This window comes from Bombus vosnesenskii, unplaced genomic scaffold (assembly GCF_011952255.1).
Source record: "Bombus vosnesenskii isolate JDL3184/JDL3185 unplaced genomic scaffold, Bvos_JDL3184-5_v1.1 scf7180000013348, whole genome shotgun sequence".
Taxonomy (NCBI): domain Eukaryota; kingdom Metazoa; phylum Arthropoda; class Insecta; order Hymenoptera; family Apidae; genus Bombus; species Bombus vosnesenskii.
Window position 1 is genome coordinate 1558950 of NW_022882984.1, and position 144179 is coordinate 1703128.

The window sequence follows — 144179 nt, forward strand, 5'->3', positions numbered from 1 at the left end:
AAAATGTCGCTTTTTTCTTTTGCGCTAATGAAGCGAAATCGTCGAGTGAAAGAACTATCGAACGAGGACAAAAGGAAACGAAATATCGACGACGGACAAGTTACGAAATAAGAATTCATTGTTTAAATAAAAACAGTTACTGTTCGTTGATAAGAACCATGTTTGGCCAAAGAGAGTTCCATCGATTATTTTCGAATTGACGGATATAATCCGTTTTATATTATATGATAGCGATTATTGGAACGAGTTCAACAAAAACGTAATAGAATTAAAAGTATCCGAAATACAAGAATAAAGTAAATAATTTAGAGATTTTATAACAATTTATTTGCTACGACAATGAAATTCTATCGTTGTAGAAATTAAAAAATTATAATTATCGATCTGGAAACATTCGTAAACTCGGCATTATTTCATTTAGGAGAAAAATGCTGAAAACTAACGGCTTATAGCAAATAAGAAATTAGGATGTAAACCTTGAATATAAGTTGAATGTAAACACGATCAATGACCTTCAATTACAAACTATTACGATTGAAAAATCACAATAGCACCCAACCATTCGAAATCGTACGGTTACAATTGCTATTAATTAAACGCACGCACACTATTTCGTTGAAGCCTGACGAGGCAAGGGTTAAACAGTTATTGGTTGTGTAGTGGAACGGGTACGATATAAATATCACAATTAATTGACCACTTCACTGATGAAAGTGTCAGGGTTCAAAAGCCTTAGATTCACTTTTGTCGTTAAACACCGCAGCGCCGCTCGTTGTGTAGAAAACTTGCTAAAACCCCGCTTCCCATCGAACCAGATAACAGCCAGATAACACGGATCTATCTCTTTTCTATATTTATATTCTGAAAAATTAACGACAGCAATTAGCCTTTTAGATAACTCGTTCACTGAAATAAATTAAAAACATCGGAAATTGGAAAAGCAAAAGTAGGAATTAGAAAATTGATTTCTAGAACGTTTTTTTTTTTTGTACAGACTTTTATATCATTTCGACCCTTTGCCTCTGTGTTCGTTTCTTATTCGATAATAAATTGATAGTATTTGACATCAGGAGCAAATTTACCTACGTCGTTACCTCTCGGATGAATAGCACGCACGATGGTGCTTGTACCGAAAACCCGGACAAAACTCGATTTCAACAATTTTGTGTAAATAAAAAGATGCTGCTACACCAGATACTTAAATGTATAAGGAATAATACATCGATATTCTTTTTCATTGTAACTGAAAATTATGAATACGTTTCTGCCCTAGTCACGTGCGTCTGTTTACCTGTACTGACTCCACTTACTAAACACAGAGTATAGATGACCCTGCCCGATAGATTGTTTTTTCATTGTTACCCGGTGACGTGCTCGCGGAACACAGGAAAATCTTAATAACAGCGGACCTTGGCGTAATGATGTTGTCGTGCGTTTTCTAATCAAGCGGTATAGTTTCAGATATAGATTGCGCTGCACGAGTAATTAAAACGCACGGGACAATAGAAGAGTGTAATTAACACTGGTTACAAACATATTTAGTTTGTACTAATTGGTTCGCAAGACAGAGAACAAAGAGTCGATGGTTTCGTTCGAAACGTTATAAGGATGGCGACCGTCACACACGTAGAAACACACACACACACACACGATGAATATGGAATGTAGAAAAAGCAAGGAACACTCGTATTTGAAAGGATAATATATACCATGTACAATTGTCGAAGCTTCTACAGCGAATTACACTCAAGACTAGATTCGACAAACCCTATTAACCTTTCTGATCTTAACTAATCAACGAAATCGATCGAACGCGTGCCATATGAGAACGTACACGAACGTTATGTTAACCAGTGTTTAGTTCTACGACGCCATCCTAGATGCGAGGATGACTAGCGTCATCTCACTTATTGTTAGGACTGCAGGCACGAGAAACGTATGACTTTGTACCGGCAGGGATAAGAATCGATATTAAGTATTTTGAATCTACTAAATAAAAGTATCGCGTTAGGTCATCTCGTAAATCGTGTCGTTTCTTATCGAATTTTATATGTCCGTATCTTGTTTGTGCGATATATTTATAGAAACCTTTTTTCTATGCTTTACAAGATACTGTTGTCGTCAATCTACAAAATGTATCCAAAGCAATCAGAAGGGATATGTTTTATTTAAAAAAAAGGCGAGAAACAACGAGTATAAAAAGAGTAAAGAGGCAATATATTTAAACGTGCCGCTGACAATACTCGTAACGTGTACGGAGAACGTGTTTAAGCGTAAGAGAATATCAAAGGTAAATTTTCGACTTCCCCGTAAAACAAGATCCGATCTACCAGCAAAAATAAACGTAAGGGAATATTGTTATTATTTACAAGTACTGCCACCTCATCGATTTCGATGATTTTTTAATATGTTGTAGAAATCAATATTTTGAACAACGTTTTCCTAAACATATAATCCTCGGCTGACCTTAGCTTCCAAGATATTCGTAAGAGGCTGCCGGTACAACTACAGTGAATTTTGCCTGTATTGTGTATCCATGGCAACGTATGCGCTGGTACTGGTTGCCGACTATCTCATTGTGGCCGAATAAAATAGCACCTGGCCGAAAACTAATTCTTATCGTTTGTTTATAGCATATATAGATTTAGTTAAGCGTCAGTTTACCAATGTTAACACATAAGCTATCACGGACGCACGATTATAGATAGAATTCACTGATACCGATACATTTTTGCGAACATTTTGGACAATTAAGGTTATGCGGTAAGAAAAAGTTGTTGAAAACGTTAATTTGTATAACATATTCAAAAATCGTCGAAATGGGTGAAGTTGCAGTACTTGAAAATAATTACCAATGTAAATATTATTATTATAAGCATAAAGTTAGCGTCAAGAAGCGACACAACCTTTGGGATGCCTGTCATTCGATAATCTACAAACTACACGAGTGTTTTTCTCTTTATATAATAACGTTCGATCGATCTAACTATAATCTAAATCATTATCGTGGTTGGCGATAATTTTGAGCATTGATGATTAATTAATTACAAGGGATTAAATTTTGTAGGAAATTTTCAAAGAAAAATTAATCACGAAAGATGCATCGTGCAGATGCCCTTAATTAGTCTTAGTAAGCGATTAAGCGAGACAAGTACCGCTTAGAAAACATTAGTTCTTTCGTAGAAAAATACAATTAAGCGACATGGTGCGATTTCTTTTTTCTCGACACTTTGCGAGAAGTAGGCAAGTATTTGGATTTAGATAAATCCGAATTTATTTTGAATACTTGATAATCTTCTTAATACTTATTAATACTTGTTAATCTTCTTATTTGGGGAGATATCGTAATTAAGCGTCCGATATCTTATGTTCGAAATATAAACGTGTTTCGATAATAGCACGGACAGATGAAATTGAATTCAAACTTTACTAGACGTTGAAGAAAGAAATGTGCATCAATAGAAAGTAACATAGTCAATACGTTGAACGTTACGTAACACAATCAATTTGTTTCGATTATTCGACGCGAAGGTACTTGCTTTCACGGGATTTTTACAATAACAATTAGTTCTAATTGAAAATATGCATGTACATATACGCGTTGCGTATTAAACAAATGAAACGAAAAAAGGTACATATCAAATAAATGAATATTTACATAATCGTATTTGTTCCATTCTAGCGATTTATCGAAATTAGGTTGGAATTAATATTTTGCGTAATAAAACAAAAAGTTCAGCAAAGATTGTAATCTTAAAAAGAAAAGAAAAGTAAAGAAGAGGAAAGAATATAAGATAGGGTTAAGCACTTTGATACCTAAAAATGTGCTTCTTTGTTATGTACAATTACTACATATGTACCGTCTATAACGCGTTAATTAATCGTTTCGGCTAACACGTATGTATATTTTTATTTGATTCTACTTCTTCCCAGTTTACCGACACGGAGACGTCGAAAAGAAACACTAGTTAGTACTAGCAGCGAATATTATTATCATCAAACCCGTAAAAAATTCTTTTTCCATAATCGAACGTGCTTATACTTCGCTTAATCATATAATCATTTGTTAAATACCTTTTAATGTTAAAAATAAATATTTACTTAAAAACCAAAACAACATTAACCTTACCAATTAGTTACTACAACGCGCGAAAGATATTTCGAGATAAATCACCAACTACGTCGATAAGATGTTAAATTGATCGCGAAGCCAGCGCAACCATAGCTTTTTACAGGAATCGTTTCCTTAAAACGTATGAATAATTTCACACCGAATATACTACAATAACGATTTAAGGGGACCTCGTTCCAGACGAGGATTTCAAAAAAAGAAGAAACAAAAAAGAAGAAAAGCCACATATCCATCGATTATTTACTACGTGTTTTCTCTTTCTAACATAACCTATAATAGATCCTTCTTTTTTTACGTTATACTTTTCTTCTTTTTTCTGTAAACATTGCACTTGAAATGAGCATACCAACGAGCTGGTGGAGATGATATGCTGAATAATTGAAAAATGATGGCACACGTGCATACATGCGTGTCGCGATTATTGTTTCACGTAAGCGAATCATACGTATATACGTGTACATGTACACACGACGCGTAAACACCCCTATCTAGTAAATATCGTGTATATACGGCGTATATTTTTTCCACGGTATAACGCAATTCAAGTATAATAAGAACTACATGCGTAATAATATAATATATCGGATATTACAAAACATCCACGCTTCTAGCTCAATGTGTGCATATTAATCCCTACGTGTATATCGGATGTACCAGTCTTTTCGGGCTAAATATTTTCAGGATGTTTTACGGATATAAATAAGGAAAAGACTTTGTGTAAACGTATACCGATTTTATAATATAATTGTTCAAAGCTTTATTAAAAAGTTATAACAAAAGAGAAATACGAAGAGAACGATGGTTAGGCCTCCGATGATATCGCCCTAAACTTTTATATCTAGTTAACTTTGAAAAAAAAATGTTATGTACATACATCGAGCAAATAATATAGTGAAAATGAACTTTGCATTGTATATTGATAGCGAATCTATTTTCGTCTTATAGCATAGTAATCGTAAGATTGGTATCATTCTCTTTGTATTTACCTATGATCATAGAATATCCTGACAAGATTTGATCGAAGAAAACTGGAATACCCTGCATACGTATCAAAGAAAGAGGAAGAAACAGAAGTAAAGGAAAGAAACGAAAAAATGAAAGGAGGAAAAAGTAAAACCGCTGGTTTCATAGTGCAATTTAATATTTGACTTTTGCCTTAACCTCTTCCGCGACTCCACCCCACCTGAGTTTGTAGACACGCGACCGCCACTGTATCAGAGGATCTAGAACTGCCTGAAGGAAAAGATAAGGCCTTGTGATCTCGCTGAGTAACCATCCGCATACGAATTCTAACTTGTTGAACGGCAACGGACCGTTCTGGACGACGCTCAATAGCGTCCAGTCGAACATGAACCACAATAGTATGTGTACCAAATAGAAAACAAGGGAGTCCCACTCGAAGAGTACGCTGGCCGCCCAGGAAGCACAGGCACCTAACACTAAACACTCGCTAAGCGGTTCGAGAACGATCGTGGTAGGCAACATAGCCACCCTGAGCTTCGCCCACCTTCGTAATCTCGCCTGGAACGAATGCAGCTCGCAGTGACCGCTATTCTGCAACGCCGGCTGCGAGGACACAGTGATTCGCCAACCACGGTCGGTCAGTGACTTTGCGTAGAAAAAATCTTCGGCTAAATACACACCGAACGTCTTTAAACCGCCGACCTCATCGAGAGGAGCTTTTCTCAGCAACGCTGACATCCCTGTGTGACAATTGATCCTAAGTAAATCAGCGGCTAGGTACATACGCGACTGTACAGTACCGAAGAAGATTTTCTCGTATGCCGCGGCAAAACCTTCGCGATCACAGGTAAACGGCATCTGATGCACTAACGCAACATTGTCGGTCATGTAATTAACCATGTCCAACAGCGTGTCCTCCTTCATCTTGATACCACTGTCACTAATCAGTACATACTCGTGTTTAGCCGCCTCGTACGCTGGTTGCATATTGTTGATCTTTGGATTCACGCCCACGTTACAACCGCCGATGAAAAGTCTCGCATCCACTTCTGGATACTTTTCGATCAGTTTACGTACTAACATCAACACCGGATCCGAGTCGTCTTCCACGCAGAACAGTAACTCGTAACGGGGATATTGCATCGTAAAGAATGTCTCTAAATTGCTGAACAGATTCGGATCAACGCCCATCAGAGGCTTTATGATCGACACACCGGGTAAGGGCGTTTCGTAGGTTGGTACTTGAGTGACTTTACGGTGCAGCTTCCAGTGACCGGCTATCAGTGCCAGTACATGAACGATCCACATTACCGACCAGAATATCATGAAAAATATAGCGAAGCCGTACAAGGTATATATCATGGAGTTCATCTTCGAATAAGGATCCTTGATACTCGGAGGCCTAACCTCCGGATAGGGGAAGGTCTCCTGACTCACCTCACCACTTTGTCTTTTTTCTCTCTCTCTCTCCCCCCCTCTGTCTCTCTCTATCTGTTTGTCTCTTTCTCTTGTTTCCTCCGTGATTATTCGATCCTTTCGTACCTATCGATCCGAGCGACGATCTCAAAGCCCGCCATCCTTCGTGGATATCTAATAAACGGTATCCGCGGCATCCTTGACGAGGTTCTCGCCGTGCCGCGATCACGGATACCGAGTGTGTGGAAAAATCGCGCGGGCCATCGATGATGTGTTTTCGGCAATTCCCACGGTGTAACACCGTTTTCACGGCGATCACAACGACGACGACGACGACGAAGACGTGGCCACCGCTTCCAACACATTCACGTATTAGGTTCCCCCGCGCGGTTTATAGGGTAGGTATAGGATAGCTACGTAGCCGCGTCCACGGCTACGAGCGCTCCAAAACGCCGGCACGCTGTGTCAACGAAGGTATACCAACCGAACGTACTCCTCTCTCTCCCTCTCTCTTTCTCTCTTTCTCTTTTTCTTCCACCTTCCACCGGAACAACGATAGGAGAGATAGGAGGATCGCCCTGCTATTCACAGTTATTGACACCAAAGCACCCTCTTTGTCACTACGTACTACCAGCGATCCTCCCCAATTTTCACCGATACATTGAATTTCCTCGTTCCTTACGCGCACCCATATGTAGTTTTGACGACACAATACGAGCAAACACGACCCTCGAACGATGCGTCCACCTTTTATTCCCCGGATCTATTTCGTATTGGTTAGCAGAGTAAATTTTTCTATTGCCTCTTACCTCATTTTACTCCGCGCACAACGCTTTCCAACAATTAATAACTTTCGATAACGTTGTTTAACTATGTGCACGTTCAGCAACCAGAGTTCACCGATCCTTTCAATGCAACATGTGTAACGTCAAGATAGTACGTTCCGTTTGTGTTCATGGACGACTGGTCCCTTTCATAACGATGCGCCTACACGGCTTTGGTCCGTTCTGTTTCGACCGCAACTACGCCACTGCCAACGCGTACCGATGCATGTCATGTCGATAACCAAATTTCTGTTGCTCGATTCCAGCTGATTATGAGTAGAATAAGAAGGCGATAGAGGAAAAACAGAGATGAAACAGCGGTTTGAACGACACGTCTTACGTACAAACGACGCACCGCCTAACGTCGACGGGATAACTGGCTGCATGTGACGGCGACAGCCGGCAACTCAACCGCTTGTTCGTTACTATGTTCACAACATACTTTACCTTGACGACCTTACAATCAACTGACGTGCTCCGCGCGTAACTTACCACTTTTATGATAATCTGTTAATCGTTATCGTGCCATTATCGCACGATTTCGATTACATTCTAATCGAAAAGAAATGAATCGTTACGTAATAGAAAACTGGAATTTCTATGAATTCATACGTTATTTTTGTAGGTGTATATTTTGGCGGTATTCTGTAATTTTGAAATTAATCTTTATGTTAAATGAATTGTGTAACAAGGTTTGAAACAATAATTTAATCCCTTGTTATTGATACTCTTTATTATGTTTTGTACTAATATTTTAGATGCTTGGAATTTTTTGTATCTAGTACATACATACTAGGTAGGAAGGATATAACGCGATTGAATGCCATTTCCTAAAGTTATTTATGCGCCTTTTTGTAAAATCGTTTCTTGGTATTCTGTCCATGATCTATCGATAAAATTATGTGGTAGTATCATTAAAACTTAATTCATCTTTGTTAAAAATTAGGATGTATGGTAGAAGAGTATGGTATGAAAGAATTAAATAATTACGAATGAAATGTTTAATGTTTAGACGACCAAAATGCGTAAACTTTAGCTTTTGATGATTTTACGAACATTATACCGTTATAACGTTTTACCGTTATACTGTTTTTATCTACTACATCTAAGTTTTATGTCCTCGCCGAGATTATTTAAGGAGCTTCGAATGAATGCAATATCAAACGTATTATAGGTGTGCCAATATTATCGCTCCAAATTAACGCATTTATCAGTAATATCTTTATCGCATTATTTGGATCCAGTTTACATTGGTAAATCGTATTGCTACCACGTAAATCGTGCAAACAGACGTATTAGGTATACAAAGAATAAAGAAATAATCAGTATGTCACTCACGTCGCAAGTTATTGGTCGCCGTTTTTACAAAACGTGATTTGCAAACCTAAATACAAAATTCATATCTCTGAACTCAAGCTCTTTTGTGTAGTAAAAGATTGATATTAAAAAATGTACACTAAGGAAAGATTTTATATGTTATTTTTTAAATACTTTTATATATACAATCCAAATTTTTTATGTCCTAAATTTTTTAAACAGCGGATGTTTATTTGCTGTAGACGAACTAGGAGCCTTTTTATATTCGTAATAAACTGCATCGTCCGCGCCTGACATCGAAGTCATGTTTCCGGCTTTACGTACAATCTGAAATAATAGTTTAGGTAAAGTAAAACAAACAACAAAATACATGACATTTTCTAATTTGATGAGTATAATTTTTAGTCACATTAATATCTTAAAACTTACAGGTCTGGGTCCTTCTCCAGGTATTCTTTCCTCGTCCGCATCAATGTCACTCGCAGATAGGACTTGTTGTAGCAAATGACCCTGTTCTTCTCTAGATGTATACATCAAATCTGGTTCCTATTTTAATAATCAAAGAAATAAAATCTAAAGTAATTTTACAAAATCATTATTCAATGTTACTAGTTACATAATACGCACTTCTTCCATTCCTGCAAGTTTTGTAATGACCTTGTAAGCATATCCTTGGTTTACAAGAAAACGCTGACGCTTTCTCGAGTAATTCATTTCCATCGTATCTAGTGATACCAAAGTGTAAAAAAACGCATTGTATTCCTCCGCGATGGCACCTGTGAAAAAATTTAATATTTACTATGTCTAATTCGTTCCATGTAAAATAACTTTTAGTGAATTGTACCTTTTTTAGCTCTTAAAATTCGTCCTAAACGTTGTGCTTCTTGACGTCGTGAACCGCCGTGCGAAGATATTTGAATTAAGACATTAGCCTCTGGTAAATCAAAGGAAGTGTCTGCCACTTTACTCACAAATATGGTATTTACTTTAGTGTTGAATTTGAAATTTTGCAAAATTTGTATTCGTTCGCTCTGAAATTATTTGTGTCGTAAGGTATCTTGCGATTGATATGGTTTCCATTTTTATATTTATACTTACTTGACTAGTGGGACCATAGATATACGGTTTGTTCATTTTAATGGCATAATGTTTCAAAGCAAAAACGTTATCTGAGAAAACAATGGTTTTATCGCCACGCCTTTCATGATATCGTATTAAATATTGGCAGCAACGAAATTTGTTAGGATTCATCACATAAAGTAACTGCAAATAGAATAATATTTAAAAGTTGTCAAATATATCAAATGAAATTAAATTAATATGCGATTATTTACCAATTTTTTAGTCATTTTGCAACCAAGATATTCTCTATAAAATTCCGGCGACATAGGACACCAAACTTCGGCACATTGTACTCTTGCGATAAAGCCTCTTTTTTGCAATTCTAACCAGTTGGCCTCGTACAGTTTAGGTCCAATCAGAAAATTGAGATCAGCAATTTTATCATCTTCTCGAAGTAATGTCGCGGTCAATCCCAATTTACAATGGGACTGAACGATTGTTAACACTCTTCTGAACATTTTTGCAGGAATCGTATGTACCTCTAAGAGCATGTATATGTATATTAAATGTAAAATGTATATGTATATTAAATAATTTAATGAAAATCTGTAATTCGATCTATTTTGTTTTGAAGAAGTATATTACCATCTAAAACCATAATTCCCCATTCCTGTTCTTGGAGCCATCGCATAGTTTGTTCCGCTTCCCATGAACGTTTTTGTGTATGAGTGATCATAGAATATGTTGTGATTAAAATTCCACAACCCATAGGTTTGTCCTTTGCTTCGCTTGTGAATCGACAAATCATTGAATCGTCCGCGGTGGACCACATTTTAAATTGTTGCTTCCATTGTTCTACCGATACTCCAGAATTACATAAGACTAACGCACGTTTCCGAACTGTACAACAAGCTGTTACTCCAACTAAACTTTTACCGGCACCGCAAGGTAAAACAATAACGCCTGATCTAGCACGCCCATTTCCGAACATCTTTCTTAAACTCTTCTCCTGATAGGGCCTCAGTACAGCCGACGGTTTCAAATCAATGCTAAAATATAATTTAGTAATTTTACAGACACCTTTTGCTACATATATAAGACACAATTCTGTTATACTACTCTATCGTACTTTATGTCTGGATTTACGGTATCATTGCGAAAATCATATTCTGCCAATAACGGGTACTCCAATTCTATACATCTTTTTTGGATAACTTCAATTTTTTCCTACAACATAATTTTTTACAAATATTCAATAGCACGTGAAATTTTACTTCGTGTAAATTAAGATAAAAATTCCGTACCTGATTTACTTCAAAACTAACTGTCTTTAATTCGTGTTCTTCTTCTTCATCTTCATCCTCTTTATCCATTTTATCATAGAAGGTAGTAATATCTTCGGGAACAGCAGCTACTTCTGCTGGAACCTGATCGTTAGTCGTTTCTGTTACTTTAGTGTTTCCAGTTGGAACATTAGTCACTGCTTTTGCTCCAAACTAGGAAAGATAGAAAATATTGGTATTGTACTTCATCAAAATAATTACGCTATTAATATTCAAAAAGTATTACCTGTGGTGCTTTTGTTTTGCTTTGAACATTTGTGATTATCTCATCTTTTTCATCTTCTATAGTCTTTTTCAACCTACATTCTTGAATTACAGGATCCTTCAATAATTTTTGTAATACCTCGGGATATGGAGATTCAACAAAGTATTTATTGTGCTTTAATACCAACTTTACCTTGCCATATGACAATGTACACAATTTTATAAATTCTATAATCCCATCAGGAATACTAGTTTTACTAAGTCTTTTTAAATATTCTATTATATCATGAGTTTGAAGCCCAACACTAACAGCAGCATACAAAGAATAAGCAGTTAATTTATACTAAAATAAAATTTGAATTATGAAAACTTTTTATATTTTATATGAGCAAATTTGATATTTAATTATATTTTTACCTCATGAATGTGTTCTGGACGACATACTGGCTCTGAGATAGCAATTAAAAAATCATGAGCATGTTTGTATACAGGTGAAAAAGATTCTAAAAAAATATGCCCATTTGGCGCCTAAAAAAATTTTAATAATAACATAATCTGTATACATATGTTTAAAAAATCAGATTATAAGAGATTGATTAACATTAAAAATAGCATTACCACCCAAAGTGGCCTTAGAGTACAATCAGATTTTAAAATCATCTGCGAACGATAATCCTTTGCACCAAATTCATCTTCCAATGCTGTATCATCTTGCTTTTCAACATCATTTTTGGCTGCATCAGGTATACCTTCAGTTTCATTATCATCTAAAGTATCATCGTCATTGTATTCTTCTGGATCCTCTTTACGCTTTTTCCATTTACCTCTATCTGTAAAAGTAAGTGACAGCTTTCATTACAATATCAAATAACTTGACATTCATATATAATTGTAATAAAAATTATCTTAACTCTTATTTTATTGAAATTGCTCTAAAAATAATAAAATTTATAGGTAAAAATTGTAAATCATTTTAATGAAATAAAAGATACCTTCATACCATTGTCCTTTTTAAAACGTTTTGGTGGGCCCATTATTAATTAACAATTTAATTGTTAAATTATAAATAGTTACTTTTAACGCTGATTTATTATTTTTTCTAATTTATTTATCATTTAAATCAGAATTAATAATTTTTTAGGAGACTAGAATACCAACAATGTTAACACAATCCGAAAAATGGTTAGTCATAGACAAAATATAGTATAGATATACCTAACATCGGATGTAATTTTTTGTTAGGCTAGATACACAAAAGTTAAACTACTTAAGTCTTTAGTAAGAATTTTTAACTCTATAAATAATGATATCATGATATGATATACATTTTTTTATATTTTTAGCATTTAGACTGATTTATATAAAAAAGCATCTTTATTTGTATTATGAATGATAACCACTGATATTATTGTTCTATTATTCTTGAATGATAACCACTGATTATAATGACTTCTTGTTGTTACTGAAAAATTTATATTATAAAACGAATATTGTAATGTTAATATTGTGATATTTTTAAAATATCTAGAAATATTAAAAATTATTCATATATAACGCTGCTGTTAGAAAGGATAAGTAAAAACATTATATTTCTCTGTATTGGAAAAATGTTTTTTTATTAATAACAAAATTAATAAAAAAATATGAGGTCAGTTTTCAAAAATCGTGATGTAATAATTGATTACTCCTATTCTTCGCTCATAGGTTATCAACAAGGAACATTGCAGTTTGTAGCAAGAGCTTTCTTATTGACTAGACCTAAGGAAAAAAGACAAACCAGAGCAGCACCTTGTTCTGCCCACTTTTTATTTTTTTCCCTAAAATATTTTAAAGTACATTTACGTTAATAAAATAAAAGTATGTAACATAATATACAATTCTGTCTATTACCAGAAGGATGATCCATATCTCCGTCCATCGACGGTAACGATGGATTGAAATAATTTTCCCTTTTGTTGTGTATCATAATTTGGCATTTTTTTCCTTTGAGTTTGCGTCCATTTATGTAAAATAGTTTTTGGTAGTTCAAGATCTGTTACATAATTATTTCTTAAAAACGCACAATGCATTAAGGTTACGTCCTCCTCCTCTGAAATCTTTCTTTTATTTGATGCTTGTCCCTCATCCTGTTTTCCGTCTTCTCTCATAGGTGAAACTTGAGATCTTCCCAATAGACCTTTTTCTTCAAATTCTTTTTTCTTTGAAAGACAATAATCAATTAAGTTCCATAAATCACTAAAACAAGATACTGATTAATGTCACAATAAATGGTCATATTATTCTAACAACATTAATCATACCATATTTGCTCTAAAGTTTGAGAACTAAGGAACTTCTTGCCTAATGTTGATTCCTGCTGTTCCCTAAGTATATTTTGTATACAGTACTTAGTATTTGAAGGTGAATTATCACAATCCACAGCATATTTTAAATATGATTTTATTACATCTTCCATGGGAAGTAAACCTTCTTTACTAAATATTGAACAGTTCCATTGAGCTGCACGTGCAAGCATCACACTACTGCATCCTGTTATTTCCTTAAATCTGTAAATAAATAACTGCAGTTACTTTTAATTTGTGCAAACAATATATGTATTTTTAAAGGTAAAATTCAAGTAAAGCATTACTTGAAGATATCAGAATATTTTTGTATTTCTTTTGACCCTCCATTTGCTATAACTGGTATAGCAAGCCTATCAGATATTTTCTTCAGAACATCATTACGGTTCATATGTTGTGGTCTTTCATTAACAGTTCGACCATGAACCGCAATTGCTGATATACCAGTCGATTGTAAAAGTTCACAAAGTTCTAAAGTTTTATCTAAATCTGGCAATACACGAATTTTACAAGTTACAGGAATGCTCAAATTATCTACTAAAGTTTTTAAAATATTTGTAGCTATTTCTGGTTCTTTCAGAAGAGCTGCACCCATTTTTCCTACCAAGGAAAATAGTTTGGGACAACCCATATTTAAATCAATTCCAGCAACATCTTGTTCTACCATTTTGGCTACTTTCAATGCTCTTGTTGCATCGCAAGTACCAATTTGTAAAACTACTTTATTTCTCTCTTTAAGACATGTTCGAAAAGTCACTGTACCATCTGTTTTATCTATGTAATCAACTGTACCTAAAACATCTAAAGAAGAATTCATTAAAGTAACTTTTCTAATTCTTTAAACCAGGCTAGTTTTGATGAATATTTTAATACTAACATTTTCTTACCATTTTCACGACGAAATGATCGTAATAATTTCCAGTCTATTAATTCTTCCGTGTACACTATATCAGCTCCATAATCAAGTGCAAGAAGACGCATAGGAAGAGTACCAATTCGTACCATAGGTGCTAATATAAGTTTATTCTCATAATTTAATCTTTTCCTTTCCATCGTCATCCCTGCCTTTTCGTTCATTCTATTGTCAATATGTTACAATTTTTATTGTGATCTTGAAAATGTAAACTTTAATGCGGTCACAACGAATTAGGATATTTACTATAAAACATATAATTCTAATAATTTCTTATCGATACTTTTTTATCGATGCATTATTAAGATAAAAATATTTTTTCTTTTCAACATCTCTCTTACAGAAAATTAATAACTGTTTATGAATTATTTAGTACAGTGTCACACATGTTGTCGATTCCTTCTTATAACGAATAATGATAATGATACACATGATGGTTTGCTTCGGGAATATTTAGGCTAGATGGCAGTTTCATTATATTCACCGTATGTGAATCGTTGATCCAACATAGTAAGAATTTCATGTTCTATGTTTGATGATCACAGAATACTTTCAAATTTGAACGCTAAGATCGATCAACTGTCAAACAATACGTTGAGTTGCGAGTAATATGGTACAATCTCTCCTTTGTTTCATTAATTTGGCGATTGATAAATCGCTTAGAATCTTCAACGTGTACGAATTGTATCTATGAGAGATTAGCGGTCAACAGTGATTGAACGACAGCAAAGAAAAATTTTGATAATGTTCACACCATTAAAGCCCACAGAAGCAGATTTTATCGACGTGACTGTTTTAAGTACTCCTCAGCCACAAGCAACTTCAACTGTACAAAGAAAAAACACGTGAGTTTGTCTTGTCTGTAAATTTTGTATTTCACAAGTTCTGAATAATACGATATAATTCAAATGGTTATGATATGTTATTAGAAAAAAAAAATTAATTACTCTTTTCAGATTGGAAAACAATGTTCTTAATAGGGATATTGAAGAGGCTATTTGTAAACAATTTGTTAAAGACAAAAATGATATTACGCGGAAGTCTACTGAGTCATCTCTTGGAATACTGGACAGTATATCTTCCTGTAAATTCTGTACTGTGTTTTATATAGTTTATAATGATGGTCATGATAAATAATGTATCTTTATAGTTTTAGCTGAAGTAAGTGGAATAGAAGAAGTAGAGAAACAAAGTGAGAATAAATTGGACATAGAATGTGCTAGAAAGCTACTTCAAAGATGTAGTGATATAAAAAGTGCATCTATTACATATGGTAAAAACCTTAATTTTTTAAACATAAGTCTCTATTTGTAGATAAATATTGAATATGGCTTCTTACCATTGCAGATACAAACAAAGAAAACAATACAAATATTCAAAATTTATCTAGTAATATCATTCCTTCAACATTAATTGATTATGGTCAATCCATATGTTCCAATCAAATTAATCTTCAGAATGAAAATATTTCACATTCAGTTAAGGATAAAGCAAATAGTGTAAGTATGATTTTTTATGAAGAATTGGTTGGGATAATTTATGAGTGTCATATATAGGTTGTTTTTGAGCCAAAAGAGATCAGTGCACGTTCATCCGGATTAAGTAGAAATTCAGAAAATAATTTATCATCATCAGCTTCAAGTAAAAGTTTGAATCAAATAACATTTGATTCAACAACTGCTGAATTGATGGCTCAATTTAATAATGAAGATTTTCGTCCAGCTTCTGAAATGGTCAATCAAATGTTAGCTGATGAAGTATCTTGGCAACAAAATTATCCCTATGCTCTTCCCACAACAGCTTCTTCTGAAAAAGAATACTTAAACTTATCCTGTTTTTCTGGCATCATGGGTGAACTAGATTTATCAGTAGAGTAAGTACATAATTGCAAATATTTTGCATTGCAAATATTATTAAATATAATCAAATACGATTAAATTTTAGATCCTGCGCTGGACATAAGGTATCTGTGAGTGAATTTTTTAGAAGAAAATGTGGAAATTTTGGAGAATTATCGGATACTGGGTTAGAAAGGCCAAGTTTGGGTCTATCAGTAAACAGTCCAAAAAAGAAAGATCATCTTATACCTCTAGTTGATTCAACTTGCTCTTCTGTAACAGAAGGTATTACTTATTTGCATTTATTGAAATAAATTTCTTGTATATCTAAAAGGCTATTTCTTCTTGTAGATTCCTCAATTGGATCTAATATCGCAAAAGATAAATCTCAAAATATTCCAAATATAACAAGAGATGTGGAAGAGCAAAGTATTATGAGTTTGACCAGTATCGCTCAAGCACTACAGGATATCGATAGTGGCACGCCACGAAGATTAGTGGATCAACTCATCATGGCAAAGAAAAAGAAAAAATCCACGCAAGTGCAAGAGAAGAGTGTAGCTAGAGATACTTACACATTATCGCCTTCAAGTAGAAAATCCATGCCTGCTACTTCAAATAGAAATATAGATAATTTTGGAAAAGATGTGGGATTACTAAATCTTTCTTCAAAATTATCTTTAGATAGTAAAACCATCAATGAAACTGTAGATATTAAACATTCTATTCCAAGAATGCTTTCATTTGACTCTAACTCAGGTACAAAAATAAACTATGAGGCGATTTCTCAGGAACTTAAGAAAGAGTTAAGTAGTGGAAACTTACCATCCTTATACAGTCAAGGTATAGTTTTTTCCTAAAAATTTTAAGTTTTAATCAACTAATAAGTTGTTTGAATAAATTAAGTTTAAAACTATTCCTATATTTCACTTCACTCAAAGAATATTATCTCTTTTAGAGCTTAAGTCATTGTTGGTAGACTCTACATTAACTCCTCCAAATTATACAGAAAACAAAATATCACCTTATACTTCGAAAATTAACGCAATGATTAGTCACGAGGATAAGTCTACCGGTCTTGAAGAAGAAGAAATAGGAAAAAAAGAAAATATAAAAAAGGAAAATGTTTCGTGTAAAGATAGATCAGAAATTGAAAATATTTCAAATTTACAAGAATCTTATGTTAATAGTAAGATATAACACAATAAGTATATCATCCTCTAATTTGTTCTTTTATAATTTGTTAATTTTTATTTTTTATAGACGTCGTGATTGGTAAAAGTACAGAAGAATTGTGCAGTTGTATCGTTGCTATACCTAGAGAAATTGATATTGAACTCTTAAATAAAAGTGATAGATGGGTCATTTGTGCATTAAGCGTAAATCAAATTCAAGGAGATAAGCATAATGTCCGACTTACACTGCCGAAAGATGTTATTCTTATTAAACCAAATGCAGAACAACATGTTAAGGTAAAAAAAAGACGATTACAAATTTACAGTAATATAAAAATTAAAACATAATTATTTCAGATTACCGTAATAGTGGTGAAAATGTGTAAACCAATTATTGCAGTTTTAAACATAACAGTATCAGATATGGTAACAAGAATTGAATGGATTATGAAACATATTATATGTCTCAAACCCGAAGAAATTGATATAAACGTGTCAAACCCTTCTCAAAAAAAAGAATTAGATTTTCAGTATATTGCTGAAAATAGCATAGCAGTCTTACCTATTACAATAAAAAATAAAAATAATGTCGATGTACCCATCAAAATTTCTATACTACAGGTGATAATTCCATCTAATTAATTTCATATGTATTTTATTTGTTATGTCTGCTATCTTTTTTTTTTTTTAATGCAATGTAGAATGAACCAGCAATATTTAGCTTAGAAAATCCAGAAGAATCACAACACATTACTCTTAAATCTCAAGAAGTACGCACTACAAATGTTCGATGCAAGGCTGTTGCGCAAAAAAATACTGAGGCGCAACAACAATCCTTACAACATTACGCTGGCACTTTAATAATTCAAAACGAAAGTACTCCAGAGAACAGTATAATAATCCAAGAAATTCCTCTTATTGTACAAGTAGGAATTTATAAGATACAAACTATTGATACAGACTTACCTTTGGTCGTTCCTAACAAACAAAGCAAGCCCTTGACCGTGATTAATCTTGGGACGATACCGACGCTAATAATAGCTTCATTTATCCAAGAAATTGAATTAACAAAAAATTCAAAATATTTCTCAGTTGAACCAGAAAATTTACTTGTGCAACCTAGGGAAACTGGGTGCTTCTTTATTACATACAAGCAACAAACATCAGGCACTCCTAAAATGTGAGAGGACATTTTATAAACCTATATAATATCATAAATGTTTTTTTATTGTTTTTTGCATATATTTATAGGTATGCAAAAATTAAATTAACTGCTGGTGGCGATGATCATTACTATTCTGTAATCGGAGAATCAAACACATATACAGAGGCAGAAAATGAAAATGTTCGATGTGAAACACCTCAGTATTTACCACCTGTTAGTTCTCCATCGTCTCCGCATAGCGTGGTTTCAAACAAGTAAATTTAATATTATATGTTATATTAAGCTTCTACAAAGTTTTACATGTTGACATTTTACACGATAATAGGTCGGGCGTATCTGGCAGAAATTCGCCTCTTAGTTCAGTATCTGGTTCAACTGTTACTGGCGATAAAATTCCTATCAGAACAACTCACGCTGCTCTGATATGGAATAGTGTGAAAACAGGAAAGTCAGAAATTAGGGAATTCACTATTCGTAATACAAGTAACAACAAAATAAGGATACAAGCTATTATATCGGACAGTGAAAAAAATTTTCGAGTAATATATTTAATCCACTGGAATATCATTTAATTAATATTTTACATTTATAAAAACATTTGACATTCTCTCAGTTTCTTCGAGAACGACAGCCCGTTGGTATTATTGTATTAGCTCTGCAAGGTTTGGAAAGTAGGATGCTATCCGTTCTATTTAGTCCTCATCATATAGGCGCAGCGGCTGGAAAAATAATATTCAGACACTATGAGCCAAAAAGAGAAGAGTCTGAATCTGGATCTTCGAAAGTGGTAAATAAACGTATTGTTTGTTGAAACTCTCATAAATTAATTAATATTTGAATCTATTTGTAATATATCATTTGCAGCTATTTCTATATGGTTATGGGGGTTATAGCAAAGTTGAAATTTCAGAAGCATTTAAAGACACAGGCGGAAAAATGTGGTTATCCCTTGGTATTTTAAGGTGCGGAAGAACTCCACGTGCAAAGATCAAATTACAAAATATTGGAGATCTGTGTTCCTATGTTAAAATCAAATTAATACCCAAAGGTATCTTAAGTATATGAATTGTAAATGATCATTTTCTAAATTATTTTTTATAATCTCAGCTGTATATCCTACTATGGCATCGAGTTGGCAAGTAAATCCAACTGAATTGTTGCTAAATTCGAAAGAAGTTCAATGGGTGACTCTGGAATTTGAACCGCGAAAGGAAGATCTAGCTTTACTGCAACGATCTAATGTCTCACATGTTGGAACCCTATTAATTACCCATGGAGATGAACCTACGCGCTGGCGAATTCGTAGGTGAGTAATATTAACACGTTGACTGTCACGATACCTGTATTCGGGTGTCGGCAAAGGTCGGGCCGCGTAACCCATATTCGGGTGGCGCTTATTTGACTACTTGCAAAGGATCTTTGTAGGTATTTGAAAAGATATTCCAGAGGAAATAATAGAACTGTTGAATTGTTATAAAAGTAATACGAAAATGGTTTATTAAAAAAATTATTTAGAATGTAAAACTTTAAAGCATTCTATACATAACTGAGGTTGGTTGGGACAATTTGGACAATAAGTTGTTGTATTCTTCAAATTCTTTTGTGCCTTTCGAAGTCGAAGTCAAGGATTTTTTGTATTTTCAGACAACCCTAATAATTTTACAGCTAATAATTCTCTAAATATTCTAATATTTATATCCTTCCTTGTTGCAATTTTGTAAACCGTCAAAGCATTTACAACAGAAATTCCCAGAAGGAATTGAATGCCTAGTTTTTGGTACCATTTGATTCCTTTTCTAATTGTGGTGGCATAAGAAACCATTTGTTCGGAATAATCTATACCACACTCCTTCATTATATTCAACAACAGCTAGTGGTTTTAATGTTGTGAACAAACGAAACGAAAGATTCTTGAGACCACCACATGAGTGACTCGCATTACTAAAATATCGATGAGAGTACCTAGCAGAGAACGCTTGGTACTGCGGCGCGCGTAGCCTGAAGGAGATTTCATTGAAAACACGCGTGGCAGTCAACGTGTTAAGTTTATAAAAAATTATTCTACTTTTCATTTTTTTATTTTTTATTTTTAGATTATATAATAAAATGAAAGAAACAGGCGAATTGAGTGGAAATGAAAATGAAACTTTTAGGAATATTATTCAACCATTATGTAAAACTTTTTCTGGAGAACAATTAATATCGGATATAAATGCTGTACGAGATTCAGTGGTAGGTAACAAGGAATTTACTAACTGCTCTAATTAATAAATTATTTATAAATCTAAATATTATTTAGCAAAATCTTGGGGACCTTTGTCAAGGGATTCATCAACATGAAATAATGTTAACGGTGGAAGTGTGCGCCGATGAAACTATGTCCGTTCTTCACGATAATGCCGACGAATCACAAATGTTTTATTCTCTTTGTAGTGACAATAGTCATATATATGAAGGAAATGGTGAAAGTTTCCTACCCTCAGAGTGAGTGTAATAAATAACTTAAATGTTATAAAGTTCAATAGACATTGATGTTTACTTAAAGAAATCTTCAGGACTTTTATAGCAAATAGTACATTTCAAAACGGCATGAATGCAGACGATTTTATGATTAGCCCATCTGTTGTAATTTTAACTCCACCGACTAGATCAGAAGCAGTTGTAACAATAAGAAGTCCTTGTACTGTGGCAGAACCGTTTGAAACTTTTTTATCAAATACGGAGTATTTAAGAGTCGTTCCTGCGGAAGGAATGATACCTACTAGAAGAGATTTTCAACTAAAAATACAGTGTAAACGAAAAATCGAACGGAATCTCAACGCGGTTCTTGAAATTTATACCGAGAACAAAAAGTTTGATGTACAAATAAAAGTAACAGTTAAGTAATTGTAAATTGAAATCTTAGAATTAATTTTTTATTGAAGTATTTATTATACAGATACTACAATCCTATAGCTTTTAATTTTTATATCAGCAATATTTTTACTATAAATAAATTAATCAATAAAATCTTTATTTGTTCATAACATATTCCCTTAATGCATCATGGTGTACATTATTTATCTTAAATTGTACATTATGCCGTGACTGGAGAGCTTGTATTATTTGGACCATATTCTCTACATCAGACATTCCAGAATGTAATTTTCCAATCAAAGGAAGGTTAAGATGTAAAAGCATATCTGTTAAATTTCGTGGATAATGATCTATTGCGTCACAAAAGCTACCTTTTAAATTTATCCACTTCATAAATTGCTTAGGTAATGATATATTTTCTAACTCGCATTGGCTTGGTAACATGAACTTTAAGTCCCAATCACCGCATGTAACAAATGCAGAATCGTTCCCGTCTTTAAAATATTTGTGTTCTTCTAACCAATTACAAAATGCTCCAAACACTTCTGGAAAGCAAGGTTGATTGTCTACCAGGTCCTGCATGATTCCAGTAAGTTCTGTACAAAATGGAGTAAGCTGAGGATGGTATTTTGGCTTAATATACTCGTGAAAGACGTTTTCAACTTTCCAACTTGTCGTAGACACTGCTGCACAGGGAAACTCGATAATTTCTTGTGGATCAATTTTCTCGTATTTTTTGCAAGTGCATTCAAAGTCCAGTACAAGCAAATAATTGAACGGTTGCTTAATTTCTTTGGTTCCTTTGTAAATAGATCGAGGATATTTCGTGAGAATTCGTTTCGCCATTATTTCATTAAACTCACGAAAAAAATAATTACTATAACCTCTGTTAAAACGAAACAAAACGTTCCAGAATATATACAGGATTAAATAAGGTTAGAAAATAAATGGTTTATTGAACTGGAGGATTCCTAATGCCACTTATTTAGTTACAACATTTGTAAACAAAAAAAACTTAAAGCATATTTTTTTTTTAATTGACAAATACTATTTAAGATACTATCAAACACTTAAAAATACGTCAGATTCTGGACATACTTGACGCAAATATTTCAATCACTTCCGTTTTATACTTATAACTAGTAACTAGTGAATGCACGTTTGAATATCAATTTCGAAACGACTTGAAGTTTTTCAATACCGTGGGAATACGAATTACTTTAAACATAATTCGACATTAAAAATTTTTGAATATCCTAGTAAATCTTAAATCTTGAGCCATGAAGGTTTACGAAACTTACATATGTATATAATAATATTGTCACTGATATAATGACATGTCAGACTATCATTGAAGAATAAATTATCATAAAATTAATAATCTACAACTTGACCAAGCTTTTTTAATCGATTAAGTAACGCGTCGCCTCTTTTTATGATATTTTGATAAATTAATCCTCGATCGCATGAAACATCAGGTGCTTGCCCTCTGTTGCAACCAGCAGCGCTGATGGTAACGATCATTCCAGCCACTTTATCGATTTTACAATGCAATTTGCCATTGGCAATAAAATGTGCCACTTCTTGTTCTATGTATTCTTCTGTCACGCCAAATTCTGTCGCCATTCTACTTAAATTGATGGTCCTGTATGCTTGCAATAACTGACAGTATGCCCTCAAACGCATCTCTCTTACGTAATAACGATAATGGAAATGAAGCAAAGGATTTGCTCTAAGCTCGCATTCTATCCAGGCGAGATTTTCGAAGAATTCTTTGTAGTGACAATCATAGAGAGAATAAAAAAATGCTCTGTATTTGGGAGCCTCAGTGAGCAAAGCTTGTTGCAAGAGGCCATTGTTGTTGAATCGAGAATCAAGTTCCGATCGGGATAAGGAAATTATTCCTGATAATGTTGTGTATTCTACGACCTCTTTGAATGGCAATAGTTCATAGGATTCAAAGGTTGGGATACAGTCCAGCAAAAGGCACGCAGCGCGAGGAAAGTTTCGCGTTGCCAGATAGTAAACAGCTTCGTACACTTTCAATTTATTACGACAACACCAATTGCTGCCTGATGCATGAGAACCTTCCATCAGATTTGTTATCTTGGTAATTATTTGCCCCATCGAGCGAATATTATTTTTTATGTGTGCTATTCTAAACAAACCGAATGCAGCTTCGACTTTGATGCTGGATGAATTAGTTTCGTCGTTTATGACGGAGTTCGCAATGTCTGTGGCACGATCGAGATTACCAGTTTCACAAAAGAACTCGAACTTCTCTCGCCAATTTCTTTTTTCAGTGTCCTCAAGAGTCAAATTATCAGAGGACTCTAATTCCTTCCACGTAAGCTCGTTTTCATGCTTCATTGCATCGAGAAGATTCTCGTCAATTTTCCAGTCGAATGCCTTACATACATCTTCGTAGTAACGTGTCATGTTTCCGCGTTTTATTATATCGAGTAATTCAGTTTTTAAGTTCTCATCATTTTGGTATTTTGGCAGAGTTAATTTAAATCGGATTTTAATAAGGAATATATGCTCAGGAGTTCTGTGACACAATTCTGAATTACTCATGACTTTTATTTTTACTCATTAGTCTAATGAATATCATACGATGCCAGTCTTTTGTTTTTCGATTTATATTCGCTTATCATTAGATGTAAAACAATTTGAATTATTAACATATTTTGCATAATGTATTTCGATAGATATATCAACCAATCAGCATGTGCTATTCAAATAAAGAAATGGCGCATTTTCGTTACTCGCAACCGGCATTGATCAAATGAGCGCCAAAACCTATGTAGATTCTAACCTTTTAGGTAACTTTTCAAAGTTTATCATACAAGTTCGAATTATAAACTATGACAGAGAAACCTACTCAAACCACCAATTTACCATGGTAAAGTTTATGTCATCTACAGTGGAGTTTCAAAAATAATCGAATAAGTATAAACAATAACATTGTTATTTTGTTCTTTTAGGGTGGAAAAGTATCGACCGAAAAAATTAGATGATTTGATATCTCACGAGGAAATCATCAAAACTAGTTAGTATATGTGTGAATTTAATGATGTTGCAAAAATGTATGATTATCGTTTATTAAATTATTATTTTTTATTACAGTAAATAAATTCATTGATGAAAATCAGCTTCCTCATCTCCTTTTTTATGGGCCTCCTGGTACAGGGAAAACAAGTACAATACTTGCTTGTGCACGTAAATTATATACACCAGCCCAATTTAATTCAATGGTTTGACTCTTTGTTATATATCATCTTTATTTTGTACAACTTACTATGGTTTATATACAACATTCTTTTCCATACAGGTATTAGAAATGAATGCTTCAGATGATAGAGGTATTGGTATAGTTAGAGGACAGATCCTTAGCTTTGCAAGTACAGGCACAATGTACAGATCTGGTTTTAAATTAATCATCCTTGATGAAGCTGATGCTATGACAAAGGATGCCCAGAATGCTCTTAGGAGAAGTAAGTTGTAACATGAATTACTTGCTTTAAGTATGAAAGACACATTCTATCCAAAAATTGTTTCAGTAATAGAGAAGTACACAGACAATGTAAGGTTTTGTATTATATGTAATTATCTCAGTCAAATTATCCCTGCCCTTCAGTCTCGGTGCACTAAATTTAGGTTTGGCCCATTGTCTACAGACCAAATTTTACCAAGGCTAGATACCATTATTAAAGAAGAGAAGTAGGTATATAAATTATGATAAAATATTGTATCTATTACTAACACTTTTATATATGCTTCAGTTTAAATGTTTCGGAGGATGGAAAACAAGCATTGATAACATTGAGTGGAGGAGATATGAGGAAAGTTTTGAATGTCCTCCAAAGTACTTCGCTTGCTTTCAGTGCAGTAACAGAAGAAAATGTTTATTCTTGTGTAGGACATCCTCTTCCAATTGATATAAAAAACATCATCAATTGGTTGTTGAATGAATCATATGAATTATGTTATTGTAGTATCCTTTTTATATAATTAACTGCAGTTATTCATTTTTAAATTACGATTGCCTTAACACATGTTTAGAAATACAAGACATAAAACTAAAGAAAGGACTGGCATTGCAGGATATATTAACAGAACTGCATCTGTTTGTAAATAAAAGTATGTCTCTTAGTTATCAATTTCATAAAAAATAAGCGAAGATATTAGTTTAATCATTTCGTTTTAGTTGAATTTCCAGATTCCATACTTATCGATTTAGTAATTAAACTAGCTGAAATAGAGAAAAGAGTATCTATTGGTTGTAGTGAAGCGGTACAATTAAATGCCCTCGTTTCAGCATTTCAAAGAGCTCGCGATATCGAGATTTTTTAGTGCGTACAACATTTGAGGATCGAATTCTATGAATTGAGGTAATATCGAATTTGAAGCACTATATCTTCGTATAAAGAATTTTAGAATAATACTTAATTTGGTAAGAATGTATTATTTACGATTGTTACTATGTATAATAAAGAAAAAATTGAGATTTTTAGAAAACCATACACATGAAGCAATGGATTCTCCCACGCGCTCCTATCCACCTTGTTTTTAATTCTATAATAAATTAAATTCTTTCGTGAACGGTATCAAAGCAGTAAATTTCTGAAAATATGTTGTCAAGGACTACATCACAAATCAATCAAATCATCTAAGCGAGTTGCATATAGTGCTTGTTAATTTTTATTTGGTCCTATCCATGTATCCTCGATAATTCATGTGTATGGAACAGTTATAGGAACCTTATCCCCGAAATGATAAGTTTTGCCGGAGTAGTAACCGACAGACGTATTTAGATGTATCTGGTGCAATCACTGTGTGACGATAGCATTTGATCGTACAAGTGAAACAGTGGTCCGACAGTGGTCCGACAAATGTCGCTCGATCAGCACGCGATCATTCAAGTACCATGTCGACAAAAACATATCTAGAGACTAAACATGCAATGCTACACTATTTTCTGCACTGTGAATACTTTCCAGGATGTTATACTTTGGTAATTGATTTGTTTTTTAAACTATGTAATTTAAAAATCTTTGAATTACATTATGCACAGTACACAAATTGTACAATTTTATATATTTAGAACGGAAATGTTCCTTTCAGATTCCTACTTCAGATTTCATATTTCCTTTCAGAATCATGTTTAGAGAAAATGGTTTTCTTATGTTTTATTTCACGTGCAGTAAATCTTTTTCGAAAAATAACTGAAGTTATGTTTCAATTCGCCCATGAATTATAATCCTCGATTATTCTGATATTTGTTTTGGCAATGATTCATATAAAATATTTTTCGTTTAACATGTGTGCCATTATCGATGCCACGGTAACGGTATGTGTTATCCAGTTTTAATTATGCTTCCACGCTCGAAATATTTTGTAACTTTTACCGAAACACGACACTTGTTGGCTTGTTCAATTTCTGTTCATGTTCCGTAATTTCGATGGGAATTTCCACTTGAACGAGTGGAACTCGGCCGTGAGTGTTTCGTCAACTATAATTGCGTCCTTCGCCTAATTAGTTGGCATTAATAATAATTTATATCAGAGAAGCTCGATGAAATTAGACGATACGAAGGAATATTAATCATTTGATTACCACTAATGAATATGTATCGAAAAACTAGTGCGGTTTTGCGCCAGCGCTCAATTTACATCGCTGGCACGTGTTAATACGTTGTACATTATTGTTACAGCCGTGAATGGAGAAGCTGCTTGCATATATCATAGTCCTGAAAGTGAGGCGAAACTGCTGAAATCGTCCCAGTCTATATCTATGCCTAAGTAGAATAACCTGACACAGGACCGGCACGCTATTATCTTCCTCTCCTTTTCTCTCGTTCTTTGGAATCCTCGCAATTCATTAGCGAATACAGGTCCCCAAACAATTCCTTATGTTATAACCTTATTTCATCAATTTTTAGTTAACTTATTAAAATAAAGCGAAATTGAATTTGATTGTTTATTTTTTAGGGAAAATAGAAGAAATGTGAATATCGTAGAATTATATGTTCTGATTAGATAGGTATTACATCGGAATTGCGATTTAATCACAAATAATCGTAATAAAAGTATAAATTTTAATTCAGAGTTTCACGGATAGTATTAATATAGGCACTACTACTGCCGTGGATGGTTTGCGTTGTAAGTTCTTATATCACACATAAACTGCGCTGCGCCGACCTTGTTATACATATATTTCCTTTACATAAAGGAGGATCATGCAACCGAGGATTTTATTCTTCGACTTCGGTTAAGAAGTAATGTAATAATTTTTCTTTCCTTACTTTCTTTTTCCAATTATCATATGCACTGCACAAGTTTTCTTCGTTTTCTTTTTACATTTGTGAAACTTTCCCAAATTAGCATACAACACGCACCTCTTCTTTTCCATTTGTGTTCGCTCGAGTAAAAAAAGGATTCTATTGCTCGTAATTTGTATTCCACGCCTTTTCTCATGCAAACTATTCAAATATTTCAACGGACTGACCAGTGGAGCGCAGATTTATCGGCGGAAAAACGAGCAGACTATAAAGTGTAATGCGTGTACGATGGTACGTAGTGAATTTTCGAGAATTGACTAGCTAACTATTTCATATTGATCACAGTCGTTTTGTACTTCGCACGAGATCGAATCGTTTTACAAAAGCGAAATCGATCAGACAGTGAACCCTGGAATTAATAATTAAATAATATTCATACTCGATATCAAACGAAACTTTCAGCTTAATAAGAACTTCGCAGGGTGAGTACGCGAGCACCCTTACCAGCACGTCGATTCTCCGAGTTATTTCAGCTTGAAAACTTGGCGCAGACGTGCCCTTAACTTTCTGCTTCGAAATAACTAATTCAATTAGTATATCAGCGCTGCTATACCCTTCCCTTCTATGTTTGACTACATCTTTGCATGGTGTATCTAATCTTCGCGCTAACGTTAACTCTCGCATTGCTAATCACCTGATAAAGCTTCGTTGGGAAATCAACTGTTCTCGTCATTTTGATTTTAACGTTTATGGTAAGATAATTGAAGTATTTGATTTGTATAGCCATTTAGACATTTAAGTAAATGCAAAGTAACATGTTTTGAATAAATATAAAGAAATTTGATTAACCATTTTTTTTAAGTCATGTAAAAAAAGTTATATCAGAATTTTGTGTTACTAGAATTTTTCAAGAAGACTTCCAAAGCGTCGTCCATGTTCGATACAGAAGATAGAATGAATACAAGCGAATGGAGCATTCTTTACCTTCATCGATATTACACGGCGATACGTATTTTCAACTAGAGCCATGGAAAAAGAAAGGCTAACAGCAGAACTATCTGGCTCTGCGTCTCTTAGGGATTTTAACGAGATTCGGTGTGGTGAATATGCATTTCGTTCTGATATCCCACGTTACGATCTATAGTCCATTACTAAACTCTATATAATGCTATAACTAAGTCTCCGCCTAACTTCAGAGATTTCGACTTTCCAAAGACTTTCGATATAAATACAAGTATCTGGACACTCGCAGAAAGAAGTCTACTCTCCGTCGGGTTGTATCAATGTCGATACAAGAACAGAAAAAGTATAAAATAAGCAGAGAAAAAAGAAAAATAAGAGAAACGTGAAAGAAGAGAAAGAAGAAAGAAGCACGAAGCCACTTCGATCGGCCATAAATCCAACCAATTCTTTCCGCGACCACGTTTCAATCTCTAACCATCACTAACCATCTCTAACCATGGAGATACAGGCAATCGAGCATGAGTCTCCCCTTGCATATATTCCATGATATTCGAGCGTTTCTACGCGTTCTTGATCGTCCGTGATCTCTGTTCGCTCCTTGTTAAATGATATATGTATAGTTTCTGAGATTGAGTAGAGAGTGCAAGTCACTCAAAAAACTCGCTCTGCGCAATGTCGATGATATTTTTCTTCGTTTTGAACCCAGTAAAGCGCAATAAACGTTCCCTTCGGATGAATACTAACGTTGCACGATTTTGACGTAGTGTTCGCTGTTTGCTCACAGCATCGATCCGTTGGCAGCGAAGAGAGTAAATCTTTTTGCGCTGCTTTTTAAATATAGAACGGAAGAAACGAACTTACCAGAGCGTCGATTGCGATAAAACTGGTGTCTGAATATTGGTATTGCAGGTGAAATTAAAGACTGGGATTATATCTCATCTTTAACAAACGAAACTGTTCTTCGGAGGTAGAAGGACTGATAATATAGTTCGCGTAAAGTTTATTGGCTATTCAAAGACGTTGAAGAGAACGTTTATCGTTGCACTGTCGTTCGACGTTTAAGTATATTAAGTATCGACATTTGAAAAAGACTGTTACGACTGTGCGCTTTATACATACACGTTGTTTTGTAAACCTTTTGGGCAAGTTTTAAAGTTTCCATTACGTTATCTTTGCATCGTAATGCGCTTTTTAAAACCTTCATCTTCGACAATCTCATAGCGTATAAAGAGATTTATAAGCAAATGATAGCAATCTTTCGTAAGAGAAAGCGAATTATGACGACGAGATATAGCGTCCCGTGCGTGGAAGGATTCTTAAATTCGTCCAAGAACCTCGACAGAGGTCCCAAAGCTCTGCCTACTCTAGTAGCATGATTGTAACGCTCATTAAGATTCAGGGTTGAGCTGAAAATAGCGTCGAGATCGCTCGCGGTGGCAAGGATGGAGTTCTTCAACGTCAACATTAAGTTTGTCTCGCAACGAACCACGTCGCAACTCGAAGTAAAAAAAGAAAAAAGAAGGAAAAGGTAAAAAGAAATCGGCCACTTCGTTTTCTCACGCGCTTCGGTAATTTAGTCGGTGTTTAAAATGGCGTGTTTCACGCGAATATTTCTTGCCCGATTCCCGCCGGCTTATCGATTCGTTTTCTGCTTTGGGGGCGGCTCGACAGGATCCCATGATGCTTAGAAATTGAAGCATAGTGGAAAAAGTCGTGATGTATGTCGATAGCCCACCAAAAATTCCTTTCTCCGCTCTCTGCTATTAAGCATCGTTCAAAGTATTTTTGCCAGATACATTGAGCTTCTCCTTTTTTTATCCGTCTCGTTGCATCACGATCGATGGTCCATTTGAGAAGAAAGAAATCTTAGCCGCGTGTTTTCGAAGTTGGCGCGTGCTGAAATAACTCGTTCTCAGGTATACGAAACTAGAAGAAAACTCTGATCTCTGCCTAATTATCACAGCACGGACCTTCACGCGTATCTTCTGCTTCGTATGTCAACGATCGACTCGTTCACGGAATACGATTGACTAGAAAATTGTTTGCTCCGTTTCCGGATCCTTTTGCTAGAGTTTCGTGTTCGAGAGAACATAGAGAAAGAAGAAATTGCAAAGCTTTTAAGCGATGAGAATCAAGAGAGTTTGTACAAGGGTGAAGGTAACTGAACTTTTGCGAAGGAAGCCTGATACCGCGGCTTTAATCATAAAGAGGTAATGAGTGATTCTTTATCCTCTTTAATTCGTTGTTTTGTTACATAACAATGAATCGACTTCCTTCGTAGAAAAGTTTGGTGTTAACTTTGGCTAACAAATAAAGTACATCTTAGAATGATAATTCTAGCTAAAAAAAAAAAAAGTAGAATGAATCGAGCGAGACTTCATATTTGACACAGAAAAAACTTGGTTTAGGATACATATATATTGGAAAATACTGTTACGAGAGCAACGTGCTAAACTAAATCCTTGAGAACTATAAAATCTTTATTGACCGTTTATTTCTGTGTATCACGTACTTTCGTCCTTTACGTTTCTACTCTGTCTCTACCAAGTGTTTCATTTTTCGTGGCCACTATTTCAACTACACGAATATTTGGTGAAAATTTGCTTAAAAATCTCGCTACAGAATCTGGAGGTACGTACATACGCGTAAAGGATCGGGTCTGAACATAAATTTGCAAAGACTGTTAAACTAAAATGTTCGGCGCAGACAACGCAACCGAGAGATCAGCCTTCTCCAGATCACGTGGGAATGAAGGTAGAGAGAAAGAATGATTACCAGCCTTGCGGTGAAGTAAGAAAAAGTGGATTTCGTAGGGGAAGAAGTGGAGCATGTCAATCATGTCTTGGAAGTTGAGTATCTCTGTGTTGAAAAATGGTGTCTTAGGCCTTCGACTATTTTTCCAGTGCGCTTGTTTCCTCGAGGTAAAAGATACAAATGTTATAAAATAATTTATGTTGTTTGTACATGAACTGGAATATTCTGAGGGAGATCGAATCAGATCATTTAATTACGAATCATTCTTTTTTGTTTGTTTAAATCATAGATGTTGCAGTTCAGTGAGAGAAATATGTAATAAGTAATAGATGTTGGTTAAGAAAACGCAGGCGTTTCGTTCAGACTCATTGAGTGAGTACGGCATGCTGAAATAGGTATACGGTGGTGCGGCTCGATGCTGATCGCGGAGCTTGACCTGGAGAGGGGGAGCGTAAGGAGAGGGTAGAATTGGTGTTTGGAGGGGGCTGGCGTTGTCGTTAGTGCCGTAAGTCGACACTCAAGAGCCTAGGACCACTTCAAGTGACGGAAGATAGTCGGGGCAAACCATTTTCGAATGTAACTTACTATTTTTCTATAATACATATTCTTAACTACTTACCCTTCTCAACTTACCTATAAAACATTTTTCATTTTAAGGTGTACATTAAAAACGAAGGATAATATCGTCAGATTCTAAATTACGAGCAAGAAGAATTGGATATTATTCTATAACATAACTGAATTTCGTTATTTACGAACGTTCGCCCGAAGCGATAAAACAACGCAAGATCTCATGCAAGGACTACCTTCTCATCCTGTCGCGAGATTTACATTCTGAAGCATCGACGCGCAATTAAGATACAGTCTAGACTTCGTACAACTGCACGCTCGGCGGATACTTTAAATGGAGGTTTCTAAAAACACAAGCAAGCTTCGAGTGATAGCCTCGTCGTCTGAAATTTAGTATCATTATGTGGTCTCTTCGAGGCGGGATAATCTCGTGGCATTGTCGCGAGCGAAATGACAGCCTGGCTTCGTGTTAACTACACTCGTTCGCGCGATAAATTATGGAACGGCTGCAACAGAGACGGATATCTTTCGCGTACACGTAAATATAGGCTTGTTAGAGCTTTCTATGTTTGTCTTGTTAACTATTTCGCATGCACGAGCTTTTTTGAAATAGCCACCTTTGAAGAGTATTCTATCGATCGTTTTTTTTTTTTTTTGTAGTACTACCTCTGAAATCATTAATAACGTCTGTTAGATCGTAGATCGTTTATAAATCATTACTTGTTAAACATTATTTTAAGAATTTGTATTATTCTCCAGGTACTAGAGTTTGATAACGCAAATTGTGATTCCTGCCGTTCCTCCCCAGTGGATCAGACCATTTCTGATAACGACTTATTTGTACAAGTAACATTTCGTTGCAGCAATTACTTAGCATCACAGGTGGAGAAGCGAGGGAGGAGTGTAGAGGTAGAGGGAAGCCCAGCTTTGTGGCTTGTTGTCTAACTAATTCAAGAGAAGCGAACTGCCGCGACTCGCAATCGATAATTCCCGCTCGAATCGTTTAACAATGCTTTATCAATATCATTCTGATATCGATAATTGTTATCCCTCCAAACGGCTGATTATTCTTCTTAATTAATTGTCTGGAAGAAAATCGTGTCTCTTTGCTTCCATGTCCACTGAATTTATGCGTGAAATATTCGCCAAGCTCGAATATCGATGGTGTTGCGGTTTTCTTTTAATTATCTTCGCCAACGTTCGCCTCGAATGGCCTAAAATTCTCGGCTCGACTGGAAATGGTCCATTTACGCGCACGTATTTGATTGCAGGCTATTCGAGAGGGGAAGCGTTCAGCCGACGAGAAACAAGAAATAACGGGGAGCACAGAAGTGGCGAGGAAGAAAAGTAGGACGGGCAACGTCTTCACCTCGAGCAGCCTCGGCCGTTCCTTCTTTTTTCCAGACTGTAATAGCCGGTTTTCGAGTGCTCGAAATAAAATTTTACTAATACACCCCGGTATGACACGGGCCTATCGCCGCGCCGCTAGCTTGTCGTTAATCGTCCATTCGCCTCCGCCCCTCGACGCTCCGTCGTTCATAAATCGTACTAATTCATCGCTGAAGTTGCTCTCCATGTACGTATCTCAAATTTTCATCTCTAATTCCAATCTCATAACTCCTATAAAACGTTTTTCAAAAAATTTTTTTAAAGATTCTTGATACATTGATCTTCTATCATCCCTTTTATCAATGTAAATGGAATTGATTCGCTAGTAGCAATATATTGCTATAATTTTCAAATAATCCACAGTTACTAGCGCATGTAATTTACAAATAATTAAACAAGACAATTCTTATAACAGGCAGTAACAGAAATCCTTGAATTTACATTTCGACGTGGTCCGGAGGACAGTCGACACATCACTGGCCGAGGGGGTTGACTGGTCTGGTGGGGATAGAGCAGCTGGGGTGGCTGGAGCTCGAATGCGAGCCCGCGGTACCTATACGCCGGGTTCTGGGTTTGGCCGGGTCGCGCGGCGGGTCCTGCGCAACCAAAGAGACATACTCAGACAAAGAGAGAGTGAGACGACGAGTGTAACGGAGACAGAGAGAAAAAGAGAGTGGAGGTAGAGTGGCAAAAGCGAGGCAAGCAAAAGCGAGCTAGCTGGCGACCAAGCAACCAGATAGCCAGGCAAGCCTTTAGGTAGGCGAAGCAGACTGGCAGGCAGGCAGGCAGGCAGGCAGGCAGGCAGACAGACAGGCAGGCAGGCAGGCAGGCAGGCAAGAGCAAGAGCAAGAGCAAGAGCACAACCACCGGGCTTCAGAGCCACCCCCAGTCGTCGCCCACCACCCAAATCGTTCCCCCACCTTGGACTATCGCTTGGTACACCCCTCTTCGCCGTTGCTTCTTCGCACTACTCCTACTCTTTCTCCGGTGCTTTCAGCCGCCTCGTTCGTTCGGTCGTTCGTCCACCGTTTCGTTCCTCTTCTCGGTGTCCTCGTCGTCGTTTGTCGCGTTTAGAGTGAACCAGTATCTGTACACCTTTGTTTTGTCATTTTTACCGACGAGGATCGCGTGTGTCACTGGCTGCTTCGTGTGCAGAAGGATATCGTATGTTCGACAGCGTGACTGATCTCGGCAGGTTGTATCCTCCGGCGACGCACTGACCTGCCCTTTCATCGCGGTCTCGCCACCCTTCCACCCTCTGTTTTCTCGCGTCTCGACGCAGCGGCGGACAAGACTGATTCGTGGGAAGCGGAGGGGGTTTGTTCGGAACGCGACACCCTGGCCTGTTTGCTCTCGACATTTTCGACGATTCATCGGTTGATCAACCTTGAAACGGAAACCGAAACAATATTCTGTATATTTTCGTGCGTCCAGGACTAAGATTCTTGGGATATTTGGTGGAAAGTGAGGAAGAATCTCTGCGTGGGCAAGTGACGGCGAGATGAGGAGGTGCGACGCCGCAATAGAAGGGAAGACGCGGCTGTGAGGCCCGGATAGCGTGCACGTTGTGTCGAAGGACGTTCACACGCGCGACTCCATCGGTTGCCAAGCCGATCCTCCTCGCACCAGGCGACGAGAACTTCGTACCTAAGCCGGTCGTTCAACGTGGCCGATCCTTGGACATGTAAGTACACGTAACATTGCCATTTCGTTTAAGGTACATTCTCGAAGGAACTTTGGTCGAATCCGCGAGAAAATATCCGTACGTTTCTTCGAAGACATTGGCACGAAGTGGTTGGATCTTGCTACGCTCCCCCTGTTTTCTTGCGTCTATCGCAGAAGCCTCGGTAGTCCCGGGGGATCGGTCGAGTCGAAAGGCGGGCGAAAATCGGCGAAAAGAGGCGGCGATAGGAGACGATCGATTTGTTTGGCGGAGAGCGTGTGATACTGACAGAACTCGAACACGCGAGTAAACACTCGAACCTCGGCTACAGGAGAGCGAAAGAGAGATAGCTATATTGGAAAGGGGTCGGATCGGAGGGCTTTGGAGAAGGAATTTCGACGTAATCGGCCGACTTCCCTCGAGGTTGAGCGAATAAATAGAATAAATCTGCTCGAAGGAGCGGAGCAGACGGTGAAACGAGACCGTTCAAAGCACGGGAAAGATTGCGCAACTGCGAACTAAAAAGGGAGAGAGAAATAAGGGAAAGAAATAAAAAAAAAAAAGTATCGGACCAAGATCGTCGAGGCTTGATCAAGTTGTCCGTCCGCCATCGTGATTATCTTTGGTCAAATGGATTTATCTGTAAATCCTGTGATGGTTGGCTCGGCTTTCAGACAGACATAGGCAGCTTTGCTTCTGACACAAAATAGAAACGAACGAAACGCATGAAAATCGGAAAAATAGGCATCCGTTGTGTATCGAAGCCCGTTAACTTATACACGCGTGAAATGTAGTACGTCTGCGACGAATTAAACGTGCCGTGAAATGATATTCGAAATTGAAAATACTGGGTGTACTCGGTGGCAACGAAGCTTGCAGTAGCGAACTACCAGAGGTTGAATCGTTACTCGGCTTTCGTGGTTTCTTGCGTGACTTTTCATATTCGTTGTAATTGTTTGCCAGCAAGTGATCGTAGTTGATGGTAGTTAGTGTGATCTATAAAAGAGGAAATTGCATATTTTCAATGTATCCTTCCGTGTCGTTGCAAGACTAACAAACAAAAGTAGTTAACTAGAATTACGTAGCAACGAACAGTAACCGAGTACGCTGCGATCTACCGTAATATCTTCCAATTAACGTCCATTTATAGCAAACCATTGAACTATAAAGAATCTCTTCTACTGGTATAATTTCCCACGGACGGTATTCTTCGATTCATGGCCATAATCGTTAATGGTGCCACTAAACACGAAGTACATTTTTCATTCACACGCAATTTACTTTCTCTGATTAGATTACATCTTACTCTCGCGTGGAAATCTCACCATCGGAGATCGACGTTTAAAGCTCGAGGGATTTCGAGCAGAGGATACGTTCGCCAGATGATTGTAAAATTCGCGAAAGAACCGGGTTTTGTCGTCGTTTTGTCTGAGCAGAGAGGAAACAGAGACGGGCTACGTAGTTTGTTACGGTTAAGCGACCAGCGAGCACGGTTATCTGCAAATGGATTAACGTCGCTTGCAAGGTATATACACGCGCGCGAGATTTCCAATGTGCTTTTAACGGGCCGTTTCTTGGCCCTGTCAATCTCTTCCTCGCTTGCCATGCACGCATTGTCTTCGCCAATTATTCTACACGCTGTGGACCTACGTCTCATCGATGTACGACATCGTCCATCATTCTGATCTGAAATGAAATAATTCGTTTAAAGCCATAGCCAAGAATATTTATCGAATAATCTTATTATTACTCGTCGTAGAACATTTTCACGGACTTGTCTCTCTACGAAACGGTTAAACGTTCAACGTGTGCTTCAGTTTTCCGATACGTATATATTTAGTTGCAATCAAAGAAACTGTATTTTACTAGACGCTGGTTCAAGCGTTCGATTGATGGGCAAAGGATCTACGAACCGGCTGGCTCGTAAATAGGGTCAAGATAGTATTTCATTCCCCTCCTACAGCTACTATCGTTTTTAGCCGCGTTTCCGATAACTATCCAACCTCTTGAACTCCGGCAGGGATATGTTCGAATCGATTCCATCGGCAGCTGGCTTTCGTCTCGCCCCGAGGCATTTAGAGATCGAGTATCCGGAATTAAATTCGACAAATGCGAGCGATCATTAGAGGCCAGTCGTCGAGAAAGTGTCGCGCGGCACGGCTAGGCTGTCCGTTCGGTTGACTTGGAAACTAGCCTAATTCTGTTCAGATTCACCTGTTCCTGGTGTCTGTCGACAGTTTGCAAGCATTTTTCAGTTCGTGTACGAGTTTCCAAGATGGATTCCGCGTTCCGTGACAGCGTGTTTCCACGTCGATTCAACAGCCATAAATCTTTACGATATCCTCGCGCTTCTCGCTCTTCCACCTCCTGAAGATCCATCCTTCGAGTTCGTTTGAAGAAACGTTAACTCGTGGACGCTAGGCGCGTTTACCTTCGCCAATTAAATCGCTATACCGGTAAGACTAATTACGTTCCTTTCGAGACCAACACGCCACTAAAAGTCTATTTAACGAACCAGAAATCGAAAATGTTCTCTAATCGGTACCAATTTCTTTTTTTTAGCTGAAACGGTCGTGTAATACGTACACATCTCTTACCTGTAATATTGCGACTTCTACAACGATCGTACGAAATCGAGATGCAAGCTTTTGCTTATAACACACGTCCGACGTAACGTGCTTTGAACAATCGACAACCACGAGGTTTCCCCTGTTCGCGAATCTCAATCCCAAGCAGTAGTCAGACGTCAGTGGTCACCAGTGTCGCAAATTACTTTGGGAATCAACGAATTCTTGTCAAACTCTATCGAAATAACGTACAAGGATCGTCAACGAGCATCGACACGTTCATCGGGTACAGAGATGGATTTTGGGTGCAAAGTGGGGTATTTCTTCAATTCGTCGGTCTTACTGTGCCTTTGTGTCGTAAAATTGTTTGATATTCCGGGAATTTGCAAAGGCGATCGGCATGGCAGAAGAATTGACAGGAAAAAGATGGATCGGCCGACAGCAGAACGATCGTTCGGACAGGATTCGGTGTCGGTCGATTTTCCCATTTCCTTTGCGCAGCGTATGCGACTCGTTGCACGGTTTATACCTGGACCAGGTAATTGAGCGATTCGATGTTGTACGACTGGTCGGTCAAAGTTGCATTATCGATACGAAAGCCTTGAAAGCGTCGTCTCCGCCGAATCTTATCTCGCGAAGTGGACGTCTCGACGGTTCTCTCTTATCCGTCTAATCTTTGCCAGAGTTATTACGTCTCTGCGAAACTTCCTTCTCGTCCTTTCTTTTCCCTTCTTTTCTTCCGTTATCGTTACCGTTCGAAGATTTCCTTGAGAAATGGTTTCCTTTCACGGATGTCGAACTTTAACATTCCATCAGGAATTCGGCAGTCACATGGCCGGCTTCAACAGAGACGAGAATTTATGTTCTTCCTTTTAAGTAGCAGAGAATAGTCTATGAAATTCAATTATACCAATGGCGAAATTCTAAGTATAATTTATAGAAAGCTAGCCAACTTTAAATTACCGTAGGCGGTGGCTGGAAAAGCGATTGAACGTTCTAATAGATCCCCTGTTTCGTATTACGATCTTGTTAGCTGCTTGATTTTTTTTAATGCCTTCTCCAAGGTGGCTTCAAGATATCCACTGAACTCGTTGTCAGGTGTCGACGTTACCAGCGAAACTACAGGTTCAATTTCTTTTGGCCACGCAGGGGACAAAAGTGGCATCCCGGTGAACATTTTCCAAGCTTCTACCAACTTCTTTACGAGACCCTGGTCAACTCTTCCGGCAGGAAACCGCATCATCGCGGCAACTCGTTGCGCTCGCGTTCATTGTGCATGAAGATCCGGCACACCGATTCTGCGACCATGCTAGCGAAATGCTTAGCTTCAAAGCTATTTCACCAGGCAGCTGTCTCATCGCCAATGATAATTATTCCTTTTCTTTGGAACACCTATTCCGTTAAATGCCTATGAACCAAAAGAATTGCGAGTTTCAAAGTACCAATATGCTTTCTTCCAGGAATACGCTGATAACTTTTTTATCTCGCCGGAAAGGAAAAGCAGAAACATTACGGTTAAATTCTTCGGATCTTACGAAAGTTTGAAATTGTACGCGGGTCATGTACAGCGGCTCGCAAGCATATTTCTATCTAATATTTATGTATACACCGTGTTAAAAGTACATTGAAATCTCATTAGCTCTGAATCCGAGGATGTACTATCGTCAAATCGTACTATCGTAATCACGATTGGTAGTTGCGTCTCGTTGCGGAGCTAACGAAATTTCAGAAAGTTTCCTATAACGCGCGTAATAATGTATCGATAGAAATTTTCCACGATAAGCGTTCGAGCAGGCTTTCGTCGACGATTAATCGGCTTGGTGTTCGGTGGAGGCAGAAAACGAGTAAAGTAGAGGAGGAGTCTGAAGCAGAAGCCCGATCGCATTTTCATTGGCCGTGAACCGGGTCGGGACTCGCGATGAAACGATTCGCAAAGACGGTGCAGGGGAATTCCGCGTCGTGAACCTACGACTAATGAAATCGTTATAGTTCACCGCGCTTTGAAACGCGGATCGCGGAGAATTACAGCGTGCCTCGCTTTAATAAGAGCACCGGCGACCAGCCAGCGGTACGTGGTCCCGTTTCCGGTGAAAAAAGGATATCGAGCAGTTCGTTCCCCCTCGCGAGCCACGAATAGCGCCGCTTTGTTCGATCTGGCCGCGGGATCGAGTTACCCTGTATTTTCTTGCAGCTCTCCCTCGATGGAACGAGCCTGTACTTTAATGGAATTCCTCGGTTTCCAGCCTTCAAGGAGGAACTTCGAGGGTGCTTCCGCACGTAATTAGAGTTTGAGTCGTTGATTAGATGATTGATTGTCTCCTAGTTGCAGCGACGGGAAGATTTTGACGATTGGCTCTTTGTTTTCTTGTTATCTATAGTCTACAGATCCCAGTGCGTAGAGCAGAGTCTCGTATTAGAAGACGGAGAGATAGGATTATCGCGGTGACTTGAAATTCACAGGCAGGCACAGCGTAGTAATAATAATTTTACGCGTATTTGTACGTTTCTAGAAGCTCGATCAAATCGATAGACATTTGTTTATAGTAGTACATTTATTTAAGTAGACATTTATCTCGTTCCAACGACGACTACATTTTTGAATAATCCTGTACGTTATCTGGGTTTTTGCAATCTTAAGTTTCCTACACGTACGAACTACCTACCGTATCGTGTCAGGAAACGACAAATATCCGACAAATAGAAGTAAATTATAATTTACTTTGTCTGCCGTGTGCAACACACAGGCTGCCAAAGTCGAGGTCTGAAGCTATCAAAATCGTGTAAACTGTCAGCGATAACAGCGACCGTATATATTCTATATATTCCGTGTATAATCTGGCGTGAAGTCTCCAGGCCATTTCCAGACGAAGCGAACTCACTCGGACGGTCGAGGACTGTAAAGGATCGACGGATCCGCGGGCAACTTACTGCAGCGTTTACTAGCCTCTACGGAAAATATATCGGCGAAGCTCCACCGGGGTCAGTTAAAGCCGCGGCTTTAATGGCCGCGGTGAACGCGCAACAAGGGGATACACGTGTACACGTGTTGGCGCTGGTAATTCTGAATCGAGTTAAAACATTGCGCGCTCTCGTATCTTTTAGCGACGATTGCCGCAGCTGTTGGCGGGTCTCCGTGCCCCGTTGCACCGGACAGATAGCGCCTGCTGTCTCGTAAACCGTCGCAACGACGTCGACGTGTTATCGTCGTGTACTCTGATCGTCGAATAATATAAAATAAACGTGACGGCGAGTTAATCCCACGTCGAGTTCCTTTGGTCGACGCTCGTTTCATACAACGGACAGTTTTACCGGTGTTCAGACGCTCGACCCGGTTGGCAAAAACTTTTAATTGAAAAGCGCCAACCCGATGCTCGCTAATCGATTATAAGGCGCGCAAACTACCAACGAAATCATTTCGTAATTAAGCCTGGGTCGCTCTGATTGTTCCGTAATCGTTTCCTGCCGCGGACTAGCCGAGATCCTTTCGCCTGGATATTCTTGGTCCTTGTTAGAATTCCAGCATGTTTTCATCGATGATGTATGATATTTGGGTGAGCGGTTATCGTCGATCGGCTGTGCCGTCACAACCATTTTATCGCTAGCGTTTTTGCCAATTGAAAAATAGAATTCAATCGGCGTCCACTTAATTGTCAATCACTGATCAGCCAGGATTGTCAGGCCGAGAGATGTTTCGGAATTACGGAGCTCGGCTTATACAGTGACAATATTCCATTTACTAATACGAAACACTGTTTCCGTATTCTAAGCTGCAGCCCGTAGATTCCTCCGGGATATTAACTTCCAAGGGATATAATTTTGTTTCATTTTTTTCACACACTGTACTTTACTTTGTTTCTTTTCCTCTTAGCTGTCTGCTTGATTTATGTTCTTCTTTCCTCTCTCTCTCTTTCTTCTTCTGTTTTTTTTCTACTGGTGACCTTCAGACTGGCTATACCAGCACAGAAGCAACCGCTAATCCTACTCGCTTGTTAATCCCGTGCTAATTTAATTTCTTCCGTATTATAACTACCAAAAAGTTTTTCCCTGTTCGATTTATAAATAAAATTAAATTAACCGACGTGACAACAACGAATAACGCAAAGATAATCGTAAACTTTGACGATTTGGATTTCCGTTACTTTCGTATTATTCTGCATAGATACACGTACGAACTATTCGACGAACTATCTTCTCTCCTCAAATGGACTCGTCGTGTAAAAGGAAGAAGATCCATTGCTCTCGAAATTCTTGAAAAACATCTTCATCGTTCAGCGAGACGTCAATAGCTTTTCGTTCAGATATCTCAATCGCTTTGGTGAGGTCGCGCCGTTAATTCCACGTCGAGAACACAGTGCCAAAGAGCGACTACGTACACGTGTCCGTTCGCAAATCCCGAAGCTTGGCCGCGTGGCGTGGAAGCTTCTGTTTCGACACATCTCGAGGTAGCTGGAAGCCAGCTAGTATACAACGGATTCTCATAGTTGCGTGACGGTCTATTACGGCGTGTATAATCGACCGATAGACCGGGCGGATTCCCAGAGCTGACACTCGATTCGTATCCGGCCATTTCGGCCGGATATGCGATTCAGACGTTCCGACAGTTTCCGATGTTCTCCGCACGAATTATTACTCTGACCCGCGCTGATCCGCTATGCCTTCCGACCGGAGAATCGTCGCATCGGAGCCCATCGCTCGCTAAGCTCAAGACGACGGCTGTCGTCATGGCATTTCAGCTGTATCATAATTTCTATATAAACGTTTGGCGTTAGATGGACGGCGATGATATTTGAGCGATCGAGGCATTTGCTGTCCTGAAGGTTCAACCAGTTTGGCTTAGGTTCAAGGTTATCGGAAGGTTTTTAGGGTCGTTGTAAATTTAACGAATTACATGGATAGTTGGATATTTGTTCGATCATCTGGCTGTAATTTTCACGTTACTTATGAACGCTAGATCGACCAACCGAACCAATCAAAATGATCCGTATCAAATCTTCTGCATTTGCAATTACTAAAGAAACTATAGGTGTTTTTATTCTTATCTAGACGGGAATACGATTACACGTACTTTATTTTCATTTTACTAGTTTAATCGTAATCAGCCACCCACGAGATATTTAGCTACGTATCGCAGATTGCTTCTAGCTATAATCCTCATCGCGGAAGATATAGCGCATCGGTTAATCGAACCGAAGATCTCGAAGAGGCACCGCGCGACGGAGATGATAACGCGAGCCCTCGCACGATATCGCGCTCAGAATGTAAAAGCGTTTGTGTAAGCTGCGAAAATAAGACGGTTGATTACCAGGTCTGGGTTGGAGGTGGCTCGTTTAACGCGGAGAAGAGGAAAAATTCGTGCGACGCGAGTGTGACGGCGCAATAGCAAGCGGTGGGAAGAGGAAGAAAGAAAGAGTGGCAGGTACCTTCGTTGCAGGCAGAGTTCGTTAAACTAATATTCATACATCTTGGAAAAAGTGGGTCAGTCGCCTGGCTGCGTGTATCAACCTATATAACGTCGCTCGTTTATTACGTTTCGTGCGTTTCGTAAGTTTTATTAAGAGCCGCGACGTGAAAATTCCGTGACGTTATCGCCGGGTCTGCACAGCATCGCTCCCCTACCTTTGCCAACCAGAGAAAGCTAGTCTCTTCGTTTTTCCATTTTCTTCTCTACGTCCACGCGTTCTTCGCGGATCGTTGTTATGCTAACGAAGTTCATCCCGAAAGGGCAGAAAAACGTTAATTCCCTATCTTACGTCATAACAAGGGGGTCCATCTAATCTCTCTCGTCTTCGCGTCGATGTTGCTGTAAGATAAACAGACGTAGCAAAGAGAAACGAGATTGCGATCCGAGTCTTTTGTGAAGATTCGGGGATCATTAGCGCGCTGAAAGAAACTTGTTCGGGCTGGATGCGGGATTTGATCGAGGATTTGTTTCTGTCGTTTTTCTTTTGCGTTTCCTCGTCGAAAGTACGTCAGCCATGCAGCAGAAATTCATGTTGGCTTTACGATTAAGGGCGTCGTTGGATCGGTACATTTGCAATCGTGTTGAAGAGAAGATAATTGAAACTACATCCTACCAATCGAGATTATCTAAAATCCTGATCTTCCGTCAGATCGCTTCGAGTATCGCCTCTTCGGATATATATCTCGGCAACGTTCTTCTTTCTCATTTCGTTAAAGGATTTTCGCTCGAAACTACAAGCTCTTCCGTCTAATAGCAACGATTCCGATCTAACCCTATCTCCATAACGATATCAATGAAAAAATATTACTCGTAAGATTCTCTTTTTTCAGCTCTTACCGCAGATTGAGTACCGGGCGAATAGCGTTCGAGATTAGCTGGAAGAGACACGAGGACGTCGTTTGCCTTTCTTTGTCGAGCGATTTACTTTCGGTTCTACGAGCTCTATCTAACCGGTGGGAGAGAAGGGGCTCGAACAGGTTGGGTCTCGGTCGACGAGAACTCGATAAGACATCGTACGCCACTCTGGCGATTCTAATACCAGTTTGACACTTGGAGATCGATGAGAATGGAAAGTATCGTACATCAGGCCGAGCCCGATAGAGAAAATTATTCAGCCGATGCGCGTTACGTGTGGCCCGGTCATAAATCACGGCTACCGGAGGCGGAGGAGGCGGTCGGCCCACCGATACTAATCCGTGGAGAAAGACAGAGCTCCCGATTACAGTTTCATATTGAATTTTTCATCGCTACGTGGACAGCCTCTTTCATTGTAATTAGATGTTCGAGCTAGTTCGGTGAATAACGACGCTACGAGTCGCGCGCAACCTGCCTCCTCTTTCACAAATCCTCGTCTCTTTCCTCGCTCCGCCTCTTCGTCTTCGTCTTCCTCTTTTCATAGGCTACCTTTTTATTTCTTTTTGCCTGCGATATGCCGAGACACAAAGTCAGCTCACGTTCCGCGAGGTGCGCGAACAGAACAGGTAACTCTCGAAGGAACTCCGGCAAAGTATCCTCTATTAAATTACAGACGGTCAGGCGTAAATCTTCGTAGAGGCGAGCAAGCGAGCGAGCGAGCGAGCGAGCGAGCTAGTAGACTTCTCGCTCGCGTGATAGAAACTTTCTGTTCTTTTCTCTTCTCCCCTTCCTCTTCTTTTTTCTTCGCCGTTTTTGTCTCTCTTTTTTTTTTTGTGTTTCTCTTCCCTCAAGTTTTCGAGGCAGCTTTGTATAATGGACACGGGGGCGGGTGCATCGTCGCGACGCGGAGAATCGCGTTCCCTCCGTGTCACGACGTCCGGATGTTCTTAAAGGACTAGAAAGTTTCCGAAGCGGGATCGTTTATTAATTCTGATCCCCCCAGACTCTTGTATTCCTTGTTATACTGGCTTCTCTCAATGGATCTGCGTCGGTGAAAGTCGATTAAAATTACATTCCGTGAAAGTCGATTAAAATTACGTCTATTTGGAAACAATTTGCCCCGTTTCTTTCTTACACCGCTAGCCACAATTGCAAGAATTTAAGCGCAAATATTTTCCCATTGTCTTCGTCTCTTACGTACGTACGTAGTTCGATGGTAATAGTACGCGCAAACCTATAAAATACTTTAGGAAAGACTCTCTAGAGGAAAATTATCAAGAGAGAGAGAGAGAGAGAGAGAGAGAACTGCTCATCCAAAGCAGCCTTGCCGCTGGCAAAACGAGGAGGAAGGGAAGGAAGAGGTAGAAGGAAAAGCCCGAAGAAGTTGCCGAACTGGAGGATACGTCGCGATCAAAGCGAAAGGTAGCCGGCTTTGTAGCCAGGATACGCGAATAGGGACAAAGGAGCTATCGCGGCTACGGGAATTACGTATACAGAGCGTCTGGGCGGAAAAGAAACGGCGACACAGCGGAATCTGGAGAGCATAAAATGAGAATTGTTAGGAACTTCACGCTCCGCCGCCGCGGGCGCATTTAGTATCGCTGTTTCTCTGTATCGGCGGACTCCATCCTTAGGTTTCTCGCCGATTGGCGTGCTCCACGGTGCTTCAAAATGGAGACGATTTGTAGAGGAAGTGGCGAGCTTCGATCGACCGAGTTATCGCGATTCTCTGTTATTTATTGTTCCGTCGTCAAGATGTTCCCCTTTCAGTGTGCTTCGTATATGAAATTTCCGTTTGTTATGATACGCTTCACAGCGTAATAGTCGTCCAACGTGCAATATTATTTCGTAGCTCGACGAGGATTCCATGAAATTCTTGACGAATTCTACGATATATAAAATACGACGACGAGTGCCGATACACGTTTCGCCTGGTTGACACATTTCTATCGTTTTATTCACTTTTAAAGATCTTTAACTTTATCGCTTCTTAAATGTTTCAAAATTATCCAAGTTTGTATATAAAACGGCAACTAGCGAAAGAAAAGTCGGATAATTGCGGAGAATGCGATAAACCGTCCTTATGGGACACTCAACTTTCTACGGTATACTGGGTCGTAACCATCTGTTCGTTAATTCTCGTAGCGATTTTATTAATCTTTTACGAAGCGCTGCCTGTTTCGTGCGATCTGCGACAAACGCGTTACTCCACTTTTATACAGCCATAATGGTTTTCCTCGAAACGAAAAAGTTTTTTTAACGCTTTATTATCAACATCTCGCGATATGCTTCCGATATGCTTCGATAACGATACTTCTTCCAGCATCGACACACGGAAATACAAAAAATAATTGGAAATGGTAACGGTTAAGCCGGCAGTCTCTTCAGAACGGTTATCGATAACGGCGGAATTCTCGCAATCAGTTCATTTTCAAAGGACGTAATATATCCCACGCAGAGGCTCTGTCTATGCATTGTCTACGCTGCATTTCTTGCACAATGCCGGGATTTTCTTTGCCCGTTCGCGATACAACACGCCGCTGATTCCTTTTTATTTTCTTTTTTTTCCTTTTTTTTTTTTACCTTTCATCGCCTTCTCCACCTCCGTTTCGCTTTAAATCCGTCAACGAACAGGACCAAGGGATACATCGTATCGAGGGATTCTCTTTGAACGTCCTTTAATAAAATTGAAGTCCCGGAAACGATCTCTCCTCATTAATCTTTTTAACAGAGGGACTGGAGCGGGGTTACCGCTCGTCAAAGCGTTTATTTCTGTCTTTCGCGTCTATTACTACCATCTGCAAAACACCGGTAGCGAGGGAAAAGAAGAGCCAAGTGGAGAATGAAAAAAAAAGAAAGAAAGAAAGGAGAAAACAGGGCGCGGAATGGAAAGAAAAAGGAGAAAGGCCGTATAGGAGGAGGCGGGCAGGCCAGGGAAAAAATGAAAATCCGCTTGCTTCGAAGTGCTTTCAACGAAATTAGAATTTCAAAAAGGTCAGGTTAAATTTTCCATCCCTTTCTACCTCTACCACCATGGCCACAGCCATCGTGTGACCCGCCCCGATTATTAATTTCTTTTTCTACTCTTTTTCGGCCACCGGGCTTTCGCTCCGCCTCTCCATATTCCTAGGCCGCGTCGTCTGTTATCCGTCTTTCTTCCCTCTGCATTCTTCTATATACCGGCCTCTCCTTTCTTTTTCTCCTTTGTTTCTTCAACATCGATGAAGCGATTCCGCTCATCGGTCTCATCTTTATTCATCGTGTACTAGCCAGCCTAGTACACATTGTACATTACTCCGGCGAACTATTAATTCTCGTTTGACACTCGGAGACCGATGGGCCAGACACATCCCTGATACTTTTTACGGGATTTCCATGATCGATTACCGGCCGCTTGCACGGAACATATGTATCCTCTCACGGTGTTTTGCCTTTCCCTCGCTGGATAAGGCAGTCGATCGGGGTAAACCGACTCCAACGCTATCGTACACCTTTGGGATTCTGTAATACATACATACATACATTTACGTGTATGCTTTTGGTAGGTATACGGCGCAACTGTTTGGATGGAACAGATCCAAACAAACTGGATCGTCGTTTGCATATGGAGTGTATCGGGCAGATGGGAATACGTTTCGTCGACGACTTTTCGCCGCAGAGAAATCATGATACCTGGAGATTTCTAGGACCGATCGCCGTATAAATCGTTGAAAGTTTCGTTTCGAAAGGTTGTTAGGTTCGAGTACTCGTCCATCGATCGTTCCTCTTCTCTTACATTTGTTAGAATTTTAATTCGTTTGAAAGCTATCGAATGAAACATCTTTATCGTATCATCTTCGTTCCGACCGTCCAAGCTTCAGATCACGTTCCCTTGCCGTACCTCTCTCTCAGAATCTCGCGTTATCTTCTCGTTAAACTCGCCTCGCAATTTCCATCTTTTTCGCCAGATCTTCCTACGCCACGCACGAATTTCCACCAAATTGTTTAACGTAAATAGAATCACGCGACTCGATCCTCGAGAATATTAGCCGGCTGTGCGCCGAATTATTGCGATTACAATTTCTCGTGGGATAGGATCGAAGTGTAAAAGAAAATTGACAGAGACGGTGGAGAGAGGTGATCGTACGTCAGGCCACGCGGCACGGCGTTTGCTAATCCGTTGATCTAATTTCTGAAACGGTTGTCGGTGTCCTGCACCGGAATTCGGCCAATTTCCTCGCTGCTCTTTCTACTAACATTGCATATCGCCTTGCAAACTGGTCGTATAGTAAATAAGAAAACCGATGAATTACCATCGGAGCTCGTGGTTTTCCCTTCCATATGGAATTATGTATTTTCTAGCGTAATTGCCAAACCACCGAAGAAGATTACGTGGAATATCGACCGAAACCGAAGTTAGAATTCCAGCGTCGGGCAGGGGTAGAAATGAGAGGGAGGCTCGATTGAATTTCGCCTCAGTGAGATAATAACGAGCTACCGATAGATTCCATTATACCTTTAAAATTCTCCAACAATGGAGCAGACTTTCTCCCATCGGCGCCTGCCTGAAAATATTCTTCGGTAAAATTGTTCCACCACGTGATCGGAAATTAGTGCACTTCTGGTCTGCCCTGAAAGGAACGTTACACGTTTAGAACCGCCGCTTCGATCGAGCTTCGCGCCTTCTTAATTAGTACCAGAATCCAACGCATCGATTATCCGCCTTTTATTTTCCTACTTTAATTATTCGGGTCAAATTGGACACGATCGAGGTAACGGACGAGTCTCTAATTGCACGAGATATAGCCAAAGGGATCATTCGGATTTTTCGGACGCGTACGAGCCGCATTTTGCATTTCGAAGTGATCGAATTCGCGGCTGCTTCCTACAAAGTACATATTTAGTTTGAATACCTGTGCCGCAGAGCTACGTGCAACGTTTCTGGCATCAAGAATTTCTAATTACGTAATTTTCAAATTCCGGCAACCGCGCGAATTACCGATCTCCATGAAACGGTAATACTCGTGTTCTGCTTGGCTGGAAGACGTCGGTCGTGGGAGCGGAGGGCTCTAGAGACCAGACGCCTAGAGTATATCTACTTGCAGCTTTCAGTACATCGGATTGCTCGCGTGTCCTGTGGAAAATTTCGCCTTGAAACTCGACTTATACAGGGTGTTTCCGAGTTATGGGTGCGAACTTACGCTTATTAAGGGGCTATTCTGGTCTAGAAATGTGAAAAAATCGAAAAAATTTCTTTTTCATATTTCCAAAGTTTAGACATTCAAGAATATGCCCTTAGAAGGATTTTTCAAAATTTCAATTATTTTATGCGTTACAGCCATTTTTGTGACGCGGTATCTGCTCCGGTCTGACCGGAACAAATGAGTAGTAGACGGTAAACGTTGTCCGAGTCAACTTGTCTCGAAACTTTAAACGCGTTTTTCTCGAAACTACGTTTCTCGAGTTGGCGTGCACGATATCTCAAATTCCAACGAACCGATTTATTTTAAATTTGGTCTGAATATTCCTTGTATACTCCTCCATCGTCCGGATCATGCTCAGCTCAAAATCTTTAATATTACTATTTTTTAAACGTTCGGAATCGTCACAAAAACGTGCGAAATAAGAAATTTTTTTTCAAACGGCCGTCATTTTGCGAAAAAATGTTGTATTGATTTTTCCAAGGTTCAGACGATAGCGGCATCCGTACTAATTAAGAATCCGTCCGCATTTTTTGTCTCGGATGACCAGAAGAGTTGATATCATGCACGCCACGACACCCCATTTTTTTGGCAGCACCCACTTTGCCAGCTCGTAACTTTTTAAATATTGAGTTTTTTTTGCCAGTGAATGTTTCACGTAATCTCGAAATATCAATAAACAAATGCTAAAAATAAGGATAGCAAAGATATCGTTTGTTTCGCTTGTACAGAGCTTCAAAAATCGCCCGAAATTCATGCCTCTGGACCAGAATATACCTCCTTAAGGTTTCAGAAAGCTTAACAAGTAGCAACGAATACCTGACAATATGCAGGATGGTAGCGAAGTAATCGTTCCACGAATGTCAAAAGTCTGTTCCGCCGATGAAACGATATCTTCCGGTACCTGCTAATTCGTTTTCTCTTTTTCGACAGAGCTACGCTTTTTTATAGTCGAACAGAATTCGACAATGCTCGATGCGTAGAAAAAACAGCGAGAGATATTGATTCAGCTTTGCGCCGGTAAAGCGCGCCATTGAGGGTGTAAAAAAAATTGCACCGTTTTGAGGTTATGTATCGATTGTTGACGCGCAGAGTCACAACCTGTTCGGCATTGTGGAGTACACAGTTTGTACACGTGTTTGTCAAATCGCTTTTGTTTCCTACTCTTTTTTATAAACACGTCGATTGGCCGATCCAGCCTGCCTATATACCAAACTTTGAAACGAGCTGTATAACTCGCGCAACCCGAACGATCGTCTGTGTCCTTTCGACGCTTTTACAGCACGCTTGGGAGTCAGAAAATTATTACAATTAGCGACTGCAAAACGGGTCACACGTTACAATATGGCCTGTGCGGACGGGGCGAAACAAAACGCGTGTTAGAGTCACGGTAGCGCCGATTTTGCCGATTTAATGACGTTATACGTAGATTTAGTAACGGCTGGACACGTGACAGCTGCATTAAATTTTCGCATTAATTCGCCTGCTCTCGTGAATCAACTCTCCCCTTCCTCCCCCTGTGGAGCCGCTTCCCGGCCCCCTCGTACCTGCGAATTAAACGTTCCGAAACCGATGGAGGAGGAACCATCGTGATTTTTTCTCTCTCGCGCTCGCCTGCTTTTGTCTCGAATCGCTTTTTGTTCGTTCGCGCGATTATTCACGTTACGCTTCGAATTTATCATTGTTGATTCGGTTGGCCTTTTCAAAGGCTGCCGAATAATGTCGAACGAGCGTATTGACAAAAAAGCTGGATAATTCTGTTCCTTTTCTTCCTCTCTTCGCCTCTCTGCCACTTTGCTTTCCCAAATTTATGGCAAATTGGAAAAACCAAGGATAGAGGAACTTCCGATGTTGAAAAAGGGAGGAGAAAAAGAAGGAAGAAGAGAAAGAGAAACGGAGTACTATACGACGAGCGATAGAACGTGAACTGCGCCGATCAGTCGCCTTGGCGTTCCACGTGAAACTGCGATGGAAAATCGAATAATATCGAGCAGAGTTTGCTTTACAGGTTATCCGTTTATAAGCAATTAGTTGCGCTCACTTGCGTGCTAATTTTTTATCCAAAGGAAAATAGGAAAATACGAAACGATTCTCGCGAGAACGATTTGTACGTGATCGTTACCGATCATAATGGAACCGCGCTGTCGAGTATTTCGCCACGTCCAGAAATTCCCAATATTTATTCCCGTTTCATTGGTACGTACTTAAAAGGACATAAAAAAAAAAAAAAAAAACAAGAAGCAAAGAGAAGACAGAAACGACAGAGAGAGGGTGTTTGTTTCGATCGATCGAAATTACAACGGGGAACCTCGACGATATTTTTAGGGAAATAGGGGCCGATGAAAAAAATCGTAGCTCGACACTTTACCGATGCTTCGTCAACGATGCTTCTGGCTTTATTTCGGTGGAGCTGATCACACTATACAACGACGACCGATTCAGCAATAACTTATCTCGGCGAGTGATACACACCCGTCCCATTATCCACGATACTCCTTTTTCTATCGCGTCGACATTTTCCGATAGAGACGGTCCTCTGTTAGAAACGACGACGCGTATACGCATTGCCCGCTATATTCGACTTCCGGTGGAATATTTTCTCCGTATCGAAAACGTTCGACGCTTTGAATATTCGTCAGCTTCGATGATTACAGCACGCTCCTCTCTGTCGTGTACGTTGTTTAAAAACTTTTCTCACAGTGACATAAAAGTCCTTTGTGCTCGCTGTTTGTACCTAATGAATAAAAATCTCAATATCGTTTCTCGTATGTAAACACGTAACTTACTTACAAAATGTTGACACTGGTTCTTCGTGACGAAGATACACCAAGCTCGTATAACAAATACGTTTTGTTTTCAATGGAAATCGTTGGTAATATTGGTTCGTTCGTTTGTATATGATCGAACAGCGTCGTATCACTCGCATCGTTCGAACAAATTAAATCGTAATTAACACTAGAACTACCACACCGGTCAAATCGACTGGTTTTACAATTTTATTTGAAAATTCCTACTTCGTGTTATATTTCTTTCCGCAACGATGTAACGACTCTCGCAACGATAGCTAAAAGAATAATATAACGAATTTTATTTTGTTTTTTATGTATCCAAACTGAAAATGATTTCGTATCAAGGCAACTTATACCCACGCCAGTCGAATTGACTGGTTTTACAAATTTTTAAAATTCCTACTTCATGTTATAATTTTTTCCACAATGTTGCAACGACTCTCGCAACGATAGCTAAAAGAATAATATAACGAATTTTATTTTGTTTTTTATGTGTTCAAACTGAAAATAATTTCGTATCAAGGCAACTTATACCCACGCCAGTCGAATTGACTCGTTTTACAAATTTTTAAAATTCTTACTTCGTTATATTTTTTTCTACAACGATGTAACGACTCTCGCAACGATAGCTAAAAGAATAATATAACGAATTTTATTTTGTTTTTTATGTGTTCAAACTGAGAATAATTTCGTATCAAGGCTACTTATACCCACACCAGTCGAATTGACTCGTTTTACAAATTTTTAAAATTCTTACTTCGTTATATTTTTTTCTGCAACGATGTAACGACTTTCGAAACGATAGCTAAACGAATAATATAACGAATTTTATTTTGTTTTCTATGTATCCAAACTGAAAATGATTTCGTATCAAGGCAACTTATATCCACGCCAGTCAAATTGACTGGTTCTACAAATTTTTAAAATTCCTACTTCATGTTATAATTTTTCCCACAATGTTGCAACGACTCTCGCAACGATAGCTAAAAGAACAATATAACGAATTTTATTTTGTTTTTTATGTGTTTAAACTGAGAATAATTTCGTATCAAGGCTATTTATACCCACATCAGTCGAATTGACTGGTTTTACAAATTTATAAAATTCCTACTTCATGTTATATTTTTTCCCGCAACGATAACTAAAAGAATAATATAACGAATTTTATTTTGTTTTTATGTATTCAAACCCAAAATAATTTTGTATCAGGCTACTTATACCAATACCAGTCTAAATGACTGATACTTGTCAAAGTGTAAAAGGATGCTGCAATTTGTTTATCGAACCCCGATTAACCAGTTCCCTCGTTTTCTACAACATGTCACACGTTTTTAACATTTTTACCGCGTATCGTTCGATACGATGCTAACGCCATAAATGCCACAGCAGTCAAAACAACTGGTCCTACGATTTTATAAATGTGTCAACCCTCGCGTTCAGGTCGATCATAGTCCCAGATGGATTAATAACAATGAAATTGCTTCTGTAAGAGAGAAATAAATCAATAAATATAAAAATATTCTATTATTACGTATTTTTAAAAGACCAGTCATTTTCACTGGCTTTGGTAGAAATAGCTTCGTGTTAACTATCGGTAGTTTTAGTATTAATATACGTATATGGGAAGAGAATCGGTAAACGTCTATCGATATTCGAAACTGAACGATCAAACGTAGGTATCGTTCGCGAGGAAATTATAGGAATCGATCGGGCCGATATTTAAACCGTCGACGAATTCATCCGTTCGAAGCTTCGTGTCGGAACGGTGGCGGTTGCATTTTGTTTTCGAATCGACTGTATTTTTATTTCTTGCCTCGGGTCCATTTTTCAATGCTTGTCTAGGAGACATTTCAGATATCGAAATTCGCTTCGTCGGCCGATAGACGGTTAATCGATAATATGTATCGGTCGATTACTCTCTTTCTGTTCGTCATTAGAACGAGCCTCGTATAGCAATACACGTTCGCAAATACGATCGACCTATTTCTACGATTAAAACGTCAGCTTTTTCGTCGCGTCGTAAAGTTTTCTAAGGTACTAAACCTGTTTAACGTTAGAACTACCGGTAGTTAACACGAAGCTACTTCTACCAAAACCAGTGAAAATGACTGGTTTTTAAAAAATACCTAATAATAGAATATTTGTATATTTATTGATTTAATTCTCTCTTACAGGAGCAATTTCATTGTTATTAATCCATCTGGGACTATGATCGACCTGAACGCGAGGGTTGACACATTTATAAAATCGTAGAACCAGTCGTTTTGGCTAGTGTGGTATTTCTAGCGTTAGCATCTGGCGATCTAGCGATCGATTCGGAATTTTCCTGATAACCGATATCATCGTATCGAACGATACGCGGTAAAAATTTTCAAAACGTGTGACATGCTGTAGAAAACGAGGGAGCTGGTTAATTGGGGTTCGATAAACAGATTGCAGCATCCTTTTACACTTTGACAAGTATCAGTCATTTAGACTGGTATTGGTATAAGTAGCCTGATACAAAATTATTTTGGGTTTGAATACTTAAAAACAAAATAAAATTCGTTATATTATTCTTTTAGTTATCGTTGCGGAAAAAAATATAACACGAAGTAGGAAATTTAAAAATTTGTAAAACCAGTCAATTCGACTTGGGTGGGTATAAATAGCCTCGATACGAAATTATTTTCAGTTTGAATACATAAAAAACAAAATAAAATTCGTTATATTATTCTTTTAGCTATCGTTGCGAGAGTCGTTGCATCATTGTGGAAAAATTATAACATAAAGTAGAAATTTTGAAAATTTGTAAAACCAGTCAAATTGACTGGTGTGGTGGTTCCAGTGACGTAGTTTGACAAAGAATCGGCCCTGTGTATGTATCTTGCTTCCGTGTGTCCGATTATGTTCGTTCGACGAGTTGCACTCTTGAGGCGACAACTCGTACGGCGAACAGTTAGTAGCGTCGTATAGATAGGAGAATAGTCGTTAGCCTCGTCCCGGAAGTGTCTCGAGCTTACGGATGCCCGAATATACCGGTGACAAAGCTTTGTCAGGATCGAAATTGGCGTCAAGACGATAATTTTCCTCCTGTTACGTACTGCATCGTGTCTCGCTGCGCGTTGTCAAATTATTGTCGCTTGATAAACTTGTCGCCAGATGACAGAATAGCGACGTCGCGGCGATGTTAAAGACGCGCGAACCGTTAGATCGAGTTTTATCGAATCGCGTAAACAGCAAGTTTACGTTAGCCGGGGAGCAACCAACACAGCCTGTTTAATAATGCATGGATTTTTAATCCAACGCGGACGGAGATACGTTCGTTTGGTTCGTCTACACCTAGATAAGCAAATAAACAATGCCGCGATGAAATATTTATTTTAGCAGGGACCATAGGCAGGAGGCACGCGAGCGAAACGAGAATTTAAATAGCATCGTACAATTATCGTACAAAGATGAGAGTTACGATTCGAATGGAAAAAGGCGAGTGCCTCTGGAACAGGTTTGCGACGTTGATCGTAAGAAGTTAATAATTTTTAAAAAGTGGCACTTTTGCGTTTCAACTTTTGTACATCGTTGACCCGTTCGCGATACGTGTCTCATCTATAAAGGTATTTTTGCCGTGTATTATTCAAGCTTGATACGGCAAACTGTCGATAAAGAGAAAGAGAAGAGAAAATAAGCGGAATCGTTGAACGATCTTTATGCAATTTATCCTTCTGTAATTTATTCCATAGCAAAGTGCTCGATAATTGGCCTACGGTATCGAATGGATAAATATATACATATAATGGCCAACCTATATTTCGACGAGGGAGAGAGGGAGAGAGAGAGAGGAAGGGAGACAGCCAGAGTTTTCTGTCCACATTCGCTGTGCTTAAAGTGCTCTGCATTACGGGCACATAAACGTCATACGGTCCGACTAAATATATTAGAGCTAGATATAATCGATTGACGTTATAATTTCTTGCTATTTGCATTCGATGCCATTGTTCCCTTTAGGTAACGGGACTAACATGCCACTGTGACCGTCTAACTGTGTCGATCATAAAAACGATACGATCAAAATGAATTGCGTCGAGCGTGCAACGACAAATATATCGCTTACGTCGTATCGTAAAAGATAGTCGTGAAAGAAGAAGGTTTAGAAGTCCTGCTCCGTTTCTTTCCACGTTCGATTCACGGCTAACGAACTATATAAACAAAAAAGAGAACCCAGTTGAAGAAGAAATAAAAAAAAAGAAGAGAGAGAGAGAAAGAGAGAGAAGATAATTGTGAAAATAAAATAGTAGGCATCTGTATCGTAATCTTAAAAAAAGATCGATTCTTTTCGGTTAATAACGGAGTAATCGTTCTAAATGGTCTTGAAAAGGGTAGATGGAATATCTTTTTTTGTTTGCAAGAAAGGGCATCGTTGATGCCAGTAGCGAGAACGATCGCTGGTAAGGCCTGTCTACATGTGCAGCCTGCCGCGGTAAAAGCCGGTGACCTAAATGTCGCCTTTATGCCAGGGGCGTATCTGTCATACGCGCAGGTGCACGCTATCCCACGACCGCCCCCAGGATATTAGCAGTACTGCTCTCGACAATTTCTTCCTCATTCTCTCGCTTCTATTCTCCGCCTCGCCCCCCTTCCCTCGCTTGTTTTTTTTTCTCTCTTTTTGTTTCTATTTCTACACACCTTTAATATCAGTTCCCGGAATAAAAGGTTCATCTGGCCGTCTATCTGTTTATCTATCCGTCCATTTACATTTATCTACCTATTTATCTAGATACGCGTTGTATTCTTCTTTTTTATTCTCACTTCGACGTCCTTCATTTTCTGCTCCACATTTCTCGTCGTTGTATGTTACCACCCCCCTCGCTTCCCATTCCCGGTTCGCTCCTATTCTCGTTTCAGTTTCTATTTTTCTTTCTGTATCTCCGCGCTATCCTTCTTCCCTTTTATTCCACTCTCTCTCTCTCTCTCTCTCTCTCTCTCTCTTTCGCGAACTTCTCTTTGTATGGAATCCTCTTGAAAAATTTACGACGCGATAAATCATTGTTCGCTGGAAAAGAAAAACGCGAAAGAATTAGACCGCTTAAAAATGATTCCAAGCGTCACCTGCCACCTGATACCCAGTTACCGTGCCCGTCGATTCTTCCGTATCACCGGCCAACCATAGGTAAGCGGATTCGCTCAAAGAATCTGCTTCGCGACGAATTAATCATTTCGTTATTCTTTATCCGCGATTGTACTCGCTTTGCCAGCTCGCGTTTCGATTCCTATTTATACGAGGTGGATAATATCGCGGTAGGATTCGATGGTTAAATGGCTACAGATTTTCGCAAACAGAAATTTGATGTTGCTAGCCGGATCGAACGGTTGCCCTCTGCCGGATAACAACAGGCTTTTGTTCGCCTACAAGCTCTTGGTTAACTTCGCCAGCCATGTACCACGTATCTGCGTGCATGCGCACGCGGCCATTCTGTCGGATACATAAAACAGGGGATTATTTCGCCTTTCTGAATTCTCTCGCTCGTATTCATCGAGCAAGATACACGTCGTTCTCTCTCTTTCTCTCTCTCTCTTTCTCTTTCTTTCTTTCCTTCTCTCTTTCTTTTTCTTCTCGTCGTTGCAAAACTCCTATATCTTTTTACGCCATCGCGGAATAAAAACCGCGAGCGGAGAGTGGCACGTTTAATTCGACCGAGCATTCTGTAATCTGTGTTTCAGCGATCTTGAAAATCAGATTTCAAACGTTCCATAAATCGGAGTCGGTGATATGCAGGTTGACACGCGTGCGCGAAAGCGTCAATTCGTCTCTGTACGTTTCGTCGTGGTTTTTCTCGTGCCAGTGTTACATGGCGAGATAAAAATCCAGATCCGCGGTAGTTTCCCGCGTACATTTTTTCCGGATAATTTTCAGTGCAGCGAGAGAATGTTTATAGGTAATAGAATAATCCGAGCGTCGAAATTAGCAAAATGTAAAGATAAATGTAGCCGTACGAGACACGCGAATGTTCCGTTCGCCACGGGGAGAATAAAATATTCGCGTCGTAAAACGAGCGCGGCGGACCAAGCAAAACGATACAAAACGAGCAAGTTCAAAATATAATATCGTTAACGATAAATCAACCGGGCGAATTTGGCGGCGTATCGATCGAACGATGTTTGAAACGCAATTTTTCGAAAGCGACTTAGTCGCGTGTAATCGTACGACTGTTTCCAAAGTAATAACGCCAAGTGAAAAGTTAATCGACTGCTGCCTGCTCGTCTTCTTCTAACGTTCTCCTTCTTTTTCACCTCTTTTATTCCGCCCCTTCTAAATCTCTTATCAGCCCATCTCTTTCTACGCTTCCTCGTTCCTCTTGTCTGAGCTCACCTGCTGCATATTTCAGCCGTTCTCGAGGCGCTTAAGGGCCACCGATGTTTCAAGATTTTTTTTTCAACATTCTCAAACATCCTTCGATTCGGACATTATATTCAAAGCGATCGAAATTCTCTGTGGTCTGATTCTTCGAAATGTTCCGATCCCACGTGAAATTCAACGTCCTATTTAACCGTCTCCTTTGGCTTTAATTTGTTACTTCTCTTCTATTTCCAGCCTGTCGCTTTTTCTTCTTTTTCTTCTTCTTCCTCTCAGTTTTATCATATTAACGATCGTTCCTAGAATAGACGGAGATTTGAGATTATCGGGCAACGATCTCCGCTTAACGACAGGTCATCCACCGCTTCCGTTTCAATTATTCGCGCCAGCAGAACCCAAAATAAGTATCGATCCGCGGTACTCGCCGATTCGGATCGCGATATTCACGAGCAGTTGGCTGAACTTACGTGTTCCCCTTGCTGCCAAATAACGACGACTATTGACTTTGGTTGCGTGAAAGAGACACGTAGCCCGAAGGCGCGCGTCCGCTATGCATTCTATCTGGCGGTACGTGCAACATAGCCAGCTGAGTCCATTAGTCATGTCCTTGATTACGAGGGATGGTCTAGAAATTTTTCATCCGCCAACGGTCTCGCTTTGTCAACCTCTTTGTAGCCGACATAATATGTTGCGCGGAGACGGGCCCTCTTGGATTGGTTAATTTCCCTTTTCCCTAAGAACACTTTGCCTCTGCTTTTTGCATTCACCAGGCGCACCAGTTTTCTAGGTTACGAGACGAGAGAAGTACATGGGTCTTCTTCTAGGTCTTCAGGCAAGAAAGCATATTGAAACGAACGAATTGAACGAGACGTAAAGGACGCGGAGGTGTAGATTTTCACTTTAACCTTTCAGCGTTGAAGCAGACCTTTTGTAGAGAAGAATAATCTTTGTTCGTACGTTCAACTAAATTCAATGGAAACCTGGAATAATAAATGTTTATAGTGCATTTTGATCAAAGTTGAATAATAAACTCGAGTCTACGATCTCTGTTGATCGTTTTAGCGCACACAGGTTGTAGATATTTCGTTGTAGAAGACAACGAATACGAGAAGCGCGTTACCAGTGTTTTATCGAACGGTGTATCTTAACCCTTTCGCTTCGACGGTCCAGTCCGCCGAAGTACTGTCATTGAACGAAAACGCGCACCAGAGATACGCACAGTGTGCGTGGTTGCTATACAGTGTGGTCGGGGGGGTGATTCTAGGCGAAAAAAGAAGTCGAAAATATAGAATAAAAATTTTTCGTTCGGGGCTTTGTTTTCGAGAAAATCCACTTTGAATTTTCGCTCGGTACGCGTGCACTTTATCGCGTCTCGTTATAACGGATCTCACTGTAGATCGTTGCTCGATGGAAAAATTAAAAAAAAATTTTTATTCTATATTTTCGATTTTTTTTCCCATAGAATCATCCCCTTTCCGCTTGTACCACCAGTTACCAACCACCCTGTATATACGTTTTCCTAAGTCTCAAATAACAACGATTCTTGTAAGAACCGCATATGAAATATCGTTTCACTGCTAATGGATTTAATATATTTTTTAGCATGAAACAATATACGATCGTTTGGATGTTTGAAATATATTGCGCGAAACGTTTCGATGTTGTTTCAACAATGAGTAACTTTGACACGTTGATCGCCGCGTCACCCATATCTATGTCACCCGTATCTCTTGTTCGAGTTAATTAAATATAGGATATTATATATAGGATGTACAAGATAAAAATATTAAAAACACATTACATCATACTTTTTTATTAGTTTATATTCTGGATAAAATATTACACTATGCTATATCGCGTGGTATTTGTTAAAACGTTCCAAACACATTTCGGCTGATTTTCGGCACTTCGAACAATAGTCGTAGACTTCGTCATCGCTACTCTCCTCGCTTTCAAATATATTTTCACCCTGTTTACTCGACATTTTCAGGATGAACAAATCACTGATGTACATCTCACAAGTATGCTTCTCGACTAAATGAAAGATCTGAGATATCTGCCATGAGATCCCTCGGAATACTCTAGCTGGAAAGCTTATCGCTTTCTCCATTTCAAAGCTAAATAATCTTCTCTTTACGATGAATCGAAGGCGATAAACAATGAATTCCCGCTTGTCGCTTCATTTACGTTCTGCGTACCGGTGGTCGGATTTGGGCTCCGCGGAAAACTTAGTCGAATCACGCTGGGCGACCAACGTGTTAAGAAGCGATTAATCCAATATGTCGATAAAATCATCAGATGTTCTGATGATAACGAAAAAATATATTATTCACTACTTGTATATGCGTCATTTTGATGCCGGATATTTGAGGTGCCGGATCCAGGAGTCGTCGCGTGGTCGCCGCCTATAAACGGCGCTCGAAGCGAAAGTGTTACAGATCGTTTTTACTCGGAATGTGCGCAAAATATTTTACACGAGGTTTCCATTCAATTTATCCGGAATCTTGACACGATCGTTCGAATAACTTGGCGATAAATATTAGAAACGCGTTTGGCACGATAGTCGCGATAGAATAACGCGTTCGTTGATGCCCCGGCACTAGCGAAATTTCGTCAGTGGTGTTCCGTGATTGCGCATCGATTTTTCGAGAGAGGTTTATTTGAAGAGCGACAGGGGCGGTTGTAAACTCCGACAGGGTCCCAGTCAACTTCCTGATAAACAAACAGTTCCGTCGAATAAATGCACGATTCGCGTATTAATCCTGCTGCCGTGACTGGTGCATTACGGCTCTGTTGAGCTTGGACGAGGGTCTACATAAAATGACGAAATTTAATAGTGGCACGGCCATCGAAAATATCCTGTGTTCCAATTTTAACGCTGGTAGAACGAGGTCACAGAGGTTGAAACGTCTGTAAATAAATTTTATTGTTTGTTTCGTGCGGTGGCCGGTACAAAAACGTCGGAAATCCTGCGGAGACCGTTTCTGTCCTAACGGAAGTAGCCATTTCACGGTTGATTCTTTCATTTGGCAGGAGTATTCGGCTTGACCAGTGTTGGCCAAAGGAAACGCGAAAAAAAAAATTTGTACAAGAACGAGCAATTAAGCAGAAACCCGACCATTCCGTTTGTAATTAATTTATTCTGGCCGAGCAGGGAATAACTGCTGTTTTTATACGTCACTTTTTAACGTCAGTTTTCATTCGCCATAGAAATAGACCATGATTAACATTTCTTCCTTTTTTTTTTCTCCCCCTCCTCGTCTCCCCACCCACCCCGATCCGCTTTTTGTGCGCGCGTGCGCCGAAATATATACACACTGAAGATAAATTTTTACCTTTGTACCGGTGACTCTCGGCGTTCCTCAATTTGTCAAGCTTTGCTACGAAATTTTCAGAAAGAAAAAAAAACGAAGGAGTAACGTACACGTCATCCCGCGTGCAAAACTTGGAGGCTGCAAACTGTTCCCATGCTGATTAAAATGTTGCTGCTAGTGTGTCCCGCCGTTCCTTCCCTTTCTTCTTTCTCTTTGTCCCGCCACAAACCGGTAGCTACGTACGTCGGTGTACAGGGAAATTTGCCAGAGTTTTGCCCCGGCAGCGAAACGCGCTTCTAACGACAGGTTAAAAATTGCCAGATAAAATTCCACGCATCGATCTTCCATTTCTGTGCGCGTAGCTTCGTCGTTTCCCTGACAGAAACGACGCGACTCCTCGGCCAATCAATCCGCTATTCTCCGTATATTTCTCCGAAGCCGCGTGTACTCGTAGTGGTACTTTGATTAGCGTCTACGGTAGGAGAGAAGAAAAAGAACCAGGCTATAGTCGGCTGCTGTCGATGACACCCACGTTCACCCACTTAACTATATCTATCTTGGCCGTCTACACGAGTGGAGCTGTGTCTTTGTGTCGTCGCAATCATAAGGAGAGACGAGCACCATTACACCGACATAGAGGACGAGAGCAGAACAGAGAGGTAGGAGGAGAAGGGAAGGAGGAGGAGGAGGAGGAGGAGGAAAAGAAGTCGTAGATTAATCGGGGACGCCTAACAATCGCGTGGTATTCTTCGTTCACGTGCTGTTCCCTGGCTCGACTGCCTTTTCCGCACGAGAGGACGAGGCCTCTGAATTCGACGAGGTACCTGGGCGATGCAGCGGAAAGAAGAGTGGAAAAATAGAGAATAGAGAGTAATAGACAAAAAGGGATGGAAAAAAGGAAGAGGAGATGGTGGAAGGAGAAGGAAGAGATATAATGGGACTCCTGGCCGTGGATCGAAACATGGCGCCGCACATACTACGTGTGTTCTCGCTGACGCTCTCGCAAAAAGCTAAACGTCAGGGCTTAGCTATATAGCGCAACGTGCCACGGTGATGTATGACGCGTGTATGGAACCGGGATACGGGACCGATGGAGCGAGATTACCAGCGACAGATAAGATCCTGATGATGCTAGGTCGCGCCAACCGCTCTTATCCAGCTTCTGATAGACAAGCCTGGTAATACATGTGTTTGTTTTGTCGGTATGATCGCGATATGTTTACGCGGACTGGTATAAATTGCGGGGAAACAGGGGATTGAAAAGAGGGTTGAAACTTGCCTGAAAATCGCCGCTGATGAATGTGTCGGCACATCAATTTTATGCTACGCCCCTTCATTCTGCGATACAGATACTTTTGTTTAGATGCCTCGATACGCGATAAGAGGATGACGAGAGGCGACATTTCGTTGCCAAAGATCGTAAAAGCTCGAGGGAATCGCCAACCAGAAGCGGCAAACTGAATTTGTCGGCTGGTTAACAGCCGTTACGTGCGAGTGACCAGCTTCGAAACCATAGGAATATAATTGAGATAGGCTGCAGAACGACGACAGTAAGAACAGACGAGGCTGGAATTCTTGGAATTTCAAAATCCCGATCAGCTTAGGCATTTTTCAATTTCAACGATGTAACTCGATGTCGTGCGATCACTATCGGATTATCGGCAGATCTCCACCACGGAACTTGGACAACGAGATTAATAAGAGGGGACCAAATTCTACCTAGCTGTAAGGTGGAATTTCTAGGCTGACCTTTAGACGAAAATTGGATTTACCGGCTGCCTTGTTTCTCGGTTACGTTGGATTTTTTTACGATATCGTCGCTGAGACAATGAGACAGAGAAGAAACCGAGGTGAGAGATACTTTTGACGAGTAAAAATGGAAACGTACGACGGAGAATACAATAATGCGCGACAGGAGAATCGGTCGTACGTGGGATGACGCAACACGTTGTGGTCAGAAAACGAGGGCTAAAGGAACATTTATCAGCGCCACGGTACACGCGGGTCTTGAATAAATTGACTTTTTGCGGAATCGATGGAAAGAAATTACCGACCAGATAAAATCCTGATGATGTCAGGTCGCGCCAAGCACGGTTTACTTACTCAGCTCTCGCCACAGGAAAGGCAAGATGGCTGTGTTTGATCTAGCGAGATTGCCTGTAGTTCCGCTCGATCAATCGGCCAAAGAATCGATGACAAACGAGCTGCCTGGTAAATAAAGGAAATTTATTTCAACCGTGAGAATTAAATTTAATGAGCAGCTCGGTGTAATTGCGGGCTAGGACGCTGTGAGATTACCAAGACTAATTAAGGAGCTAGAAGACTTTAGACTACGAAATAATAGAGGGATGGGAAACGGGTGGCTAGATGGTGTTAAGAGGGATTTCCAAATGCTAATTCGCCAGCGTAATACAGTTTCGTTAAATCCGGAATCATGCGAGTTCGACGAAAAGATACCACGATGGTCGAAAATCAAAAATGTAAAGATCCAAAGACTTCGATCTTTTCATCGAAACTAAAATAAATTTTAATATCGGCATCTATGTTTGAGATTTACGAAGCTGATAGATTTATTCTATATCTGGTCCGACAAATTATCTCTAGCAAAGATAATAATAAAAATAGATGGCGTCAAAGATCCATTGAAAATTTGATCTGCCTCTGATCTCGTTCGCGATACCAGCATGAAAATTTTATCTCGTTCCGCCTGCTGGCAGCGTTTTATTTATTTAATGACCCAACCATAGGATGTAATTAAATAGCTCGCTTTTACTGCACAAAACGACCGGGCTTTCGGGCAAATATTAATCAACCGTAGCGGGAGGGGATATTCCGTTTCGTTAACGACTAATGCACAATTGAAAAGCGACCTCCGTCGAATATAATATTACAAAATACACAGTTCCTACGTTTTATTTATAACCGAGCACCTACGTGTGTCGGGTAAGGTTTGCACGGTCCGGAAAGTTTGATTTTTGGCAACGACAAGCCGCACCATCACGTACAACACTTATTTCCTTCCCTTTTCACTACCTCCTGGCACTTTTCCCTGCCAACGTCCAACTTTGTTCCACCACATATGCGCAGTTTTCCTATTCCACCAATACGTAGACACGTTGCATCTGTCTCGTAACACCCGAGGGATGTACGGTCGGATCCTAGGAACACAGGACTCTGTGGACGGTGCTTCGTTCCGATAAAAAAAATCTCCATCGTTCGTTTACCTTGCAACCCTTAGCCCTGGCAACATTTTCGCAATACGTGGCATAACGTGCTAAATTTTTTTTTTTTCATCAAACTCGTACCTACGTACGACGTAGAAGACGATCGACATATTCGAATTCGATTATATTATAATCGATAATAATCGAGCGTCTTCGGCGTTTCACTCGCGTTCGATCGGATCGATCGTTGCCACCGATCGCGTTGTTCCAAAGGAATGCGGTTTTTCTAATATCGTACGACGTTGCTTACGATCGGCGAAATTTAACGAGTGACATCGTTTGTACGAAACTCAGTCGTGTAACCAAACGCATTAATCATTCTCTGTATTTTTCCTAGATGCTTCGCCTTAAGCCACTACAAAGTCCGAGTAGCAGCGTAATACATCTTGAAAATCCTCCATCTTCCGCGCAGCAATTTCCGCCTTATTTATTACCAGTAATTTTTAATATCACGTTATTGCTGTGCACGAGCTACGGTTGCAGGCGAGCCTCGTTACGAAATCTCTCACGTGGAAACTAACTTTCCTACATCTCCTCCCCGTCTCCTTCCCTTACCTCTCACCCCCTCTCTCTCTCTCTCTCTCACTCTCATTGGTATCACTTATTCCCCGAAATCTTCACTTTTTCTGGCACTCTTCCCTGGCCGAATCGAAACCAGCTATTCAATGAACAGAAGGCTATAACGAGTCATAGGGTCTATAGACGTCGGACAAAATGACGCAACGGAATATGGATAGACATTGTCGAATATTTGAATTGAATGGCGGCAACCATCGATCGGTATCGGTTTCGGCCTGAATGGAGGCAACTGTCGGTAGATTTTCGAGCCGCGAAACGGCTGACCAGAAGGGTGAAATGAATGAAAGCGGTCGCGAAACTCTTTAGTCCCGGTATCGAGGCCAGTACAGCGGGAGAAGTCATCGATTTTCGAGGCGTGCATACCAATCGAGACAGAAAGAAGAGAGAGAGAGAGAGGCTCGGTCGCGGCCGCGTGAGAAGCTATAATTAAGCAACAGGTTGTAGCTTCTTCACGGAAATTTATGAGCAGCGCCCCGATAGAGGACGATCCACCGGTTTTATTGAATTTTAACCCGGTGCTCCCTCCGCTGTCGGAGCTGTTCGGGCTCCAGACAGTTTTTGCGAACCGGCATTCGCATCGATCGACCACGAGGGAACAGCAATTGATTGTAAAAAGGCCGCCGTGTGATCAATAACGCGGAAAGAGGCGCCGCTTGCCAACCGGCCGAAGGTGAACCTGGAACGATTCCGGTGCCCCTATTTCTGGCGAGATTAAAGGGTAACCGAGATGGCAAATGTTAATGGAACGCACGGAATAGCAAGTTTCCGAGCCTCCGTCTCCGGCTAAGAATTTTCGATGCTCAATCGGCCGACATTAACGAGCTTTTATCGGCGCGCGTAGTTGCCAGGAATAATACTACGGCTTTCTTGGAACTTGTGTACGGGATGTTCCGAGAGAAGATACGTTAATGATGGTCATTTCGCTTGAATTTGAACTTTGTCTTTTGTCAAGATATATCGAAATACGGAAGGATACTCGAGAAGTACATCGAACGATTTCTATCAAGAATTCTCAGAAATACGAGGTGATATCGGCTGTTGCTATGCGTTAAATAATCACTCGGTGTTTAGGTCAACGATATATTCCTTAACAAGTGTGCTCTTTTAATCGCGTCGCGTATCGCTCTGGATTTCGCTAGGTCAATCTCGCTAGGTCAATTTCGCCTGGTTCAAACTTAACTGTCGATCGGATTCGATTCTTCTCTTTTTGTCGTCCCTTAGTATCCTCACTATCCACGCGTTTGTCACGCAAGAAATCACGAAACCGATAGATCGCCGGTGATCTCCTCGCGTAGCAGTTCGAACGTTTCACGAATAAGGTGAAGAAATTGAACTTTATACAGGGTGGTTGGTAACTGGTGGTACAAACGGAAAGGGGGTGATTCTATGTGAAAAAAGAAGTCGAAAATATAGAATAAACATTTTTCGTTCGAGGCTTTGTTTTCGAGAAAATCGACTTTGAATTTTCGCTCGGTACGCCTGTACTTTATCGCGTCTCGTTATAACGTACCGCACGCGTACCGAGCGAAAATTCAAAGTCGATTTTCTCGAAAACAAAGCCTTGAACGAAAAATTTGTATTCTATATTTTCGACTTCTTTTTTCGCCTAGAATCACCCCCTTTCCGCTTGTACCACCACCAGTTACCAACCACCCTGTATATCGTGGACAATGATTTAGCGTATAGAGATGCGATACACTGGCACACTATTCGTTGGTGATAGAGCAAGGCTCGTAGAGTTTTGTTATAGTTGACGTAGCAATAAGGGAAAAGACAGGACTGAACCCGGTACTGACATGTTGACTATTCTAACGATGAAAAATAAGCGCAGTAAAGTGACGATGCTGTGTCGGAGGAAAGCTAGTGAGGGGTGTGTCTAAGGACACGGGACCATGGGATTTGTTGATGACAATTTTGGTTAGGAAAGTGAGGGCAGTAGACATTGGTTCTGATTGGATAATAAGAAGGTTGGTGGACTAGGAAGGGTCTCAGTCGCCCTCGATAGAAAGTCGCTAGTAGGGAAGTATCGTACGTGAGAAAAACTAAGTTTCCCGTGTCTTTCCGTAGTAAACAATAAGCTTTAGAAACGATCCAGTAAAGGGATGTTTGTTCGGTCTGAAGGACCTTAGCTAGAAAATTCCTGAGATTTATGATAGGTCCTTAAGGCTATTGAGGGTACGCAGTAAGGATGTGCGGACATCTGGTTGCCATCTTGCCCGCGGTATGTAACCTGATTTAGGTAGAGTGTAACAATATATGATAACAGAATTTATTATGCAAATCCAACAGGCTGACGGTTCAAAGTATTACAACAGAATGATTCAAAGTGTTACAAGAGACTGGGTGAAAATGTTTTAACAGATTGGGGCGAGCGCTTATTTTGCAGGGTTTTTATACTGAAGTTTTAGTCCCTCTGGAGGATTTGTCGTCTGGTGTATATCAGAGGCGCCTATTCCTTTACTATTTCGTTACTGTTTCGATGGCTGTGGTATGCAGGATGTCTAGTCTATCCTGTTACTGTTTCTGAGCGGATGGTCTTCTTCAGCGTGTGACACGTTTGTTAGGCGTCCGCGACCGTTGCCACGCACGCCTTCTTCTCGAATGTTCGGCGGAAGGACCATTGGGATATCGATGGCTCATTAGGCACTTCGCTTCGACGATATATATTGTTAATCAACATATCGACAATTAATTAAATATACAGACTAGAATTTATTTATTCTAAAGTACTCGTCCGTTAAAGAGTAATCCGATCTTCGAATCGATAGCAAAGAAATAAGAACGAGAAACGGATGGGAAAGGTTAGACGAAGATAATGGAAAAGTGCCGTGCGTGTTTCCTCGTGGAAATAATTTCGCCGGCAGGTACAATTACAGACATGGCTGGCACGATCATCGTATCGGGTGGACGAAGAAGGCCAAAATACGCGGCCAATTTGCGTGGAAGGCAGCTGCAATACAGCCGAATTGGAGCGCGAGCGGCCGGAGTTCGGTTGTTACGCAAAATCGTTTCTTCCTCGGCCGCGTTTCTAAGTACCGGCACAACCATCGGGTTCTGTGAAAGCTGGAATCGTCGATCGACGATCCAGCCTGCCTATTCTTGGCCGACGATTCACCGGCCCCAATTTCGCATCGATGAAAACGACCGTGGATAGAGGGAAGAAGTAGGAGGAGAGAGGGAGGAGGAGGAAGGACAAATCAAGAAGAGAAGAGGAGGAGAGACGGTTGATCCACCGCGAAGAGGTCCTCTCAATCTGCAGTCGATTTTCTCGTGCACCGACCCAATTTCGAGGCCGGTGCGGGCAATTTAACCCAGGTCCGACCGTTCCTGGAACGTCGCGTCGTTCTGTCGGATTACCGGATCACCGAGTCCTCGTCGCGGTATAACGGTCGAAACTGATTTTAAAACCGCCCTGAGACGCTCGTTCTCCGTCGTTTTCCTGTTTCCATCGCGTTCATCGCCATCTTTTTCTGCTCCATCGTTCGAGAGACGGTACAAAACTCGGTACCGCAGAACGACACTTATAATTGTGCGTCTAAACGAAGCGAGTAAAATGAACGCGTAAACGAGCATGGAGCAAGTTCGATGTTTGGCGATTGTTCGGATGAATCGGAAATCTAAGGTCCAAACGCTTTAAGAATGTTCCGCGAACGTTCCAAAATGCTCGGTTGATTCATTTAACCCCCTAAGAGAGAATTTTGAGCCGAAAACGTAAACAAGCTGTTATACAGGGTGGTTGGTAACTGGCGGTACAAGCGGAAAGGGGGTGATTCTAGGCGAAAAAAGAAGTCGAAAATATAGAATAAAAATTTTTCGTTCGAGGCTTCGTTTTCGAGAAAATCGACTTTGAATTTTCGCTCGGTACGCGTGCACTTTATCGCGTCTCGTTATAACGGATCTCACTGTAGATCGTTGTCTCGATGGAAAAATTAAAAAAAAAATGTTTATTCTATATTTTCGACTTCTTTTTTTGCATAGAATTGGTGCCACCAGTTACCAACCACCCTGTATATTATATTTGGTCCGATCATCTACTACGGGCTATGACCGTAGTTGTAGGTTAATCGCAGAGGTGAGCGAATGGTTTCATGCAGCATTCTTGGAAATGAAGTGGTTTAATGCGTATGTGCTCAAGAAACACTCTCGATATTCAACAAAAAAGTTTATTAAACGATTAACGGTCAACGATCACACTTCTCAAATGTGTTTGCTTCGCTGTTACGCTAGACTCTTCGCACTTCGCTGTTCGAAACGGAATGAATCTTTCGTTCAAAACCATTCTTTGTTCTTTTCTTTGTTGGCTCTCGATATCTCCACTACGCACGCATTCGTTAGACGTCCACGACGGTTGCCGCGTATTGCGTTCTTCCAAATATTCTGCGAAAGGACCGTAGGCATATCGATGGTACATTGGGCAGTCGGCCTTACGCTTTCGTGGTATAGCGTTTTGTGTCGCGAAACCGTCGGAAAGTTCCGCCGTCGAATGCCGCCACAGAAATGTCTTCTCGTTAACAAATGGTAGTTACGATGTTTTCATCGGATATCGCTGTTTCGAGACCGAACGAACACCGAACCGAGAGTTATTATCGAGCGTCTCTGAGGTGTAATCTCTAGGAACGTTCGCTCGCGTTTGTCACGTAATTTTTGGGGTTAGTTGATGAAAATAAAAAGTAGCTGAGCCGTAACACAACTATTAATTTTGTTTTAATTAAACTTTATTACGAATTCAGCAATCACAATGTAACACACACTGAATTAACATAAATCACAATTCACTCCAACCACGTTATGTAAGACTTAGTTACAACGATACGTTAAGTACGCGACTGTTACAAGGGTAGAGACCGGTATAGATACGTTGACTATTCTGAGGATACAGAATAGGTGAGTCTTTCTGGCGATACCATGTCTGATGAATACTAGGGGTGGGTGTGTCTAAGGACACGGGACTATCGGATTTGTCGATGACGATTTTGGTTAAGGAAGCGAGGGCAGTAGACACCGTCTCCGATTGGATAATAAGACGGTTGGTGGACCGGGAAGGGTTTTAGCCGCCCTCGCGAGAAAGTTGCTAACGGAACGTACCAGATGCGAAGAAAACCAACTTTCTAAGCTGACACGTGGTAGACAATAAACGTAAAGGGAAATCTAAGGCAGGAAATACTCGCTTGGCCCGAAGGACCTTAACCATGAAAATGCCAAGACCCCTGGTGGGTACTTAAGACTATCGAGGGTGCGCACCAAGAATGTGCAGATATCTGGGTGCCATCCTGTCCGCGGTGTGTGGCCTGGTCTCTGATGCGAGTTGACGTTACACGTTCGTCGTCAAAATATAGAGCGTTCTCAGAGCATTCGGATGTTCGATTTCCGGCTCGGCGACCAATCGGAGTTAAACGGCGAAACAAATGTTCCCTTGCGCTTTCGTTTCTAAGTTTTATTAAAATGGGCGAGGTATTCGCTCGTTTGGTCTTAAATCGCCATAAGACGTTGCCCCGAGGTGTTTGCCAGAATCCATCGTAAATTGCTGAAGATTATTCTCGACCGTACAACCATGCTACTTCAAGATACTGTTATCGTTTCGAGCTACCCTTTCTCTCTTCGTTGCTCGTGGTAGACTCGAGAAACGGTGCACGACGTTCATAATTCGACGGCAATTTAAAAAATCGCTCGATCCTCTGAATGTGCTGCTTTCACCCTATTTCTCCGTCATCCTCCGCTCTTTCGTATTCAATTGACCGTGCACGCTTAAGTTGCTTGCAATTCCAGTGACACTCGTACGAGGCTGTGCCGTATATTCGCGGAGCGAGCCGGGCCAAATTACCATATTCCAGTTTCCAGGACGTGTCCCTGGGTCATGTTTGGCCCAGATTCCATTCGGCGACTTAATAAACAGAACGCTTTTGCGGCACGCGTGCTACGCAGTTTTCCGCTCAGATATGCTTATTTTTTATGACATTTACCCACGTTTAACGGTATGCTTTCTCTCCGCAACGTCTTGTTTTTCCCTTGTTTTGTCAATGACACGGTCGGACACGGCGCAAGGGGAAACGAAAGGAAAAATTGTTACGAACTTATGAACCAAGCAAACTGGAACCGACCGTTTGTCCGAGAAATAAGAACACATTCCAGATTTCAGAGACAAATACGAGCGGTTGAATAGAATTAGCATAATCCCGGTCGCTATCTCTCCGAGTTTCTGGCCTCTTTGTTCCAAACTACGTGTCTTCTATTTTAATAAGCGTTTCGTATTAAAATCGTCGCGCATAAACAATACGTTTAATTTGCCAGATCTATTTAATTTGTTAATATCAAAGAAGAGAGTTCGACCGAAGAGAAAGTCGCGTCGTCTTTTAATTACCAAAGATACGAAATACGCGATATACTTTGATAAACGTTCCCTTGTTCTTACTTTTTTCTTTTTTTTTTGTATATTTTCAGGGTGAGGGGGCATGTTGATGTGCCGGCGGTTGCTGCTGATCGCAGCCGCGATCACGGCCTCGATCGAGGCTGGCTCCGCTAGTTACCACCCTGGAATCTCCTCAGATTACTCTGGATACCCTGGTTTTCCGGTTTATCCAGCTCCGACGTCGTCCGAGACCTCGTCCGGTGCGATCACTACGCCAACGACAAATTTGGAAAATGTTTGCAGGTATAATCGATCGGCCGTCGTTTCTTCGTCGTCGATTGTCAAGTTACATTAGCAGAAAACTTCTCTGATTATTCTCTTCTGTTTCAAATTAGACGAGCAGTTAGTATCAGAAGAGAAATGTGATTCTACGGCAACGTTGAAACAAGGTCAACTGCAATACACTTCCCTTTATAACAACTCCGTCACGTTTTATGAGAAACCTTGTATTTTTTAGCAGGCAAATTTAAAATCGTTCGAAACCACAAATGTTTGCGTTGCAGATCGATATTTTCTTACTCTTATTCCCCCGTTACGCTTTCCATTCGTGGCGCTTACGAAAATAGGATTAAATCGTGATTCAAAATCGCGTCGATCGTATTCGGCGATGGTCCGCCATTAAATCGTACGCGTGTCCGCCGTTGAACCAAACCGATATATCTGTCGTATCGAGGCGTATTCGAAAGGATATATTGTAGGTTTTATTTGCATTCCATTTGCAGGCCATCCGAGTACCTATGTGGCACAGGAAACTGCGTTGCCCAGGACAAATACTGCGACGGCGAAAATGACTGCGGCGACAACTCCGACGAGCCGAAATATTGCACCCGTGAGTCCTTTATCCGACCTGTTTCGTTCGATTCCTGACCGCCATTTCGCCCCAGCAATTTTAATTCAATTAAAATTCCTATTTCTCTTCGATACGCGGTTACTAGTACGCCGATGATTAAACGTCGTTTTCAAGAATATACAACCAATCCCGAAACGTATCGATTAAAGAACACACTTCGCGATCGTTTGTTCGCCAAGATGCAAGATATTAAGTTCTCGTTGAACCCTTTCGCTGTAGATTCAAAGGATGCGCTGCCACGGATACGTCGCGAGATTGAAACAAAGATTGTCCCATGTGGATTCTGAAGTAGGAAATGTACGATATAACGATTCGTATCTGGTCGTAACAATTAGAAACCTTCGTCATTTATAGTATTCGATGTGCTCGTACAGCGCACCGGCTCCACAGCGATGACGTGAATTCTTCGTTCTATTTATTAATAATAGAACTACCACAACAGTCAAATTGACTGGTTTTACAATTTTATTTTAAAATTCCTACTTCGCAATGACGATGTGAAAGAATAATATAACGAATTTTATTTTGTTTTTTATGTATTCAAACTGAAAATAATTTCGTATCGAGGCTACTTATACCCACACCAGTCAAATTGACTGGTTTTACAAATTTTTAAAATTCCTACTTCATGTTATATTTTTTCCGCAACGATAACTAAAAGAATAATATAACGAATTTTATTTTGTTTTTTATGTATTCAAACTGAAAATAATTTCGTATCGAGGCTACTTATACCCACACAAGTCAAATTGACTGGTTTTACAAATTTTTAAAATTCCTACTTCATGTTATATTTTTTTCTGCAACGATGCAACGACTCTCGCAACAATAGCTAAAGGAATAATATAACGAATTTTATTTTGTTTTTTATGTATTCAAACTGAAAATAATTTCGTATCGAGGCTACTTATACCCCCCCCCCCCCAGTCGAATTGACTGGTTTTACAAATTTTTAAAATTCCTACTTCATGTTATATTTTTTCCGCAACGATAACTAAAAGAATAATATAACGAATTTTATTTTGTTTTTTATGTATTCAAACTGAAAATAATTTCGTATCAAGGCTACTTATACCAATAGCAATCAAAACGACTGATACTTGTCAAAGTGCAAAAGGGTGTTGCAATCTGTTTATCGAACCCCAATTAACCAGTTCCCTTGTTTTCTACAACATGTCACACTTTTTGAAAATTTTTTACTGCGTATCATTCGATACGATGATATCAGATATCAGGAAAATTCCGGATCGATCGCTAGATAGCTAGATTCTAACGCTAGAAATACCACACTAGCCAAAATGACTGGTTCTACGATTTTATAAATGTGTCAACCCTCGTTTAGGGATTATGATCCCAGATGAATTAACAATACCAAAAATGTACTGTATAACATGAAATTCCTTCTGTAAGAAAATAATAAATCAACAAATATAAAAATATTCCATTATTACGTATTTTTTAAAGACCAGTCGTTTTCACTGGTTTTGGTAGAAATAGCTTCGTGTTAGCTATCGGTAGTTCTAGTGTTAAATCTACCATCCGAAAGGTAACAAAGATTCGCTAATCAAAGTCTGGTTACCTAAAGACAAACTGCATTACGCGTGCAAACCGCAGACTATAAAACATCAGAATCCCAATGTTCGCCTCTGTTGCTTCCCCATTTGATTCGCAATCTCGCGATTCGCGACGTAGTAGCAAATCAGGGTAAAGAGAAAGGAAAGGAAAGAAGCGGTCATTGATCTCGCGAGAATATCGCAGCGGGATTTTTATTTTTCTATCTGGTTTTACAGTGTGCAACAGAACGTTGTACGGTGACGTCGGCCGGACCTACAGGGTGGAAGTTCGCCGACCGAGGGAAGATCGACTGCCATTCTTGTGTCATCTCAATTTCACTGCCGCCGGCTCTGATCTCGGAGATCTAGTTCAGGTGGGATGGAGGAAAAGGAGTTGCGAGCACGCGCGCGCGCGCGCGTCCGGACGAACGAGCGTGCGAGCAGCCAGCATTGAATCCGTAGGAAATAAACGGTCGACTCGTCGCGCGAGTGGAACGAGACTGTCACGAGCCAGACAGTAGTAGGGGACAATAATTTTTTCTCCTAGGGACGTACGGACACAGATAGACGCGTGGACGCGCGCGCGTGGTCGATGTTTTAGCGAAAATAGATCGTCTCTTGAAAATTGTTTTTGTAAGTTTGTTTATTTCTCTGTATGTCCTCTTTAATCGTGTTTCTTCGCTGTTCCTCTTTCCTGTTCTTTCGTGCCTCGCTTCTTTACACGTAGAATTCCCCTTTTTATTTCTGCCCATGGATTTCGCTATATTTGTTTCTTAATAAATCGGATATCGAGTTGATGCAGAAACTCTGCTCGAACCTTTGTCTCTCAAAGGTCGTTTCAATTTAACTCTGTAATGCATTTTTAAAATGCGTTTTTACCTATCCATCGTGCTTTTACGTTAATCGTTTACAAAGATCGAGAATAACAGAATCAATTGGAAGGTTTTCAACTTCTACAGTGACCTAATGGTTTTGCGGTGACGTCTCTGCACGCTTTTCATCCTTTAATACATACAAAGTTAGTTATGTACGAAATTAATTCTTTATACGATACCACGATAAGCACCATAGATAGATAAGAACCGTCAACGAGGAGAAAAATTATCGAGTATTCTCTGGAAATTCGTGATATTACAGTTAACATTCGACACGTTCACCGTGGGTCGATTTTTATCGTTCACGTCGGAAGGATGTCCGGATGGTTACATGACCATTCGGGAAAAGGGTCGACCAGCGACCGGAGGTCAATGGTGTGGAAGCGCATGGGGGTACACCGTGTATTACAGTGAAACTCCTTCCATCAATTTGACTTTGTATTTACTCCGGCTAGCCGAACAGGTAAGCGCAAATTTGCTTCTTTGATAATTATCAATCGTATGTCGTATGGGAGTAAATAATAAGCACGAAACATAAGCACCAAATAAAACTGCGATTTAGCGGCAAGTCACACACGAACCACTAAGGTCCGATAACAGCTAACATATGTACACAAAGGGAAAGCCCCTTAAGCTTCTTACAGACCTTATAGATCTTCGTCCATGTGACATGTTTGTGATTCTTCGGGTTTCGATGATGTTATTAATACGTTCCACTTTGTCCGACGTTTCATTGAATATTTCAGCTCGCTTCTTCGTCTCCTTAGATAAGAAGGTATTAAAATTGATTAGATTTACAATTTCTCGTCCATTCGTCAACGAGATTCGTTTCATCTTATTATACGCAAAAACTAAATTACTTATGACATTATCATGTCTAATCCATTGGAAAATTCTTTTATTCGATTCTTATAGTAAAGAAGCAGCTCTGTCCTAATTAAACGAACTGGAACGTGCAGGAAACGTCGGACCCAAACGCAACGTCCTAATCGACGCGATTGAGACCCGAAAAATCAGAAATATGTGAAAGTTACAGATCTAAAGATCTTCGTGTACGTTTCTTCTTCTTCTTCGGATATACTTGTATATTGACTGTCAACAGGGTAGTGGCTATAATTTCGACTTCAAATTATCGTACAAGTTCCTGAGACGTAGCGAGGCGCACCTCAGATACGGGAACAGTAGTATGTCCACGTGGCGGGGAGAGCTGGTGAACGGAACGTACTGCGACCGTGTGCTTACCAAGTGCGACACGCGAGCCTGTCGACTTCAATCGCCGAATTACCCGGGCGTTTATCCCAGAAACGTCACTTGCTATTACCGGGTAGAGCAAAATCGGGCGCCACCCGGTCATCGGGCGTTGCTCGCTGTGAGTCAGCGGAACAGTCACAAGATACACATCAAAGACCAGGTCGTCAAGTACGATGGCAGCCAAAGGATATTAAGGTACCGCGTTATCGTACGACGTTTCTTCTTACCGTTTGAATATTTTAACGCGTAGATTGTCACGCTGATTGTCGCTGTGCCCCTTTTTAAATTAGAAAATAATACATTTTTTAGGATAACTGAAAAGATATACATTTCATGGAGTAACAAATTGTCAACAACGTGAATGATTTAGATAATATTTTCAGAGAGGAGAGACGCAGATACGGTATAATATTTTATAAAAATTAAACGTTACGACGTACTATATTTCAATCTGTCGCGGTCCTCGCAAATACTGCCAGAATGCGAGTAATATAAAATTCTTATTATTTTACAAATTAAATTACCGCGTGGCAGTAAGTCGATCGATAGAGCTTTTCAATTACTTTGTAATACAAATTTTTGGACAGAGTTGAAAATATTCCATTTCTGAAAGATCGATTAATGAAACGTGTTGAATTATTTTGTAATATAGAGTTTGGGATCAATGCAACGTGGTGCAGGATTACTTGACGGTGTACGACGGGGGTTCAACCTCCGACAAGGTGCTGGTTAGACTTTGTGGAGGTGACGCGGTGCCAGACATAGTTAGTAGCCATAACACGATGCTTTTGGAGTTCCACACGTCTCCGTACGACAATCCCTTTCATCCCGTTCCTTTGTCGTTCTTGCCCGGCTTCGAGCTCGAGGTTCAGGTAATTCCCAACAGGCTCCTAATTATACTTTTGCCAGTAACGAAATCTTTACCTAGTCAATCACATCGATGGTTCAAAGGTGCTGTTCGTCGACGAGAAATCCCGGAGTTTTGTTAAGGAGAACAACAACTGCGACTTTTATATACCCAGCGACGAAAGCTCTTCGGGAGTCTTAGAAAATCCGAAACATTCTCTGCCACCGAACACGACTTGTCGCTACCACTTCCAGGGCAAGCCGAACGAGATCGTTTGGCTGTCTTTTGTCAAGTACTATGCTGCCAGCGCCGATGCCGCCGCGAGCATCGACGTCGCTTCCGATTGCAACGCGAAGCTGCTCATTTGGGACGGCGATCGCACGCTAAATAAATTAATTCCTATGCGTAAGGTGTGATACTCATCTTTCTTTTTGTAGTTAGCCTTCTTTAAGCTTTTACGGTTGGCATATTTTTCTGGTGGCAGTCTGATCAGGAAGCAATCAATATCTGTCCGACTTTAAAGAGAAATTTTAAATGCCGCCACTATGACAGCATCGAATGGCAATGGTTTAACTTTCACGTCGAAAGAATTTCTAAATTAATTTTCATTTACAGAATATCACTTTGATGGGTCAGTTTTGTAAGGATGACACCCCGCGTCTCTGCGACCATAGCCTGCTACGGAACGGAAGTCGTCATGCGAGGCCTTGTAGCCTCGCGGAGAGCTACGTTTCCAGCGGCAGAGATCTCACCTTGGAGCACATATTACGTCAAGGAAGTGCACTTTATCCGATAAGTTTTGTACTGCGTTACGAGTTCGTGCACGAGGCGGTCTCCTGTAACCATGTGTTCGGTTTCGCGTCCACTTCATCCACGTCTTCCACGTCTTCTTCATCCTCTTCTTCATCGTCCTCCACGTCGTTACTGTCGTCGCTCGCCAAGGCGGGGAAATTCGCGTCGCCGAAAAGTGTATTCTTTTACGGTCGCGGTGGTGCGCAGAACGTTAGCTGTGTGTATCGTTTCGAGACCGAGCCGGATCACAGGATAGAACTGTCCATAAGTAGAGCCTCGTTCGGAGATAAAGGATGTTCCTCGTACGTAGACCCGTTAGTCAATCGCTGGACTTGCGATCGACGCATAGGCGACTCCACCAAGTTTGGCACGGCTGAGTTGATCGTTGCCGAGTACCCTTGGCAGGGAGTGGAACTGGTACGATTCTCATAACATTAATATATGCTTAGAAATGTAACGTAAGATATACAAATCTCGTTAATGATAACACTGTTCGTATATATTCAGGTTCGCGATTGCCTGTGCTCGAACGTCAGCGATAGGATCGTTCTGAGAACACTGACATCCAACGTGATCGAAGTCCGGTTCACCGTGACCTTAATGAACGTCACGCAAGATTATAGAGATTTCTATTTCGAAGGGGAGTACCGTTTCGTCGCTTTGGGCGCAGAGTCGAGCGAACAAGGCTGCTCGACGAAGCTCGAAGAGCGACGATTACGCGGAACCAGCGGTGAAATTTCCCTCAGAAGTCCCCTGCCGCGAGTGATTCCCGGTGTCGCCGCCGTCGAAGAGATCCTAACCAATACGGAGGATCTGACTGCCACTCAATGTGTGAACGAGCCCTGGCTGATAGAGCCTGAAGATGCACGGATCAATTATTTGTATTTAAGGACGGCGGGATATAGTATCACGTTGGATAACGTCGAGGAATGTACAACGTTGAACAGAATCGTCGTCTACTCGGCGGCAAATACGAAAGATCGTAGCGTAATATGTCCCGAGGGCGGCGTTGACACTGCCAGAACGGTGGATTTCTTCTCCGGTGGTTGGAACTATAGCGCTATTAATACTACCGTGGCCATGATGCAACATTCCAGGAGCTTCGTTGTCGAGTTCCTCCAGAGAGAACCTGGTTTCTATGCCGTTACTTGGATGGCCATTTCGAAAAGGTCTTCTAGTTCTAGCGTCGGGCCCAATGTATTCTCTATAATGCCACACGAGGATTGTCCTTATCGGTAACGATAATTTTTTCTACATTATTCTGATAACTTGTAGGCTGATATGAAAGTAAAACAATGGGATCATATCTACCGTGTATTTCTATTTTGTAGATGCCCGGAAATTCAGGCGTGTATAAGTTCTGTGCTATGGTGCGATGGGATCCGTCACTGCCCTTCCGGTTTCGACGAGGAGGAGACCAACTGTTCGTACCGTTTCGGCGTAACATTGCTCTACGTGGCCGTAGGTGCCGGCGCCCTAGGTATATTTCTTATCCTACTGCTTGCCACCGGTTGCCTCAAATATTGCCTCTATCGACACAAAGCTCGCAAGAAAAAAAAGAACGTTGTCCTGAACGTGAACCATCTCCACGTGAATCACACGCATCATAATAACGGTCTGACCGGAAGTCGCCTGAGCGGTCGCTATAATCTCGCCACGCCGCAAGAGATGTATCTGGAAAATTACGGGAAAGACAGTATTTGTTGACAATACGCCATTGCCAATATCGAGACCACCGTGTGAATATTACAGGATTTTTAAAATACGCCTACCTCGCTGGCCTCTTTGATCCCCCTCACCTCCCGCGAAGAGAATGGAAGCAAACGACGGAATAGTCGATCGAACCCATCTCACAGCGCGTACGGCGCAACAAAAAAAAAAAAAAATATATATATATATATATACGCAATAATCGTATTAAACTCTCGTAGACCAATTCGAAGGCATTTAACGAAGGAGCGGATTCCGGATTGTTTCGAAGCCTCGACCACGATCCACGCTTTGTCTCCAAAGAATCGATACTTTTTAATTTTAAACCCGAGCAAGAGAAGCGTCTCTTTTCCCGGCGCTATTTAAGTTTCAAATTCGCACCGAATTGGGATATTATAAAACTCCGAATTTTAAAACGTTCTAGAGAACGGACAAAGGGTGAATCGAATCGATGAGAAGCGTTTGCGCTGCTCGAACAATTCGCGTATATGGTTTTCACGGTAAAACCGCCGTATCACAGTAGCACTAGGAACACACGTTTTTAGGATAAAGCAATGTGTGACGATGAGAAGAAGGAAATGAAGCATACAGAGCGCGAAAGATTATAACTAGAAAGAAAATAAAGAGAAAGACAAAGACGCGCACGGCTGATGCGTACGAATATATGCTTTTAAAGTGAAGTAGGATTCTGTAATTTGCATTGAGAGCGAGCGAGCGAGCGAGCGAGCGAAAGAGAGAAAGAAAGAAAGAGAGAGAGAGAGAGAGAGAGAGAAAGAGAAAATTTTTATTACGGTCGGTTGCCGGGAAACGAGTGTTACAAACGTCCACGACGAGAAACGACGCAGAACAGAATTGGCGGGAAAAAGAGGGAACTGACAAAATAGCGGCCAATATAAAATCCCTTTGAACGACTTCGATATAAATCGCATGTGAACATCGGGAGAAAAAAAGGAAACGAAACTACTGTGATTTATCGAAAAAAAAAAAATTAACCCTTTAGATGCCGTATAATATTATATCGGAGATACTCACTAGGCCGCGATTAAAAAATCTCAATAATAAGAAAGTTCAAACTAGAGCGCGAATACGTATACGCTCTTTGTATAGGCGGCACCACGCGCTTATGGCATTTAAAAGGTTAAGAAAGAAATGAAAGAACCTTGATTTTATACTTTACGAGAAACATATACAAAAGGAAAAGTCCGAAAAAAAAGAGAAAAGAAAAAAATAAATCAATGAAAGATTATTTCGACCGATATTTCTCACTTTTAAAACCGGTTTTCTTCTATAATTTTATAAATTGTCGTGTCTGAACGACGATATTCATATGCAATTTATTCTAAGGAATTATACGACCAAGATCAACCAAACGCGTTATCATCGACCCTCTGGATCCATCTTATTATCAAATCGATGTCATCTGCGTCGATCCGTCAATAAACTCCATCGTTTTTTGTAAGAAACATGCAGCCATCACGACTACTAACGCGAGAGCGTAGCGACGTCTTCTATAACTGCCATTTTAGGATTTAGTTCGTGATCAATGGAAAATCCCGGCGGGCGTACAGAAAATCCGGTTGTCGATACTCTATGCTCCCGCGTTAACCGCGATCCTAACCTATCCAGATTTCATAAGTACGTTAACAAAGATGGTATAACATATAGTTAAAAATCACACATGTAACCTAGGTTTGATATCAATGCGCGAGGCTTGACTGGGACGTAGAGATTGGTGTATAGTTGATTATCGTTTAAACGAGTGCGAAGGCGAGAGAAGTGGGCAACATAAAATTGACAACGCATACATTGTAACTCTATTACGAAAGTGTTAACTAATTAAAAAAGCCATCGTTTCACGTACGCACACACCGCCACACGTACGAGAGGGAATACATTACTTACATACATACCACATACACACACGTATGGTAAAAGCGCGTATAACTTACGTCTGTATGCTGTGATAGAAGTAAGCGTATCAACAATCGGAAATAAATTTCTCGCGTAAACTTGGTCTGAATTGCATTCTACCTTTTCAACTGTACAATTAAAATACTGTCCGTTTCTCTTCTCCTGTCAATCCAATCGCATTTCCTGTTGACATATAAAACGTGATACTCATCGTTTCAGTAAATAAAAGTTACGACGTACCTTAGAAAAGAAATACGACTTTTTCATGAAAAGACTTCTGTGGAATGAAATGTTTTCTTCAAAAAGCGCCGATTTTATTATTTAAATCCCTCTCTCGGCCGACCTTCGAAGTAACGAGCGTATCCACTTACATATATCCTCGTCAGTTTTATTTGTTCTGTTCTAATATTCAAGCGGTTTTTAAAAGGACGTGCTTTTGAAAACCGATTTCGGTCAGCTATAAATATCGCTGTCTAAATGAAATATTCATTTGTCGGTCAGTGGAACGTACCTCGGCAATAGTTTACCTATTTGAGTTGTTTTTTTTCAAAGTACCCTCTGAGATCATGGATGCAGATTCTTTCTGCAGTTCTATCTTACTCCAAAATCTCGAGGTCTTTTCGTTCTTATAGACTCTTTCATTTCTTAAGATCTTAGAATTAGAGTTTCAAGTGAAGTGCCCTCATCTTAGCAAAAGACTCATGAATCAGTCTGTAAACTTTTCACATGCGTCATACTTACCATCAGTCGATGCTTGTTATTCAGGCAGCATGCTTGAAATTTCGATAAAGTGCGCGTTATTCGAGTAAAGAATATGTATGTGTTAAATTCTAAGTATGACACTGTTCCTTCGGTGAACAATATGCTAGAAGCTCATGAAAATACAACAGGAAGCAACGATAGAATTCCAAAGGACGATAAATATTCCAAGTCCGCCATTTAATCATTCAAATAGAATATGGATGCGTGGAATCCAGTGGTCACCGAGAGACGTCCATTCTCGCTCCATCCATATTCTACTCGTAATTCAGGTTCATCAATCTGATCCGTTGTATTTCGCAAATCTGCTTTGTCTTTAGAGTTCCGTTGATTTCAGACAAACAATATAGTCTTCGCTTTATTCATTAACGCTAAGCAATTCATAACAAATTAATCCATTTTTCTATCTTATTTGCTTTTCATTTTAATCGAATATATAAAATAATCGTAGTACGAATGAACTTTCGGACGTTCGCGGGGAGACGCGATCTCGAAGAAGCATGCCAACGGGAGTCGTAAATTCCCGTTACGATTTGACTAATCGACGCTATGAATCGTTCGATCCCCTATTTCTTGTGGGATAATAAGGGTGGTTGAGTTGAATAATATAACGCTGCTATTAACAGGTTACTATATATTTGAATGATCCAATAACTTCAGTGTTGAAATAACAATCATTTGAAATAACAACTCCGAATGAGTACGAACTGAGACTCCTTTCGTGTTGACGACGATGATGAGATATCTTATGTTGATTGACTGTTTTCGACTTGTAGATTCTTGCTGTTCCTTGCACTGCCCTCTGGATCGAGTTGATAGACTCGCTGATGAGATTTGACTGTTACTTGACTGTTCTGTTGATGTAGACTAGATATAAACTAGAGCGCAAGGAGAAGAAGTAGAGTTGACCCTGCTGATGTCGTAGAAGAAGTAGTTGACTCTCCTGACCATTTCACGCGACGTAACAACGAACGAAACTAATTTATTTGAAAGAAAAAAAGACATAACGTATTAGAATATTTTGGTTGTTTATATTTTGAACTGTACAATAGTTAAATATCCTGATTATATATAAATATAGTCTCTAGGACCTTAATTCAATACATTATTATTAGGTATAATTCAGGTACGTTGCATGGTCAATATGAAAAAATTTATTAATAAACATTTGTAATTTACAACAATGTTGATCCGATGTCAAACCATATTCCATCAGTAATGATAAAATTTGTTGAAAGACATTTATGTTTGCTAAGTTGACTCGAACATTCCGACGCTTAAGAGTAAATTTCTTCGCGAAAAATGTAGTGCTAGTACAGGAGTGTTTTTTGTCGCGAACGTTCGAAGGAGATATGATTCCGTATTCGTTTTTACATCCGGATTATGTGAAACATTCACATCCTCCAAACTCATTTCTTCGGCGAGTTTCGTAAAATCCCACAATTTGATCGTACAATCTAACGATCCTAAAAAAATAATACAAACTATAACTTACTTCTATTTGCTTCATGGTTGTCAAAAAGAAAATGTAAGTAAGGAATATGACCAACCTGAGACTAGTATATTCCCATCTCTACTGAATGATAAGCAATGAATAGTACCAGAATGACTCGATAAGGCAGCGACAAGATGACCATGTGCTAAATCCCAAACTAAAACACGGTGATCAGCACCGGCTGAAGCCAGAAATCGCCCTTCTGCGGAAAAAGCAAGGGAGTAAATCGGAGCTTTGTGTCCTGTCATTAACCTGACTTGGCTGCCGTTTACGCAGTCCCATAATCTTACTGTCATGTCGCTGGAACCGGTTGCTACGTAGTTTGAATTTGGATGGAACTGCACTACCTAAAACAAAATTAATTTGTCATTTTGATTCACGTTTAGTATTTGAAGTTATACGAATATAAACCTACATCTATGTCTGAGTAGTGACCGGCAAATATTCGAAGTGGTTGATGAGAATCAGTTGCCCAGAGTCTGGCGGTTTTGTCGTGAGAGGAAGTTGCGAAATAATAACCATGAGGCGAAAATCTTACACACCACACTGGGAATAAGTGTCCTTTGTAGCATACTACACACGTCCATGTATGCAGAGACCACAGCCTCACTGCAATATAATATAAGTATAATACAATAGTTATTAAGTGTAATTAACACATCATTTTAAAACGCACCTGTACTGTCTTCTGATGACGAAAGAAGGAGATTTCTGTCTGGACTAAATGATAGACTGTATACAGGACCATTATGCCCGAATAACGATCTCGATGTTTCTGCTGTACGATCGTCCATCATTCTTACTAGTACGTCGTCTGTATCATAATATCAACGCGTTAGTAATATAAATTATCCACGTTTATCGTATTCCAAATATCATAACTTCATTGAATGAAAAGAGATATTACCTGCTTCTCTATCTATGTCCTGTAATTGTTCCCCTGTCTTCATCAGTCTTAATTTTTGTGGAACCAGACTCCAGACCTTTATACAAGAGTCACCAAATCCGATGGCCAGCAAACTCGAATCTTCTGCTACTTCAGCTGCTGTCACACTAAATCTCGTATTACATATATGTTACCATTTCTTTGTATAGAATCAATATGTGCGTAAATTTACCTGTTTACTGCATTCAATAGCGTGTAAAAGCATATAGATGGCAAAGTATCAGGACCAAGTACAACGCGTTTCGATGCTTCCCTCAACGCTTTTCCTTTTTCCAATTTATCCGCGTCTTTCCTATATTTATGATCAGATTGTGTTATTTCTTATATTAGAATACAAGAAACAAATTTATGAATAAAGCTCCTTACAAGTTGGGCAAAGGCATTCTACCAACAGGAGGTGCATTTGGGTCCGATTTAGTTTTCTTAGAAAATAATGGATCCTTTTTAGCTTTCTTCTTCTTTGGTTTATCCCCATCAACACCACCCGTATCATCCTCTTCTTCTTCGGTTGGTGGCATACATTGAATGTCTGGCTCCTTCAAAAGTCCATAATATACTTTCGCCTTATTGTCTGAATTAAAAGTTATAGTTTAAATAAAAAGCATATTTTTATAAAAGTTTTGGCATTTAATTTGGATAAATTACCTTGTCTTGTTGCTTCGCCAACCATTGCACCTGATGTGGCATCAATTTGCTGTTTATTCCTAGCTACTCCTTCGTACATATCAAAATAAAGATGCTCTTGTATAATATTTAACAACACGCAGTGCTTCTTCTCTTGTAAATGTCTTTTTAATATAGAGAGTGTATCCCTCGACATTCTGATTATAAACTGATTAGATCTATAGAAAATTTAACAGATTATTTATATCATAAAATTATATATTATACATATAATCATTAAAATTTATTAATATATACTTGAAAGTGTCGGTTAATTCATTTCCAGCCATTTGTTCACGTTTTGTGACATTGGACAATCTTTTTAAGTCATTTTGATAATATTCCTCTAAATTTCCACCAAATCTTTTCAGTAATTGCTTTGCTTCTTCAGAATGATTATTGTAAACCAATTCGAGATACATATGTACCAAAACTGGATATAGAATTGTGCCTAATTCATGCTGTCATTGTTCAACAAAAACAAATATATTATTTCTATTAGTTTGTAAAGTTTATTATGCATTTTTTAATTTAAATAATCTACCTTATATATATCTAAAGATCCTTCTACAAATTTTTTTAGTTCGCTATATGCTTTCTCATATAAAGCAGGATCTCCCTCGCTTTTGTAGGCAGAAAGAACACTGTTCACTTCAGAATCAGTTTGTTGAGCTTCGTCCGGAGAAATGTCTATCAGATTTGCTTCTTTTTTAAATAATTCCTCTGTTCCCTGTAAGAATAATATTTATAAAGTTATAATGCATGCTTGCATATTACATATATATTTTTCGTATAAAAATATCAAACTGTACAAGAGTTGCTTAAATAAAGATTTAATGTTTATATGAATGTTTAAGGTTAGAACAATTTAAATGAAATTATTTGCCAAATACCTTCAAATTATATTTTCTAAGTAGCTGCAGAACTGCCAGCATAGTACTTTTATCATTATCCATTTTTATCCCAATTTTTATGTCAATAAATTAAAATACTTGTTAACGAACAAATTATTCAGGGAACGAACATCCACTGTACTATTCGTACGCGCATGTAGGCGCGTATGAACACTAGTCATATAGTGTATAGCCATAAAACCATGAACGAACTACGGCCGCGGATAAATTAAGAGATAGATATGTAGTTAGATATGCAAGACATGATATGACAAGATAATGCCGTACGTCCTAAATTGTGGAAAAAATCAGACAATTTTAAAGCGGTGGATTTCAAAGTAATATATCTATTTACAGGTACATAATCACAGACGAGCTACGGAATAGAACGGATATGGAATTATGTTATCGTGTTGCATATTTTGACCACGGTTCCATACATAGATCTGACAACTCCGGTGGTGGGGACAGGGCTCTTAGTGATTGGTTAATTTGTCCGTGGTAAAGCGGTTCATTCGAAAAGTTAGGATTCTGGTTGCCTCTGTATCTTCCTCTCTGTCCTTGTTGCGATTGCACGCTTGACTCACGGCGAATCTGAATTATATATGAACTTGTTTTAAATAAATGGTAAAAAATGACGAAAAGTAGTTAAGTTCAGTCGTTGAGTAAGCTCAGTGGTCTAATTTATATCTTTCATTTTCAATGCTACCATCGAAAGATGGCGCTAAATACACAATCCTAACTTTTCGATCGCAACGTTTTATAGTGGCCGATTTGTAAAGCACAACTCCCGACATTAACGTAGAATCAATGTTTGCTTCGTAACTTGGTATTCTTGAAACCACGATAGCTCCTATTGAATTTAATTCTAGTAATCATAGGCGAAATTATAGTCACTGTTCGTCGATGATGCTTGCTTTAATAGTCTTTTATTTCTATCTTTTTATACGTACATTTTTCAATAATCGTTTTCGGTATTAAAGTTAGTGCTCAGGAGATAATTTATTTAATGTATTTGTTTTAATTCATAGATTTTTAACGTGTATACGAAAGTTTCAGTTTTTAAAGTTATTAAAATTTGTTGGAATTTCAATTTTTATTATTATTGAAATAAATGACCGAAAGTTTGTGCTAAAATTTTGAAACAATAACCTTTTCCATTAGTTGATAAAGTAGAAATCTGGATCTAAATGTACGTACTTCTTCCATGGTGTTACCAGAATAGACGGTTTTAAATTAATACACTTACATTAAAGATACATATATTCTTCATTTTCAAAAAATGTATATAATATGGAGTGTTAGTTTTATTGTACCTTATATTCTATGTTTATTACGTAATATAAGTAATGTCAGAGACAATTATTCTACTATTTTCAACGGAGATTTTTTATGCATATGTTGCTACAAGTCACTAGGGACTTTTGGTGTATAAAAGTTGTTAGCTTAAAGCGGCAAATGGGATCGCGAACTGAGAAGTGAGAGTTACGTTCGGGGCTTTTCGTTTGTGATATTTGAAAAATTGTATTTTAAGACGTTTCAAAGTAATGATCATTGCGCAACAACTTCGTGTAATTCATGAATCATTCTTTAGAAAAACATTCTACAAATGACACTTATGAAGTACGTCAGAAGGTCTAGTTCCATCACGTGTAATCGCGGTATGTAACATTTAATATACTACAGGACACAATTCAATTGTACGATATATTCTGTAATAATTAATTTTCTCTTTTGTGAAACGTTAATATATTTACAAGATATTCAAGATAAAACAACACACGTAGAGTTTTGGTTTTGTAATATATTTTTCTATTTATTTATAAAACAGCGAAAATACACAGTGACACTTTTTTCCATTCCTTTTTCTCGTATATTAACTGCGTGTGGATTACTCAATTAATAATACCTTCAATTAACACGATCAGTAATACCGGGTAAATTTCTTTTCATCGTTTATCCTGGCAAAAATGAATATGATTATTTTACATGATATAATCGACGAATGATCAGGATCTAACGTAATGGCAGTCAAATGCTTTTTTAATTAATACTCTGTTAATCGTTTCGACTGGTAAATCGAATGTGTTATTTAACGTATAACGATCACGATAAAAGCTCTCATTGGCATTTCATTGGTTTAGAATATTTTACATATTTCTGTTAACCTTTCGTTTCATAACATGGTAAAATAATTTAATACAGAAATATCATCTATGATGGCTTTCGTCAAATACAATTTCACGATTCCATGGTAATCGTAAACATTTTTACGAAACATTCATTTTCATAAATTCGTTACATATCAGTTCTATCGAGATACAACGTTTTAGCATTTAACTTGTTCGTTATCGAAATAAACTTTTTACGTCGTTTTACCGACATTAATAATATCAAAGTATAAATAAATATACATACGTATACATATACAAATAGACATTAGGAAAACATTTCCTTCGTAAATCAAAAAACGAAGAATTATCTCACGATAAATTTCTCCGTTCAAAGTATAATTTTTATGTTCGTGTTATTAATCCGTAGGATTCTCTTTCGCAAGCGACGAACTCTCGAGAAAAAGAAAGAGGACAATGGTTTTTCTTCTCCGTCGCACTGCGTACGATCGTTCGAATAGATTTTTGAAATTTCTCATGGTTTTTCACGCAATGAAAAGGCCATGAACGTTTCTCGAATCGGTAAGTGTTTTACGTTCGTACAAGGTAAAACGAGAGTATAGTCATCGATTTCGAAATATTCGTGATTTCTTGGTCGGATGAAAGGTACGATAAAGGAAAGAAATCTACACGAATCAACGCGTATTACGCGATAGAAAATCGTCAAACCTTGTGCTTCTTCATTTTTCTTCGCCGATAAAAATTTGATCGCTCGACAACGACGATACGAATAAAGCGTTGAAAAGTAATAGCATGGACGTGTGCCGTTTACGATATACAATTTGAAATTAGCAGCGAAACGAAACGAAGCCTCAGCTGGAACAGGAATAACAAGTCAATAAGTAATCCTTTGCTATCGAAATGTTCGTCGGGGTATCCGCAGGCTTAGGCGAGTACATTCCGTAAATGCAATTCCATACGTGAAACACCGATTTAAACGCCTGTATTTAGTACGAAATAATCTATCTCTATAGCCGTTTTAATTCGCATTTATACACAGATATATACAATATGGATTACAGTAACATACGACGTTGATACAATTGGTCGCGTGTCTGTGTGTCGCGCGCCTGCTAATTCTGATCCAGTGTTCGAACGTACGTCTGGCTCAAACGATACACGATTTAATATAGAAAATGAAAATACGATTTTTCGACTTCAAGGAAACACTCGGTCCGTACGAACCGACGTCCAGCAGCTCGTCCACACGATTCAACACTTTGCGTGTGCTGTCCTCTAGTGATCTGTGCGTAAATCTCGCGAGTAACGAGACAGTTTACAATTTATTTATCAACATTTAATTATTCAACGATATGGCCGATTTTATTCAGATATTCGTCGACCACGTTTATCTTTCCCTTGTTACTTGGATATTTTCATTTGTCGTTTCGCCATTCACTTTTTCAAGGTTTAAATAAATTTTCCCAACAACCTTGTTGGTTCCGTGTTCGTGAATTGTTTGAGTTCGATGTACTCGTACACGCGTTCGTGTATTTTTCAAAATTACACAGAGCAATTATAAAAGCATATTCTCCTCCTCGTTTCGATACATGGCGCGCGTTTCTACCATCGAAGGGAAAAGAATCGTCGATTTAAACGGTTTTCTGATCGTTTCAGGTTCGTACACGATACTGCTCGTGCTTGGTACCACGGGACCCTCGGCCAAGCGAGAATTTCTTCGCGCACGTTTCGACGTAAAAAGAATTCGCTTTTACGATCGGTCTGCTCGATTTTGAAATATCTTATACTGTATACAGGAGGCAAAGGAATTATGGTTACAAGTTTTGTGCGTCGATAGAACGTATTGAAAGAAATGAGAGATGCGCGTGTTTTCTCCGGTTACTTGCTACAACAACGTCGAACGATTCCCGGAGAAACGTAAATATCAATTTCTTCGTCTCACGTTACGTTCGATAATCGCTCGTATTTCGCACGTTCGCGTCGTCTATCTCCGAACGGATATCAAGTTTCCATAATATCGAAGAAATAGATAAATAGAAGCGTTCGTAACCGAGTGAATTTGGAAATTTACCGAAGGAATAATCATCGTGTTGATTATTAGCTGGTTAAATCGTCGTCGTTATTAAAATATTTTTCATTATTTTTCAATAAGTTCTATTACTCTAAAAAATTTGTATCTAAAATTTCCTTACAACCTCTATACACGTAAGTTAATTCAATATACATGTTAATTGCGTTATTTACAGAAGTAATTAAGACATAATTAAGAAGAGGATGGTGGGGGGGGGGCTTCGTATAAAATTACATGGTATCGATGCCGATCATTCGAACTACACAGACGCAAAAGGTTGCTGATATTTTATAATTTGATCTGTTCAGATTCGATGTCAATTTGTTTGATTAATATCCGTTATTTTCTGTCGATTAAATCGAACAAACGTAATTGCGCACGATTTTCTTTCAATTTTTTCCATACGCAAGAAGAGCCACGGAAAGGTCAACCCTTTGCGTGTGAGCGTTTCACCTGATAACCGAATAAATTTTCGTATTTCGATGGAACTGTCGGCTCGTTTAAATCGTTTATTTACACATTTACGATTTTTCCAATCGTTTCTATCGTCGAAAGCCGTTCGCTCGAAAGACTCGAGTTTTTAGAGCGGAATTTGCGAAAGTTCGTAACCAGGGTAACCAATAAATTCTCAAGTACAAACGCTAACGATATCCGATTGTAAAAGTGTGACGAGTTTATCTTTTATCGCGCGCAGACAGGCAAAGTTGGAATTTGCGAAATAAAAATGACGAGCCTGCCGGTAAAGGCAGCAGAGATGGAACGAAACGAATAAGCAGAACGTGTATCGTTAAAATGAAACAGAACTCATTTATTAAAATCGTTACAGTTTATCCAATGTTTCAAACGCTACAAACGTTACTGAAAATATTCGGAAAAAGCGACGAGCTCGAAGAATTGCGTGAATTCTTTTACAATATAATTACCGCGTTAGGTAAGATTGAAAAATTAAAAGTTAGTAAAAATAAAAACCATTCATTGCTCGATTCTCGAGGGCAAATTAGTCGCTTAATAATTTCAATTATCGAGGAGTATCGATGTTAACAAAGAAAATGATAACGTATTGTTGTTGTTGTTGTTGTTATTATTATTATTATTATTGGTATTAAATATTTACGATATTTAATTAGAATAGCAAACTTTTCAAACGAGGCTACAATTACTTAATAATATATATATATATATATGTGTGTATATATAAATTGGAACATTTATGAAAATATTGTTTTTCTCAAAGACTGCTAAAAATTTGAAACTCATCAGAGAAGTTATCAGCTACCCTATTCTTAATTTGAGGCACGCGTTACACATACATATATTTCCGATACCGTCCCCCGGAAAATAAATTCGGTTTGCCTTTATATTCCTTGCGGCAAGTGTATCGTTCGTTCGTTTTTCCTTCGTTTCTCGACGTAGAGGAAAAGACGAACGTTAATTTTCTTCGTCATATCCGCCATCTCTTTGGAAGATACGGACATTTTGTTGAATATTCAACGACACAAGATACACCGTCCAGCGATTTCTTTGGTACAGAAACGTATTTCGCTTTACAAACAATGAAAATTTTTCTTTTTTTTTTTTTTTTTTTTTTCTCCAAGCATCTGCATAATTAGAATTGTCGGATGTTCGTACACGAAATTATAATACAGAATTTCCTCTTTTCTTCCTCCCTTTCGTCCGATAGGCTTTCCGTGTTCTAAAGGACTAGAAGTGCTACAGAGGGCAATTTATTTACAACTATAACGTCTACTATAATCCGTTCTTTCATTCTTTCTTTGCTCTCCGTTGAACGTTACATTCGCTACGTGCGCATCCAGCCTCCATTACCGATAATTCGAACAGTCGAATTTAATTAACGATCACAACGATAACAAAATCTCTCTTTTATACTTCGTTCGTGTTCGGTCGTTGAACGTACGAAAGAATATATGTTTTTATCGGAAAAGGAAAACTTGGGCATTCTGTAGGTTAATGTATAATCTTCCTGGAAAGTTTTAGCTGGCGTCTGTTACATGACGTAGCGAAAGATACGTTATATTGGCTTGGCAACTAAGTGATTGCGGGCTTTGTCAATACTACCTAATGACAAAACCCGCAATCACTTACTTGCCAACTCAATATATTAGGCCTAATTTAATCAACGAGAAACTTTGGTGCGTACAGTTTGGACACTGTTCGATCGGGTATTTTCACGTTTATCTTTGGTATGATAGTTCACAGAACAGCGAAGATAGAAACTAAACTAAAGAAAATTATGCGCTAATTCTTTTTTCCCTCGTTCAACTAAAATAAAAATAATACAACGATAAAAATACCTGCGCGAGCTTGCCAACTACTTCGGTAAATCGATAAATTAGTCATCGACTTTACCAGCGTTATCGACTCATGTACATCGAAATTCTCCTAATTTTGTTTTTCTCTCGTTAGCATATATTTTTATTTCTCACATTGTTACAATATAATTGTCACGTTTTCATTTCGCGATCAGGAATAACACACGTGATAAAGTTAGTCGCAATATCGTCGTGGAAACTGTACAATTCATTTTTCTTTTCCCGTGCAACATCGTCGTTATCCTTCGGCTCTAAATACTCGTCGTAATCGCCTCTTCGCTTGCATTTTGATACCGCATATTGTCGCAGCTATTTACACATATTAAAATAATTACACATTCAAGTTACGTATAATCAATATATATATATCCACTCGGCTTTCTTTTCTTCTGTTTAATCGTATCTTCGTATTCGTATTTATATATGTATATATATAATATCTTATCTGCTGTATATCGTATGCAAAGTTCCATACATCTTAGTCGTTTAAACAATATATTATGAATCTGACGTAACACGAAGAGTAACAAACACAGTCTACAATATGACTCGAACTGTAATACGATCATCAAATCTTGAACATTATTTACAACGCCATACTACGAAGAACGTTCTCCTTCTCCTTTTCTCCCTCTTTCCTTTCTATCAACAGGTTTTTACCTATGTCTTTGGTTTTAAATCGTGTGCACGCTAGCCACGATAAACTAGAATTTCATTACGAGTACAAATAACACTCTAAACAGCGCGTATAATGTATCTTTGTGTGTTATCATGTGTGTTAACCGTATTTGTCTGTTAAACGTGTGTGTTTACATGTATACGTATGTATGTATGTATGTATGTATGTATGTATGTGTACGGAGTTAGAAACAGGACTTTCTCGTGCTGACGACGAACGCGTACGTTGACCGGCGTTCGACGTCCGACGATCGATTCTGTCGCATTTTGTCAAACAACATTTAACGTGGGCACACCGTGTTTGTCGATAAGTATCTTAGGCAATGAATCATGGTACAAGACGATAGGGCGTAACGACGCAGCTTCCACACGTCAGTCCGTCAGTCGCTTTGCACTGCGTTTTAAGCGACCACCTGCAATCAAATATTTCATTATGAATTTTCTACACATACTTTTCATGTATTTATATAACTCTATTGCAAACGTTTGAAAAAGTCGATATTTCCTTCTTTACTCTCTTCTTTGAGACATCGTTTCTTTCGATGTTTCAGGGAATACAGTTTCGTGTTCTGAATTCCGCGAAACCACGCGAGAAAGAAATTTTCAATGTTTTCGCATGGATGTAAAAAACTGGCGAGAATTATTTCGTTACGTCGGAAATTGTTTCTCGAATGATATTTTTGGACGCTTCCGGAGGGAAATATTAGGTTGTCCGAAAAGTTTCTTTCGTTTCATAAAGTGATAATAGACGAACGACAATTTCTGTTTTATATTATTTTATTGAACTAGGTATGATCCATTTCCTTCTATTTCTATTATTATGTTCGTGCATAATTCAATAAACTAATATAAAACAAGAAACATTGTGCGTCTATTATTTCCTTATAAAACGACAGAAACTTTTCGAACAACCTAATATCTCGTCGATAAAGCGATAGTTTGCACGAGGTGGACTTTAGCGAAAATTATTTGCTACTCAAATGAATTGGTGTATGTGATACGTATGTAGGAACGAAAGTGAAAGTAGAAGAGAGATTTGTTACGTTAGAAGTATGCAGATTAGCTTTTCCTAATTACTTACTTCCAAGGGAGAGATTTTTTTAAATAATTTTTTAAAGAGTTTTTAAAGAATTGCATAATTTATATAACGTTTAATGCTTGTGAAATTGCAACGACGAAGTTGTTGGATCGTTGCTTGAAAACTGTAAAAGATTTTATGGAAATTAGCTACTTGAACTACGCGTATCCTGCTCTGAAAAAGTTACAACTCTTTGATGTTTTATTCAGAGGATGTAGGCCAATTTAACGTAAAACGTATCAAATTCCACGAGAGATAAGCAAATTGAATTTGAAATGATTTAACGCAGAAAATATTATATATTCATTTACTTACCTATTAGTCGAACATGTTGAACATGTTGACCAGTGCTTGATGCGCTATGACTAGTAGGACGTTAATTGACAATCCACAGGCGAAATTTCCTGCAATCAAAGAACAGTTGGCGTCAAAAGAAGGAAACGTACTTTTATATCTTAACGTTAACATTTGCTCGAAACGTATTTTCAATGCGTTCCTCTATTTACTATATATCCTTGCTGGTTGTAGTCGATGCTAGTGCAGTTGCGTTATAATGCTCGAAAATCTAATAAAACATAAATGTAAAGTCGTTCGAATTGGCTGGCAGATCGCGCGTATCTATGCGTTTTTACTATACTCCATTCCAATAAGGATGTTACGTCCCGGGGCTTACTATAGGCCGTGTTCCTAACCGTCTTCTTTGGTACTACAGTGTCGTAGCCAGATCGTCTTACACGACCAGCGAAATATACCCAACGTAGCGATAAGCGCGTAGCTGTCGTCAAGCAGCGAGTTCTAGAAACATCGATTCGCCTTCAGTTCGCTATTTTACACAAAAAAGGTAGCATACTTGATCATAGGCGCGAACAGTTGCGAGACTCGAGTGTGACATCAGTCACTTCTCAACCTACATCAGAGATGACATCGACCTCCGACTTTCGGACTCCTTTGGACACATCACCACCTTATCGACATAACCTACACAGAGCCCCTTAACATTCTCAAACCCGAACGTATATAAACCGAGACTTCACCCAGCTCGGGCAGTTCTTGTTCCAGTTGCTGTTCTTGTACAACAGCCTTTTACGGTTATTCTGTTATTGTAAGTGCCAAAATTATGATAAAGTTCGATAAAAGAAAATTAATAATTGGGTTACGACTCGGCTTTCTTTTCTCTTACAATCCAAGTATCAATTTTACGTGACACGAGCGTGGTGGGGGTCGTCTCCCAGAGAAGACAAAGGAGAAAGTCGAAGGGCAGTCAGTATTATTTGAGGATTCAAACCGAACGCATCGAGAGGTTGAGAGTAATAAAATCGAGGTCGCTTAGTCAAACGGATACATCGAGAAATATCATAAAGTCGAATCGAATTACAGTAACGAACTAATGGTATCATCGTTAAATCATTTGTGACGTGTTCATTATAATTTTAAATATTGTTAAATACACAAGTTTATATCAACCGTGTTAATTCAGTGTCACAATCATTTGAACTACCTCTGTTATCCTAATCGAAACAGGGAAACGGCTGATTCGCGGCGTCGATCATCAGAATCGTAGCGTTTTCCTCGCTATCGCGTCTCTCCACGAACGGTCGTAACAAAGGAAATCTCCTCGAACTTGGTAAAAAAACAAAATTCATATCTCTGTCACGATCAGTTGCCTTTTTAATAAAATGCAAATATAAAGCGATCGAGATCAGCCGGTACATCATAAATAATCGTTTAATCTGCGTTTAACTTCGTTTACAAAATTCAATTTATTTTCCTTTGCATCCTCTTGCGACAAAGAATTCTTCTCGAACATATCCTGCTTCCTTGCCAAATAAAACACGAGCTTAAAATTCATAAATCAGCTGCTACATCGTTGATACTTTTCGCAATTTAATCAACTTCATATATACGCTTATATCCTTTTCCAAAAAAAAAGGAAAAAAATTCTTTTCCAACGTTATCAGAGGAAATTCACGTCTCAATTTCTTTTCCTTGTCCGGTCGTTATCACCGCGATCGATAGCGTGCTTTTTGCGTGCATTATTATTTCAAACGTAATCGACCGGCGGACCGGTTAACCGGTGCGTTACACGTCGATAAACATGCCGATGAGCCAGCGCGCTGCAAAGTATCTTTCACGACTGGAAATTATAGTCGCGGATACCATTTTCTTTTACGGTGGCCCGTTAAGCTTTGATTACGATCAGGCGAAAAGTTTATGAGATACGACAGCGGTATAACGCCGCTATACTTTGTTCGTGACACCGGCGTTACGCTAAGTCAGGGACCGCTAATGTAAACTGCATGTCCTTAAATTAGGGGAATGTGTTCCGCGAACCGGGCCGTTTCGCTTTATCTCTTCTTCTTCTTCTCTCACCCCCTGTCAGCAGAAGGGGTTTCCATTAGCAATAAGAATTAACTCGCCGACTACCGCCACGGCTAATTACTCTCTTATTTGCGAGCTTCCTTGTTTTACCTATTGTTTCCTTCGTTACCTTGGGAAATGTTTCCATTGCTCGAAACTTTTTTCCATGGTTGGCCGATTTAATCGTTGGCCAACGGGGAGGTGGAACACGGAGAGAGGGGTAAGACAGAAGCCAAGAGCGGACGTAACAATCGTACAGGACGCTTCGGAAATGGCCTGGCGAAAGATTTAATCGTCGACGTAGAGCAGTGCTTCGTGGGCGTTTCGAAAACGTACGGTCGGACGATTTAATCGTCGCTTCGGTTGGAAGTTTCTTCCATAACGGTGTGCGTTTCGGCAAGTTCGGTGAACTCGATGAGGAGAAATCTTCCGCGGGGAAAAGAACGTTACGCGTCGCGTATCATGCGTATACGTTGCCTTCAACAATTTAATCATCCGCGGTGGAAGTTGTTTTTCTTGCGCAATGTGTTTCTGGCTTCTGGAAAAGTCGATTACTCTGGATATATCTTGCGTTAGCGTCGCAGAATCGCGCTGCTATAAAAATTCGATGGAATTTCTGAAGTATTTGATCGCGATATTTCTCTGATTTACGATGGAAATTTGAATCTTTGAGATTTTCAAAGTCGAAGAAGACAAGAAGAGATGGCTCGTATGATTAAAAATGCAACTTGGAATCGAATACAGAACAGGTAGGTACTTGTGTATGATATTCTTGTGATAAAATTAACGTACTCCGGAACACGTGTTTCTTACGTTGCAATTATAAGAAAGTGCTTGGGGGGTTTTTAAAAGTTTACAAATGACGAAAACGATTTTGATCTTGCTCCAGGAACATATTCCCTTTGCTGACATTCACGAAATACCGTACCATACTATGTTCGGAGACTGTTGCTTGAATATTTTTAACATATTGGTTCTTCCAAGTTGTGTCACTCTTGAAACAAGGATGCGATATGTATCTATAGCTGATCCGTTTAACGCTTTGACTGCCATGTTGGAATCACATGTTTCGCTGAGGGCGCCACGGGAGTATTTTTATTATTCAAAGTATATAATGGCAAAATAATGATAAATTGACGATGTAAGACAACGTTCTTCCCCATTGGACCGTTTATCTTATTGGTGGTCACGAGTGACCACTGTGGCGCCTTGATAACAGTCGATAGCGACATATTATAACGAGGCTTCGTTTATTTCAACAAACCATTCGCATTCGTCGTTTCGTCGTAAGCACAACGTGCAGAATATATCGTTGAAACGTGTAGGAGATATTAGTAAACGGTATTTGCTTATTCTATATATAATAGTAAGGTACGTTCACACTTCTAACTTCAATTATACGATTATAAAGCAGCATTTACGATTATCTTCTAAGCTGTGTTTATAATAATATTCGTAGATTATTCCTCGAAGATATGGATGCAAATACAGTGCACCGTTAGATGCGAGATTTGTTCTCATTTTTTTTTTATCGATGTTCTAATAAAAATGTTTAATCGTTCAATGGGGCACTTTTTGTTTCAAAGTATCTTCTATTTATCGGTTATATTCAAAATGCCCTAACTGTCAATTTTCATACAATTTTTACGACTGTAAGAAGTTGAAGCGCTCTGGTCACCAATGACCACCGTGACGTCACAGGAGAAACCGTGGCCGGTCGCATATGACCAACGTGGCAGTCAAAGTGTTAATATCAGCTCAGTTGGAATAACGATTAGTATTGAACTATGGAATTATGTTTGCTCGAACAAGTAGCCTCGAAAATCGTGCGTTTTAACCCCTTCCCGTACTTTAGCGAGTCTGACTCGCGACCAGATACTTCGGCTAAACGAAAACATAACAAGTCGAGCTCGCGGACTGTTTTTTGCCCGTTACGATCGTGACTGAATGTTAGTTCTTGTTTACGAGCATCAGTCTGGTCTCTGTTTAGCACGCGTCGATGTCTACCGCTTGGGTCCGAGTTTCGTCGAACTAAATGGCATGGGAAGGCGTTAAGCGAAACGTTACTATTTAACACTAGAAATACCACAGCAGTAAAAATGATTGGTTCTACAATTTTATAAATGTGTCAACTGTCGTTTAGACGCACCCGAACCGGCTGACAGCGGAAACGATCAACACATCAAGCATAGAAAGAAGACTAAAAAGGAAACACCCAACAGATCTCATAAAGGATATAACCTAACAAACACGAAGATGGTACCCCGCTGGGGGTAGCCACCCACATGATAATCAAACAGCCAAAAAATTCTACCAAATGTCCAAATCGGACAAATTGTGAATGTAAACAACTAAATAAAAAAAAAAAAAAGAACCCTCGTTTAGGTTGATCATGGTCCCAGATGGATTAATAATACTAAAAATGTACTACATAACATGGAATTGTTTCTATAAGAAAGTAATAAATCAATAAATATAAAAATATTCCATTATTACGTATTTTTTAAAGATCAGTCATTTTGACTGGTTTTTGGTCGAAATAACTTCGTGTTAACTATCGGTAGTTCTAGCGTTAATATATAAGTTTCGTACTAAATATTTTGTATTTGAAATTAATGCGATTTAATTACAGAATATATCCGTATATATGGAAATACTTGGCAATTTTAGTTTCTGTCGTCCATAATCAGGGAGACAGCAGCGAGTTGAAATTGAATGCTACTGATTTCGTGCAGTTATAGCGTATCCATATGATAATGATCCACTGGCGTTGCTATCTGATGCAAACGAGGTCTAACTTCCATGGCTAATTAGTGTGCATTGTTAGAAGCATTGACCGTCTGTGTTAACTTAATAACAAGTAGAAATTAAGTTTCCAAGTTCTTTGTCTATTGCTCATTTTGCTCTGTTCTAAAATGATCAAATGGAAGAAACTTCCTAAACTGGATATAAGCTTTTAAACGAAACGTCTGGCATCTATGGAATTTAACTAGATCCACGCTGCATATTAACATAATCCAATCTCGTTCAAGTTGAAACACGTTGAACGTGTTTATGAGCATGATTTCCGATGATTCGCGCTACCAATTAATCGAAAGACGTACTTTGCCAATTCTTAGCTAATTTCAACGTTGTATCTCAGTTTTCTCTGTTCTTCTTCCTTTCCTTTCTTATAGTATACTTTATAAATAATACATATCACAGCGGTGTATATGCATAAACGAGATTTTAATCATTTCAACATGGTCAAAACGAAATCAATCGATCACGCGCAATTTCTATTTGGTTGAAATAAAGATACGTTGTTCTCGAATAATATTAACTAATTGGCTCGCTTCCAAATTTATAAAACTCGTCGGTTTCGGAATTCAAAAATTCTTTATGTACTACATATGCTGTTTATATCATAATATATTCATTTCGAGGTAATTTATCGATGAAATATCGTAATATTTAATATCGCTCTCTTTCCTTAGTAGTAGTTCGATAATTATTATATCGACGATAAAATCAAATCAAATTAATCTACCAAACTAGAATTATCGTAGAAACGATGTTAATAGGTTAACAATTTCGATATCGCAAATTTTCAAGTACGTTCGAGTGGACTTTAGGACGAAGAAAAATTGTGACTCGATTTTTAACTAAGCTTTAACCCTTTGCACTGATATGTCGAGTATGACTCGACATTAGTTTTTATCTCAGAAGTTCCTTTGTCGAGTTTCGCTCGACATTCTTTCATATCCACCTTTGTCTGCAAAACGTGCGAAAGGAAACCAGGATTGCACGCTGGAAATTGTTTCAAGATGTATCGTACACTGAAAAATTACAAAATACAACAATAGCGTGAATAAAACTGGTGTTTAAGTGAATTTCTTTCTTCCTTTATTTATTTAAATTGTCTTATGTTTTAGTTCAAGTAAATTTCGAATAAAAATTGAAAGAAATTGAAATAAAATTCCCAGTGCAAAGGGTTAAACGTGAAAAGTTGTAAGTATTTAGGTCAAATGACATTAAAACTAAAAACTAAACTAAAAATATATTTCCAAATTCAACGAGATATCGTAAACTAATCTGTCCGCGTTTTCCCGTATTCGAGAAAACGCCGATACGTTTCCCGAAGCGCGGTGGCGTTCGAATTGCTTCGTCCTTCTAAAATCCTTTTTCTTTTTTTTTCGTCAGATCTGCCACCGTATTACGCGGCAAAAGAAAGTTACACACGCCGTTCCCCTTTGATGCTCGGCTAGAAACTTTAACGCGTTGCCGGCGATATGGATCGGCAAACTGCTTGATAGCGTTATCACCGAGGAAATTCGTGCGCCAGTGTGTAAGAGGAGAAGGTATTAACGCAACCTCAACTTCGGCTATTTATTAGCGTAGCGCAGTAATGCCAGCTGATGAGCTTCAAGAGGAAATGCCACTTCCCTTCATCCCCTTCAACCAGAACTTACGCCGCTGTTAGTTTATTAACCGTATCCTTCGCTGATGCTCGATTATCAACGAAGAGATTAATCTACTGTATATACGTAGCTGGTCTTCGTACGTTATTTATTCTTTTTCTTGGTCGTCGTCGCAGGGAAACTCAAAGTTTTATTAATTCGCAGGCGATCGAAATTAAACGCCACGTCATTTAGCGTTTACAAGTTTGGATTTTTATCTTTAGCGGAATAAAAATTCTCCTTTTACACTCTGCAGTCTTTATTTTATACGAGCGAAATAAATAAAAGTTAAAGCGTTAAGGATGAGACGAGTTAAGGTATTTTCTTGGCCGGTTAAATTGTTTTTTACGATGAAGAAACCTCGTCGGTTTGGTTGAATTTCAGTTTGAGTTTCAGTTTAGTCAGGTTTTAAACGCGTGTATTGCGAGAAATTCAGAAACAATGTAGCTGCGGTGTATTCTTTGATATTTCATAATTATTCTCTTCAGCTTTGTTCGATGATTTAGAGACAATATAGGTAGAGCATATTTTTTCATACTTCAAATACTCTTTTTAAATCTTTCATTCGACGCAGTTTCATTTTGACGGAGACAGCTTGAATTTAATTTAGTTTATCAGCGAGATTCAGTGTCTCTGAATTTTTTATTAAATTGCGTAGAATATTTGTCACACATTTTTTGTCTTTGCCACCCCGCGGCGTAAAACTTTGTTAATTTCGCCAGTATTTCTTCCTTTTTTCTCGACGAATTTGAATATTTGAGATTCAGTTGAATTTCAAACGGATACGTTAAACAGAATTCTTAACGAAAGTAAATACCTTTTACCAGGTGATTCTCGCGTGATTTCCTCTGCCCGTCCCATCGAATTAAAATATCTCTCTTTCTCGTTCTCCTAACAAATTCATTTTCATTTATAAAATCTTCTATCCCGCTGGCTTCTGAATAAGAATCTCGAGCCCCACTTTTTACACAAATTAAATAACATTTATCGTACGTTCTAGGTGCGTTTTCCTCTGTCTCTTGGGTCGTTTAAAGGAGTAACGTTGCAAACTGTGCTTGCAACGGTCGTTTCGCGTGATAAGAAACGGCAAAAGAACTCGGTGATTACACAAAAATTCGCCAGCTTCCTTTTGCCAGGAACGGCGTGCGAGGAAATAAGTCTTCTGTCGAGGAAATGAGAAACGCGATATAGCCGATACTGTATCACGAAAAATCGATTGGTCGAGGAAATTCCAGATGATTCGCTTATCGCGATTATCGACCCGCGAAACTACAACATTCATTTTTAAAAGCACTTTCGTTTCGAAGTGCTTTCGTTTCGAAGCACTTTCTTTTCTCTTTTTTTTTCGTTACTCCAACTGTTTGTTGTGTATTTTTAAACGACATAAAAAAGAATATAAAAAGAAGATTAATGAAAAAGGAAAACGGAGAGAAAGCGAAAGAAGAGGCGATGAATCAGAAGCGAAAGTAATAAATCATAAAGCAACCGAAATGTCGGCGCCTGTATCGAAAATTATTATCCACCGCTCTTTGAGAATTAATCTTTCGCGTGGCTAAATATTTATATTCTATTTCACAGAAAGACACTGGCCTGTTCACAAGCTTCGTTTACTAGTGGATTTATACAAACATTAATCTCGATAGAATATTTACGAAGAAACATAGTTGCCATTATAAAGCACGTTGCGGACTCCTGCTGTTTATTTATTTACTATGTCTAGAAATTGTTTGTATTTCCTCTTGCATACCACGTGCAAATACTTGTTATTTTGTTAGCCCGGTTGGCATAATTAACGTATAAATATTTTACTTGTCGATGAGGAAGAGGCGTGTTAGCAGAAGGACACGTTGCACAGTTGTTAACCGTGTTCGAGATGTTTGAAATTTGGGTTACATCGTTCGAGAACTTTGAGCAGATTGAGCTGTATCTTGTATGAAATTATTTCGGAGAAAAATAAAAAGAGAAAAAATGAAAAACAATTTTGTTAAAAATACGATAACCAAAAATCTTTAACTGAGAGATTCTGTTATATGAAATCAAAGAGAAAAATAAAATAAATAACATAAACGAAACGATGGTATAATATTGTTCGATATGTAAACTATTACTCTACTGCGCCGAGATCAAAATTAACTTTGTTTTATCCGTTGATCGTTGAACGCGTTTCACGATGCGTGTGTAACACTGATCGTAAACGTAGAACAGAGATAAAAATTGGACATCGGATGCAAGCAGTGAAACGAACTTAGGAAGTATTTGTATGCCTATGGTTAACAATTCTAACATGATCAGAGCATCGAACAGCATTTGGTGCCTCGGAATAAATGTCAAAGTGCGATAGAGTGCAGAAAACACGATGCCAAAAACAAGCTGTTTAAAGGTATGCACCGAAGCGAACGGTTTTTTGAATTGAAAGGATATTCACGTGTATAACATCGATTATCCAATGTACTTATTCGTATAAAGAAAATTAAAAAGATACTTGAAAATCTCGCTTCTGTTCGATTCAAAGCGAACTACAAACTAAGAAATAATCTTTAAATCAATTTTAACTTTTTCTTTGTTTCCGAGTAAATTAAAAAAAAAAAAAAAAAAAAGAAAAGAGAAAAGAGAATATTACAGTAAATCGAACCCTAAGAGGGGATAATCTTAATATTTCTTAATTTTCTCAACTGAAATCTGACAGTCTATTGCCAGAATCTATGAAAAATCCACGTTTCCACGATATCTGTACGTTTCACAGTTTCGATTGCAGGATTTCATCCGAGAAAAGAAACAGATTTCGTTGGACACACGTGAATGTTTTTCCGCAACCGAAACGTTCGGCTACGAACCGTTCAAGGCAGAAAAACCGCGTGCTTCTTGTCGGCGGGTTCCTGCGGAATCTTCGCTTGCGAAATCATGGCCCCGAGCATCTAAAGCTATTTTCAAGCGTTCACGAGGAAATTTGGGCATGGGATCGGGTCGCGGGGATCGGAATCCCGTACGCAAGAAAGACAACGAGATCAATCTTGTCAAAGTTTCCAATTCTCATGAACGATGGTGGCTTATGGTGGTGATGTCGTGAATGGACGAGGAGAAATTTACAAGCCTTACCACCACCATTGCCAGCCTCTGAGTCGTTTAGCGCGTTCATCTCCATTTTGTGCTGCAGCTTCGTTGTAGCGGTTGAAGTAGTAGTAGGCGTTCCTGCACAATAAACACCACATATCGCGTCCATCAAGTAGTAAGCATATATATTTCTACGAACTGGGTAGTTAGAATGTTAGAGGAACGGATCTGGTCAATCGCGACTAGTTAGTTCGTTCTAATATTATAGTTTAGCTTGGTAGTAACGGTACAAGTAATATCGTTTCATAGCCTTAATTTGTTATATTCAAAAAGTTTCGTTAGGAAAAGAAAAACACACTGACAAGCTATAAGAAGTTTAAACATGAATTTCTTTCGAAACGCTCACACCTTATACGTATATCATAGTTTATTCTTGTTAGAAAACTTAGAGAAGAAGCGAAGATTAAAGAATGAAAGAATATAGAAAATGAAAGTTAAGAAAAGGAACAGATATGGGGTTTCTATCGGGTACAAGATACATATTTTCCTAATGTGTACATGTTATTCTACGGAAGCGGTGTAATTTATTATAGCAATTTTCTATTTATTATAAGAAATGTACTACGTATATATAATACGTATATGTAATCATAATTATATTTTAATTCAAGTTATAAATTATAATTATATTTAATTTAAGTGATTTAATTATTTGTATCGTTGGACGGTTTGACAGTGACAGTGACAGTATAAAACAAAGATCATCGAAAACGTCGAATCGTTAGTAACGAATGAAACAAAAGATCGACCGAAAGACTAAATGAATCTGGTGAAACTTATGAAGATGTTTAATATGCGCATGCACTCGAAGATTATTCGTCTAATTGTACATATTCATAGCACGTTTTGTAAACGCAGTATAAACGCAGTATGGCGTAGCAGCGAATAAAACAAATAAAATTCTGATTGGAAATGGGTCAGTTTGTTCTGAGGTTTAGACGTGTCGCAAGCATGTTTTAAATATTTTCTACTATATTAACGGACATTTCGTGGTCAAAACGTAACAATTTCTTTTCCAACTACTCTATTTTCTTCCTTGAAAGTATACGGAGATAATTGCATCAGATGGAAACGGAAGATAAATATATTTCCGCGGAATATTCCTTCGGCCAGATAATTAATGTTTTGCGGTTTGGCGCAACGTTAAACGAGCGCTGCATTATACCACATAATGCTTGGGAAACTTCAGGAGTCCTTTAATTTTATTATGCTAGTTTCGTGACAAGTGAGCGAGATAATCACGTAAAGGAACTAAGTTTTCAGCACGAGTTATCCAATGAGAAATGCGAAAAGTCAAAGTTTCTCGCGTCTATTACATTTGGAAAAATGAATTTCGTAATTACATCGTCTTCATGGAACGAGAATGACGTTACTCTATTAACATTTTATAATATATTTACGTAGCGCGAAATCTGTATTAATAATTTGTTAAGACAAAGATATAAGACACTTTGATCCATTTAATTTTGAAAAATAATTCTAAGGTATATATATGTAAATTCTCTAAGAGTTCAAACGCGGATAAACAAAGGGACTTTCTCTGTTTAACGGAAATTGTGGCCTTATTTGTTGTTACGGACAACCGATTTGTTAAACAGTCATTACACAGACAGACGGTTAGAGAAGAAGAAGGATTTCGAGCGATCATAAGAAAGAAACTATTATTTAAAGTATCGAAGATTGACAGAGGAAGAGTGGTAGTTTAGGACGTGGAAAATCGAGCCTCGATTTTCAGGTAGACCTTGTACAAAGCTTTGTTATTTATTATTATTTATTGTTATTAATCATCATTAGTTGTTATTTACCACTGTATTTTATTTAAGTATTGTTACAATAAACTCTATTTTCAGATTTTCAGAATCGATCCCTGAATTATCCTAGTATTGAACTTTATATATATATATAAATTAATAGTTATAAAAGCATTCTTCTTTCTCTATACTTTACCAGTCGGTTATAGTAAACGTTACATACGCGTAATTTACAAATTCGATTGGAAAATGTTACGCCCGTCTCACATATCGATTGCACTTTGTATATACGGTTAGTAGTAAAGACGAATTAACGATCGGATTCGTTTCATTCGATTTAACTCTATCTACCATTGGTATATTTTTCGTATGCTAAAGTTAGAAAATGTATCGATTGATAACTCGGAGATGGAAGTGGTTGTAAAAAGGATATAAAGCGTTTACAGAGGTGACGACGAAAAGAAGTTTAGACAGCACGAGAGAATTATATTTTCTGCGCTATTTCCATATTGGAGGACAGAAATTTGTTATTCACAGCTGGTCGATATTTGGCTGACCACATAAATTACGAATACTCTTAGACGCTCTCTCCACAGAATTTAGAACACACTACACTCTGACGGCAAATAATTCATCATTTGTTCGTTTATATCAAAGTATCAAGCGAGTTTCGCAAATCAACCATTCGACAACACCGAAATCCGTCAACGATAAAAAATTTGCTAAACGATATTTGCCCGGTCCTCTACCTTCCTCCGGATCAAACGGCTGGAATCGGTTATTAGTCGGTGGAAGTTTGCGCGCACCTGTTCTGCCGTAGACGGCGTGACCAGTAGTACGTATCAATAATAAGTCGGCCGGGCGAGAGTTAGCGACGCGGATCGCGATGCTCGTCACGTGCGAGGCTGTCGAATAGACAGGGGCGCAAATTGGCAAACACGTGGGACGAACGAAGGGCTAACGAAGAATCCACTCTCGTGTGAAAGCGAGTCGCGCACCGTTCTATAACGTGGAGTCGTATGTCACGAAGGATGATTCAACCTCCGTGAATTTTTTCCCTGGATTCTTCGAGGAAAAGCTCGTGAGACGTTTGGTAGGAGGAAGGAGGACAGGAAGATTTAGTCCAGCGAAGCGAGAGAAAATTGGACGATAATAGACGGGGCGTGCTGCTTGCGAGTACAAGCAATTTAGCCTGTGTGTAATTTAGTCCTTTCGTTCTTCGTCTACGCCGCGTGGCCACGGCTGCAACCGGACGAACTGAAAACCCTTCTTCGGTCGAGATGATAACGAGGCAAGAGGAAGGACGTGGCTACAAGTTTCACCGCAAAATACACCGGCCGTCTGTGAGTAAACGTGATGCACACGCCAAGACTGTCGACGCCCACTACTTGACCCATCGGCGCGGGCTGGTCCTCTTAGGACTTTGCCCTTTGAACTCGACTGCCATCGCTGGAATGTCATCTTGCCGAGATCAGACGTTGCCAGGATAATGGGAGGACACGTATAATAAGCCGAAACGCTGTACGCTTGATTAAGATGATTTTGGCCAGCGACGCTCGCGGTTGCGTCCAGAATGGTGATTAAGGCCACAAGGTTTTAGGTTCTGCCGGGTTTCTCGTTGAAGAGCACCGAGGTAGATTTCAAAGGCTCTTACCTTTATCACGTAGATTCCTACAAATTACATTTGCCGCTCCTTTTCTCGTGTATATTCATAGAAAAAGAGATTATCCTGATGATTTTCACGATTACGAGATTACAAGAGAATAAATACGGACTACCGTAGTAGAAGAATGCGATAAGCGATTTTAAAATTCGACGATCAACTTGCCAAAGCTCCTTTTATTTGCTTCCGATGTTTAACACGTATTTTTGCTCTCCGTTGGACATTTCAAAAATGACGATCTTTAATTAATCGTTTACAAAATTTCGTCGATTTATCCTACGAGAAACATCTATATTCGTGAAACTAACGAAAGTCGTTTAAAACCATAAAACGAACAAAAATAGTCGGCCGTTTTCTCGCTTCAAGCAGACACCGTACGACACATCAAATACTTTGAACCTTCCATCGCTACGAGTCCCACGTATTTCTCGCTTTAGTTAAGCGATCGTAAAACGTTATTTCGCGTTCCGCTCGAACTTTTACGAAACTCGACTTTTTACGGGATACTCGCGATTACTTCATCTCTGTAGTTCTCGTTATTTCTCGTGTCACTTTATTATCCTACTACGCGAGAAACTAATTCGGTCAAAAGAGAACGTGCTCGGCCGGAAGTCCGTCCGGTGGCGTTTGCAATATTTTCTCGCGGAAGCAGAGACGCGGAAGGCTGCGACATTTCCACACGTGTTCGTGTATCGTACTCGAAAAGATAGGAGCCATGACAGGGGGAAAAAAGTGAAAAATAAAAAAAGCACGTGAATTGCCAGAATCGCAATGGTAGGGGGTGGTTTATTTACTGACCCAAAGGAAGATATCGCTTCGAAATTCAACGTTGACGTTAACGTTTCGTAGTACGTGACGCGAACGATGCGTATCGTACGCTCGTTCCGTCCACGCGCATAAACATGTACACTCGTACGCATACATTTACACAGATGGGTACACACGTACGTTGCACATTCATATCTATACAGGGTTGATTTCGTTGACAATCGATCATGTTTAGTTTGTTATATTGACGCTTGTTGTTTGTTGCACGGTACAGAAAACATGTACACACAGGAGACACAATTGCACGCGAGCCAGGAGAATTCTTCGAATATTATTGAATAACGTCGAAATACAACGATGACGCGTTATATACATCGACGATCGTTACATTATATTTTGATAAATACGTGGGTGAAATTTTTTAGTAGCACAGATTTAGTCGACAGGCTTTGCGATACTCACTTTGCGAAAAGTTATTACATGTTTAGCGTTCGACGATGACGGTACTTGGCTTCGTAATTCCGTTTTCGGTATCGTTGAATCGAAGCTATAATTGTTAGAAAAGTACTTTCGCGATCTCTTTATGTATACCGTTGATCGTCGTTGTCCGAACGGAATATCTTAAATCGTTTAAAAACGTTAGAATCTTTTTGTAAGAGAGAAAAGATAGTTTTCATACTGAAATAATTATAATCGTACCGTATGGAGAGTTTTCTAACGCTTTTACGGATCGCCAATAATTAACCCTTCAACGTTAAAACGTCTGAATCACCATAAATACCACGTAACATCTTGTTCCACGATAGAGAAATACATTTATCGTTATCGAGCAAACTATCGCGAATCTCATATATACTTGCGAGTGTTGACGTTGAAAAGTTGAAAAAAAGTTGAAAAAGAAGATTAAGGTAAACCAATTAAAACCACTCAGCGAATTTATCGCGGTTATAAAAGCGCAAACTTGGCTGGGCAAATATTTATGTCGCGAAACTGCCGGGCAAACTGAGTCGCGTTCCTATTAAAGGGTTGACGTAAATCGATTTTCCAAGGGACGCGAGAATAAAACGTCTTTAATTCGCGGTAAATGCGGCCTGCATTTCCTCTTTTCCCCCCCTCTCCCCCAAACCTCATTAACGAGCTATTCCATTTTTTTCCCCTGCTTCCCCTTTCTCGCCGCAATATGAAAAGATCGAAGGTAAAACGCTTCCGGTAGCGTGCGACAGAGAAAGATAGCAGAGACCGTAGAGATAGAGAGACGAAGATAGATAGGATAGATTAAAATACGTTTATACTAACCGGGATAGTAGACGGTTTTGTGGGAAACGTTGTAGTTCGCCTTTGGTATACCGAGCAAGCATTTGACAATCGCTGCTTCCGGTAAATCTTCGTCCAGTAAGGTCGTTCGTGATAAGATATCGTACAGTCCATCGTGACGCAGCGTAACAGTGGGCTTTGCTGTTTGCTTTTCCGGGACACCCCTGCAATAGAAGCGACGTTTGCAAAATTATCACGGCCACGTCTCAAGCTGAAATATCATGCAATATGTCGGCCGAATGAGCGGCCATTAGCATGTTAATGTTATTTCGGAGACGCACGCCCGTCTCTTGCTTCTCTGTTGTTACTGTTCTTGTTGTTCTTGTAAATTCAGATCGCTGATCTTTGGAATAATATTCGGACACTTTTAATTTGCAACAAGAATTTCTCTAAAATTAAGCTTCTACATTTCTTTTTTTTTTAGCATAGAACAAGGTGTACATACGGTGAACTTAATTCCGAAGATCTGAGAAATTTTAGTTGTCGAATGAACGAAGAATTAATTTAGTTAGAAACAAATTTCGAATTGCACGTAAACAGAATTTAGAGTTTCGATCGACGCTTCGAATAATCAAATCGTAATTACTCGAAATGACGAATATTCCAAGTTTCGCGTGTAAGGTTTCAAAGTTATGACAAATTTTTTAACGAAAAAACAGTAATTAGGTTAGATAGAGATAACATTGGATTTTTCTGTAACATGCGAGTAATTTATAATTCTGTTGTTCGATATTTTATTTTACGCGTTATGTTTGAAACAATGGTAATAATAATGCTTATTTAATATAATTAACCGTTGTCTCTTTGTACGGTTCGTCTGTGTTGCAGGTTTATTATTACAGACAACACAGTGCTACAAGACGAATCTCATAATTTTCATTGTTATCGTTGAGTGGTTCGCAGCGTTAAAATAAGACAATTTTTCCGTTTGTTTCCTTTTCAATGCTTTTATCATTTATATTTTTCCTACATACTTTTGTTACGCTTGATCCATGCAAAAGAGCTTCTATTATTAAATTATTACATCGACTACATAAAATATTATTTCTCTCAACGTTTAACAGAAAGCTCTTACGCTTTTACAATTATTACGCGTACTGGTTGCCTTCGTTATTTTACACGAACTTTTATTCGTCATTAGCGTACTCTGTAACACGTTAAATCATTAATTTCTTTTACCATAGTATGAGAATTTTGCGCGCGTGTAAAATTCAAGAGTAATTTTTACTTTTTCGCTTTACATTTCAATGTGTTTCGACCAGAGTAATTGTAAATTACGGTTTCATTCTTTTTTTTTTTTTTTACGAAAATGATAACACGCATCGTGTTGTTTCGTGCACAGACGTTTAATTCGCTAACAACGAAGCGGAAGTTCGTCTTTATCAAGATCTAAAAGTATCAGAAAATTAGGTAGTTTACCGTAGTGCATGGTTGAGGGGTTGAAAAGCTTGCTGGAGTACTTACTCGATGGATATATCCAGGGTGGGGTGTGGATATAATCCTTCTGCCATACACGTTATCTCCACCCCATCCTTATTATCTATAGTCTTCTTTCTATACGTAAGATCGAATTTGTCCTCCGTTGCTGGAACAAACAACAAGTTTTATTCGATTAAACGAACGAAGTATTACGGTCCAATTAGTTAAAATACTTTATAAAAAGGAATATATATACTGTAAGCTGTTTTGGAAAGAGAATTGTTAAATTTGACGTTCACATGCATTTACACAAACAACATCGTAAGTTTCTTTTTTAGAAAAATAATAAAGATAATGATATAGCTCGTTTCAATCTTTTCGACTCTGTAGGTAATAGAGAAGTTTAATTCAGAATAGAAGTAATTTTTAATATCGTGCGAAGCGTCTTCTAAAAATTTAATTTTCACAGTCTATTACGATTTCACAGATCTTCTACAAAAAACGAAGCTTTTCGTTGTTTTCGAGATTTATTCAGCCCGTTGCCTCCCTTAAACCGTCGACTCTTATTTTTCCAGTTCTCTGGCTTTTATCTATTTTTTCTACCGTGAGCTTATTGGCATAAGACAAATTGGCAGATAAATTCGACCGTGCACACAGTACAGACGATAAAGCTTAATGTTCGACAATGATTTCCGGACTGTTCGTCTGATTCAGACATATTCGAAAACGGCCAACAGCTATGTCTGTTATTGTTGTAAAAACGACTTTGAAGTTTTATTCGTCGCACGTCCAACAAATTTACCTTCCATAGGCAACACTCTATTTTATTGCAATTTTTATTCAGACGCGTTCGCTTCCGAATATATTTTAAACCGTATCGGAAATCGCTTAATGTATCTCTATGTATTTTCCCCGTAACATATTACATTACGATGAATAAATCCTATGTTTTTCATTTCGTAACTGATTTATTGCTATTTCGTAACTGATATTGTTGTATAAAATACTGTGTGCTAGACTTATCGTTAGATGACTTGACAAATGGAAATGTTTCCTTTCCGCGTGTTTTTAAACGTTTTTAACGAATAATATAAAAAGATATGACATATCTTTTCTGTGACATTTCACTCCCTTCTTAAATGCTAATAGCTGTTTTGTTAAATAATTTTTTAATTTCGTTATCGGTCTATTTTGCCCTAATATTTCCAGAAATTTACTTATGCATCCGACTTTCCTTCTTCCGACCGAAAAATGTATTATACCTTTCTTCCTCTGCGCCAATCATTTATTAATAAATACACGCTCCTTCAATGGTTTGTTATTATATATTAAATATTGAATTCACAATATAATATAAAAATAGTATAAAATTGTAGGACTCGTAGAAAAGACGCGATACTATTTTATTATTCTTTAATCGTTACTTTCACGAGGCGCGCATATTATCTTTCCATTTCAATACAGTTATGATTATGTTGGACGTTGTTTTCAGAAGTTACTGCTTCAAGTTATGTCACAGTTAATGTAGAAGATGATTCGGTAGCCATGTGCGCGTTATCCTAGTTAGACAAATTCTTACATAATTGCTATAGTTTCGAAGATATCTGGGTCGTAGCAATTACTAGATTCATCAATCGTACCATCTACTTATGTATACGTTTATTATAATATATACTTATACTTATATATATTATATATTGCTATTAATATATACGTATACTTATGTAAACGTTTGATTATAATGGTACAGTTATTTTCATCATAAACTGGCATTCGATACAAATTAGCAGAGTTCTAAATCAAGAACTAGTATCACAGAAGTGTAATTTTAATTTTAGCTGGTAAAAAATATCAAAATTATTGTTGCAATAGATTATTGGAGGTGTTCATTTATGATAAAACTTGAAAAATTATTAAACTTGATAGAATTTAAACGGAAAAATCAACTGTTATGACGTTAATAAATTATTATTGTTTGATTGACATTCCGGGATATTGTCAAGTGCATACCATCAGGTATATAAGGAACAAAAGACTCGCGCGCGAGCTCATTTGTGTTACATATCCCACATTGTGAAGATCGAAGAAGAAGACTTTCACCAGGTGAGTTATTAATTTATAACATTTGCGCTATTAATTTACAACTTCTAAGCCATTAGTTTCTAACGTTTAAACTGTCCATTTATAATATTTAAACTATTACTTTATAGCATTTAAACAATTAATTTAGAACATTAAGCTACTACTTTATAGCATTTAAGCCATTAATTTATAACGTTTAAGCTATTAATTTACAACATTTAAGCCAATAATTTGTAATATTTTAACTATTAATTTAAACATTTGCGCTATTAATTTATAATATTTGCGCTATTAATTTGTAACATATAAGGCATTAATTTATAGCATTTAAGCTAATAATTTATAACATTTGAACTATCAGTTTAAACATTTACGCTATTAATTTATAACATTTGCGCTATTAATTTATAACATTTAAGCCATTAATTTATAGCATTTACGCTATTAATTTATAACATTTAAGCCATTGATTTATAACATTTGAACTATTAATTCACAATATTTAAACTATTATTTTATAACATTTAAACCATTAATTTATAACATTTAAGTCATTAATTTATCACATTTGCGCTATTAATTTACAACATTTAAGCCATTGATTTATAACATTTGAACTATTAATTCACAATATCTGGACTATTATTTTATAACATTTAAGCCATTACAACAGCAACATTTTACAACATTTGATTTATTAATTCCTCACAGTTAAACTATTAATTTATAACAATTATACCAATAATATATGACAATGTCCTGCAATTAATTTAAAATAATTATCCTCTTAATTTATAACAGTTATACCATTAATCTGAAACAAGTTTACTATTCATTTAAATCGATACAATCAATTCGTAGCGATTAAATTAATGATTTATTTCGTTTTATTTAATATTAACGATATCCTTGAAGTTTTTGAAATGGTATTTCATTTCTACTCAGTTTTGTCGTTTAATTTTAAATACAGTGTTTAATTTTTCATTCAACTATTTCGTATAAAATCAGTGGAAATGCAAAGTGTATTTATCAAGCGGCTATGGATGGAATGTAGTTCTTCATGTCCGCTTAAGGCCAAGGAATCAACGTCGTATTCATGGAATCAAGGAAGCAAGTGCAATTTAATCGAAGGCAACGAGATCTCATTATCCTTTCATGCGTACTACAATTGCCAAGTCGCATGGTTTGGTTTCTTCGACGATGAGTTCAGTATTCAAACGTGATTACATGGATCCACATACTCTACCTGTTCTAACTAATAAATTTCAATACACGCTATAAAATAATTTTGCATCTTCTGCTTTCGATGCTTAAAAACTTCTTACGTATATGGGACTCGGTAGTTGGTACCGTTTTCCAAATAATGATACGCGAAGTACTATTTCGAATATTAGAAAGTTAATGTAACGTTAATTTTAATATTAGGATTAGATTGTTATTGGAAAACGATATATATTAATATTACAGAGTATTACTATTTGAAAAACGATATCAAACTAAAAGATACTTAATATAGTTTAGATCATCCAAACCTGTTTTGGTGATCTAGATTGGACTAATACCCCCCCACGAGAACATCGTGGAACACCTTAATTAATCGTAAGATAGATACTTATGTTCAGTGCATTGTGAGCCCATTCTGTACAACGATACTTGTCCATCTTGGAACGAAAAATAAAAATCTCTTCTCTCCTGATCCCCTCGTTTACCACACAGGAAAAATTGCTCTCGCGATTTATTGATTTGCGATCCCTCAGTTTTTTTCAAACTCGTTCGCGCGTATTTCGGGTGCATGCGGGTCAACAACGTGCACTAGACAACTCTTTGAATTTGTAAGTCGCCCCAAGGACACCTCTATCTTGACGACTGCCCGACGACTTCTCGACGACTTCTCGACGTTTGCATCGGATCGCGGGAGTTGCCGTCGTGCCGGTGATGTTTGCGAATTTGTTGAGGTACTTTGGTACTCGGACAGGGCCTGCAATTTCACGTTCTCCGTAATCCTGTTGCAGTGACCCCGCAGGGATGGACCCAACTGTTCAGTTGGAGTCTTGCCTTCGTAACTCTGTTTAGCGGTCCGTCCACGGGCCCCGCTTTTTAGTTGGAGTGTTTTAAATGCTGGATCACTGGCATCGGGCGAATTATTGTACGATGTTTGTACCGATCGATGTAATCGTTGTGTAGCGGCACGCGAGCAGGACAATTCAAATGCTGTTGTTGTTTTGTTTCTGAGTATCACGACCGTTAGGCCACAGATATTGCAAGGAGTAATAAACTCCGAGCAAAACAATGTCGCCGCTACTTTCAACCGTCAAACGCAGTCGAGTTCAAACTTTCCGACTGTCCCCCGACCAGTTTAAATAATCAAACGAAATGACGAGCAAGGGAGTTCAGCGATCGCAGCAGAAGCATTCTGACGCATAGGACGTATATACGGAGTTTCTCGAGATAGCGCGTATTTATTTCGTGAGATTTATCATACCTGGACTTGTGCTTTGTGTCGAATTAATTTTTATAGACAATATATATATCTTTAATAAATTGCTCACAAACAGTTAGTCTGTTATTTTGTGATATCCGGTAAGATAGATCCTCTACAGTTGTGTTAGAGATGAATGTTGCGTTGTGTGGGAGACAGATATTGCGTTGTGTAGGCTTTGCTTTACCTTTGCAAGAATTCGTGTAACTGCTGCGTAGGAGATAGGTGTTTCGCGGTGAGATTACAAAATAACTGTCTCTTTACGTGGGCCCATGAAGTAGAATCAGAATTCGACATTCTCGTTAACAGCTTGAATGTCGGAGCCGATGCACGATGTTCAATAATTCATGGGCGGGTCTCGTGCGTAGTCACCTCCTCGTGGTGAGACCTGGTAATTGGCATCCTTTTCCAAAAATTAATCAGTTGATTAATCTTTGGAAAACGATGCCAAGCTAAGAACTACGCACCGGTCCAGTTTGGATCTCCAAAAGCCGCCAAAAGAATTTTGGATGATCTAGACTGGACTGCAACGTGGGACACCGTGGATACCGTCGGTCCAGCGTGGGTCACCAAATGCCGCGAAAGAATTTGGATGATCTAGACTGGACTGCAAACGTGGGACACCGTGGGATACCGTCGGTCCAGTTTGATCTCCCCAAAAGCCGCCAAAAGAATTTTTGGATGATCTAGACTGGACTGCAACGGGGACACCGTGGATACTGCCGGTCCAGTTTGGCCCCAAAAGCCGTGAAAAGAATTTTGGATGATCTAGACTGGACTGCAACGTGGGATACCGTGGGACATCGTTGGACACCGTGGACATCGTTGGACACCGTGGACATCGTTGGACACCGTGGGACATCGCTGGACACCGTGGGACACTGGACACCGTGGGACATCGTTGACACCGTGACACGTTGGACACCGTGGGACATCGTTGGACACCGTGGGACACGTTGGACACCGGGACACGTTGACACCGTGGACATCGTTGGACACCGTGGACATCAAGCTGGACACCGTGGGACATCGCTGACACCGTATCGTTGACACCGTGGGACATCGTTGACACCGTGGACATCGTTGGACACCGGGACATCGTTGGACACCGTGGACACGTTTGACGCCGGGACATCGCTGGACACCGTGGGACATCGTTGGACACCGTGGGACGTCGTTGACCGGACGTCGTTGGACGCCGTGGGACATCGTTGGACACCGTGGACATCGTTGTATACCGTGGGACATCGTTGGACATCGTTGGACACCGTGGGGACATCGTTGACGACCGTGGATTTCACCGTGGAATACCGTCGGTCCAGTTTGATCTCCAAAAGCCGCCCAAAAGCACTTTTGGATGATCTAGACTGGACTGCAACGTGGACACCGTGGGGATACCGTCGGTCCAGTTTGGATCTCCAAAAGCCGCCAAAAGAATGGATGATCTAGGACTGACTGCAAACGTGGGACACCGTGGATACCGTCGGTCCAGTTTGGGTCTCCAAAGCCGCCAAAAGAATTTTGGATGATCTAGACTGGACTGCAACGAGGGACACCGTGGATACCGTCGGTCCAGTTTGGGTCTCCAAAAAGCCGCCAAAACAATTTTCTGGATGATCTAGACTGGACTGCAACGTGGGACACCGTGGATAGCCGTCGGTCCAGTTTAGATCTCCAAAAGCCGGCCAAAAGAATTTGGATGATCTAGACTGGACTGCAACGAGGGACACCGTGGGATACTGTCGGTCCAGTTTGGGCTCCCCGTGCCGCCAAAAGAATTTTGGATGATCTAGACTGGACTGCAACGTGGGACACCGTGGGATACCGTCGGTCCAGTTTGGATCTCCAAAAGCCGCCAAAAGAATTTTGGATGATCTAGACTGGACTGCAACGTGGGACACCGTGGGATACCGTCGGTCCAGTTTGGATCTCCAAAAGCCGCCAAAAGAATTTTGGATGATCTAGACTGGATTGCAACGTGGGGCACCGTGGGATACCGTCGGTCCAGTTTGGGTCTCCAAAAGCCGTGAAAAGAATTTTGGATGATCTAGATTGGACTGCAACGTGGGACACCGTGGGACATCGTTGGACACCGTGGGACATCGTTGGACACCGTGGGACATCGTTGGACGCCGTGGGACATCGTTGGACACCGTGGGACATCGTTGGACACCGTGGGACATCGTTGGACACCGTGGAACGTCGTTGGACACCGTGGGACATCGTTGGACACCGTGGGACGTCGTTGGACACCGTGGGATATGTCTTGACTATGTCGAATCTATTCTGAGCACATTCTGTACAATGATACTTATCTGACTTGAAACGAGATATAAAAATCTATTCTTCTTTTCCACTGAATCTTGTAGTTATTTTGTGCACAAGAGTGCGTCGCGTGAGTCCATTGATTCTTTTAAAAGACCGCGAACCAACGAGTTCGGGCCCCGATCTTCTTTCATTGTTTGTTTATTCAGGCTTCTTCTTGTTTTCAATTTCCTAATAATAATTTTTAAGTACAAAAATAGCAGTATTTTCTAAATAAACGTTCGATAGGAAAAAGAAGAAAATTGTCGAAACGACGTTTCGCTTCTTTACACGCCCCCCCCCTGCCCCTAAACAGCTTTATTTTCAAAGAACCTCCATTTCCACCACTGGACCTTACACGGTTCCTGCCTGATGTTAATCTCCTTGATGATATTCGCTGGGATGGCGCAGCATCTATGGCACGTCCTCTGTTTCTTCGCATCGAACGGTGAGTCGCATGCATTTCTGTTCCTCCGGTCACCCAATCATGTCGTAGGATGAAAGGTCCGAATCGGCACGGGTGACTGGTTGTATTACGTAGAATTTTTTGCGAGCATAGTGACCGCGGGTATTTTTTATACCCGTGAGTAGTAACATTCTTTTTTTAAATTTATTAGTTTAGGATAGGTCTTCTTGCACAGCGCGATTATAGTAATTAGTTTTTTAATAATTAGGTTAAACATATACACTTGAGAATATATTCGTGTTATTTAGAAATATGCATGTTAATATTCCGTATGAATATTTGCAAATGGCAAATATCTACACGAATATACCTGTATGACATGAATATACTTGATCTTAAGCAATCAATTGATTGTGACAATATTAAGTCACGTTCGTTTATTTCATTTCGGTTGGAATTTAAAATATGAGTTAAAATTCACTTTTTCCCGTACAAGAATGTGTGAAATTTTACGTGCAAGAAGACACTTCGCGACAGGCAGATTTTTTAATCAAAGCAATAATTTTGAACACTGCTTCTGCATTTTCGAGTATGTGCTTTGATAAAGAGATCGCCTGAGATTATTTCTTTCTCAGTAATATATTTAGAGTCAATTATTCCATTTCATCGAGTATTTTTCTATTAACGCTACCTTTTTTGCAATATTAAAATTTTGTTCTAATTTATTAAATTAATAAAGTAGAGTTACTTAGTTACTATTAAATTAATAAAGTGGATTTAATCAGAAACGAAATAGTAAAATATAAAATCAAAGGACGTTAGTCCGTTAAATAAAAATTACACAAACTAATCATCTTTTTAGATCAGGATTTTCAGGTTTAACCCTTTCCGTGCCCATTGTCAAGACCCCATTCACGTGCCCAGGTGCTACTTGAATGGGAGAAAGACATTGGGCACGATGAACTAGAATTAAGTAATGTAATAATTTCTCAGCGACTGACGACGTGTTAGTGTATCGTGCACGACGTATTTTCCACGTTATGTGTGTGTGTTGTTAGGCCGTGGAATTGCGTCGCTTTTTCTCATTCCTTAAAACTTCAAATATTAAAAATGTCGAGACATATATCGATTCAATTTACGCCTCGATTCAATCACAATTTTTGATAATATCATCCACGCGATTAAGTGTAACCACGCTTTTAATATTGCCGTAAATTACAATTATAATTCCAAGTTTACTTACATTTATTTTAACGATATCATTTCCTCAGACGTGTTTTATCGCGTCTTACGCAATGGTCACTAGCCTTCGTCAGTCGATTTCAGGAAAACGGTACGTACCTTAGAGTGTGCATGATGTGTGTTAAGCTCGGGTGTCGGAGGCATCCCGGGACGTCCTCTCTAGTGTAGGACCTTTGCGCCCGAGCGTTTGTGTGAGAACCGTGGAGCGAGTGTGTTGGTGTGCCTGTTTTGCCATTTTTAAATATAGCGCTAGGTAGGATAGGTAGTATACTTTCTGGTATGTCTGTTAATTATAAGTAGGTAGGGCCGGGCAGGTTGGCACAGTCTCTGGTCGGGTAGGCGCGTTTTCGCGTGACCAACCTGTTTCTGGAAATTTATTCGAAAAATCGACGGTGAAACTGGCACGAATAGAGCATGCTCTCGTCTCTGGTTTTGCCTTTCGATTTTTCGAATTTCGCGGTCGCGGTCGCGAATGGGTCGAAACGAACGTTTATCGCTCGAGCACGCACATGCGAGTGGGCAACGATCACTGCTGTGATCGTTGGTCAGTCCATGTGCACTTCAATCAGCTTCCGCGGTTTATATTTTTATTTTCAAGTTTTTTTTTTGTTTGCGATTTAGAAGTCTCGAGCTTAGATGTAAGTTTCAGCGGGCATTGCGCCCGAAGAAAGAAGAGGCTATAAGCCGAAGAGGCCCGGCAAACTGCCACTCAAGAGGGCAACTATTAATGACTCCCCATACTCTGGGTCATCCAGAGCATGGGAAGTCATTATCGTTACTACTTTGTCACTATGCTCGCTTTTAGTATTTGTAGTAGTACTAGTAGTAGTAGTCTTTGCTTTTTTGACCGATGTATATATCGGTCCATCGTCCCATTGGGCAAATCGCGGTTTTTCTTATTAGTGTTGCGACAAATTAATTACGGGTTGTGTTAGAGTTGCGAAATAACATCGCGGTTTTTCATTAGCGTAGCGAGAAAATGATTACGGTTTGAATTAGAGTTGCGATAAAATGATAATCGCGTTTGCTTTAGAGTTGCGAATTATGATATCGCGATTGCTTTTTGAAATTTTTATTATGAATTTTTAGAACTTTTTAGAAAATTGTACGCATCAGCATTTATCCTGTTTTCTATTATTTAAAATTAGATGATAAAAATGTTAGTTTTGAATTAATTTTATGGTATTACAAGTTGTAATATCAGAATATGTGAAGTATCTTTTTCATATAGTAAATAGTAATTTTCATTGAATTCGCTTTAAGAATTAGCGTTGCAATATTGTTCCATCGCGAGTTCTATTTATTATTTCCGTTAGCGTTGCGATAATGAAAGATCGCGTTTTCTTAAGTAGAGTTGCGTTTACGAAATGCCCAAACTCTCCGACTGCATTTGTCGGATACTGGATCACACGATACAGTTACAAGAACTGTACAAGTGTGATCGTTCATCTGCAACCTCCTAAATGGTTGCACTGCAAAATGTCAGGCCCCCACTCGCGATTTTTCTTATTAGTGTTGCGATAAATTAATTACGGGTTGTATTAGAGTTGCGAAATAACATCGTGGAGTTTTATTAGTGTCGCGAGAGGATGATTACGGTTTGAATTAGAGTCGCGATAAAATGATAATCGCGTTTGCTTTAGAGTTGCGAATTACGATATCGCGATTGTTTTTTGAAATTTTTATTATGAATTTTTAGAATTTCTTAGAGAAGTATACGTATCAGAATTTATCCTGTTTTCTATTGTTTAAGATTAGATTATAAAAATGTTGATTTTTAATTAATTTTATAATATTGCAAAAAGCAATACGAGAATATTTGAAGTAGCTTTTTCATATAGTAAATAGTCATTTTCATTGAATTCACCTTAAAAGAGTTAGCGTTGCGATAATGAAATGATCGCGTTTTGTTAAGTAGAGTTGCGTTTACGAAATGCCCAAACTCTCCGACTGCATTTGTCGGACACTGTTCCTGGATCACACGTACAGCTGCAAGAGCTGTACAAATGTGATCGTAGATCGGCAACCTCCTAAATGGTTGCACTGCCATTACTCGCTATTAGTGTTGCGTATTGCTTAAATACGAGTGCGTAGATTTATATTTATTAGCGTTGCGTATCAAATTTCGCGAATTTTGAGAGTTTTTTCCTTTTTTTTTTTAATGATAGATTAATTGAAATTGCAGATATAAAACGAAGCACTCGTCGCGTTTGATTTTGGGAATTTCCTGATTAATAAATATTAGTAGTAAATTAATTTAAATTCAATTACATACATGAACATTTCATAGTATATTAAATATGTATGCTAGATAACCAAATGATTTTTCTTTCATTGTCTGATTATTCAGGCTTCTCCCTGTTTTCCTATTTTTAAAGGAAGTATATTGCGGTCACGTTGGAGTATATAACTTTTCGATATTTTCATAAGTTTAGTACAACGAGTCGTACGTCTCTTCTGCAAGACTCTAAATTGTATATGCAGTGTCAATAGTTTCATTTCCATACTTTCGTTCCAAGTTAGACAAATGTATCTTTGATACAGAATGTTGCCAGTACGGTACCGAATTATTGTACAATGTTTGTGCTGATAGATGTAATCGTTTTCGCAGATTAATCAGTTGATTAACTTTTGGAAAACCACAACATCCATAAGTACAAACATTGCACAATAATTCAATACCAAGCTAAGAACCACGCTAATACAGTCCAGTTTGGATTACGAAAAGCCACGAAGAGAATTTTGGATAATCTAAACTGGACTGCAACGTGGGACGCCGTGGGACAGCGTGGGACGCAATTCGACACCGTGAGACGCCGTTGGACACCGTGGGACATCGTCGGTCCAGCATGGATCACCAAAAGCCGCGAAAAGAATTTTGGATGATCTATACTGGACTGCAACGTGGGACATCGTCGGTCCAGCATGGATCACCAAAAGCCTCCAACAGAATTTTGGATGATCTAGACTGGACTGCAACGTGGGACATCGTTGGACATCGTTGGACATCGTTGGACGTCGTTGGACGTCGTTGGACAACGTTGGACACCGTTGGACAACGTTGGACACCGTTGGACAACGTTGGACACCGTTGGACACCGTTGGACACCGTTGGACACCGTTGGACACCGTTGGACACCGTTGGACACCGTTGGACATCGTGGGACATCCGTGGGACATCGTGGGACACCGTGGGACATCGTGGGATGCGTGTTTTCTTAGTCTTAATTAATCGTAAGGTAGATACCTATGTTAAGTGCATTGTGAGCTCATTCTGTACAACGACATTTATCCATCTTAGAACGAAAAAAAGAAAAATCTCGTCTCCCTTCACTCGCTTACCACACAGTACTTATTGTACTCGCGATTTATCGGTTCGCGATCACTCAGTTCTTTCAAACCGTAGCGTGACGTACTCGCTCGCGCGTATTCCGCGTACGTGCGGGTCAACGTGCACTGGACAACTCTTTGGATTCGTAAGTCGCCCCAAGGACACTTCTGTCTTGGTGACTGCTCGACGACTGCTCGACGTTCGCATCGAATCGCGGGAGTTGTCGTCGCGCCGGTGATGCTAGCGAATCTGTTGGGGATTCAGTCGTGGATCTGCAGTCCTGTCCGATTGGTACTTTGGTACTCGGTCAGGGACCTGCAATTTCACGTCCTCCGTAATTCTGTTCGGGCCCGCGGGAGTGGACCCCATTGTTCAGTTGAGGTCAATGCCTTCGTAATCCTGTTCAGCGGTCCCTCCCCGTGAGTGGACCCCACTGTTCAGTTGAGGCCTCTTGCCTTCGTAATCCTGTTCAGCGGTCCATCCCCGGGTTCCACATGTGCAGTTGGAGTGTGTTAAGTTGCTGGCCTATGTGCTGGATCCACGGCTGAATTACCCGTGGATCACTAGCATCATCGGTCGGCGCCATCGACCGCGACTCGTGTAAGTTTCGAACGGCGAAACAGGAATCGAGTTACGGTCAATTCTTGGGCTTTCCGCTGAACCTCGGGGTTATCTCGTGTACGGGGGTACGTCGTGTAGGTTTGTTAGTTCTTTCGAGAGATCGCGATCTCGTTCGTTTCGGGCGCGCCGCGATTTTTTCCTTTATCATCTGATTCATCGGGCATTTTCTTGTTTACCCATTTTTAAGGGATACTTATTGAGATCACGTTAGAGTTTATAACTTTTCAGTATCTTCAATATCTTACAGTGTCGCAAAAATAGAACGATAACTATTTTAGTACAGCGACTCGTATGTCCCTTCTGCGAGACACGAAATGGTATATACAGTGTCAGTAGCTACATTTTCTTCCTTTCATTCCAAGTTAGATAAATGTGTGTTTGATACCGAATGATGCCAGTAGGGATGCGAATTATTGTACGATATTTGTACTGATCGATGTAATCGTTGTGTGGGAGATGGATGTTGCGTTACGTAGGCTTTGTTCTACGTTTGTAAAGATTCATGTAAGCGCTGCGTTGGAGATATGTGTTTCGCAGTTAGGCTACGAAACAACTATCTCTTTACGCAGGCCCATGATCAAGTAGAGTCAGAACTCGACATTCTTGCCAATAGGTTGAATGTCGAGACCGATGCATAATGTTAAATAACTCATGGGCGGGTCTCGTGCGTAGTCACCTCCTCGTGGTGAGACCTGGTAATTGGCATCGTGTTTCAAAGATTAATCTGTTGATTAATATTTGGAAAACGATACCAAGCCGAGAACTACGCAACAGTCCAGTTTGGATTACCAAAAGTCACGGATAGAATTTTGGATGATCTAAACTGGACTGCAACGTGGGACATCGTTGGATACGGTGGGATATCGTTGAACACCGTGGGTCACCGTTGGACACCGTGGGTCATCGTTGGGCACCGTGGAATGCCGCTGGACACCGTGGAATGCCGCTGGACACCGTGGAATGCCGCTGGACACCGTGGAATGCCGCTGTACACCGTTGGACACCGTGGGATATGTCTTAACTATGTCAAGTCTATCGTGGACCCATTCTGTACAGTGATACTTATCTGACTTGGTACAAAATACAGATATCTATTGTTTTTTCTATTATTGTTTCCTTTTTGACTCTTATCTATTATTTTATGTACTGGAGCATGTCGCGTGGCTCCATTGATTTTTTCGAAAGATCGCGAACGAAAGAATGCGCCGCAATTTTGAATTTATTGTTTGATTGATTGCTGTTTCTCTTTGACTTCTTCCTATTTTTTAAGGGAAATTTAGTTCAGACATCTCGGAGTTTATAATTTTTCGAGATTTTCAGAAGTTTAGTGTCGCGAAAATAGAATAGTTAAATAGTCCCTTCCCTTTCATTTTATTACATTGAGATTAGTACGTTGATCAAGTAAGCAGATATTTAGATTTTTACGTAGATGTGATTTATGGTTAGGTAGGCTACTTTGAGGTTGTAATCTAAGTAAGTAGGTAAGGTGTAGGTAGTAAATAGGTTGATATAGTAGTAAGAAGTATAGCATGGTAGTAAAAGCATGGCATCTTAGTAAAAGCATGGCATCGTAGTAAAAGCATGGCACTGTACATTTCATATATTATGTAGTAGTTAATTTTATATGGCACATATTTCATCCTATTCTCTTGTCCTCTTTGTTTAACTCTTGATTATAATTAATTATTATAATTCTTAATCGTAATCAATTAGCTTTCACTTTGACGACAATAAAAGTCGAAAATTTTGATTTACATATATATATACATATAAAACAGTACCCTATACAAAATTACAATTAGATTAAAATTTAATTTAATCTTTAGATTTCTGGTTTTTACGAATTCTAGTCAGGTTTCTAGTTTTCTCATCGTTTTTTCTTATTAAATCTCCTTTTGCTGTTTGTTTCGAACATTGCGTAAACGCATACCAAAAGGAATATTTATTTGACGATGAATAAATTGTATTATTTTCTTGCGTAAAAGAAGGGTGAATGGGCCACGGATAGGGTAGGGTCTTCATCTGCACCCACCTCCTCGCGGTGAGACCCAGACATATTTGATATACAATTACTAATTGTATCATTATACAGCAAGACAATTAACTGTATAACTGATACAATTATTAATTATATGGCAAGTAATGCGAGCTAATTGGCCGCGACGTTTCTAAACTTTCTATGAACATTGACGGTTCGAGGATCACTTTGCACTCCACTTTCTAGGCTAACCTCCTTTCGTTCGTGTAAGTTTGCTCGCGTGCAGGGATATTTTGACCGATTTTTAATTGTCAATAACAAAAAAGAAAAAAAAAACAAAGCCGAAAACGCTATCTTATTATTTTTGATTTTTATCTTATTTCAAGAATCAGCCTTTAAATTTCCTGACACCTGTAGCTCACTCTGTATATCATTAAATCATCGATTTCAAATATAATAATTTGATATGAAGTTTCAAAGATTTCAATCGAGAAATTTTTATCGCTCTTCTCCGCGATATTGGAAATATTGGAAGTATTGGAAAGAGAGTGTATTCGAGTTTATGTTCATACAGCTCTATGCGACTATTTTTGCGAATAGTATATGTTCCAAAATATTCGAATACGTTCTTTAATTGTTGGAATAATAAAAAGAAATAATACGGAGAAAGTGGCAAGCGGTAGACAAGCCGAAGCAGAGGTAACAAAACTGAAGGCGTACGCAAATGTAACTGCCAATACTTTTTACGCCGGTACACTTGGAGGAAACTCCGCGACATGTACGTTCCATTAGCTCTAAATCGAATCCTTCGTCCACACCTGTTCGTTTTTTCCACATCTCGCGTCCCACGGTCAATTCTAATTTAAGGCGGACATTGTTTCAAGGAATTTCGTGAGTCTATTTGCGACGAGAATTCGACTGGCCTCGAGGCGTGTCACCGCTACACAGAACAGGCGTCTGTCTACGAAAGAAATCAACGAAGACGAAGAAAAGTTAAATTCGCTCTTCTCTCGTTTGCCGAATAATGTAATTCAGGAAACGAACGAACGACAGAACGATAACTTCGATAACACAATCGGTTTTCGGAGAATACAGGAAGTCCTTTGTCCGAAATATCCGGATTCCTTTAAAACCTGGCCAACTTGCGCTTAACGAAACTTTTCGGTAAAAGCAACGGTATTTGCGTGAATATAGAGGGCTAGTCACTTTGGATACTTCCTCTGTGCATCTGCATTGTAGATTGTCTGAAACAATTTCAGTTTCACGAAGTATCGCTACAAAGTGATTTTAACCCTCGACAGATACTACGGAGTTCGAGTGACCCACATTGCTTCAAAGTGCACCACCTACGTAATTGACTATAACGATTGTCCACCTGCAGTTTCCTATGTCTTGTCCTCGATCTGTAGCAAATTTTGGTCAAACTTCGAGAAAGGAGAATTCCTAGAAGATTGCAACTACCGACCATCGACGTCGATACGATGCTTCCTATAATTTGGATTAATTGGCTTCATCGACGTATCGACTGTAGCGGCACATGATTAGAGGACAATTCAAATCATGTTGTTGTATTGTCTTGGAGTATCAAGATCGTTAGGATACACTTAATGTATGAAAGAATAAACTCCGGACAAAACAACGTGCTACGTGTAACCGTCGAACAAAGACATTTCCCGACTTTCCCTCGACCAGTATAAATGAACGAACGCAACCGAAAAGAGTCGAGTATATACCCAGTATCTATCAGCATCTACGAGTTATCTGCGAGCGATTATACACTGTCTAGCGAATACGTTTGTACGAGCGTCTCACGACATTACTTATGTGGCGGATCGGTACCAACAGGACGCCGACAGGTCGAGGCATCAACGCGGTCGTAACACCTCCCGGGCGATCCGTGGGTACCAACCGCCAACGCCAGAGGGCTACTACGACGACAACGAGTCTGTCTGTCTCGCTAGTGGTCGAATATACGGTGTCACGATACAAATACCGCACCTAGCGAGACTCTCTCTACGTCTAAGGCAGGGACTATCGGGTATAGCCTTACTGACGAGTCCACCGGTAGTCCCAGGACGAAACGCGAATTCTCTTTTCACACGGCAGGGCCATAACACCGCCAAACTTATTTATTTAATTATTTCAAATATATTTGACGAGTTGCAACAGCAAGTTCTCGTTACCTATTTACCAATCCTCTACAAATCTTCTACACGACCAATTCATTCCACTACTAATTTCATCGTTTGTCATATTCCATCTTGTCAAGATCGGAAGAAATTATTAGAATTGCACGAAGGAATAAAAATAATATCAGCAGTCACTGTACGAGTCTCTTGGAAACCAAACCCATCAGCTTTTTACGGCTTACATAAATTTCCACTTTTCTTTCTGGAAGTACGTACGATGGAGATGTCGAGTTCTTAAGTTAGCCCAGTAACTGGCATATTAAGAACAACGTTAAAACTTTTGTATCGCGTGAAAGGCAAGCATAGAGTCCACCACCTGATCCTTCCGGATCAGGATGAAACCGATGTCACCCACGTCAGTTATATGGCACCTATTTCAACGATGCACCGGATGACTGGAGTAGCCGGAACGTTGAGTCAGGCGATCGATTCTTTCAGACATCGTTAGAAGACGATGTAATTGCAACGAAATGATTTGAGACGGCTGTGCAGGAATCGAACATTCAATTTCGCGCGAGCTATTAACGGCTGGCAAAGGCAGAGGAATTTACGATCGTCCATCGAATCGAGACACGGCACACAGGATCTGCAGGTGGATATTTCGAGGCGGCCACACGTACTGCAATGAAAATAAAAAGGTAATAGTAATGGATACACCGTGTGCTGCTTCAGGTGGAAGACGACGTTGCATTATCGCGATAATGCTACACGTTTCTCAAGCCTCTCTCCTTCTCTCTCTCTCTCTCTTCCTTATTTCTGCAGTTCTGTTTTCTCGTTCCACCTCCGGCTCCGTTTCATTGCGACGGTTGGCAAGTTTTATTTTTCGTGAACGAGTAGCCGGCGCGATGCGCGGCTAGGAAAGTAAATGCAGCGGGGGGAAAATAAATTGCGCACGTGTCATCGTGACAGAAAAGTTCAAATTATATAGCTTCCGTGGCGCTGTTATGCTCGTGTCATCGACAAAGAAAGCCCAGACGTTGAGCCGCCGCATCGATCTAGGTAGCAGCTCAAAAGTGAATTCTGCCATGGACCAGGATAGTCCTGTTCGATCTCGTTGTATTTTTATCTCTTCCCTTTTTCTTTCTTTTCTCTTTCTGTTCTCGTCCCTTTTCTCTCCCTCTCTCTCTCTCTCTCTTTCGCTCTACCGTTGCTTCGAAGATTGAAAGAAGGTTTTAAGTTGAATTTCCTGGTTGTGGGATGAGGTACACTTGTGCGGATAAGTGGTCCTTTTATTTTCCCTTTTTTACTTTGGTATTTACCTTCAAGAAGCCATACCGACATCCCATGTACGAGAAATATAGATATATTTTGATACTCTGAATCGTATCGGATATTGGAGATATAATAAAGAATAAGAGCTTGTTAACAGAAAAACTTGTCGTTTAGCGAGCAATCGAATGAATAGTAAAAGAGATCTTGTAAAATCTGCAGATTGAGGATAAAATTTTGTCGCTCTGGCGTTAACGAAATAAAGAATAAAGTGGAAAATGATAATTCATTGAAAGAATCTCTTTATCAGCCAATAATTTACATCTAACTTTTTAGTATAAAGGAAACTGTTCCGTAGCTGTACAGAATCCGATAGCGTATCCAATAATATTGCTTTGAGTATCCGCAGCGGTATATAGGGTGTCTTAAAATGGAACATTTTATATACATTCGAGCGGAAAATTATCCTGTAACTTGTAGAAGCAAATTGAAGATGTGGAATACGATTTCTTTTATCTGAGGCCTCGTTCTAAAAAAAAGCAACTTGAAATAGAATAAATCGTCGATGGTTAAACGTATTACCGATTAGGGTTTAGTTATTTACCTGCTTTTAAGTTCAAGTACTCCGTGTATTTTAAACTCAACTTTCTTTAAGACAAAGTTTGAAACGAACAAATTTTATTCTATTTCCCAAACTTCCCTTTTTTTCATGTAGGATAACATTTTGCTCGAGTTAGAAGAATACCAGTTTTGAAACATTCTGTATAGTAATTTCGACGAATACAATAAAAATCTACGACGACAGAATCATTGAATATTTACTATACCTTTGAGAAATTATTTGTTTGTGATCGTAGTTATATTTTATTTAAATCAGAATGTTGACCAGCTTGAACAGACTGATTCACAATATGCTCTCGTTAAATACTTGATTTAAATTTCCGTCCAGTCTGTACATTTTTCGTTGGCTGATAAATGAAAATGCGCGAGGACCTGTATGATTACAATCTTCTTGGTTGCATTCGTGTCAGTTGTAAAATTTAATTAATTCGAATATGTAAGGCTTACAGCGGATTCTGTTTATTTGCAACGGATAATTAATCGTCGTTAACAAGCTTCCCTTGCTGCTGTTTATATAACGTTTCATAATATCTATAACGTTTGTAAATGAAATACTAAATCGATACGTTTATTGAAATTGTGGTAATCAATGGGTTTATCAAGTTGTAGATATCGCTTGCAATTCGTTAAATAAAATTAATGTGTCGCGATAATTGTTTCTACGACTACTGAAATTTAATGGTATCGTAACAATGCAAAAAAGAAAAAAAAGAAAAACGCAAAGGAGTTCTATTTTAAAAGGATACGAAAGAATGTCGAGAAATAGAAAATTCGAAATACGAGTAATAAGGTAAAAGAATATATATCGATGTAAGAATGAAAAACATTTGTGAAGCTTTGAATACGAAATTAATCTCGAAACGAACGTGATAATTAATTGATTAAGAGAATCTACGACCCCCGTAAATATTTATGGAACGTGATATATGCACAATGTTTGCATGTAAGTAAGTAGTGGTAGATAGTTTTGCGAATTACATGGAAGTTTGTGCGGGAAGTGAAATCTTTGCTCAGAAACTTGCAAAATTAGGGAAGTACTTGCGAATATACCGATACGGTTTTAATGATTTTCTATTGGGCTGGCAACTAAGCGATTGCGGATTTTGTTATTAGATGGTAATGGCAAAATCCGCAATTACTTAGTTGCCAGCCCAATACAAATACAAAAGCAAATTTCTCTGTAAAACCGATAATCGCGACGTAAATTACAAAGCACGCCGTAATATTGTCTCAATCCTGCTCTGAAAAAGAAAGAAAAAAGAAGAAAATGAAGCTTGTGAAGAGATACTACACGAACCTTTCATTTCGCTATATATTTTCTCAGTGATGCGACAAACCAAACAGAAAAAATAGAAGATCGGTTGAAACGGAAAGACGATGAATAGAATCTTTCCTAGGATGAGACTTTTTGATTTCTTTTTAAGAATGAAGTTTCGTTAATCGAGACAGGAAACTGCACAGGAAAGCAACATTGTTGTTAGTTCGTAGTTAGCTTGAAAAACAGGAAGAATGAGAGTTTAATCAGATTGGACGATGGAACTGTCTAAAGAGAGATATTATGAGTCGTCTGAGAGCTTTAGAGTCTCGATGTTGGAAAATGAACGAGGCCGCTTGGGTTTAACGCGATATTAAATTATCGAGTATAAACGCTACGTTTAGCGATCCACCTGTTTTCTAGCGTAATTCTGATCTTTACCGACACGTGCGAAAACAAAGCAGCTGAAAATGAATTCATTGCACGAAGGAAATATCCGGCGTAAGTGCCGGAAGCAGATTATAATTATGCAGATACGTTCTTCCCAGATATCGTCTTCTTCGTCCTCGATTTATTTCACAGTGGATCCGTTCGCAAACGTTGATGATATTGTCTACGACCAATAAAAAAGGATCACGGTTAAACGTTTTGTTTAGTCGTTCGTTTATTTGGGAAAAAATTGTTGAAAACGCTGCACTTGTTGTTCAATGCAAATCTACTCCTATTGTAGCGTTACTCTATATCAATTTATCGAGAGACACGAATTCAATCCTGAATCAAGTGTCCTACGTGTACTAGATGCAGTATCGAAACTGACTATTTTCTCGGAAACAAAGGCTTGTGAAAAATTCACCCTTTCATCTAGAACAGATTTGGATTATTGAACAATTATATACGACGTCTATTGTTTTCTATGATTTCATTCTACCGTATACCGTAAGCTTCTCCGTTCATTAAAAATCAAACTTTCGTCTAACTTTAGCGTAGCAAGTAATTCAGACTGTACGATTGATTTGTCGAATTGGAACAAAACGAAGCGTCACTGTATCCCATCCGTAGATTGAGATACATAAAAGCCTCGATTAACATTAGAACTACCACATCAGTCAAATTCACTGGTTTTACAATCTTATTTGAAAATTCCTACTTCGTGTTATACTTTTTCCCCTACAATGATGTAACGACTTTCGTAACGATAACTAAAAGAATAATATTTTTAAGAATTTTATTTTATTTTTTATGTATTCAAACTGAAAATAATTTCGTATCAAGGCTATTTATACCAATACCTGTTAAAATGACTGGTACTTGTCGAAGTGTAAAAGGATCCTGCGATCCGTTTATCGAACTCTGATTAACCAGTTTCCTGGTTTTCTGCAACTTGTCACACGTTTTGAAAATTTTTACTGCGTATCATTTGGTATGATGATATCAGTTATCAGGAAAATTCCTGATCGATCGCTAGATTGTTAGAATTTAATCTCGGAATTAAGATTAATAATCCGTGGAAGACACAATGTTTGTGTTGAAATAATATTACGTGATATTTATTAAACAATTATTACAGGGAATATAAATGGGTGTTGTGGAATGTAGACAGTTGGCTAGTTATTCTCAGACTGATTGGCTTAGTGACCCATGACCCTTGTGAAGGTTTTGAACCCCACTCTCTATGCAGTAATGAGTGTGACCTGTGTGGATGCCTGTGTGGCGTCACATGTGCCACAGAACCTTCTAGTAGCTTCTCCACGTGCCCAATGTTCCATCCATATCCTTACATCTCACGAACGCATGTTAGTGGGGATATCGCTGGGCAACGAAGGGAAGAATCCTCGTCTGTATGCGATTAATATCGTTGTATTCCAACATAAATGCTGACGCTAGAAATACCATACCAGTCAAAATGACTGGTTCTACGATTTTTTTTATAAATGTGCTAACCCTCGTTTGTAGTTGTAAAAATGTACTACTACTATAACATGGAATTCTTTCTGCAAGAAAGTAATAAATCAATAAATATAAAAATATTCCATTATTAGGTATTTCTTTAAAAAGTCATTTTCACTGGTTTTGGTAGAAACAGCTTCGTGTTAACTATCGGTAGTTCTAGTGTTAAGGTTTGGCAAAGAAAAATACATTAGTGAAATTTTGATAGAAAGATGGTTGTTGAGTCTCATAACGACATGTATCACGGTCAGACCCAACCGCTATTTTTTGAGAAATAGGTTTTTAGTACTACGATCGCCTGCGTGTTACCGCTCAAACGGTAATTTTACGGATTTGCAGTAGCATGTATTTTTAATTTTAACACTTTTCCATAGCTCAATAACCGAAACCCTGTTATAAACCTCAGAATTTCCAATCCGTCATGCAACGACGAACCTCATGGTTCTCACAACATAACTCGCACGCTCTCGAATATTTCTGTAGGGGTGCGCGTTCAACTACTTCGACGAACACTCCCACAGAGCACTGGGTCTTGATCTACCCCCTTACAAGGGCGTAACGTGCAATGGAGGGGAGGATACGAGGTATAAAGAACGAGGAAAGAGGCAATCGTTGGTCAGAATAGTCAGAATGTACGGTCACGTCGGAATAAGCAAAATCAGTTAGAATCGCAATGTTAAAACAAGCATATACATATATAATGGAACACACGAATACACTGCAGTTTGTGTATAAATATAGTGAAAATTCATAACCAAATCGGTTCAACGATCAATCTCCTCCGATCACACAACACGAGAACGAATGTGATCGGTTACAGCCCTTGATCGGACGCGCACCCATTCGCTCGATTCTATAGCGATGGTTCTGATTGAATTTTTGTGGCCCGACAAACGTGTCTACGCTTGCTGCATTTAAATAGTTTTGGAAAAATGGGAAAAGACTATCTTTTGGTAGGATGAAAAATGGAAATGAATTTTTCATTCATCCCTTTGTAGTTTCTCATGGGACGTTAACGCGTCTAAACTGTCCTTCGTCACCGATTTGATCGTAAGCACCTCGGAAAAAGGTATGAAATCTGTAAAAATAGTAGGATGTTGGTTCATGAGAGAGAAACGACGGTATAAAGAGAAGCTTTGACCAAGTAGAAGAGGGATTATAAGAAAGGAAGATACAGGGCGAAAGATTAATTTCACGGGATCAGGTATCTCAGCTGGCGAGACTCAGATGGTTCAAGTTCATCTTGGAGGGTAGAAGTTTTCATGGCTGGGCAGCGTTTTCTTTAGTAAAAGCGTGTGGATTAACTTTCATGTAGAAATGGAAGTTCGTAGAGAGAAAAGAAACAGAAAATTACTGGCGACTTGTACCATCCTAACGAAACAACTTGAAACATTTTAAATCGAGCCTCCGCCCTGCAAACGTTGGTGGTTGGGCTGAAAGCATTAAAATGCTTGAAAGTTCCAACTCGAAAGTTAAACGTACGCTTTCTACCACTTGTATGTACACGATGCGAAGGAGGCAACGGTGTAACAGATCGGAATGAAACTTTGAGCTGTTTGTCGAGTCTCGGTCGGCCAGCTATTCCCATTTCATACGAAATAACGACGATTCAATGAATTTATTAACCTGCTGTTTGCTTGTAAATTTAAATCCGCGTGCTTGTAATACGTATCTTGTTGTTGCGAATTATCGACTAAAGAGCAACTGGTCAGGTCAAATCGATCGGTCGATATCGCGTACCTCGAATGACTTAACGACTCAATGACCTAATGACTTAAGGTGGAAGAGGTTTAACAGATCGAATAATCTGGTAGATCTAGTTGTTTCGACCGTTCGCGGAGAGGCGCGATCTCGAAGAAGCGCGTCAACGGGAGTCGCAAATTCCCATTACGATTCGAATAATCGATGCCACGAATAGATCGATCCCCTATTTCGATTAGGATAATAGGGGTGGTCGAGTGAGTATAACGCTGATTTTAACAGGTTATAATATATATATTTCTAACAATTCAATAACTTCAATATTTGATACAATTGTGAGTATGTTGACTGCCAAACTGCGAGCGAGTGCGGCCTGAGACTCTTTTCGTATCGGCGACTGTGTCTTGACTTTCACTGTTGTCGAGATTCGACTCTGACTTGGTGACTGTGTCTTGACTTTCACTGTTTTCGAGATTCGACCTTGACTTGGCGACTATGTCTTGACTTTCACTATTGTCGAGATTCGACTCTGACTTGGCGACTGTGTCTTGACTTTCACTGTTGTCGAGATTCGACCCTGACTTGGCGACTGTGTCTTGACTTTCACTATTGTCGAGATTCGACTCTGACTTGGTGACTGTGTCTTGACTTTCACTATTATCGAGATTCGACTCTGACTTGGCGACTGTGTCTTGACTTTCACTGTTTTCGAGATTCGACCCTGACTTAGCGACTATGTCTTGACTTTCACTATTGTCGAGATTCGACTCTGACTTGGTGACTGTGGTGATTTGACTTCTGTCGATCGACTGTCTTCGACTTGGCGACTGTGATAACTGACTTTTATTGACTCTTCGCTCTCGTGTTATCACGCAGGAAAGCTGTGGGTGGGTGGGTTTTAGATACGAAGAACGCGGATTCGTTGCTGACACTTTTCGTTAGACAAGTGAGGGTAAGCCCATTGGTTATGACCAACGTTAATGAATGAGAATAGGTGGAGGAAGCCTCTTACCAACGTGGCTCGTGTGTAACATTCTTCACGAGAAAACCCGCTTTTCCGTAATTTGTAAGAGCGCACAATAAACCTATGGACTGTTCTAAGGACCATTCATAAAACAAAATACTTACAGGATTATCGATTCCTTCAAGCGAAAAGGACTACCTTAAAAACATTAACTTCAAAGTGTTTACGTTCTATGGTGGGCCCTTAGGTTTATTCAGAGTCTGAATAATGACACGTGGACTATTGATGGTCGGGCAACGAGGGATGGTGTGCGAATTGTTTCACGCGACATAACACTAGTAGATCTAGTAATCTAATAGATCAACTAGTTAGAGTAATCCAGCACTGTTCTATAAAATTTGCACTTTTTATATAAAAGTAAAGTGTGATGTTATGAACACGGCGGTGGTAAGATCTTGTTGGGAGTGAAATATTTCACCCGGTACGATGTCTCACGATGAACCGTCTTAGTACGTTGCTGATTCTCTCTCCCAGCCGTTGAGTCTCGTCCATCCGTCGTGCCTTCCCGACCGGGGGTTTCCCTGACCTTTGAGTCCTTAGGTTTACAACTAGGGGAGGAATGGGCCTGTCCGTGCCATAAACGGACGGCTACTGAAAATTCCGAACATTTTTTTGGATATATTTTTTTGAATATTATACGCCTACGATACATTTTTGAAGATTTCAATTTCCGATAAACGCATAAAGTGTCAACAATTTATTTGTAAGAGACGAGTCTATTGTCAATGTCTTCTGTAAGTTAATTTATACATAGTAAGTAAGTGTTATAATAATGGTACAGGTCAGTGTATAACTGTTGCCGGTTAGCATTTTAAATCGTCGAAAAGATCGCGGAAAGTTTTTCATCGTGAACCGGCGTCTTATCGTGAAAATAATTTGTCCGTAAGTTACGCTGCCTCAACCTTGCCAGGTAAATATTTGCAAGCACTTGGAGAGGGCGGCACTTTGATCTCTTGCGTGTTACTCGCGCGTCACACGATGCGTAGTTTCTCTTTCACGGATCGATAATTAGTCATCGACTTTATTGCCGAAGAATACCCGAACGTCACTCCACGAACATATCTATCCTCTTTGTTTCGTGTATACGGTGCGCCGAATTACGAGAATCCTCTCGCACGTTTGGATGATTCGTTGAAATTGGAATTGGCAATAACATGGTGTTAGGGAATACAGAACGGCGTTATAGGATGAACGAGACTGGAGGAAAATTTTAATTGGAAAAAATAGGAAATTTTAGGTAGCGTTGTAGGTAATTGTCAAAAAGAAAATTGCAACCAATATCTTTTGGAATGAATTTTTGGAAACGAATGGAGGGAAGGAATTTGCAGCAAAAGTGTATTAACGATTTATTCAAATAAAAAAGAAAAAAAAATGTTAGAATTTAAAGAGATATTTGTACAGACTTTTATTTTTAGGATCAACTTACACGATAAAGATGATGCAACAAATCTTATACTGTTTTTAGATTTCATGTTACGCAATATAGTTGAAATGTAATTTAATTAAAACCGAGTGGTTGTATCAAAAGAGTAGAAAGCGAAGCTAAGAAACTGTTAAAACAAACAAGTTAATTACGTGTTTCACGAATAGAATCGTTGGAGCATAAAATTTCGTATTAAAATGCTTTGATAAGTTAAAGCTACTTCACTGGGAATTTGATGAGCAAGAAGTATAACGTTGTAAACGATGCTAAAACGATTTTGAAGATATTAACAATATTAATTTTCATTAATTAGAATTGGATGCACCTGGAGCGAAGTTGATTTCGTTCTGGTATTTTGTAATTACATATCCTTTGCAAATTTCATAATTAATTTATGCCCATTAGATAATGTTTTTGGTAAAATTAATTGTTATTGTTCATAGGAAAGTTGTTATTGTGTGCATATTACGTTTTACCAATTTAATTACCTCACGAGGGAATATATAACTGTTTTTCAAGGGTAATTTGCTTATTTAATTAAAGTCTCATTTACATTTGCCTGATATCGAAACCGAACGATTTCCACCTGTAAAGATATCATCGTAGGTGTCGCGTTAATCACACTGTCGCGTAGTTTTGTTAATTTTCCGAATATCTGAAAATTCAACGTATAATTTTTATCGACATGGATGGATAACGTATTACAAATTCATCTGGTATAATTATAAATTCAAACAACCTTTTTATTAATACCCTTCCCCTATTTATATCGTTATCAAATGTATCATTTTGCGTAACACCTTACTCCAATCATCGTATTTCAACTTCACAGTCACATATAAATAAATTTACTAAATTTCGAAAGAAAAACGAAATATATATATCATAATACATTTATCAGGATGTGTTTATAATCCGATAAAACAATGATAACGATCGATCGAATAATTATCATGGAGCATCACGTAATCCACTTATCGCAAAAGTGAAACAGCAAAGTATTAAAAACACGTTGTTATTGGAAAAATTTATTCGACGAATAGTATACTCGTAGTAAAAAAATTTCGATATTATTTCGCGTATTATAAAGCTATACTAAGACTTATGTTAACACTAGAACTATCACATCAGTCAAATTGATTGGTTTTGCAATTTTATTTTAAAATTCCTACTTCGTGTTGTTATATCTGCTTCCGCAATGGTGCAATGACTTTCGCAACGATAGCTAAAAGAATAATATTTTTCAGAATTTTATTTTGTTTTTTATGTATTCAAACTGAAAATAATTTCGTATTAAAGCTACTTATACAAATACCAGTCAAAATGATTGGCACTTGTCGAAGTGTAAAAGGGTTCTGCAATCTGTTTATCGAACCCCAATTAATCAATTTCCTCGTTCCGTACAACTTGTCACACGTTTTGAAAATTTTTACTGCGTATCATTCGATATGACGATATCAATTATCAGGAAAATTGCGAATCGATCGCTAGACGCTAACACTAGAAATGCCACAGCAGTCAAAACGACTGGTTCTACGATTTTATAAATGTGTCAATCCTCGTTTAGGGACGATGGTCCCGGATGGATTAATAATACCAAAAATATACTACATAACATGGAATTCCTTCTGTAAGAAAGTAGTAAATCGAAAAATGTAAAAATATTCTATCATTACGTATTTTTTAAAGACCAGTCATTTGGACTGGTTGTGTTAAAAACAGCTTCGTGTTAACTATCGGTAGTTTTAGCGTTAACCATTAACACGTTGACTGTCGCGTTACCCATATTCGGGTAACAGCTGATCGGACCGTGTCACCCTAGTCGTGGGATGCTTATTTGCCTACTTGCGGAGGATCGTCGTAAGTATTTGAAAAGATATTCCGCAGAAGGTAATAAAACTATCGAATTGTTATAAAAGTAATACGAAAATGGTTTATTAAGAAAATTACTTAGAATGTACAACTTTAAAGCGTTCTGTACAAAAAGCTGAGGTTGGTCGGGACAATTTGGACGATAAGTGGTTGATTTCTTTAAATTCGACGTCTTTTATCTGCATAACATAGTTTGCGTGCGCGTCCAACGCTTCCAAACTATGTTTTCCAAACGGCGACATTATACTGACTCTGTGTAAGACAAGGATTTTTTGTATTCTCAGACAAGCCTAATAATTTTGCAGCCAATAATTCTCTAAATCTTCTAATATTTACATCCTTCCTTGTTGCAATTTCGTAAACCGTGAAAACGTTTACAACAGAAATTCCCAGAAGAAGTCGAATGCCAAGTTTTCGTTACCATTTGATTCCTTTTCTAACTGTGGTGGCATAAGAAACCATTTGGTCGGAATAATCTACACCACATTCGTGGCCTGAAGGAGATTTCATTGAAAACAGGCGCGGCAGTCAACGTGTTAAGGATTATAATAATTCTTTGTGTGAATTGTGAAATTTCTCCTCGACGCGAGTATCGTCACTCCCGTTCCATTTTTATCCTTTTTAATCGTCCAGGTTAATTACATCGTGCGTGACGCGTGTACTCTCTGATTATGATTGAAACCGTTTCGGTGCTAATTACGCGCGTAACAAATTATTGTCGCGCAGGTAAAAATTCACGGGCTCTGTGGAGAACGTCGGTCTCTGGTTTCGTTTCGATCGAGCCTGGCGGCGCCTTTTGTTCCGTGTGGCGTTGCAATTTCAAGAATTATTTCACGCGACATCACTCTAGCTCGCGGGACGTCACGTCAAACTACGCGGGGCGTGTAAAAATGCTACATGACTTGACAAATATTGCGTACTTATCATGCGTCACAAAGCAACACGCGATATCTTAACACGTTCGTTTACAGTCGGTGAGAAAAATAATTGGACAGGTGGTGGAAGTGGGTATCGATGAACTATAACCGAACTAGTATCGTGCAGTAGTATCGTCACATACTTCAATTTTATTTCTTACGTGTCTTTGTAGTTTTATTTAGTAAATAACTGAAATACTAAACGAGACTGGAGAAAGACTAACAGAACTAAAGACAATAATAGAGAAGAAAAGGGCAATACAAGACGGGGAGGAACGGCAATAAGGAAGCACAGGAAGGAGGCAAAATCCCAAAAGTTGCCATGGTTTTAGAGACAGAATAATTAAGGGAGTGCGATATAATAGAATGGATAAGAGGAGAGGTAGATATACAAAAAGCGAAATAGGTAAACGAGATGTAAAGCCGAAAGCTCGTCCAAAGCCGAAAGGCACGGACTAAGCAATAATAAATAAAAAATAAAATAGTAAATAATTGAAATTAATATTTATACGTTTGCTTAAACACCTGCACCTATTTCCATTATCTGTCCACGTATTTTTGTCTCCTACTGTATATATATTGTATATATCTTTTCACGGCGAGTGTACAATCAGAGTTTCGAAGTCAATGTCGCGAGAGCAATAGCGTCGCGTCTCTCGTTTCTGTTGTCCCATTTTTACATTTCTTTCGTTTCGCTCCTCTTTATATTCTTGTTTTATTTAATGCGCGCGAAAACAGAATTCCAATAGCGTCAATAGGATTTAAAAAAAAAGGGGGGGGGGGGAAAACGGGAGAAAAAAGAAAGAGAAAAAATCTTGCCACATCGATAGTCGACGCTAAGCCGTTACTGAAAAATTGCGCGCTCCGAAAATTGGATTATACTTTCAGGGTGATTTCGGTCGCCCCCGGCGAGGCTTTGGGTGTATTTTTAATCACTGTATTAAATCATAGTAGTATCTAAAACGTAGTAGCTTCAAGAATGTTATTAAGCGAATAACGGAATTAATAGACTAAAGTTTCATGAACTTTAACCCCTTAACCTACGATTTGCGTTCGAGAATTTTGATAGTTAGTTTTGATAGTTTTGATAGTAAATTGTTAACTGTTGATAGTTTAATAAACCTTTTTGTTGAACATCAAGAGTATTTCTTGTGGGCACCTTCACCAACCACCTCAAATACACGAACGAAATTAATTGTCGAATGTTTCCAAATATCTTCTGAAAAGGGATATTTGTTATACGATAGCGAAATATTATAGAATACTATCTTTTATATGTTATTAGTTACTAAATTATTATTCGAAAAGTTTCTAATCAATTTTTTTAACGGATCATATTCCCTCGAATTACCTCATGTCCGTTATGAGACATTATATTTCCTCATCTCCGGAAACTTTTTAACAGACTGTCGTCTTATCGTGTCTTACGTCACACCATTTTTCGAACGATACTTTTTGATAGCTGATATTGACTGGACGATATTCTCGGCGAAACGGATATCGGAATCTGTGTCATCGATTCTTTTCTGTCGCCATTGCGTCCTAAATTATGCCGAAAATTATCCTCTTCTTGGAACGACAACAGGCAAAAGGGAAATTACATCGTTCTTTGCTGATAATATTCTTCTCGCCGAAGAAACCTGACCGATCAGCTCGATTCCTCTTTGAAGCATTTTAAACGGTTCCTCGAGGAACAATCGATCCTTCCGGGAGAATGATGGTGGAGGATGAGGAGCGAAACTACCGCCTGACTCGACACTATCCCGATTTCATATTCGATACAAAAAAGAAAAAAAAAAAAGAAAGAAATATCGATAAATCCGTGGATTATATTAATAATCTCAGCTGAAATCTGACGTTTCGATCTGCGTTGTTGACGTCGATATTATCATCTAGAATTGAATATTTGACGGTGTGGTTGAGTGTGCCGATTACACGCGAAGAGAATTTAAATCTAGTTTAATCTTTACGAAATCAAGCCAATATTGCGATCTTCTGCAATTCTTCTGCAAATCTTCTATAAATATACAGCGCGTGTCACAGGAAATATTTCGCAATCTTGTTCGCGCTATAACTAGATACCAACGTGCTAAGATACTAAGATAATACCAATGTGGAATACCAAAAATTTTCTTTTTTTTTTTTATTTGATAGAATTTTTACGATCAATTCTCATTGACAATTAAAAGTAAATTATTTTGGCGTGGTACTGTAACTTGCACTATAAGAGTGTATAGTATGTTTGATTATAGTTGAATCTAATGCTTAAATCTAAAGGCCATTGTGTTTTTAGTCTGCGGATCTGATCCGTCGAGTCAAGTAATTGGGTAACTAGTGAGTTTTGGTGGTTGTTAATTCTTATGTTATATCTATTACTGATTTTTTTTTATTTGATAGACTTTTTACAATCGATTCTCATTGAGAATTAAAAGCAAATTATTTTGGCATGGTACTGTAACTTGGATTATAAGAGTGTGTAGTATGTTTGATTATAGTTGAATCTAATGCTTAAATCTAAAGGCCATTGTGTTTTTAGTCTGCGGATCTGATCCGTCGAGTCAAGTAATTGGGTAACTAGTGAGTTTTGGTGGTTGTTAATTCTTATGTTATATCTATTACTGATTTTTTTTTATTTGATAGACTTTTTACAATCGATTCTCATTGACAATTAAAAGCAAATTATTTTGGCGTGGTACTGTAACTTGGATTATAAGAGTGTGTAGTATGTTTGATTCTAGTTGAATCTAATGCTTAAATCTAAAGGGCATTGTCTTTTTAGTCTGCGCATCTGATCCGTCGTGTCAAGTAACTGATGGGTTTTGGTGGTTGTTAACTGTTATATTATATCTGTTACTGAATTTGGATATTTCTTCCTTAACTGTGGGTATCTTAAAGTCGCGATGTATTGTTTCGTTGGTAACATACCAAGGTGCATCTATCGAAGGTGCATCTGATCCGTCGTGTCAAGTAATCGGGTAACTAATGGGTTTAACTCTTACATTATATCTGTTACTGAATAAATACCAACAATTAGAGCGATTATCGTAACGTTGGCGCGAAGCAACGTCTGTTGGCAGTGAGAAATCGAGGTCGTGATATTCATCGTTGACGCGACACGCGTTTGCAATCGAATAGAGGAATAAAGAAGTAAGCTACGGTGAATGGTAGGTTAAAAAAGAGAAGATAAAAAGAGAGAGAGAGAGAGAGAGGAAAAAGAAGAAAATCGCGGAACCATACCGGTAGAAGGATAATTGGCCTGGCATTCTATCCAGCATAAATCGACATAAAGGATCGTAAATCAATGGCGGTTGGCCGTAAATAGCGGGATACTTACAATACACAACCATGGAGCCGCTTGCAGACTGCTCGTCCGCGTAAGTGAATATGACGCACGTGTACTCGCCGGTAAGATCGATACCGGGCTTATTCAATTTCATGGCTCGGTACTTGGTGTACGGATCGTCGCTGGCTTTGTACTGCAGGTCGATGTACTTCCGCGCGGTATCTCCAGCCAAAGGTTCCCTGCCGTATATCCATTGGTAAGCCACTTCGTTGGTGTTGAAGAACCATTTCACGACTAATCCCTTGCTCGGCGTGTTCTCGAGATCGTAGTCACAGTCTAGGATCACGTAATCGGTGTCGTCGGCCTTCACCGTCGCCGGTACGTTCACGCTTTTTATCACGAGTTGCCAGCATTCTGAAAAATCGTAAAAAGATCATCGTTAAGAAAAAAACTTCTGCCAAGAGAGATCGTCGGAAGGACGAAGAAAGGCTTGAGGATTCTTTCCGTATGCTATTTCCTCGTTTTCTCGAGGACCGATTCGCTGTACTATGGGCGGAGAAACGTGGCGAGAGTTGGTGCTCTCTCCGCCAGTGATCGACAAGGGCAGGCTTCAGGTTTGATTTTTCGCGGTTGGAAGATTTTCAGATTTCAAAGCTGCCAAGTTATATTTTTATAGTTTATAGGGAATTTAAAGGTGTACAGATTTATGGAATGCGTAAAAATATGGAAAATATATGTGTCAAGTATAGTACACTCGTT

At 39.0% G+C, this 144179-nt stretch overlaps 9 protein-coding genes and 3 long non-coding RNA genes across 15 annotated transcripts in view; 4 read left to right on the forward strand and 8 right to left on the reverse strand.

Moving 5' to 3' along the window:
* Positions 1-495: 495 nt before the first annotated feature.
* LOC117236324 (ceramide glucosyltransferase) lies at positions 496-7789 on the reverse strand. 2 transcript variants are annotated; one of them, XM_033499161.1, is made up of 2 exons: positions 5316-7789; positions 496-861 (listed from the first exon to the last, which is right to left on the reverse strand). In XM_033499161.1, exons 1-2 carry the CDS (start codon positions 6464-6466, stop codon positions 855-857), a joined length of 1158 nt encoding a protein of 385 aa, XP_033355052.1. In that variant the 5' UTR covers positions 6467-7789; the 3' UTR covers positions 496-854. The 2 variants fall into 2 exon arrangements, with proteins under 2 accessions (XP_033355052.1, XP_033355051.1); XM_033499160.1 differs by lacking the exon at positions 496-861 and having other exon boundaries at positions 3789-7789.
* A 534-nt stretch (positions 7790-8323) lies between these two features.
* Positions 8324-12468, reverse strand: LOC117236323 (general transcription and DNA repair factor IIH helicase subunit XPB). Of its 2 annotated transcripts, none has more exons than XM_033499158.1 (13): positions 12262-12468; positions 11880-12091; positions 11679-11789; positions 11284-11604; positions 11019-11210; positions 10844-10941; positions 10360-10763; positions 9987-10255; positions 9751-9915; positions 9497-9683; positions 9280-9428; positions 9082-9198; positions 8324-8979 (listed from the first exon to the last, which is right to left on the reverse strand). In XM_033499158.1, exons 1-13 carry the CDS (start codon positions 12293-12295, stop codon positions 8851-8853), a joined length of 2388 nt encoding a protein of 795 aa, XP_033355049.1. In that variant the 5' UTR covers positions 12296-12468; the 3' UTR covers positions 8324-8850. The 2 variants fall into 2 exon arrangements, with proteins under 2 accessions (XP_033355049.1, XP_033355050.1); XM_033499159.1 differs by having other exon boundaries at positions 12254-12458.
* Positions 12469-12863: 395 nt separating this feature from the next.
* On the reverse strand, positions 12864-14922 carry LOC117236313 (tRNA-dihydrouridine(20) synthase [NAD(P)+]-like). Of its 2 annotated transcripts, none has more exons than XM_033499149.1 (5): positions 14491-14922; positions 13891-14404; positions 13562-13807; positions 13152-13496; positions 12864-13078 (listed from the first exon to the last, which is right to left on the reverse strand). In XM_033499149.1, exons 1-5 carry the CDS (start codon positions 14678-14680, stop codon positions 12970-12972), a joined length of 1404 nt encoding a protein of 467 aa, XP_033355040.1. In that variant the 5' UTR covers positions 14681-14922; the 3' UTR covers positions 12864-12969. The 2 variants fall into 2 exon arrangements, with proteins under 2 accessions (XP_033355040.1, XP_033355041.1); XM_033499150.1 differs by having other exon boundaries at positions 14481-14622.
* Positions 14923-14957: 35 nt separating this feature from the next.
* On the forward strand, positions 14958-21593 carry LOC117236312. Its single transcript, XM_033499148.1, has 19 exons — positions 14958-15361; positions 15473-15600; positions 15667-15789; positions 15864-16015; positions 16073-16389; positions 16461-16639; positions 16706-17197; positions 17313-17543; positions 17618-17826; positions 17887-18150; positions 18231-18709; positions 18781-18948; positions 19020-19233; positions 19308-19481; positions 19559-19742; positions 19802-20000; positions 20788-20926; positions 20994-21178; positions 21250-21593. Exons 1-19 carry the CDS (start codon positions 15261-15263, stop codon positions 21578-21580), a joined length of 4269 nt encoding a protein of 1422 aa, XP_033355039.1. The 5' UTR covers positions 14958-15260; the 3' UTR covers positions 21581-21593.
* On the reverse strand, positions 19223-20144 carry LOC117236316. The gene is made up of 2 exons (XR_004493834.1): positions 19965-20144; positions 19223-19413 (listed from the first exon to the last, which is right to left on the reverse strand). It is a non-coding gene; the product is annotated as an uncharacterized LOC117236316 (long non-coding RNA).
* A 93-nt stretch (positions 21594-21686) lies between the features above and the next one.
* On the reverse strand, positions 21687-24127 carry LOC117236315 (26S proteasome non-ATPase regulatory subunit 6-like). The gene is made up of 2 exons (XM_033499153.1): positions 22973-24127; positions 21687-22408 (listed from the first exon to the last, which is right to left on the reverse strand). The coding sequence occupies exons 1-2, from the start codon at positions 24125-24127 to the stop codon at positions 21707-21709; spliced, it is 1857 nt and encodes a 618-aa protein (XP_033355044.1). The 3' UTR covers positions 21687-21706.
* Positions 23965-26076, forward strand: LOC117236314 (replication factor C subunit 5). The gene is made up of 8 exons (XM_033499152.1): positions 23965-24455; positions 24538-24602; positions 24680-24807; positions 24885-25047; positions 25114-25273; positions 25336-25547; positions 25616-25693; positions 25761-26076. Exons 1-8 carry the CDS (start codon positions 24418-24420, stop codon positions 25904-25906), a joined length of 990 nt encoding a protein of 329 aa, XP_033355043.1. The 5' UTR covers positions 23965-24417; the 3' UTR covers positions 25907-26076.
* A 790-nt stretch (positions 26077-26866) lies between these two features.
* Positions 26867-28091, forward strand: LOC117236353. Its single transcript, XR_004493841.1, has 2 exons — positions 26867-26903; positions 27268-28091. It is a non-coding gene; the product is annotated as an uncharacterized LOC117236353 (long non-coding RNA).
* Positions 28092-34138: 6047 nt separating this feature from the next.
* On the forward strand, positions 34139-80381 carry LOC117236320. The gene is made up of 11 exons (XM_033499157.1): positions 34139-35194; positions 71912-72122; positions 72602-72708; positions 74520-74656; positions 75420-75620; positions 76260-76603; positions 77061-77280; positions 77360-77665; positions 77871-78464; positions 78555-79282; positions 79379-80381. Exons 2-11 carry the CDS (start codon positions 71923-71925, stop codon positions 79752-79754), a joined length of 3213 nt encoding a protein of 1070 aa, XP_033355048.1. The 5' UTR covers positions 34139-35194; positions 71912-71922; the 3' UTR covers positions 79755-80381.
* LOC117236321 lies at positions 79586-82157 on the reverse strand. Its single transcript, XR_004493835.1, has 3 exons — positions 81909-82157; positions 79820-81851; positions 79586-79721 (listed from the first exon to the last, which is right to left on the reverse strand). It is a non-coding gene; the product is annotated as an uncharacterized LOC117236321 (long non-coding RNA).
* A 1408-nt stretch (positions 82158-83565) lies between these two features.
* On the reverse strand, positions 83566-86587 carry LOC117236342 (transcription initiation factor TFIID subunit 5). Its single transcript, XM_033499187.1, has 11 exons — positions 86425-86587; positions 86076-86261; positions 85790-85992; positions 85514-85710; positions 85235-85439; positions 85041-85160; positions 84830-84975; positions 84599-84736; positions 84338-84531; positions 83978-84269; positions 83566-83893 (listed from the first exon to the last, which is right to left on the reverse strand). The coding sequence occupies exons 1-11, from the start codon at positions 86485-86487 to the stop codon at positions 83679-83681; spliced, it is 1959 nt and encodes a 652-aa protein (XP_033355078.1). The 5' UTR covers positions 86488-86587; the 3' UTR covers positions 83566-83678.
* A 4822-nt stretch (positions 86588-91409) lies between these two features.
* Positions 91410-144179, reverse strand: part of LOC117236272 — a 53781-nt gene continuing 1011 nt past the window's right edge. The window contains exons 2-7 of the mRNA XM_033499075.1: positions 143472-143834; positions 111582-111702; positions 110100-110281; positions 104607-104699; positions 95027-95117; positions 91410-94046 (exon numbers count right to left, since the gene is read on the reverse strand). Of these exons, the coding sequence (XP_033354966.1) occupies positions 95032-95117; positions 104607-104699; positions 110100-110281; positions 111582-111702; positions 143472-143834 (845 nt within the window). The 3' untranslated portion in view covers positions 91410-94046; positions 95027-95031. The remainder of the gene's footprint in view (positions 94047-95026; positions 95118-104606; positions 104700-110099; positions 110282-111581; positions 111703-143471; positions 143835-144179) is intronic.

Coding starts and splice junctions, on each gene's coding strand:
- LOC117236323 (XM_033499158.1), bottom strand. CDS start 12,295: ATGGGCCCACCAAAACGTTTTAAAAAGGACAATG. Junction 10,942..11,018: donor TTAGTTTTGAAGTAAATCAG/GTACGGAATTTT, acceptor ATTATGTTGTAG/GAAAAAATTGAAGTTATCCA. Junction 9,916..9,986: donor GCAAAATGACTAAAAAATTG/GTAAATAATCGC, acceptor TTCTATTTGCAG/TTACTTTATGTGATGAATCC.
- LOC117236315 (XM_033499153.1), bottom strand. CDS start 24,127: ATGAGTAATTCAGAATTGTGTCACAGAACTCCTGAGCATATATTCCTT. Junction 22,409..22,972: donor ATATCATAAAAAGAGGCGAC/GCGTTACTTAAT, acceptor TTTTTTCGTGAG/TTTAATGAAATAATGGCGAA.
- LOC117236313 (XM_033499149.1), bottom strand. CDS start 14,680: ATGAACGAAAAGGCAGGGATGACGATGGAAAGGAAAAGATTAAATTAT. Junction 14,405..14,490: donor ATCATTTCGTCGTGAAAATG/GTAAGAAAATGT, acceptor ATTCTTCTTTAG/ATGTTTTAGGTACAGTTGAT. Junction 13,079..13,151: donor AGATATGGATCATCCTTCTG/GTAATAGACAGA, acceptor AAAATATTTTAG/GGAAAAAAATAAAAAGTGGG.
- LOC117236312 (XM_033499148.1), top strand. CDS start 15,261: ATGTTCACACCATTAAAGCCCACAGAAGCAGATTTTATCGACGTGACT. Junction 15,362..15,472: donor ACTGTACAAAGAAAAAACAC/GTGAGTTTGTCT, acceptor TACTCTTTTCAG/ATTGGAAAACAATGTTCTTA. Junction 17,827..17,886: donor ATGCAGAACAACATGTTAAG/GTAAAAAAAAGA, acceptor TAATTATTTCAG/ATTACCGTAATAGTGGTGAA.
- LOC117236342 (XM_033499187.1), bottom strand. CDS start 86,487: ATGGATAATGATAAAAGTACTATGCTGGCAGTTCTGCAGCTACTTAGA. Junction 84,737..84,829: donor GGACATAGATAGAGAAGCAG/GTAATATCTCTT, acceptor ATTATGATACAG/ACGACGTACTAGTAAGAATG. Junction 84,270..84,337: donor GTCACTACTCAGACATAGAT/GTAGGTTTATAT, acceptor ATTTTGTTTTAG/GTAGTGCAGTTCCATCCAAA.
- LOC117236320 (XM_033499157.1), top strand. CDS start 71,923: ATGTTGATGTGCCGGCGGTTGCTGCTGATCGCAGCCGCGATCACGGCC. Junction 72,709..74,519: donor CGAGCCGAAATATTGCACCC/GTGAGTCCTTTA, acceptor CTGGTTTTACAG/TGTGCAACAGAACGTTGTAC. Junction 79,283..79,378: donor CACGAGGATTGTCCTTATCG/GTAACGATAATT, acceptor TCTATTTTGTAG/ATGCCCGGAAATTCAGGCGT.
- LOC117236324 (XM_033499160.1), bottom strand. CDS start 6,466: ATGAACTCCATGATATATACCTTGTACGGCTTCGCTATATTTTTCATG.
- LOC117236314 (XM_033499152.1), top strand. CDS start 24,418: ATGACAGAGAAACCTACTCAAACCACCAATTTACCATG. Junction 24,456..24,537: donor CAAACCACCAATTTACCATG/GTAAAGTTTATG, acceptor TTGTTCTTTTAG/GGTGGAAAAGTATCGACCGA. Junction 25,274..25,335: donor ACCATTATTAAAGAAGAGAA/GTAGGTATATAA, acceptor TATATGCTTCAG/TTTAAATGTTTCGGAGGATG.